The sequence below is a fragment of the Pan troglodytes genome, chromosome 9 (assembly GCF_028858775.2).
Source record: "Pan troglodytes isolate AG18354 chromosome 9, NHGRI_mPanTro3-v2.0_pri, whole genome shotgun sequence".
Taxonomy (NCBI): domain Eukaryota; kingdom Metazoa; phylum Chordata; class Mammalia; order Primates; family Hominidae; genus Pan; species Pan troglodytes.
Window position 1 is genome coordinate 118,258,792 of NC_072407.2, and position 144,179 is coordinate 118,402,970.

The window sequence follows — 144,179 nt, forward strand, 5'->3', positions numbered from 1 at the left end:
GTGTTCTCTTTTGCCTTTTCAGTTAGTAAGCAATTATTCTTGGCTATTTAAAAGTCTTTTGTGTAAATTCCCTATGTTTAAAATGCTCATGATACCTGGCATAGTTTCTGTCCCCTGATTAGACCCTGGCTAATATGTCTCTTAAAAGGGAACTGTACGATGAGGGAGTGAGACAAAAGCAGAAGCCTTACTTTTGAATCTGGCCTTCACACTTCCTTCTCCACAAGATCTTATCCAACTCTGAGTACAGCACTCCCCATCTCATATGTTATGCTCTAGCAACATTGGAACAGCCTGCAGCTCCACATACACCATGTGGTGTCTGCGTCTATGTGACCTACCTCTTCTAGGAATCATGACAGGACCATCTCTTTAGATCAAAGTTGAGTAATAAGGGATGGAGCTGGAGACATAGGTTGGGCCAGGCCTTGAATGGATAACCAAGAGTTTGACTTTCTGCTGCTGAGAGGATAGACTTCCAGAAAGATTTTAAGCTGGATACTCATATGAAAACAGCAGTACTTCAGGAGCTACATCTGGAAGCCATATTGGAATGTTCTTCCAGCCCAAAATTTCCCCTCCCCATTCTAACATTCCTATTAAGGAAAATATGTCCCCAAAGCTATGCAACTCTTTCTTCCTCTCCTTACCCTGTCAGTGCTACTCTGAGGGCAAAGCTTGTACCTTTTTGCCACCAGAGGAGACACCCTCCATCCCCATCACCATGATCACCACTACCACCATTGCATTTTGTAAGTTACCAGTAGTGGATGGAAGAAACCTGGCCAAGGAGGTGGAAGATTGAGAAAGGGAAGAGTAGAGGCTGATGTAAGAGGAGGCTAGAAGAGAGAGACTGGTAGGAAAGAAAGAAGTTTATAAGAGGAGAGATGGGAGATGGGCCTTAGTGAGAATAGTGTGCTCTCATTAATAAGTGAATGCATCAATTCAATAACGACAGAGCAAAATGGACAGAGGGCAAACACTGTTCAGACCCTTCTCTTTTTAGCAGAAGGCTATGCTGTCTTCATTTGAGAGCAACTTGACTGGCAACTTGATACTGCAAATCTAATGGGAATGAGAGTGTCTCATAGGACAATCTTTCCATTAATCTACACCACTTCATTACTTAACAGGGAATGGTGAAACTTAAGAAAAGCTAATTATGGAACAGAAGGGAGAGTTAACTTTCTGATCCCTATGATACCAAACTCTTCATCCATTAAACAAGTATTTCAATGAGTGTGTCTGTGCTAGATGTTGGGCTCATAGTATTAAAAGACATAGGCAGTATGCTTGCCCTCATGAGGTTTATAGTCAGAAATTAAGGTGTGGACATAGGCTAGGCACAGTGGCTAATGCCTGTAATCCCAGCAATTTGGGAGGCTGAGGCATGCAGATCACTTGAGGTCAGGAGTTCAAGACCAGCCTGGCAAACATGGTGAAACCCTGTGTCTAGTAAAAATACAAAAATTAGCTGGGTGTGGTTGCACACACCTGTAATCCCAGGTACTTGGGGGCTGAGGCAAGAGAATCACTTGAACCCAGGAGGCAGAGGTTGCAGTGAGCCAAGATCACATCATTGAACTCCAGCCTGGGCAACAGAGCAAGACTCCATCTCAAAAAAGTAAAGAAAAGAAAAAAAGATGTGGACATAGCAGAAAGTGTTAAGCGTCCTAAGAGATAAAGCACTATAGGCATGTAAAAAAAAATGAGAAATTCCGATTAGCAATAGATGGGGGAGAGAACCAAAAAAAGCTTCATGAAAGCATGGCATTTGATCTGGGTCTGGAAATGCAGGTAGAGTTTGAACAAGTCAGAGAGGAAGAGGAAGGGCTATAGGCATAGGAAGGGAAGCACAGACTAAGCAAAGGGATGGGAAATCCTGGGGCATGGATGGAGAATAGTAAGTAGGATTATCTGGACAGAGCCTAATGTGACCAAGAGGGTCTTCTTCTCTCTCTCCACCCCTCACAATAATTTCCCCAGCCTCATCCCTCTAGAGCCAACCCACTCTAGCTTTCCCATCTCTTGCTACTTACACCTCCCCATCCGTGCCCCCAGGGAACCCTCAGTCAGAACAGAGGGATTTATGAGCCACAACTCTCTCTTCCTGAGATCAATGGCCTAAGATCAATAGCTATAATGCAGAAAATTAATCCATATTCATTAGAATTGAATTGAGCAAATGATATTATTAATATAAAAATTCCTTTGGAAGTATACGGAAAAGAATTAAAGAGAAAATTGTTCTAATGTCACTACTATCTGCCAAGCCACAGATTTAAAAAATTCAGGCAAAGAGAACTGTTTATTTTCAAAGAAAGCTTGAAAAGTCCTTTAGGGGTATAGCTACGTTTGCCAGTAAGATGCAGCAGGTGTGGAGATGGAACAGATGCTTTCCTCCCTATGGATTTGGAGGTCTAGGAAGTAGAACTGACTAACCCACTTATGAGTCTCCTCCAGTCCTAGAATCCTAGGACTTCCATGCTTCTCCCTAACATCACGAGGAGTCACAGATGTGTTTGAGGGATATCAACCACAATCACTAACTCAGAAAACAGCCTGGACTCCTGAAGACCAGTCTGTCTCCTGAACCGCACATCCCAAACCATCATGCACTCACAAACTAAGAAGAGATGTCACAGGAACCATTGTTAGAAAAAAATCAAAGGGGCCGGGTGCAGGGTGCAGGGTGGCTCACTCCTGCAATCCCCGCATTTTGAGAGGCCGAGACAGGTGGATCACCTGAGGTCAGGAATTCCAGACCAGCCTGGCCAACATGGTGAAACCTCATCTCTATTAAAAGTACAAAAAATTAGCTGGGCTTGGTGGTGCATGCCTGTAATCCAAGCTGCTCGGGAGGCTGAGGCAGGAGAGTCACTTGAACCTGGGAGGTGGAGGTTGCAGTCAGTCAAGATCCCATCACTGCACTCCAGCCTGGGCAACAGAGTGAGACTCTGTCTCAAAAAAAGAAAAAACTCAAAGAGAAGGCACAAGCGTGGCCAGATGAAAGTTCATGGGAATGCAAGCAGAGGGCCTGATTCCAATTTTTACTTCTTCTGTTACTAGTTGTGGGAAACTGATATAATTCCTTTGAGGCTTATTTTCTTTATCTGTAAATAAAGACAATAATATAATAATTCCTACCTTAACAGGGTTATTATGAAGATTAACTAACAGAAGGCACTATGAAAGAGATTTGCAAACTGCAAAATGCTATTTAACATCATTATATTGCCCTAAAATCTCAAAAATGTTATTCTGAAGGAGGTATATTATTAATGGGATCTATTGGTGGGTTCCATGAGGTCCATAAATGCCCTGAAGCTATATGCCAAATTGTACATATATGTATATATGTACACTTTGAAGTAGAAGAGGGTGCATAGCTTTTAACAAATTCTCTAGGAGGTTTGTGACCCACTAGAGATTGAGAATTGAGAACCCCGACATAAAGATACTGAGTGGCAACTCCCCATCCATGTGCAGATTGAACTAGAGTCTTTCATTTATTAAAGCAACAGGATTTATTTAAGCAGGAGTCACTGCAAGATGAAGCATCAAAGCCATTGAGGAAAGCTGTAAAATCTTGATGGTTAGAGACAGGAATGGTCTGGGTGCTGATTTGCCGTAAAGCACGTGGAATGGTTTTAATGGCTTCTTGGCCAGTCCTTCAACCCTACACCCAGGGCCTCCATGCCGCCCAACTCCAGGGAGCCCCGTTCAGCCCTATGTGATTAGAGCCTTTTGGAGCCCAGCTGCAGAACTTGCTCTCCTCATATTACATGTGGTGCTCCCTGGAGATGGGCGATTCTCAATCCTCACAGCTAAAGGGGTCAGAGATTCTCTGAGAGCCTCTTACTTTCTCCAAAACTCTAGTTGCTTCCTTCTTCTGGGCATGAGAGGAGATTTCTGCCCAGAGGGTGAGGGGAGGGTGCATCCAGATTGCTTTTTACTTGATTTTTTACTTTATATTATCTCATATATGCAATCCACACTCAGGTACAGGGTGGTACTATACTCTTTTCTTCTAAGTGAGGGCTGCCTGGTGTCTCCCTGGGGTCTCTGGAATCCTCCAAGGGAAAAAAAACTGATCAGCAACCCAACTCAGTAAAGTCATGGTTGGCCAATTGTTGAGTTTTTCTGTTTTTATTACTCACACCACTTTATTCCCCACTGATACCACATGCAAATTCTATCCAATTGGAAGGCCTCTCTCCAAGGCCTTTTCCAGTGCCTATAAGCTGAGGGCTGCTATCATCTGAATGTCCCCTGAAGTTTATGTGTTGAAACTTACTCACCAATGTGACAGTATCAAGAGGTGGGGCCTTTAGGAGGAAATTAAGTCATGAGGGCAGAGCACTCAAGGATGGTATGAGAGCCCTTACTTATTAAAGGGCTGGAGGGAGTGGGTTCACCCCTTTTCCATCCCTTTAGCCATGTGAGGACACAGTGTTTGTCCCCTCTGGAGGATGCAGACACAAGCCATCATCTTGGAAGCAGAGAGGTGGGGCCCTCACTAGACACCGAACCTACCAGTGCTTTGATCTTGAATTTTCCAGCCTCTGGAACTGTGAGAAATAAATTTCTATTATGTATAAATTACCCAGTCAGTGGTATTTTCTTACAGCAGCGCAAACAAACTAAGACAGGGGCTTAGAGGATGGCCCCATATTGGAAGGAAATGAGGAGGTCCTCTTGTCCTTGCCCCTGTGAATCTCATGTATCTCTTTCCCTGAAAGGCTCCCAGGATGGGCATTTCACAAACTCCCCTCATCAAGAGACCAAGAGCCTCCTCCCAGGGTTAACCAAAATCCCATTAATAGTGCTGCATGAAGCAGGGAAAATGACTCCTCTCTGGGCTCAGTCCCTTGTAGCCCTTTCAGCCTTTCTCACGGCCCCATTAACTACTTGGGTCTGTTTTCTTCCTCTGGAATGTATGTGTCTTTTCCTGGGAAACTGCCAAGCACTTGGGGGAGACGGTATGGGCAGAAATGACCACAAAGCTAGAGGGAATGCTTAAGAAATCCAACAACCATTCAACACAGATTTATTGAGCATCTGTCATGTTCCAGGAACTACGCGAGGCACATGGGAGAGATGGGCTCTGGCTGGGCGAGCCCCTCCAGCAACCCAGCTTCTGAGGGCATATTAGCCACTCTATGATGCAGTTCCACAAACTTCTTTTACCTTTGTAGAATTTATTCCAGTCTGTCTAATGGGTAGCATGGCAATTTGTGTAAAGAACATAACCGCCTACTGGACTGCAAATGCCTTAAGGGTGAGGAGGATCCACACAGGTGTTCTGTACCTGTTTGATGAATTAATCAAAAGCAGAATTCATCCTCTGTTATTATCTCTGGAGGCGGTGGGGAGCAAAATTAAGTAGGAAAAGAGCAGTGAACATGCACAAAGCTCCTGAAGCTTTCTCCTCGATTAAACACACACACACATGCATGCATGCATATGCATGTGTATGTGAGTGCATGCGCGCACACACACGTGCACGCGCACACACACACACACATTTAAAAGGGACTCTTGGCTCCCTGCTGCTTGCTTGAAAATGCAAGCTTCAAGAGACAATTAAATATTGATATCTTTACATCTCAGTATTTTCTTTTCAAATCCAAACAGCCCCAACAGGGGCCATTGCTGGTACTTATTTAACTCCTTAAAAATATCGACAAGGGGTTTTATCTTTTTAAAATTAAGTCGTTAAGTGCAGAGAAGATGCAACAGGCTATGGGGTGGGAATAGGCTAACTCCCCTGAAACAAGCCTGTGGGGAGTCCCAATTCACTCTCATAGATTTCACCTGGGAGAGCTGGCTCTAAGGGGCCTGGCCAGCTCTGCTAGATCCTGGATTCCGGGCCCAGCCCCCCAGGCCACACCCCCTCCATGGTCTGAAAAGGACAAAGGGATGCTCTCTTGGCAGCTTTCCCCAACAGGCACTTGTGCACCCTGCAATCAGAGGCTTGGCAGAGTTATATAAATTGCCTGTGCATAATGATGGCCTTGCTGAATAGATTAACTCAGCAGGGGGTACCGGACAAAGGCAAGCGGGTGCTGGCTGCTGGGCCCTCAACTCTCTGCCCTAGCACCAAGTGTGGTGCCAGTGCTTCTGGACCACACGTGCTAATGGCCTTTTCATCACACTATACTCTCTTTCCCACCTACCATGCCTACCACACACCTCTATCCCAAACATACTCTTGCCTCGTCTCCCACAATCAGTCCCAATAGCCTGCCCTCTAGGAACTTCAAGATCAGGGCTGGAAGGGAAAGTGATGAAACCTTTTCTCAGGAGTTGTTTCATGTAAGGGAGCTTTCAAATGGCTGAATCTTAGCCCCTTGAGTCATTGACAAACATGTCCTATATGTGTCTGTGTTTCATTTTCCATCACGTGGGCAGGACCCATGTTCTCATATTCTCCACAGGACCCAGTCGAGGACCCTCAACACAATAAGTGCTCACCAAATTCTTTTTGGAATAGAATTGAATTCCAAAATTATAGAGCAAGAAAGCATCTTTGAAGTTATGCAAGCAGCCAACAGGCATATTCTGATTGTGACGTACGCGCCATGCACTGCGTGAACACTGACACAGGGATTCTAGCCTAGCTCCTATGAGTTCCTGGAAACTATAGGCAAATTATATCTTTATGTGCTTGTTTACAGGGAGAAGGTCCATGGCTTTTACCAGCTCCTTCATGGGGCCGTGGCCTCTCCCTAAAAAAGAAATGAACAACTGCTAGTCCAATAGGAAGAACAGATATGAAAACCAACAACAACAACAGTGTGCTATGACCTGGGACAGAGATCAGCACAAGATGCTTTAGGACATAAAGGAAGGCCCAGTCTAAGAGGACAGAGCCCTGAAATCAGGATTGCTCCTTTCTAAGGCAGATATTACTAGTCCCATATCACTAATAAGGAAAATGAGGTTCAGAGAGGTTAGGCTACTTGCCCAAGGTCACACATCAGTAAAGCCAAAATCAAAATCTAAGTCTCTCTGATTCCAAGCTTAGTGCTGTTTTGCACTGTCCTTGGCATTTGAGAGCCTGGCCTTGAGACCCCTCATGTTCTCTTAGGCATGGGACCCCTGCAATGGCTGTCTGAATTCTGAACAGCCATGGAGCAGGATTGGCAGATAGGCCTCTCTGTCTCCGGTGTGTACATCTTTGCATGCTTCACCGAACTTTGTGGAGTCTATTTACCACATCTAAGACCAATTTCCCTCCCTTCAGTTGCTTTGAAGATAATTGAAGGTACTTGCATTGTCTGCCTGGGAATGTAAAAAGCCAGCTAATGCTGCAATCGATGCTTCCTGCTTAATGCTGCGCCTCTGCCCAAGCCCGCCCTGAGCAGCAGCTAACACAGCCTTCAATGATGGCTTCGGCAGATCTTCCCGGCCGGCTACTTTGTTAATCAGAAAGGGGCTGGGGGCTGTGGGGGCCCTCAGGATAATGGCAGGCAGATTGAGTTGTTAAGCCCAAATGAAATATTTAGTAGCACCATTTGCAGGATTCAGCTGGTGGGAGCAGTACTCTTAGCACTGCTTGGGGATAAAAATGGGGGAAGGGTGCCCGCCTTGAGCTCCCCAGGCGAGGGGCACTGATTAGTCTGTTTCAGTCTGCAGTGATGGCGGGAGAGGCAGCACCAGCCCGGGCTGAGGAAATGCCGGAGAGAGGAGGGAGGCGGGGACTGGCCAGGACATGACCTCCTAGCTGGCACCTTTCCCAGGGCAAGCTGGGACTGCCTCAGGAGGGCAAGATGCCAGGCTCTGCAAAACCACATCTGCAGCCCCTTAGAGGACATGAAACAGGGATACCCACAACTATGGAAAAAGCTCCTGTTGTCTTCATTCATCCCCACTTCTTCTAGGCTCTTATGCTCTGTGTTGGAGCTCAGCTTAACATGTAAGTTTAACAAGGACGCGTAGAGTTGGCTGAAGCAAGGGATTGTGAGAGGAGGAAATGGAAAAGATGGTATTCTCCGTTCCTCCTCCTAATCTACTCTGGAAACATAGCATCCCAGCCCTGTGTGCTTTATACCACACCACCACGCTACACTGGCTTCCTCACTTATAAAATAATGGAATCCTGGCATTAGATGGGACTCTGTAGATCACATGTTTGCTCAACATTTATTGAGCTCCTGCCAGGCATGGTGGCTGATGCCCATAATCCCAGCACTTTGGAAGACTGAGATGGGAGGATCACTTGAGCCCAGGAGTTCCAGGCTGCAGTAAGCTATGATCGTGCCACTGCACTCCAGACTGGATGACAAAGAAAGACCCTGTCTCTTAAAAAGGAAAAGAAAAGAAAATATTTATTGAGCTCCTAACCTACTATGATCAAGTACATACTAAGCCATCTAGTCCATCTCACATTCAATATTCTAATGTCTTCTATTTAAGGCTCAGAAAAGTTAGGCTACTTGCCCACGGAAGAGCCAAAATCAAACTCTAAGTCTCTCTGATTCAAAGCTTAGTGCTGTTTTGCCTTGCACTTGGCATTTGAGAGTCTGGCCTTAAGACCCCTCATGTTCTCTCAGGTATGGGACCCTTACAATTGCTGTCTGAATTCTGAATAGCCATAGAGCTATTGGCCAATTGGCTTCACCCCAGGTAGCCAGTCTTTGAATGCCTTATGAATAAGAAATGCATTATTTCACATTGATCCTCATTCTAACCCATCTTTGTTAAAAATACTTCCTTTTGATCAAGCCAAAATTTGTTTCAGTTTCTATTTATACCATCAGCCCTTGTTCCCTTTTACCCTTCCTCCATTATTGCCAAAGCCACAGTAGAGTCCTTCTGATATCTGAAAACGGCTTCCAGGTTCCTTCCAACCCAGTGGCAAGACCAAAATGTAATTACTAATCTGAGGAACAAGGTGGACTGCAGCAATGCCAAGCCTCTTGGATGTCAAGCAACTTAATCTTTTCCTAACGCTTCTCCCTCATGTTTTTTTTATTCTTTTTCTCCTTAATCTCCAGGTCTAACACAAAGTCACAAACTCCTTCATAAAAGCAGGTTACAAGATTTCATTTCTTGTCTGTGATAGACTGGCTTGTATCAGACAGATTCTCATGCTCGCTCTTCTGACTGGCTGGAGTGCAGAGGTGATCTTGGCTCACTGCATCCTCCACCTCCTGGGTTCAAGCGATTCTCCTGCCTCAGCCTCCCAAGTGGCTGAGACTGCAGGCGTGTGCCACCATGCCCAGCTAATTTTTGTATTTTTAATAGAGACGGGGTTTCACCATGTTGGCCAGGATGATCTCAATCTCCTGACCTCATGATCCACCCACCTTGGTCTCCCAAAGTGCTGGGATTACAGGCATGAGCCACCGTGCCCAGCCAGAAAAAAAAGGTTTTTACAATTATTGAAGATCTACCAAAGAAGGCAGGACATAAGAGCCAAATTTCTGAAGAGAAATGAATTGAGAAGCGCCCTCCATTCATGATTGCTCTTCCCTTCGTGTATTCACTGAATCATATATAGCAGCTCAGACTGAAAAGATAAGCATCAGACAGTAGCTAAGATACTGTAAGGCCAAGCAGAGTTTTAGACAGTCTCATGTGGCTGAGGAGACAAATAGAAGTTCAAAGCTACCAAGGCATCAAGGACATGAGGAGATGAGATCCTGGAGAGAAGAGATCAAATAAGTGAACCCAATATTCAATGCCAATTTCTCTCAAGCCATTTGTGATCTGTAATCAGCAACTGAGGGGCTGAGAAACCTAACCAAAAAGTGCCTATGAGGCTAGAAAATTTAAAAAGAGCATTTTAGCACTCTTACAGTGCTAGGGAGACTTGAAGACCACCAAGGAGGAGACCTGGTAAACATTTCAGGCTTTAATTTGGGACACACGAAGTACTAAAGCCAAAGAATAAAAGCAAGTAGGGAATTTATGAACCTTCACAGAGAATAGAACCGAGCTTCAGATACAGGTGACCTGCCCCCACCCTAATTGACTAAGTAAACCTTAACTGGAAAAAGATAACATCATCCAGAGACTACAATTTTTCATAACAATGGGTGACATTTAATAAGAACTAACTAGACATTCTAGGACATAAAATGAAATAACTAAGAACCAAAATAAAAAATAGATTATAGAAACAGATTCACAGCTGAACCAAAATATTGGTGTTTTCAGACACAGATTTTAAAATAACTGTGATAAATATCTATAAGGAAATAGATCAAAAATGGGAAATTTCAGCAAAAAAACCACCTTGAGATCTATAAAAAGAACCAAATTACAATTCTAAAACTAAAAATATATAACTAAAATTAGTAAGTTGTATTTAACAAGAGATTAAACACCACTGAAAGAAGGAAGAGGCTGGAATGATAGATTAGAAGGCAATACCCAGATTATAACAAGAGAGAATATTTTTAAGAGATGGAAATATAGAAAAGAGTGTAAGAAACATATGGGACGATGAAAAGGTCTAATATATTTGGAGTCCCAGAGGAAAAGGAGAGAAAAAAATGTGGCATAAACAATATTTGAAAATTACTGGCTGAGAATTTTCTAAGACTGACAAGTGACATCAAGCTACAGATTTTCAGACAGCCCTAAGCAGGATAAATGTATACTCAAGCATACCATACCCAAACTGCCAAAAATCCAAAACCAAGAGAAATAGTTAAGGCAGCCAGAGAAAAACCCACATTATTTTCAAATGAGTAACAATAATACATAGATAACTTATCAGTAGAAATTATAAAAGTGATCAAAGTAATAATTGTCCATTTATTATCATTTATCAAAGATGCATATGAAATCTCAGGAATAACCGCTAAAAGGATAGCAAAAAACTATATAACTAACACAATAATGGAAATAAGAAAACAAAGCTAGGCATGCTGGCTCACACCTGTAATCCCAGTGCTTTGGCTGGCCAATGTGAGTGAATTGCTTGAGCTTAGGAGTTCGAGACAAGCCTGAATAACACGGCAAAACCCCCTCTCTACAAAAAGTACAAAAATTTGCCAGATGTGGTGGTACACATCCATGGTGCCAGCTACTTATGAGGTTGAAGTGGGAGGAGTGAAGAGTGAGTACCACTGCACTCCAACCTGGGCAACAAAGCGAGACTCTGAAAAAAAAGAAGGAAGGAAGAAAGAAAGAGAGACAGAGAGAGAGAGGGAGAGCGAGGGAGGGAGGGAAGGAGAGAAGGAAGGAGGGAGAGAAGGAAAGAAAAAGAAAAAAAGAAGAAAACATACTTGATTAACTCGAGCTGAGCATGGTGATGGGCGCCTGTAATCCCAGCTACTTCGAAAGCTGAGGCAGGAGAATCGCTTGAACCCAGGAGGCAGAGGTTGCAGTGAGTTGAGATCGCGCCACTGCACTCCAGCCTGGGCAATAGAGCGAGACTCTATCTCAAAAAAAAAAAAAAACTCGATTAACTCAAAAGAAGAAAAGAAAGGAGGACAAAAGGGGCATCTGGAAGATACAAATAGAAAACATGTAGTGCACTTAAGCCCCAAAATGTTAGTAATCACATAAAAGGATAAATACACTAAATCCTTATATTGGAAACAAAAATTGTAAGACTATTGATAAGATCTTAATGTCTATATATATTTATATTATCCTGAAGACAAACATAAAGTTTCTGAATTGGAGAAGACTATTATTACTCACAGCAATAACTACAGCAGTTTCCCATGCCCAATTCTCCCACTGAGGTGTGGGGCAATGAGACCCAGATGGTTAGGCCTGTGCATGCAAGGCAGGGAGTGGGGTGGTGGGGCGGCGGTGTGGTTTCTGGTTTCTGGCTTTACAGGAGAGAAGTTCCAAAATTATAAGTATGGGCATTTACATAGAAACAGATACAACTGCCTTCCCTGTCGTCTTCTAAGAGAGGGAGAGGAGCCTTGTTTTTCTAATGCAAACAAATTTTCTCGGGGAAGAGAAAGGAAAAAGTCTCTACTCTGAAGTGCAAGTATTTGGCTCTTGGTAAGATGAGTTTACCTATCCCTTGAATAGGAGCAGATGGCTCCATTACAAAGGAAAAAAGTGGTTCCAGGTCTATCATCCTTAGACTGTGAGAAGCAAATGTGTCTGGGGAAAAGAGAAATGCTCCATTGTTAGAGCATGTCAATTTTCTTTGTTCCAAAAGCTCTAACCATGCAGGAACATGGAAATATTCATATTGCTTTTCGATAACTATGATGAAAATAAACAACTATAGGCTACTTACAAGTGATGTACCTTAAATATAAGACCACAAAAAGGATGAAAGGAAAAGAATGGAAAAAAATATACTATGCAAACACTAACCAAAAAAAGATAGTATGGCTATACTGTCTTTAGATAGAGTAGACTTTGAGGCAAGAAGAGTTGACAGAGAAAATGAAATATGTTTTACAATAACAAAAACAATATAAAAACATATATCACATATTTTATAATAAGAAAACGATCAATCCACTGGGAAGATATAAAAATTTTACCTGTGTATCCACCTCATAACATGGCCTCAAAATGTAAAATGCAAAATTTGGAGCAAGGAAAAATAATTTCATATATTTTTCCCAGTAACAGAATAAGCACATAGAAATAAACAAAGTATATAGAAGATTTGAAAAATATACTTAATAAACCTAAACTAATTAAAATATATAAAAATACCATACCTCACACCCTCTTGGAGCCAAGGTAGAGTAACCAGTACCAGATATACCCTCCTACCGAAAATAACTAAGAATTTTAAGAAAATTTTACTTTCTTGTTTGTGAAACAATGTTTCTTAAAACTTTGGACATTAAGCAACAAAGAACAGTGATTTCTGAGAGATGGGAAATAAAGGAGGTAAGTGAACTGTACAGCTGCCCTTGGTTCATTGCCTAAAGAGAGTTTCCAGGCTGTGGTGCAAGGAGGGGAACCCAGGAGAAGTCCAGTGATCTCTGAATTGAGGGGATAGATCAAGAGTCAGAGGAGACCAGGGGAGTTAGGGTTCACTCATACCACAGCTCACTAATTCTCTTTTTATTTTTTTAGTCTTATTGTATTTCTGTATTTTATTTACCTGTGTATCCACCTCATAACATGGCCTCAAAATGTAAAATGCAAAATTTGCAGCAAGGAAAAATAAATAATTTCATAGCAATGGCAGAAACTCCTGCTATGTATTCAGGTTTCCTAATATTTTCTTGTACAATGTCTAAGCTACCATAATTTTATTCAGTGTATTTTTTATCTCAAACATTGCAGTTTTCATCTCTTGAAGTTCAAATTGAGTCTATTGTTATATCTTTTATGCCTGTACTTTACATAGCATAATATTTCTTTTAGCTTTTTGAACATATGGAATATAGTTATAACAAGTGTTATTATGCCCTTTTGTACTAATTCTACCATCTGGATCAATTTTTATTGATTTTTCTCCCCATTATGGGTATAATTTTAATGCTACTTTACATAGTTTTTTTTATGGGATGCCAAGCATTATAAATTTTATCCTGTTAGGTGATGGATATTTTTGTATTCCTATAAGTATTCCTTAGATTTTTTCTGAGATGCAGTTAAAATATTTGAAAACAGGCTGACCTTTTTGAAGCTTGCTTTTCAGCTTTGTTAGATAAGACTAGAGTAGCATTTATTCTAGGGTGAATGTTCTCCACTACCAAGGCAAAACACTTCTGGATTCTGTCCCTGATGCTCCATGAATTATGGTTTCCACTTTGTATAGTGGGAATAGTCATCACATTAGTCAAGTATGAGAGCCATAGATTGCCCCATCTAATCTTTTCAGGTATTTCTTTCCCTGGCCTCAGGTAGTTTCCTCAAATGTATACTCTTAGTAGTATCCAGATGAATATTTAAAGAAAACCCTCTGCAGATTTTTGAAGTTCTTTCTATCTTTCATATGACTCTCTCCTCTCCTTCAGTTAGACTGCAATAAGTTAGAAATGTATACTATAAATCCTTAAGAAAACACTAAAATGACAAAACAAAAAATTATAACAAATAGCTCAACAAAAGTAATAAAATGGAATAACAAAAATACAAATAATAGCAGACATCTTAGACAAATCAAATACAATAATATATAAAAAGGATAATACTTCATGACTAGGAACTTTAGGTTGGTTTAATATCCAAAAATTAATATAACTCACCATGCTAACAGAAAAAAAAACAAATAATATAATCCTCTCAATAGATACAGAAAAAGCATTTGACAAAATTTAATGATCATTTCTTATTTTTAAAGTTCTCAGAAAACTTGGAATCAAAGAGAACTACCTTGCCTTGATAAAGTCCATCTGTAATAAACTATACTTAATATCACACTTGAAGCAAAAGTTAAGTACAAATGGCTTTACCAGTGGATTCTACCATGCATCGAAGAAAAAAATAATGCCGATCATATACAAACATAGATGCAAAAATTCAAAACAAATTATTAGTAAATTGAATCCAGCAATTTATAAAAAGAACAATACAATTAACTTGGGCTTATTCTAAGAAAGCAAAGTTTGTTTACTACTTAAAAATTGATCAGTGTAATTGATTGTAATTCACCAATTAAAAGGATGAAGAAGAAAAAAATTACATAATTATCTCAATAGATATAGGAAAGTCATTTGATAAAATTCAATGTCTGTCCTTCTTTAAAATTAGAAAGGAATAAAAAGTTTAGCAAATTAATGACAAAAGGAAACTTCCTTAATTTCATAAAGGACAACTACAAAAAAATTGCAGCAAACACCATTCTTAATGATAAATATTGAAAGACTTACCTTTGATATCAGGAGTGATGCAATGATGTTCGTTTTCACCTTCCTTATTCAACATTATATTGCAGGTCTTATATAGTCCAGGGCAAGAGGCAGAGGAGGATAAAATAATTGAAAATAAATATATAGGATAATCTTGTAGTTCAGAAGCATGATGATTGCCTTTTCACACTCGTATGAGATGTGCCTCCCTTGAACCTTGTTATGATGTTGGCACATTACCCATCTGATGTGAAAAAGAAAAATAAGGAAAAAAATAAATAAAGCTGTCACTTTCTGTATTTGAAAACTGAAAATAATGTACAAATAAACTGATAGAGTTAAATTAATTTCAATTCTATCAAGTCAAACGAGGTCACAGCTCAACATGCAAAAATTAATTGTATTTCTGTATACAACCAACATTTTTTTAAAAAATTATAAAATATCCTTTTCTGTAGCATCAAAACATGAGTACCCTAAAATAAATACAACAAAATATGTGCAAAACCTGAAGACAAAAAACCAATATGACTGATTAAGATAAATTAAAGACCAAAACTGGTGGGTTAAGATAACATAGTTATTGATTGAAAAAATCAATATGGTAAATGTGTTAATTCTCCCCAAACTGATAAAAAATTCATTGTCATTACAATCAAAATTTTCAACTTTTTAAAAAATTTTGAAGACATTGACAAACTGAATCCAAAATTTATGTAAAAGTGCAAAGTATTAAAATAACTAGAATTTTGAAAAATAGTAACAAATTTGGAGGTCTTAAACTACCAGATATTAAGATAGATTATAAAGCTCCTGTAATTAAGATGCTTGTAGAAAGGGCACAAAGTTAGCCAATGCACAACAGAACAGAATAGAGAACCCTAAAACAGACTAATGTGTGCTGTCATTTGCCTTATCACAAAGGCAAGATGACAGAAAAATGGGAAATAGTCTTTTAAAGAAATGAAGCCTAATCAATTGAATATTCATATGAAAAAAAAGCAAATTTTGATCCCTACCTCACACCATACACAGAATCAATTTTGGATGTGTTGTAAATGAAAAAGTGAAAAGTAAAACAATGAAGCTTTTAGAACATGGGAGAACATGTTAATGGCTTTGGAGTAAGCAAATATTTCTTAAACAGGGCACAAAACACATTAATCATGAAGAAAAATATTGGTAATGAGCTGTTATCAAAATTTAAAACTTCTGTTTATCAAATGATACCTTAAGAGTGAAAAAGCAGGCTGGGTGCGGTGGCTCACGCCTGTAATCTCAGCACTTTGGGAGGCTGAGGCAGGCGGATCACGAGGTCAGGAGATCAAGACCATCCTGGCTAACATGGTGAAACCCCGTCTTTACCAAAAATACAAAAAATTAGCCAGGCGTGGTGGTGGGCACCTGTAGTCCCAGCTACTCAGGAGGCTGAGGCAGAAGAATGGTGTGAACCCAGGAGGCGGAGCTTGCAGTGAGCTGAGATTGTGCCACTGCACTCCAGCCTGGGCGAAAGTGTGAGACTCCATCTCAAAAAAAAAAAAGAAGAGTGAAAAAGCAATTCACATAGTAGGAGAAGGTATTCACACTATACACTGTGAATAAATTCATGTCCAACATATATAAAGGAATTCTACAATCAGTAGGAAGAAGTATACATATTTCATATTTTCCAACAGAAAAATGTGAAAAATATGAATAGGTACTGCACAAAGGATGATATGCGTGTATGCAAAAAGCCTATGAAAAGGCACTCAATTTCGCTAGTCATTAGGGAAATGTAAATTAAGAAACCACAATGAATTACTACTACACACTCACCAGAATAAAAAAATTTAAAACACTGATAATAACCAAGTAATGGCAAAGATGTGGAGCAAATGAAACTCTTATAGATCGCTGGTATAAGCATAAGCTGGTAAAACCACAAGTCTGCTCCTAAGTATATATCTTAGGAAATGTCATGTAGAAAATATATGTGGAAATGCATGCATATGTGTACAAAATAATATTCCTAATAGCAACACACTGGGTCAGGGCAGGAGGAGTCCATCAATAGTAGAATGGATAAATAAAGTGTGATATACTCACACAATGGAGTAGTACACAACAACAAAAAAATGAATTAGTGCTACTACATACAACAGCGCAGATTTACCTTATAAATATAAAATGGAACAAAAGAAGTCACAAAGAGAAAAGCACATACTGCATGATTCTTTCTGTATAAAATTCAAAAGTAGGCAAAACTAATCTGTAGCAATGGAAGTCAGAATAGTGGCTATGTTTAATGGGGTTAATGACTAAGAGAGGCATGACAGAAGTTTGGGGCTACAGGTAATAATGTTTCCTAATCTGGATGACAGTTGGTTAAATGACAGTGAAAATTTGTGAACTTGTACACTTGTAATTTTTGCACTTCTTTGTATGCATTTTATACTTCAGTTTTGTAAATGCTTGCCAAAAATAATAAAAAAGGTTATAAACATCATCCATAGCATGATTCTATATATGTAAGTTTGTATAAATAATATGTACTAAGCATAATATATAAAACTATATCTAACAAAATGCTAACAGTAATTGTACCTAGGTGTTGGTTTATGAGTCATTTTCACTTTCTTCTTTATACCTTTTTGTATTGTCTGAATATTTTCAATGAAAATGTATTGCTTTCATAAAAGCTAAAATAATGTTCACATTTTTAGATGGTACAATGGTATTGTGGTTATGTTTAAAGAATAAGAGTTCTTATCTCCAAGAAACACACAATTGAAGCATTTACAGATGAAATAATATGATGTCTAGCAGGGGGTAGGGAGAAATAGGAAACATAGATTTTTTTTTTAATGGCCGTATGTTGGTAATTGCTGAGACTGAGTGACAGTCCATGGGGATTCATTATACTTTTTCTCTACCTATGTGTGTTTGAATAATAAAGACTTGAAAAACAAACAGTCTTTCATAAACATAGAACTTATGCATGGCAGACGTTACCCATAGCAAAAGCTATACATAATCTGTATACAGCCAAGAGAAGATGGATTATTAGAGAACATTTTCTCAATAACTGGGTGGAGGGCAGCTGGATTCCACCAAAAAATGTTGTCATGGAGACTGTGTTCATGCCTTGTTAAAGGTCCTCTGGGATCCAAGCCTTGTTCGAGAGTCCAGCCTTATAGAAAAGCTGCCCAAAGGGAGCAAATTACTCATGGGACCATAGACTCCCACCAACCTAGAAAGGATCTAAGCCCTAATGGAGAGTGCAGTCGTGCAGAAGATGGACCACCAATACCTGAGCCTTCTCTAGGGCTTTTCTGAAAGAAGACAAAGGGCAACTTCTTTCACAGAGAATCAGAACCTACCTTAGAAGTTTCTTGCCTTTTTAACTCTGGGAGTAAGGTATCAGGACAGGAATTGGTGAGGAGATGCAGAGAAGAGAGTCTTATTGCCTTAGATGAAAAGGCTGCTGTGAGTTCTGGCCAGACTACAGGCCCTTGGGTGCTGTCTACAGTGGCCCTGGGATCCCTGCTCGGATAATCTGATTGGCTCTCATCCTAACATTGGTCTACTCTTTGGTCACTTAAGCCTGATCCAGCCTTGATCTGAGTACAACCATACCTCAAATTGTCTTTCTGACCAACCTTGTGTTGACATTCTCGGATGCTATAGTCTTTTCTATAACCTCTTTTGGCTAATGGATAAAAGTACCACTAGCTGAATTTGCAACAAATTTCAAGTACAGGTCAAAGACCTTAATTCCTTTTGGAGAGGGATGTTAAGTAGGAGGAGTCAGTAAGGCAGCTGAGAAACCTTCTAACTAGGGAAAAGCCTGCCATGCTTCACAAAAACAAGAATTAAGCTGCTGCCTAAAATTTATGTTTCACTTTGGCTTTTAATCTAGGAACAACCTGGAACTTGAGGATTGATCAAGGACAGCAAACTAAGGCATTCTCTAGAACAACACTGTCCAATTGAAATACAATGACAACTACAAATGTGAACCACATATGTAATTTTACATTTTCTCATAAGCAATCTTTATTTATTTATTTATTTATTTATTTATTAAGACAGAGTCTCGCTTTGTTGCCCAGGCTGGAGTGCAATGGCGCGATCTCGGCTCACTGCAACCTCTGCCTCTCAGGTTCAAGTGATTCTCCCACCTCAGCCTCCCAAGTAGCTGGGATTGCAGGCACCCACCATCATGCCCGGCTAATTTTTGTATTTTTGTGGAGATGGGGTTTCACCATGTTGGCCAGGTTGGTCTTGAACTCCTGACCTCAGGTGATCCACCCACCTCGGCCTCCCAAAGTGCTGGGATCACAGGTGTGAAACACCACACCCAGCCTCATAAGCAATTTTAAAAGTAAAAAAGAAGCAGGTGAAATTAATACAGTAGTCAGTTCTTTAGTCTAATATATCCAAAATATTATTATTTCAATATGTAATAAAAATGTTAATGGAATATTTTACATCTCTTTTGTACTATATCTTTGAAACCCAGTGTATATTTTATACTTGGGATACATTTCAATTCAGAATAGCCATAATTCAATAACCTAATAGCACATGTGTCTAGTAACCATCTTCTTGGACAAGGACAGCACTAGAAGCCAAGGAGGGAACTATCCTGTTCTGACTACCAAAGGCTATTATAGCTGAGGAACTGGACATTCCATCATAAACTGTCCTAACATCCTCCACGTGCCAGCCACGCACAAGCCCTGGAGAAATCACTGGTGAGCTTGTTCTATTCAAGTCCTGAGATAATATTGGATCTACATGAAGCAATAACTGACAATAGTTATGGAATGGGTAAAAATGTTATCAAGCTGTTCCCAGAATCTATTTTATTCATGCTGAATGATGATACTTGGCTATTTCAATAAAGTTGAATAATTTATATATTTAAAGTATAATTGACATGTAAAGGTGTGCTAATATCTCTTAAAAGTCATTGGAAACCTGGTGGTTCCAACAACATAACCCTCTCTCAGTGAGGAGCAAAGTACTCAAAGGAAAATATAACCACACTTCCACATGCAAAACTTGTGGAGGTAATCCCAGAAAATGAAAAGATCTCAATGAAATACCAGAAAGATAAATCTGGGAAAAAATATAACATGATGCAATCAATTGCAGTTTGAGAGTAAGGGGCAATGGGCAGGATGACGTGATGAAGCAGTGTGGGCTTTGCAGCAATACTGTTTGACCTTGAGATGTCTCGAGTCTCTATTCTCTTCCTTATAAAATGGAATAATGGTGTCTGCTTCTCAGTGGCTATAAGGATTAAATGAGGTAAAACACAATGCATAGCAAGTGCCTTACCCAGGGTAGATGCAAAAAAATGGATTATTTTCTTTTTGTTATCAATCAATATTTGTTCAATAGCCACTATGTAATAGACACTGAAAAAAATCACAGCATATAAAGAGGTATTAGTGGATATAGGGTGGTGAGTACAACTCACAGGGCTTGTCCTATCTAAGAAAAGCTTCTACTCAGCTCTGTGACCCAAGACAGGATTTGTTGCTTGTGTACCACCCACTTAGGGGTCTCTAGAGCAACAACACATTAGCCTCAAGAGTTTAGCTTTATCCAATCCCTCGAACATTATTCTGGCTTTTGACAGACATTGCATTCAAGGAGAGGTCGGGAAAATTTCTAGAGTGTGCAGAGGGCCGATGAGGATGTGTCCACATAACTCAAAGGTGCAGAATCCAGGAAAGCCCAATACTACAGGAATGAAAGGATGGCAAGACAGAGACAACTACCAAAAATCCTCTGTGACTTTCTAGATCACCTCTTTCTCTTGCCTTGCTCCACACTGCTCTGGAGTGCCCATTGTTTCCCAAGCTGCCCAGTGCTGCGCAGGGGACCACAGTACCATGATGAACCAGTAATTTCTGGAGAGCTGCAGCTAAACAGTGTCTCACCTGCTGCATCAGATCTCAACAGAAGCACAGGTGTGGAACAGGGAAGCATATTGACCGTCTACAGGTACACGCCTAGAGATACAAGATTTAAGCACCAGCTAGTAAAGGGGGTTGTTAATGTGCAGGGTTTTATGCTTTTGTTCTTGTTCAGCCACTTGGCTTTGCAATGAGAACCTCTACCTGCTCCCACCCACTTCGCTTTCCCAGCATCTGGATTCCCACTCCAGCAGTCACCCTGCACCCTTCTGTGGCACATCTGCAGAGGGCAGGCCATGACCTTGGGTTTCTCCTGGCCTGCTCATCTCCCAACAAGCCAGAGGTAAGCAATAGCTCCTGGGGCTGTGCATCTTACCCAAGGTAGGTGCCTGCCAGTCAGATCACCAACAGGGATTTAGTACATATGAGGCCCCATTCTGGACATCAGCGATATCACTGTAAATGAGACCTAGGAGGGGACAGCTAAGAGACAGTGAGGGATATAAGAAAGCCCAGATCATAGGAGAGGTGGAACTGACTACCTTTGAATCCTACCATGAAACACTGCACCTTTCAGGCATTGCCTAATCTAGCCTTCAGCACAGTTCTGTGAAATAGAAACTGTTACCCCATTTAACAGATGAGAAAATTAAAGCGACTCATAGAGTGAAAATAATTTGTCCAAGGTCCTCTTTACGGGATTCGTCATAGCTGATACTGGAATCCAAGTCCCTCTGACTTTAGTAATACTTTCACTACCAAGTCACTACACTTTATGTGAACATCTACCAGCCTCTTAGACCCCAGCAAGTGAACCTACCCAAGAAATTCAGTAGAATGTGTATGGAAGGGGCAGTTTTGGTGGAATTTTCCTTTTCCTCATGGGAAGCCTCACTCAGTTAAATCCCTCAGCCACTGTGATTCTGTGCCTGACTCTCTGGCTCACACGCAAAGAACATTCATCCCATGAGACTTTCACCCCGCATCTGCCCAGTCACCTTTGTGATCTGCCACTTCCCGCACACTGTGGAGCAGGTCCAGAGCAGCTACAATGAGCCCTAGCCCAGCCTGGAAGCTAAATCATCAGTGACCCAAGTCTTCTCAAACCTGAAAAACTTACAGCTGGAAGGAGCCTTCAAGGTCATCTCATCCAACCCCACATCTCAGTTGGAGTCATCTCCGTAGGGACTCCAACTGCCTCTCACTCTCCTTCTCCTCTTAAGAAGTTTCCCAGCCTCTGTTCAATGGCCTACATCCAGTGATCAGGAACTTGCCCAGGCCACCCTTGGTCAGCTTTAGCTGGAGAAAGCTCTTTCTTGCATGGAGCCCAAGGCTATCTATGTCCCTTTTGGCTTCTACACATATCCTATTTCTGCCCATTAGAAATACGGAGAACAAGCATGTCCTCTCATGCACACACAGGCCCTCAGAAGATGGTTATAACACTCCCACCAGTCTTTTGGCCTCCAGACCAGACATCTACATTTCCTTCAACCATCTTCAACAAGACATAGCATTTACCTCCCACCCCATCTTGATCACTGTCCACGCAATGTGCTGCCACTGACAAGTTGTTCAGTGTACTGTACAAGAGGGTCATTATTTGCTACAGTTTTCTCCTCTTTCCTCTCTCTCCTCTCTTTCTTCTCTCTCCTCTCCTCTCCTCTCCCATCCCCTCCCCTCCCCTCCCCTCCTCTGTCTCTCTCTCTCTCTCTCTCTGTCTCCTTCTCTTTCTCCCAGGTTCATCACAAAGAAAAAGTTAGACCAGGTGCTGTAGCCTCATTCCCAGGTACTCCCATGGGCTCTGGCAGCCAACTTGTTAGTATCTCTATCAGGGGTGCAGCCAGGCCCCCACCACCACCTTGCAGAGACTTTTGCTACCAGCCATTGCTAGAGGAGATGGGCACATACAAGCAGAACAGGTTACATTGCCAGGACTTGGCATGGGCTCAGAAACTTCAGAACTCTTTGAGTATTGCTGTGGGACAATCTGCCCCTTTAATTCCACAGTACTACCTTCATCCACATACTACGGGCAGTCCAGGGCAAATAACAACTTCCATGCCAACTGCCTCTAGAGCTGGAACTGCACACTTTATTTTCGAGGATATTTCTCTACTTCCCACCATAGGAGCTCTTCTGTGTTTTGGGGGGCCATAAGAGAAGCTGCAAAGACTTGGCCTAGATGGGACAATATCCTGGACTACATGCTGGGATGCTGAGACTCATAGCAAAGCTATCTGATGACAGCTGTAGAAACTATCCTTTGCCCAGAGATTAAGAGTGGCAGGAAACTTCATCACCCAAACATTGTGGGAAACCCCTCAGATCTGAAGGGCATAACTTGAAGTTCAGCCTGAACCCACACATGTGGCTCGCTCCTGCTCCCCACAGTTACACAATCAGCCTGCCTGACTGCCCACGAGGCTGGAAGCACCGGAAGAGCAAACTGCACTCCTCCTGCAGCCTGGCTGTGACATCACACCAGTTCTGAGGATACATGCAGGGGACGCCAGGGGCAGCTCCTGGGCAGGAGGGCCCTGGGACCGCTGCCTGCCTCACAAATTTTATATGCCATCTAAGACCTGTCCCCAAGGCCTTACAGTCAATTAGGGGACACATCACACCCTGGTGGTGGAGAGTTCAGTCATACAACAGGCAGCAGAGATGGGGTATAGGCCATCCAGGGAGTTAACCACACAGGAAAGGCTAGAGGAGGAATCTTGTAGAGAAAGTGAACTCTCCCAGGAATATACAAGTGGGCAGTCTGGTGGATCTCTGAAGCCAATACATCCGTTCTAGTGATTCCTCTGATGCTGGCCTGGATAGGGCTGTAACAGCAAACACCCACCGGATGGTACCCTCAGGTCCATGCACCCACCTTCCCCACACCTCTGGCCCAGCCAGCCCACCCCAGCCCCAGGCCTAGAGGCCGGGGAACATTGTAAAAGGAGGACCAGCCCTCTTCATGAGCCTTAGTCTCCCTTTCTGCAGCTTCCCTTCTGCACTCCCAGGCTCCCCTCTCACTTTATCCTCCTGCTTATCCCCCATCTAAAAGCACTCACAAAGGGACCTGGCAAAGCTCATTCACAGCTACACGTTGCCTTTTAAAACACAGATGCATTAAACTAAGGGAATAAACATTCAAACCTTGGAATCTTACACATCAAGACATGGGTAGGGTGGCCGGGTGTGGTGCCTCACGCCTGTACTCCCAGCAATCTGGGAGGCCAAGGCAGGTGGATCATCTGAGGTCAGGAATTCGAGACCAGCCTGGCCAACATGACAAAACCCTATCTCTACTAAAAATACAAAACTTAGCCAGGAGCGGTGGTGCGTGCCTGTAATCCCAGCTGCCAGGGAGGCTGAGGCAGGAGAATCACTGGAACCCAGGAGGTAGAGCCTGCAGTGAGCCGAGATCATGCAACTGTACTCCAGCCTGGGCAACACAGCAAGACTCTGACTCAAAGAAAAAAAAAAGACATGGGTAGGGAAAGTATTTCCGGTTCAGGAAGTGGGAGGAGATGCTTCCAAGATTCTACAGTCCCACTGCCAGTAGGGCCTCCCCTGGTTCCCATGAGGCTCTCTTCTGGGGCTGGGAATCTCGTCAAAGAACAGCAGGCACCCACTGAGATCCCTTTTCCCTATTCACAGTGCGACTTGTGGGCCAATATCCACACTCAACCATAGATATCCCTGGCTAGATCCCACCCCAGCCAAACCATGGGTTCACCATGTGACCAGGGGAAGGTCTCTTCCCCTCCTTGGCTTGGTTTTCTCCACAGTAAAATAAGGGGCTTGAACTAGATGGTTCCTAAAGCCATTTCCTCTCTGCCCTTCTGGTTGCCTGGGTCTCTATGCCACAGCTGACACTCCCTTATTGGGAGGAAATGTTGTCCTCATCTTCCCCCACACCGTCTCTCCCTGGTGACCTACATTCCCACCCTCAACAGAGAAGAAGATTCACAAAACATGTGCTTAAAGGCTCGGCTTTTTTTCAGGCCCTTTCGTTGCAGGCACTTGGGAGACACCGGTGGAACAAGAACTGGGAAGTAGGAAGAAAATCTCTTTAATATCACTAATAGATCAATTTGGTATTTTCCTCCTGGCATAGGATGAGGAGCGGGGAAAGGAAGTCCCAGAGGTTGAACTTGATGCCCTAACCCAATTAGATCCTAATTTGAACAAACATCCAGTCCTGAGTTCACTCCAGCACAAGATACATAGACAGAGAGAGGCCAGGGTCACGCTTCCTTTCTTGCCAGGCTAGGGTGCACCATCATTTCCCAAGAGGGCTGGCAAAGGGGTTCAAGCTTCATACAAGGGGCTGGACTCACTCACCACTAGGGCCCCTTTCAGTCCTGGCATCCTATGAGAAGTGGGGCCCAGGTGGTCATTTCCCCAGGCCATTTTCTTGAAGTAGCTGCAATGCCCGCCTTATCTGTCCTGGCTTGGAGACCTCTGCCAGCCAAGGGCCCAGTTTCTAAGGCTGGATGGCCATGTGGGTCACTGTCAGCATCACCACCACCCTCTACCACCCACCCCTCTGTAAACACACTGGCAGATTCCTATTTATGGACCTGGGAGAGGCAAGCAGATCGGGAAACAGCCATTTCTATGCTAACTGCCCACATGTGGCCTGAGGGTTGAAAAATGAATCAGTGAAACTGCTCAGAAATCAGGAGAGCTGGAGTTCCTCAGCCCTGAAGGAGCCTGGGCCACCTGGGTCTGACCTGAATTTGAGCCCTGGCCCCGGACACTGAGGGCCCATCCAGCTGGGAGAAGGACTGCCAGCCCTGGAAGCCAGCGGCCACTGTGACTGCACTTGGAACACTGCTGTGCCCAAGATTGGAAAAGCACTTGACCCCCTTAGCACAGTCACGGCGGCACACAGCCAGCCTGCCCTTGCCTTCTCCTTGTCAAAACTGACTCTCCTAGAGGAGAAAGCCATGCCCAATGGAAGAAGTAAACCCAGGTCTCCGGAGATGGGGCTCTTCTAACTGTGCCACCATATCACCTGGCTTATGCCCCTCTCTGGGCCTTAGTTGCCCCATAAGGGGGTTAACCTGTACAACCCCAAAGCTCTTTCAACAGGTTGTCCTCCTAGCAGGCGATCTGATAGGCTCATTTACAGTGAGGTACCCCTCAGCGATAAAGGTGAAGTATTTCCTCTCCAAACTCAGCTCTCTTCTAACAGGGAGAAGAAACTCTGCCAGAAGCATTAAGGGACAATGACAAACTTCAGGTGGAAGCTCGATCCAGCTGGTGTACCCTCTTGAGACAGAGAAAAGAGGTGAGAGATGTCTTCTGATAAGGGTGAAAGGTTTGACCTACAGTAGAAACTGCAACCTCACGATTTGGCTGAGTCCCTCCCCAAAATAGGCAGGAAGAGGGAGGCAGTCATCAGCCTTGGCCCCAACACTCCTGTGGGCAAGTTCAGGAAGGGGCAGGTGTCCCCAGATGCCCCCACTGCCCACTGAGCATCAACCCTGCTGCTGGACTGTCCACTGTGGACAAAGAGGCTGGCTACTCCCTGCCAATGCCACGGCTGTGGGGGCGGGATTTCCTACAAATCACCCTGTATACAAGAGACACTGGATTAAAATAAACACCAAGGGCAGACTTACAGGATGGAAGTTAAAAACAGTACCTGTAACCCAGAGGAAGGGGCTGACACAACTAGGGGGAAGCAAAACCTACCCATTTGCTTCAGTGATTAGGAAAAAGGAGCTTGGGTTGATTACATGTGGCATATGAATATCTGGTCTTTTCCAATACTTCTGGCTAAACCACCTGGTGGCCCTGCCCAGCACCTAGTTAATCATACATGGACTTCCCTCTCTCCATCTCCTCTTTGTCTCATGTAATAACATCCAGCATTAAGTCATTATCTTAACCTATATGTCAGAGACTCCAAATTTTGTCCATATGCCTTATCTCATTTAAATATTTTTGCATTTTACTAACAAGAAAATTAGGGCTCAGAAAGATTAAAAGACTTAGGTGAGATCAGACATGCAACAATTGGATTTGAACCCAGGTCTCATCCAGACTTTACATCCAGAGCTCTTCCACTGCATCAGAGCTGCTGAGCTGGACTGGGAGCAAGGTGGAGAGTGCCCACTTGTGAGCAGGCCTCAGTCAATTCCACCAGGCAGGAGGGCAGCAGGGCCAGCGCTGTTGGAGGCCCTGGAGCACGTGGCATGGCGGGGGAGTTTCCCCGCAAAATGGAGCAGGCAGCCAGCATGTTCATTACCCAACCTTATTCCATCTCATAATAAATGGAGCCCCGGAGGGCCAGGCATGATGGGGTGGGGTGAGATGGGGAGCGAACTATTACGGGATTTTAACCTTCGTCTTCTCTTTCCGGGCCTCTGGAACAGCTGTTCCACAAAATGGATCTGTGCAGACAATCATTTTTGCTGCATTACTTAATATACAGTTGCTCTCGGCAAGAGATATAATTGACTTGCTTAACTAATCAATCTTTCTATAAGCATAGCTGCTTTTCCTCTCCCACTGGGGGAGGAAAGCAGGGGGAGAGGGAGAAAAAGAGAAATTGCAAGGAGCAACCTTTGGCATGAATTACAGTGCTCTAACACCCAGCTGAGCTTTCCGAGCTGGGGGGCAAACATTACTGTAAAGCATTCCCATCAAGGTTTCTTCTTGGACCAGATGTGGTCTGTGGTGTCCTGGGGTTAGCAGTCACCCAGCATGAAATAGGGGCACAAGGGCCAACAGAGGTCAAAGTGGGCTGTGGCCCAAACAATGCAAAAATCACTTTGGGTTGTCTTTGGAGTGACTTGTATATTTGGTAAGATGAATGTGTTCGATGACCAGCAACTTCCCAACTGTCAAGTCATGAAGCCATGGGCAAAACCTCACTTGGGCTGTGCAAGAAAATATCCATCTTCCCCCATATTTCACCCCTGACCCCCACCCACTTGACAGCTCAATTTCCCCATTTCTCTTTTTCTAGGGGATGAGCAGCATCCGTGTAACCCAGGAAACCCCTCCAAAGCAAAGGCCTCACACCCTTCACAGATCAGTTTCCTCATTTCTCCTCTTCTAGGGGATGACCAGTGTCAGGATCACCCAGGAAACCCCTTCAAAGCCAAAGCCTCTCTCTAACATATTCTGTGTCTGACTCACCCCTTCTCTCGATTCAAAAGAGGAAACTTAACACTCCTTCCTTTCTATCTCTAATCTCCATTGCCCTCCACACCTACACACACAGGCTCCCCAGGGCACTGTTGAATTTGGGGTTATCATTCTAAATGCAGAGGAAATAAAGCCAGAGAATGAGTCATAAAGTAGAGAGGATGACTGAGTTAAAATGATGATGGTACCCAAATAGCTAGATGATGAAATCAAAAATGCCCCTCAGGGCCCATTCCCCACCCGCTCCCAGCACTCCTGACTTCAGATGTCATCATTATTTGTCTTTGTGCATCTCCCCAACTCCGGGGGGAGCTTTGTGAAAGCAAGGATTTTGACTTGAACATCTGTGCTTCCTCAGTGCCTAGCACTCTGCCTGAAATATAGTTAGGCATTCAATGTAGGATTAATATAGAATTATGAAGACAAAAATCACAAACATTTGTATTTCAAAAGAATGATTTCCTGCCACCCAGTGGGAAATCTTTCTCTAGAGAAGAGGCACAAGGCTCATCTTCTGTCTCATTCAACATTTTTACCAATGGCATGGATGAAGTTTGAGACAGGATGATTACCTAATCTGCATATGACAAACTGGAGAAATTAATTGCATGGCAGACTAAGACTCTCGCTATTTCAGCAGGCTAGAATATGAGCCAAAATCACACAGATGAAATCTAGTAGTGTGAAGTATGAAGTCCTACATTTAGGTTCAAAGAATCAACTGGACAAGTTCAAGGTAAAGGAGTTCTAGCTTGGCAGCGATCTATGAGAAAAAGATCTTGGGGTCTGAGTTGACCACAAGCTCAATATGGTGGTACAGCTACTAAGAAGAGAAAGAAATCTTAAATGGGTACAATTAGAAGGAAGAAAAAAACAGCCTCTCTATAGTCTACCTTGGTTGGGCCCATCTGGACCACTGGGTTATGCTCTATCTCATTTTAAAACAAACAGAGGAAAGTGACCAGGATACCTAGGGTTTAGAAACAGTGGCAAAGATGCAAAGTGTTCCACTGAGAACAATTGACAGTTTCAAATATGAGATAGGCTGCCACTTGAAGGAGAGGGAAGCTGAGACCTACCTGGCAGTTTAGAGGTTTAAAAGATGTGCTTAGGAGCCAGGGTGCCTGGGTTCAAATCTAAGCTCTGCCATTTACTAGTGGGGTGACCTATGACAAGTTTCTTGACTTCTCTGTACCCCATTTTCCTCATCTATAAAATAGCTATAATGCTCCTTATCTCCTAGGTTAAATGAGTTAACATATGCAAAGCTCTCCAAACAAAGAGAGGCACAAAGTAAACACCCACTGAATGATGGCTATGACTAGGCTGTGACTCCACAAGGCTGACCAGAATGGAAGTGTAGAAGTTCCCAGAAGGCTTGTTTCAATGAAGCAAACTTCCTAACAATCAGAACTGCTCCCTGCATGGGATGGGGAGCCTGTGAGGTAGACAGCTGCTGGTCACTGGACCTGTCAAACAGGCTGGTCGCTGTGGACGGGGCCTCTGTACTGGGTGAAATCCTGGACAAGATTTCACATAAGGTCTCTTTCAACTCTAAGTTTCTTGAGGTCTTCAGAAAATCTCCTTGCCTTCCTTACCCCTTTGGGGACCTAGTCAATGTATTTCTTTTATATGGGAAATATAAGAATAGAGCATCAATGGGATTTCATAGTCTGCAGAGGGGCCTTTGAGCCCCCACGTCCATCCATTGGAACAGATGATGCCACGCCCCAGCAGAGCCTACAGTAAGAGTCGAGTCAGTCTGATGCTCCAAGTGCTCCCCTAGGAGGAAAGAGGCACCCTGCTGGTGAGCACCTGAACCCCACAGGTTGGTCTTGGCCCCCCAGCAATAAGTGAGAACCAGAAAAGGCCAGGTACCTGGGGGCAGAAAGGGGGGACAGAAATGAGATTTAATTACAAGAGCCACCAGGCTTGCTCCCCTGGGAACAGAGGCTTTACAGCCATGTCCAAGGGTGACATTTCAGTAGGTCCAGGGAAAAGGGTTTGCTTTCTCTTCATGCCTCTGCCTCCCAGAGCAGACAGCTACCAGCGTTATTTCAGCAGAGGCTGCTTTGGCATGGCAGAGGCCCCATTAAGACTCTACCAGTGGGATGGGGGCAGGAAGGGTGGGGGGTCATGGATTGAATTACTGACCCAGAAAAGGGGGACTAGGTGGGAGTGGTCAGATGTCCTGGTGGCTGCAGTGAAGTTTTGTGCTAAGGAAACACTACCTCGGATCCCACTCTCCATGGGCCTTGGCTTGGAATTAATAATAATGATTTTACCACTCTCTCCCAGGCTGACCTTGAACTAAGTTGTTTCATCTGTTTGAGACTCAGCTTCCATATCCATAAATGAAGGCCTGTGCTGGTCGCTCTCAAATGCCTCTTCCTGTTCAAACACAGTTTACCAAGAAACCTCACATCCTTGGGTTAACTCTCCCCCAGTGCAATGAGGCAGACAGGCCAAATTGTAGAGCTTACAGAAGGGGAAACTTTAACAGGGGTAAGCCACTTAACTAAATTCCCAGACCTAGGAAGCCAAAGAAGTGAGACTAGAGCCCAAGTCTGTTGGACCCCGAAAATGGGGCATTTTTTTGCAACTACTTGTCCCTTCCTCACCTCACATAGGGCACCCTGCCCTCATGTCCCTGCCTCAAGTCCTATGCAGTTTTCTCTCTGATCAAAGTGTTATCCCACTCATGGTTAGCTAGGCAGGGGCAAGGAAGGGGACAGAGACTGGTGAGGGTCAGAGCCAGCCCCTCTAGTTCTTCAGACAGCAGTTGGAATATATCCTCCCTGGGAGGCAGCCTCCTGGCCCCCTTAAGAAGATCGATCGGGGTTTGATGCTGTGAGCGCACAGCCTTGTTTTGGCACATTAGCCATGAGCCTTTCTCGGCAAATGGATGTGATTTTTATGGCATTGTTTATGGAGCTGAATTTTCAGATTGATCATCTTTTTTCTTTCCCAGGGCTCTTCTGGGAAGGAACAGAAACACAGCAGCTCCCCTCCCCCTGTGGGTGGGAAACTGCTCCCTGCACCTCTGAGACAGACAATGGCTCAGGTCCCTCCCCACCGCAAGCTCCTCCACAGTTCCCCAGGAATGCCCAGGTAGAGCCCCAAAGCATTGGATGCCTCCCAATCCTCATCCAATTACTCCCCTGAAACTTAGAAGCCCGTGATCAGGAAAATCAAGACCACACAAATAAAACCAAACCAAACAAACAAAAGAAAATCCAGTCCCTGGGCTATTTCATGTTGGCTGGGTTATCTGGGGTGTCTGCTATTCCAATCCTCCACGGAGCCATTTATCTCCTGGTAATCTCTGAGCAGGTGTCTTCCCATCAAACCAACAGGTGCCAGCTCCTTCCCTTTATTCAGTAACAGAGCAGCGACAAGCTTCCTCTTCCCCTCTGCCAGCCCCAGGTCTCACCTAAGGCTGCAAGCCCCACTCCAGGCTGTATTTGAAAAGGGCTGCCTATTATTCACACCTCAACCTGAGGCCCCCAGCATCTGGCCATCTGCTGTTCCTTGGTAAGAAACAGTGTGCCATCATCACCAGCAGAACCCCACCCCACTCTCATCCCAAACCATTAATCTCCCTTGGGGGCTCAGAGAGTGAGAGCAGACCTGAGAGATCACACAGTCCAACTGTCACCAATAACTACCTAGACTAGTGTATCTGCATCCTCTCCCAAACCTTGGCTCTTCATTTACACACAACAAGGAAGTGTTCTGAGGTCCAACATACTTTCCTCCTCTTATGGATTTGTGAAGCATATTAATACCTGAAAGGTACCCAAAGTCCTACAGGGAAGCGACATCTTCTACTGTGTTTAACCCAAGGTTCTCCAAGCTTATTTCACCATGAATTCTTTTCTTTTTATAATGATTGCCATTTTGGAACAAAGTTTCCATGGAATAATTCGGAAACTCTGGACTAGCTGATTCTCTGGGTGCCTTGCAAACCCTGACAGCTTATGATCCTATAAGCTAAACCTCTACAACACTATTGAACATAGCCGAAGATAAGCACACAGCCTCCCTGGGCCCCTAAGGCATGCCTCTATGGTCAATCAAGCCCTGCCTGTGGGGCCACTGAAGATCTCTTCATTGCTGTTACCTACCAAAAGGGGAAAGGTTTCAAGGTCTACATCCCTGAATCTCAATTCTACCATTAATCTTTCTACCCACTGCTCCTACAGCAGCACAACTACAATGGGCTCTTATGAGATGGATTTCAGTTCTATCTCTGCCACTTACAGGCCATGGGGTCTCTCTCAGGCAACTCATTGAAGTCCTCTGACCCTCAGGGTGGTATGCATAGTTCTAAGATGGTTCCCAAGCTCTCCATTCCAGGTGTACCTCCCTACACAATACCCTCCCCTGGAGTGTGGAGTATCACTCACATGATTAGATTACCAATTAGTTGACTTTGTGTTAATCAAAAGGGAGGTGGTCTTGGGTGGGTCTGACCTAATCAGGAGAGCTCTTTCTAAAAAGGTAGTCAGACTCAGCAATTCCATAACTTGGTATCTACCCAAAGGAAAATAGATCAAACTGCCAAAAAGACACCTGCACTTACATGTTTATCACAGCACTAGTCACAATAGCAAAGACATGGAACCAACCTAGATGCCCAATAAGGGTGGATTGAATAAAGGAAATATGGTACATATACACTGTGGAGTACTATATAGCCATAAAAAGAACAAAATCATGTTCTTTGCAGCAAGATGGATGTAGCTGGAGGTCATTATCCTAAGTGAATTTTTGCAGAAATCAAAAACTAAATACCACATATTCCCACTTGTTAGCAGGAGCTAAACATTGGGTACACATGGACATAAAGATGGGAACGATAGATACTGGGGACTCCAATAGATACTGGGAACTCCACTTTGGGGGAAGGTAGGAAGGGGGCCATGGATTGCAAAACTGTCTATTGGGTACTATGTTCACTATTTGAGTGACGAGTTCAGTTGAAGCCTAAACCTCAGTATCACACAATATATTCATGTAAACAAACCTGCACGTGCACCCCTGAATCTAAAATAAAATAAAACTTAAAATTTCTAAACTGCCCAATTACTATATTTGCACATCCATTTATGCAAACCTAGATGATTTTAAATTTTTTTTACTTAAAAAAATTAAAAGGTGGTCAGAGCCCAGCAATCCCATTACTGGGTATATATCGAAAGGAATATCAATCATTCTATTATAAAGATACATGCATGCACATGTTCATTTGAGCAGTATTCACAATAGCAAAGACACAGAATCAACCCAAATGCCCATCAGTGATAGGCTGGATGAAGAAAATGTGGTGCATATACACCATGGAATACTACGCAGCAATGAAAAGGAACAAGATTATGTCCTTTGCAGGGACATGGATGGAGCTGGAAGCCATTATCCTCTGCAAACTAACACAGGAACAGAAAACCAAACACCACATGTTCTAACTTATAAGCGGGAGCTGAACAATGAGAACACATGGACACAGGGAGGGGAACAACACACACTGGGGCCTGTGGGTTGAGGAAAGGGGGAGGGAGAGCATCAGGAAAAATAGCTAATGCGTGATGGGCTTAATAATACTTAGGTGATGGGTTGATAGGTGCAGCAAACCACCATGGCACACGTTTACATATGTAACAAACCTGCACATCCTGCACATGTGCCCCGGAAGTTAAAATAAAATAATTTTTAAAGGCTACAGCAAATATTATACTTAGTGGTAATATGTTGAAAGTTTTCCTATTGAGGTTAAGAAGCTGTACTGGCAATCCTAGCTACTATCTGATCATTTCTGATAATGATCAGAAATGAAGAAATAAAAGTTTCATTATCCCAAAAAAGAAAAAAAAACAAAAAGGTGGTCAGAGAATGCTCCCAACCCCCACCCCATGTGCCTCAGTAAGGGGGAGCAAATAGCCACACTGAGTTGCCTATGGATGGAATCACTGGGCTGGGAGCTGAGGGTGGCCTTCAGTTCTGAGAGCAACCTCAAGCCAACAGTTAGCAGAAAATAGGGATGACTGCAGCAAAGTGAATTCTGCAAACAACCCAGATGAGCTTAGGAAGGGACCCTCAGCCTCAGTGAGATCACAGCTCTGGCTAACACCTTGCTTTCATGCTGGTGAGACTCTGAGCAAAGAACCCAACTACATCATGCCTGGACTTCTGACCCGTAGAAGCTGTGAGATAATAAACAAGCATTGTTTAAAGCCAGTAAGTTTCACAATGTGTTATGCGGCAAGAGAAAACAAACACTGTATTCTGTAAGGTGGGAATAATACCTTCCTCGTAAGTGCTTGTGAGGATCCAACGGTGTGGTGTCTGTTACATGCTCAGCACAGAGCCCAGCACATACTAGATGTTCAATCATCATTTTAAAACAAAGATAGTAACAACATCTACTATTTGAGATTATTGTGAGGATGAAAAGGCAAAAATGCATGTAAAATGCTCAAAAACATTCGTGCCCACAAAGATGACAACTATGATTGAAGCATAGGACAGGCCATGAGAGGTGACAGCAAAGTTATATAAGATCATATGTTCCTTTCCAGCCACAGCCTTCCTCCTGCCCAGGAGGACCTTGAGCTCCCTCTCACAGCACACTTGATTGCTACCCGCCACTGCCAGATGCCTTCCAGGAGCCTGATCACTTCTATTCTTTTGTACATCTTTTTCTCACTCTTTTAGGACTGTCCCTGGGTGTGCCTTAGGATTAAGGTGTGCTGATGGGGATTTCCACCTTGTGAAAAAAAGAAACTTCTCAAGAATAGATTAACAAATTTAACCTCCTGGAAGTAAGAAGGTCTTACCAAGTTTCCAAATTCTACTCACCAGAAGGTCAAAGCCTCGTTGACAGTTCATCATGATTTTATTCCATTGCAAGCATTTATTGTGGGCCAACCACATGTTGAGCCTGTGCTAGGCGTTGAGAATAAGACAGCAGCCCTGGACACAAGAAGCTCCCAGTGTGTTATGGGTGCAAACAGATAATGACAATGATAAAATTTCCATCAGGGACCCAGCCTTGCACTGGAATCCTGCAGACCTATGTAGCTGTGCATATCAAAGGAGAGACAATGACTATTTCTTTGGGGCAGACATCGGATGCCCAGTTATAAGATTTTCAAGCAGTTCATTATCAAGACTGCCTGCTAATTCTAAGGAGGCAACCACCCAGTTAGGGGAAGAACACACCCTGAATGAAGACAGAGTACCTGAATCAGGTGTACCTGTGGATCCAAGGAGGAGAAAGTCAGCAGGAAGAAAATACTGAGAGCCGCACTGTGTGAGCACTCACCATCTCCTACCCCTGGCAAAAAATAAAGAGGAAAAAACTTGTGTGGAAGTCTCAGACAGGGACATTCTGCAAATTTATTCAAAAGTCCAAGGGATTACTAAGTACCTGGACATTGTAGATTACAAATGCAAGGTGGGGAGCACGGGGCGGGGGGCAGGTTGCAATTTTAAGTAAGCGGTTAGTGTGGTCTCATCAAGAAAGTGAGACTTGGCCGGGTGCAGTGGCTCACACCTGTAATGCCAGCACTTTGGGAGGCTGAGGCAGGCAGACCACCTGAGGTCAGGAGTTCAAGACCAGCTTGGCCAACATAGTGAAACCCCATCTCTACAAAAATACAAAAATTAGCTGGGCATGATGGTGGGTGCCTGTAATCTCAGCTACTCGGGAGGCTGAGGCAGGAGAATCACTTAAACTTGGGAGGTGGAGGTTGCAGGGAGTCAAGATCGCACCATTGCACTCCAGCCTGGGCGACAGAGTGTGAGACTGTCTCAAAAAAAAAAAAAGAAAAAAAAGTGAGACCTGAACAAAGACTTTAAGGAAATGTGAGTATGCCAATAAGATACCTTGAAAAAGAGTTTTTCAGCCAAGGAAATAGCTAAAACAAAGGCCCCAGGGCAGAACCTCATCTGGGAGCAGCAAGAAGGTCATTGATGCTAAAGCAGAGTGAGCCACAGTGAGGATAGTAGCATATAAAGTAAAAGCAGGGAGGAGGGAGGGCTTCAGCTTTCACTCCAAGGGGAATAGGGAGCCACTGCAGAGTTTTGAGCAGGAGAGTGATGTAATCTTTCTTAGGCTTTAAAAAGATCCTTGTGGTTGTTATAACGGTGATATGGTTTGGCTGAGTCCCCACCCAAATCTTACCTTGAATTGTAATAATCCCCGCATGTCAAGGGCAGAACCAGACAGAGATAGTTGAATCATGGGGGCAGATTCCCTCATACTGTTCTCATGGTAGTGAATAAGTCTCATGAGATCTGATGGTTTTATAAATGTGGGTTCCCCTGCACAAACTTTCTCTTGCCTGCCACCATGTCAGATGTGACTTTGTCCCTCCTTGCCTTCCGTCATGACTGTGAGGCCTCCGCAGCCATGTGGAACTGTGAGTCAATTAAACCTCTTTCCTTATAAATTACCCAGTATCAGGTATGTCTTTATTAGCAGCGTGAGAACAGACTAATACAAATGGGAATGAGAGGAAGAGTAGAATCAGAGAGACCTATTAAGAGGGTACTACAGTGACTCAGGTGTGAGATGAAGGTGGCTCCAACCACAGTGGGAAAAGTGGAAGCATGAGAAATGGTCAGATTTCATATATATATATATATATTTTAACGTAGAGCCAAAAGTAGAGTATTTCCTGGTAAACTGAAGTGTGTGAGAGAAAGGAGACAAAGATGACTACATTTTTTGGCCTAAGGAGCAACTAGAAGGTTGGAGTTGTCATCAGCAGAGATAGAAAAGGCCATAGGTAGAGCAGATTTGGAATGGGTTGAGGGAGGGGGTCAGCGGTTCTGTTTGGGGCAGGTTGAGCCTGAGAAGTCTACCAGAATTCAGGCAAATGCAAGAAGGTTGTGCATTTCTAAATAGGTCAGAGAAGGCTTACTGAAGCTATTGGATATGCGAGTCTGAAGTTCAGGAGAGAGGTAAACAGTGAGGTCATCAGTATACAGCTGATATTTCAAGTCGCAAGACTAAGTGAGATCATATAGAGAAGATGAACAAAGCCACCATTAGGAGGTCTAGCAAAAGAGATGAGAAAGCAAAGGAGGTGAGGGAGAATCATCTGGGCAGATCATCTGGGACAGCGAGTGGCACCACCTGAATCAAAACATTGCTGATAGGTCAAGCAAGATGCAGGCTGAACACTGTCCACGAGATCTAGCCATGAGGGAGTCACTGGTTACCTTGACAAGAACGGTTTCAGCATGGTGGTGGGGAGAAGGCCTTATTGGCTGGTGCCAACTCTTTTGAGGACTTTTCTGTAGTAAGAAGCAAAGATATGGCAGGAGATTAAAAGAGAAATGGGATCAAGAGAAGGATTTTCTTCCCATTGGAGCATAATAGCAATACGTTTATATGCAGACTGAAATGGTCCAATATAGTGCTAAAAGTTGATGATATGTACAAGAAGAAAGAACTGCAGGAGGTGAGAGGGGGAGGAATGCACACCCTGGTGGAGGAGTTGGCTTTAGAGAGCAGCACAGACAGTTCATCCACAGTAACATGCGGGAAAGGCGGAGCATGAATGGGCAGATGCTGGTAGTTGGTAGATGCAGTGGTAGAAGTTTGTGGAAGTCCTCCTTTGACTGTCTCCATTTTCTCAATGAAGTAGGAAGTAGGAGAGGTGTCCTGTGAGAAACCTTAGGGCTTGCTGCCATCACTGACAGGGTGTTCACACACATATTTATCAAGCTTTTGCTCCCGGCCACATACTGAGCTCTTGACATGCAGCATCTTCACAACAATCTCCAGATTTTAGTCACTATATACCCTTTAAAGATGGAGAAATGAGGCTCCAAATGATTAAGAAAATTGCCCTTGATCACCTGGCTGATAAGGCTAGAGCCAGGATTCAAACAGCAGTCTGACGCGCTGCAAATCCTGTGCTCGTAGCTGGGGTGGGAGTGGAGGGCAGAAGCAAGGGAGGTGCGTGGAGAGAAGAAACTTGCCCTGCCCCAAGGCGGTGATGGGCCAGAAGGAGGGGACTGGCTTGGCTGCCTCAAAGACCTGTGAATGAATGACTTAGTCAGTGAGTTGCTCAGATGTTCCCCACACCTGCCAGGTCCCTTTTGGGGGCTCTCACCATGTTTTACACATAACTTAATTAAATACAGTGCTTCTCATGGTCTATTAGACTCCATTACCATGTGCCTCAGCCTTCCCTCAACCACGTCAGCCAGATGCAGGATATCTGAGAAACATGGGTATTTCTGCATTCATTTCCTGTTGTTGCTAAAACAAATCACCACAAACTTAGTAGCTTGGAACAACACAAATGTATTATCTTTTTTTTTTTTTTTCTTGAGATGGAGTTTCACTCTTGTTGCCCAGGCTGGAGTACAGTGGCGCTATTTCAGTTCACCACAACCTCCACCTCCCAGGTTCAAGCAATCCTCCTGCCTTAGCCTCCAGAGTAGCTGGAATTACAGGCACCCGCCGCCATGGCTAATTTTTGTAATTTTTAGTAGAGACGGGGTTTCACCATGTTGGTCAGGCTGATCTGGAACTCCTGACCTCAGGTGATCCACCTGCCTCGGCCTCCCAAACTGCTGGGATTACAGGTATGAGCCACCGCCCCCCAGCCACAAATGTATTATCTTACAGTTACGGAGGTCAGAAGTCTGACGCAGGTCTTACTGGCTAAAATCGAGGTGTTGGTAGGGCTCTGTTCCCTTCCAGAGGCTCCAGGGAAGAACGTATTTCCTTACCTTTTCCTGCTTCCAGAGGCTGCCTGCATCTCTTGGCTCATGGCTCCTTCCTCCATCTTCAGAGTAAGCAACGCTGGCTGAGTCCCTTTTGCATAGAACCTCTCTGACCTCTTCTACCTTCTTCTTCCTTTTTTAAGGACCCTTATAATTACATTGAGCCCAACCAGATAATCCCTTCATTGTGCTCACAGGTTCAGAAGAGAGACAAAAGGGTTGATATTATTCTGCCTGCCAAAATGAGTCTAAACGTGTAACTCATAGCCTGCACAAGTCACACCTCCAGTACACTAGTTTGCAAGTCCTTATTGTCTTCATTCATTCATGCGGGAGTCTGGGCTTTAGGAACCAGCCTTGGTCTGGGAGTCGTTTTCCCGCCTCCCCTACAATGTTTATTTTATTTAATGGATGTGTTATTTTGCCCAGAAAGCCTGCAGAATGTCTGAAATGTAAAAGGATTTTGTGTCTAAACCACTGTGTGCTCCGGGAGGTGTGGGAGGTGTGGGAGGGTGTGGGGAGTGGGATGGGGTGGAGACGGGACTGGTCCCCTCCATTTTCCCAGCATCTTTTCCACTCCTTCCCTGGCCAGGATATAACAGATGTATGGGGTGAGCCCTGGTAGGTTGTGGGGATTTTCCTGACAAACTTTGTTAGCAGGGCTATTTAAATCATTCTAATTACTCCAGAAACACCCCATTAAGTTTCCCAGTGAGGCATGCCGAGGAAAAGGGCGAGGAGAAATTAAGGAGAGGCTGAACGAGAAAAACTGCCACAGACCTGCCATTCGGCTCCTGCAGCCCCAGGTAAAGTTTGCTTAAAACAAGGAGGCAGGGGAGGGAGCCAAGGGCAAAAGAGAAAATAAACAGATAGTGTCAGGTCCTGCCATTAGAAATGCAAAATTCATTAGACAAACATTGATTGCAAAGAATTGATTTTGTAGTGATTTGATTGTCAGGCATACACTACATCCAAGGAAATTTTTCATTATAATTCAGAATTTGTTAAAAAGAAGCAAAGACAGGAAGGCAGTGGAGCAAGGACGTGCTGCGGCGAATACCTGCTGTCGGGGACCCACACCTGGCCTGGGAGCTGCCTTGCAAGACGACCCTATTATTGCACCAAGGAACTAGTGATCTGCTTGTTGCTGCCACAGCACATATCAGTCTGTGTACTCTGTAAAGAGGCATAGACCCCTGGGACATGACCCCATCATATGGGCTGGTTGGGACAGTTTCTCTGTTGCTTCCACCTCCCAGTTGGAGAGACCACACTCCAGCCTAGGTACCCCTCTACTGTTCCTCCCTCTTCCCCTGAAGAGCAACTGTGCAGCTGAGTCTGGGGCCAGATAAAGAACAGGGGCTTCTGAAGACCAAGGATGCCCAGCTGAATGCTGCCCTGGCCCAGCAGCCCGTTCCTCAGAGGGCTTTGCTAAGCTTTGCTCCCTCTCACTGCACACCCTGCCTGTGGTCCTGGGGCTTCTCCCCTCTTCTCTCTCATCCTACTGCTACTTCTCACTCCTCTAGGTCCCTGGAAAAGCCAGGTCCTTCCAGTTTGGAATCCCAGTGTATTCCTTCTGGCTTCCAGTCTTGACTTCACCTTTCTCACCAACATGGATTTGCTAGAAAAAAACTTGACATTTCTCTGTCCCATCTTTGCAGCCCTTGACAAAAGCCAGGCCCCTCAGCTGACTCTGAAAATGGCTTCCTATCTGCTGAAATCACTTGGATGTTTTCTAGCTTATTATTGAGCAATTTATTCTAGCAGGCTCTGTCCCCTTCCTTGCACATGAGTTCTGCCATCATCCACCCTCCTGCCTCCTGTCCCTTTTCTTGCCTGCTACTGTTTCCTCTCGCCTCTCTTTTACCAAACACCAACCACTAGCTTTTCCCAGCCCTGCTCCTTTAATCCCCTGGACAACTGGCCGAGTGTAGGATCTTCTCCATCACTCAGGGCTTAAACGTCATCTCCCTTTTCAAGGTTTCCTGACCTCTTACCCTAGATCCTCCTCTGTAAAATGAAGTGATGATAACAACTTGCCTATCCACCACAGAGGATCAGATAGAATCATACCATGTAAGTGCTTTGCAAACCGAAAGGGCTACTCAAATGTAAGCTGCGTTATGTCTCCAGTTGAGGGATTCACAATATAATTTGCATTTTGAAAGCAATCCTTAGTTATTAAATATTTAAGAAATACTTTTGGCCAACGATTCTCAACCCTAGATGAAAAATAGTGATTCCATTGTTCTGGGTTGAGACTTGAGTAAAGGATCTTTGAAAGTCCCCAGGTCCCAGTCCCGGTCCCTCTCCCTCTCCCTCTCCCCACAGTCTCCCTCTCCCTCTCTTTCCACGGTCTCCCTCTGATGCTGAGCCGAAGCTGGACTGTACTGCCGCCATCTCTGCTCACTGCAACCTCACTGCCTGATTCTCCTGCCTCAACCTGCCCAGTGCCTGCGATTGCAGGTGCGTGCCACCATGCCTGACTGGTTTTCGTATTTTTTTGGTGGAGACAGGGTTTCGCTGTGTTGGCAGGGCTGGTCTCCAGCTCCTAACCGCAAGTGATCTGCCAGCCTCAGCCTCCCAAGGTGCGGGGATTGCAGATGGAGTCTCGTTCACTCAGTGCTCAATGTTGCCCAGGCTGGAGTGCAGTGGCGTGATCTCGGCTCACTACAACCTCCACCTCCCAGCCGCCTGCCTTGGCCTCCCAAAGGGCCGAGATTTCAGCCTCTGCCCAGCCGCCACCCCGTCTGGGAAGTGAGGAGCGTCTCCGCCCGGCCGCCATCCCATCTAGGAAGTGAGGAGCGCCTCTTCCCGGCCGCCATCCCTTCTAGGAAGTGAGGAGCGTCTCTGCCCTGCCGCCCATCATCTGAGATGTGGGGAGCGCCTCTGCCCCGCCGCCCCATCTGGGATGTGAGGAGCGCCTCTGCCCATCCGCGACCCCGTCTGGGAGGTGAGGAGCATCTCCGCCCGGCCGCCCCGTCTGAGAAGTGAGGAGCCCCTCCGCCCGGCAGCCGCCCCGTCTGAGAAGTGAGGAACCCCTCCGCCCAGCAGCCGCCCCATCTGGGAAGTGAGGAGCGTCTCCGCCCAGCAGCCGCCCCGTCCGGGAGGTGGGGGAGCAGCCCCCGCCCGGCCAGCCGCCCCATCCGGGAGGGAGGTGGGGGTCAGCCCCCGCCCGGCCAGCCGCCCCGTCCGGGAGGGAGGTGGGGGGCAGCCTCCGCCCGGCCAGCCGCCCCGTCCGGGAGGGAGGTGGGGGTCAGCCCCCGCCCGGCCAGCCGCCCCGTCCGGGAGGGAGGTGGGGGTCAGCCCCCGCCCGGCCAGCCGCCCCATCCGGGAGGGAGGTGGGGGGCAGCCTCCGCCCGGCCGCCGCCCCGTCCGGGAGGTGGGGGGTGCCTCTGCCCGGCCGCCCCTTCTGGGAAGTGAGGAGCCCCTCTGCCCGGCCACCACCCCGTCTGGGAGGTGTACCCAACAGCTTATTGAGAACGGGCCATGATAACGATGGCGGTTTTGTCGAATAGAAAAGGGGGAAATGTGGGGAAAAGATAGAGAAATCAGATTATTGCTGTGTCTGTGTAGAAAGAAGTAGACATAGGAGACTCCATTTTGTTCTGTACTAAGAAAAATTCTTCTGCCTTGGGATGCTGTTGATCTATGACCTTACCCCCAACCCGGTGCTCTCTGAAACATGTGCTGTGTCCACTCAGGGTTAAATGGATTAAGGGCGGTGCAAGATGTGCTTTGTTAAACAGATGCTTGAAGGCAGCATGCTGGTTAAGAGTCATCACCACTCCCTAATCTCAAGTACCCAGGGACACAAACACTGCGGAAGGCCCCAGGGTCCTCTGCCTAGGAAAACCAGAGACCTTTGTTCACTTGTTTATCTGCTGACCTTCCCTCCACTATTGTCCTATGACCCTGCCAAATCCCCCTCTGCGAGAAACACCCAAGAATGATCAATTAAAAAAAAAAAAAAGAAGTTACAGGAAGGACGCACTTAAAAAAAAAAAAAAGAAAGAAAGAAAGTCCCCAGGTAATGCAAATTTTCAGCCAGGGTTGAGAATCAATGATTTGTACTTGACTTTCACGTTATTATGGAGCCATCAGCTATCTATCCCCTTGGTCCAGGAATAAACTCCCCTTCACCTACTTTCCTTCCTCATTTTTTTCACCCACAGTGGGTCTTTGGGAAGAGATGTGTAAAGGAGATGAGTCCTAGAATTTGAGAGACTGAAGACGGACCTTGGGAAGATAATCCACCCCCATCTGAAGTTTCACTTCCTAGGGGGCACCTACAGAGGAAGAGGGAAGCTCTCCTCCTCCTTCTAACAGCAACACAGCTGCAGGGAGGCAACAACTAAGCCCCTGCTTCCTGTTTCCTCTTTTAGACATCTTGCCTGCCTCACCCTTGTCCTGGCCCTGCCTCTTCCTCTTCCTAACATTCAAATCTGACTCTAGTGTTGACTTTATTCAGTCATCCATGTGTGAGACCCAACCTTTGCTAACAGGTGGCAACCTCTTTCATGAAATATAAGGTGCCATCATTTGTAAAATGCACCATCATGCTATGTATCACTAAGAAAGAAATGTGTGTTGTCAAATAAACTGTGAGATAGCATTGATAGTAAGATGCATTTCGACTTCAGGGATGCTAAAATGTGAACCAATGTAGAATTGATGAAACACAAATTCCACTCACTGATTCCACCTCTTGTCCCCCCACCTCTTGTCCCCCGTCATGTATTTGATGTTCATCAGCTGCTTCTCTGAGACTGAGTCACCTCAGACCTCTAGTTTCCCCTCACTCTGAAATTCCTGACTCCCTCTAGCTGTTGGCTAAAAAGAGAAGAAGAAAAGTATTCCTGTTCTCAATCCTCTCAGCCTTCTCCATCCTAAAGAGCTGGTCTGGTGAAAACCTTGAAACCAGGGAAGGCTGGGTCCAAGGGGCCAAGGAGTCAAGGGGTGTGGGGGAATATTTGCAAAGGGAAAGGTCCTTTTGTCCCAGACAAAGCCCCATTGGAGCAGCCTTTGTCCCCACCATAATGCACTGGCAGGAGCCACCACCACTCAGGCAGTATTCACGGGAACATGCATACTAAATGCCAAACACTGAGCTGAATGCTGGGGGCACAATGGTAGCTAAGACTTGCTCCCTGACCTCAGGCGTCCATCTAAGTCTAGACAGCTGCCAACTCTAAACATGTGTAAGTTCTCTATGATGAGGCATGATCTAAATGAGGGAGTTGCTAACTGGTTGAGGCTGGGGTGAAAGTCAGGAAAGATGTCACAGAAGTGACAACAAGCCACGTCTAAAAATATAAAGAGAAAACTAACAAGCCAAGAAGAGGGGGTATTCCAGGCAAAGGGAAAAGCATAAACAAAGAAACCCAGGTATAAAAAGTCAAGCATATTGAGGAGCTGCAATGGTCCCAGGTGCGTCATGAAGGGTCGTATTGGGAGAATGGCAAGGGATACAATGGAGCCTGGTTGTGAACATCCTGAATGATAAGCTACAGAGTTAAGACTTTGGCCCTCACAATAGGGAGTCATGAAAGGTGTTTGAGCAGAAGCGTAGCATGCCTTCTATGCATGCATGTAGCTTACTTGGTGGCTTGGGACTTCTGTTAACTGAATAGATCTTGGTGACCTTCTGACCCATGGCCTCCTCATATTACCATGTTGTTTCATAGGCTCTACCCCACCTCTGCTTCTGGAAGAGCTGAAATTCCAAGAATGTCATAGATACATTAGAGGGCTTAGCTTGGGGGAAATCCTCGGAAGCAATTAATGAGATCATTAGCCCTAACCCAGGTTGCAGCAACAGAACCTACTCCCTGCTGCAGCTCATGGGGCTGGGGTCTGGAAGACCTCTTATCAGGACCATTTGGGAAGAGGAAAGGGTTCCAACCTGGGAGGAAGTTTGATGAGAGAAGTCAAATATGAGCTCCTGGTCAGCAAATGTCACATAGATCAATCTTCCAAGGGACAAAGCCATTGGCCTGAAGAGATGATGTGTGCAGGGAAAGCTGTCTCTATCCACGATTTTAAATGATGATTCTCAGGCATTGTGAGTAAAAGCCAGTGATCCTTCTGAAGAGTGAAATTTGCTAAAAGGACAGCCAGAATTGCTGTAATGAGCACATCCATTAATTTTATTCTACACTGCAGGAATAGTCGCCATGACGACTCAGGCTTTCCCACCAGGGTTGAGATGCTCCTGGGGATCAAGAGGGACCCCAATCTTGGGCATCCTGTGATTTGAAGACAAGGTCAGTGAGAAGGGACTTGGGAGTTTTTTCATGAGAGTCATTTCCTGACAAAGAAAGAGGCAGTGTATTAATTAAGATAATGCTAGCTGCTGACACAAATAAACGCAAAATCTCAGTGGTTCTACCCAATGGAAGTTTTATTGCTTCCTCTCATAGGAAAGTGCTATGCTTCAAGGAGTCAATTAAGAACCCAGACCGATAAAACTTTGCTGCCATCAACATGTGGTTACCCCATGACCACCCTGGGCACTAACTTCCAGCCAGCAAGTAGGGGAAGGCAGGGAATCCATGCCCAGAAGGGCATCATGAACGAGGCCTGGAACTGGTATAGGTCAACCACCTCCTCCCACATCCTCAACATTCTATGTTCAGAGCTCAGTCACATGGCCCACGTAGGTGCAGGGAATGATGGAAGCCCCTATCCTGGGGCTTCATACTGTAGAAGCGAAACCTCAGTCTTGCTAGACAGTAAGCCATCTGCCCCAGGAGGCCCAACGTAAATGAGGGAAAGAGAACTGGGTTGAGAGTCCAAGAGTGCCACGTCCACTCTAAGCTCTCTCACCATTAAAATGTGTAATCTCTAAGTCCCTTTCCTCCTGGGCCTCGGTGCCTTCACCCCTATAATGGTGGGGGGTGGATTTAATAGTCTCTGGAAGCCTTTGACCATAATGCTGAGGTTCAGGCTGCACTGTGGGAAAGAAAGAGTTACCCAAGTTCCACCCAGAGAGCCACCTTCTGGGCACAGAGTCACACTGCTTCAGGAAGACTGCACCAGGCCACAGTCTCACTCCCAACTTGACATCATATAAATGGGGCCCCAGAGATGCTGGAAATTGAACAGTCCCCACAGGAGAGGAAACATGAAAGGTTACATGATTCGAGCCCACACGGGGGTCCAAGTGACCTTTCCTTGAGTGGAAAGACACAGGTTGCCGGTCCAGTGACCAATAAGGCAGACAGCACCAGGAGCTGGACTGCCCCCAGGGACCACAGGGATGCAGTAGGAGGGCTCATTCTGCCAGAGTCACAAAGCTGAGCACACTGCGTGCAGGCAGGAAATGCTGGAGCTATACGGAAATAGACACACAACCCATCCGTTACCACAAACACACACAGAATTTACATGGCATTTACATATCCACAGTCAGGTACACACTGTAAATGCACACACAGGGATGTACATACATACATAAGTGCACATAGATGGGTACATAGTCAGTACATACTTGCCTGGGGCAGACAAGGGTGGACTTGTAGATACAGTTGTTTGTGAATGGGTATACACACTTATATACACACGGGGGCATCTGGATATTGCACCAGGACCCATGGTGGATACACAATTAGGTATATGTAAATGGATACATCAGCTCATTTACACAGAATTCACAGCATTCTCATGGTTATACACAGATAGAAACCCACCCAGGAATACATACACGGGAACACACGGGCGCAGCCACCCATACATGACTAAGATCATGGGACTATCCACACATATATGTAGAGCACACACAGGTGAACGCCTCACAGTTAACCACATAATCCCAGGATGCACACAAATGGGAAGTGGGAAGCTAGTCCTCATCCCTGGTCAGTTATGTCAACCCTAGGCAAATCATTTCCTCTCTTTGGGCTTCATTATCCTCATCAGTAAAATATGGGGGCGGGACTAGGAGGCCTCTAAATGCCAGTTCTGAACTGACTGATAAATGTTGACAATTAAATTAGGAGATGTGGCCCCTGTCCCCGGGGTGCTTCCAGTCTAAGGAGAAGTGGGCAAACGCAGTTCAGAAATGACAGGAAAGCACATAGACAGCAATAAATGTGTGAGTGACTTAATGGTGCCATCTATGCAGATAGGCAGGGTCTGAGGAGTTAGAATAAAGATGGCACCAGATCTTCCCTTAAAGCCGACTTGGTTCCTCAACTGGATGATGATGTGAGCCAGATGGCTTGCCATCCCTTCCTGCCAGGGCAGACTGCAGAGGCCAGGTTTTAAGGGGGATTTAGGAAGGAAGGGATGAGGTGGGGCTATCTTTCAAGCCTTGGGACCATAGGGGACAGGCAAATCTGTCCAGGGGTCCCCCAGAAGGCCAGCACCATGCTAGAAGGTGCAGACTGGCAACATGCTGTGAGCTGTAAGAAACAGCCTTAGTGACAGGCTAGATGCTGATCACTCTGCCAACATGAAGCCCACCGCAATCCTCTGGCTTAGGAAACTCCATAAAGTGGCCCCAGGATAGATCTGTGCACTCTTTCTTCTGCTGTCAAGTGGCTCATCGCTCCCTGCAGGATAATGCTGGTCAGCATCCAGGAGGTGAGTGTATACATAGTATGGGCACCTGGATACAAGTGTATCCACACATGATGATCTGTATATGTGTGTATATGTGTGAGGCTGCGTGTGTCCATTTCCTGTGTCGCTAGGCACATACCTGACTGTCTATACTACATAGGTCTAACTGTTTACAAGTGCATCCTTGCTCACCTGGTCCTTTTGGGTAATATACACATAAATATGCAAATTGTTGTAAATGTCTTTGTACATATTTTTTGTCCATTCGCCAGTACCCAGATATAAACCATTTCCTGTGTCCCTGCCCCGGCTTGTATAAGGTAGGGAGAAATCCTCTGCCCTCTTCTCCATCTGCCTCCTTTCCCTGGCTCTCTCCTTACCTAATTGGTAAGACTGGGAAAAGACAGGGTCATGGCACCTGCAAGGCTGGCATCAGTGGTACAGTGCTCATGTTCTCTCCTCCTCAGCCACAGGTAAGCTGGCCACGGCAGGCTCTGCCCGAGAGCAAGGAGGCCTGCAGGTGTCTGGATTCTTGGCTTGCAACTCTGGGAAACCTCTAAGCAGAAGGCAAGGGTAGGAAGTCCATGGGAGCTTTATGTCTTTAAATCAAGTTCGTTAATGATAAAGCTAGCATGCTGACAAATCTAATTGGGGTGCATTTTATAAGCCACAAGCTGCTGATTGTAAAACAAACCCCAATTTCAGAAATGTGAAAATATATATGTCATAAAAAAGTGATGAGATAGAGGAATATCTTGATCCCTGTCTGCCTGTTGTGTCTATTTTTCACTTGGTTCAGAAATTGGTGGGAAGAGAAATACAGTGATCACCCCCAAATCACTATACATTTGCACATACCTGTACACAGGAGGTATCTGTGCATATCCGACCATTTTAGCCAGGCCTGAGGTGTCTGTCCATCTGTGGGTTACTGTTTGTGTACACTGCTTGCTGAGAAACTGCACTTGTGTGTGTGCATCGCTGAGCATGTAACAGCTACACACACAGGTGTTTTAATGGGAGTGTGAATGATTTCCTGGGTGCCTGTACTTGTCAGCATGTGCTGTCTTTGTGTGTGAATGTGAGTCATCGCCCCCAACCTGGACTCCCTAGCCATCATCCTGAAAGGCCACCGGCTATAAACAAGGAGTTACAAGAGCACCACAGCCCCTCTTCCTTGCTCCTTCACTCTCCTTGTGCTGGCTTCTCCCTCTCCAGGAGAGGTCACCCAGAGGTGCCTCCAGAGACAGGCCCCACCTCGCCTGTCTGAGAACAACAGGCACAAAGCAATCTAGTAATTAGTTAATAATCGTGTCTCCCTGACAAGCCATTATTTCACTAGAACAAAGAAGGAGCTCAGGGGGCTCCAAGGGCCAGGAACAAGAAGGCTGGAAGAATGACTCCTTTACATCTCCGGGTTTGGTGGAATCTGGGGACTCCTCAGAGCAAAGCAGGGGCCCTCGTTCTGTCAGGGCCTCAGTCTCCTCCCCATCCCCATCCTTCCATCCTCTCCTGCCTCCTTTCTCTCCCTTGCCCAAGTGTCCAGACAGCCCTTACTTCCCAGTCCTGCAGAGGGAATGAACTGGATCGGGCACCAAGGAACCCAGACACAGCCCAAGGCTCAGGGCAGAAGCACAGGAACAGCTGACAGGGAAGACCTGGACTTGCCAGTCCTCTGCCCGTGGACTTGAACTCAGCAGGACATACATTTTGCAGAACAGAGTGAGCATGAGGCTGCCTTAGAAAATATCTCCTACAGGACATGCCTCAGCACCCAGCCTAGCACTCTGGTCTCACTGATGCTTCTGAAGACAGATAAGTTCTTAATCCCTTCAGCATTTGGGGGGACATTCAGGAGTACACAAAAGTCCAGAAGGCCTGGTCCTTTCCCTTGAGGGGCTTAAATCCAACAGGAAAGAGAGGAAATGCCCACAGATGACTGAAATACAGAGCACAAAGGAAAAGCACCATAAAAAAAATGGCTATGGGAGATGAGACCGCTGCCACCTAGGCAATCTGAGAAACACTTCCCAGAAGAGGCCATTAAAAATTAAGAAATAGAGCCGGCGCGATGGCTCACACCTGTAATCCCAGCACTTTGGGAGACTGAGACGGGTGGATTACTTGAGGCCAAGAGTTCAAGACCAGCCTGGCCAACATGGCAAAACCCCGTCTCTACTCAAAATATAAAAATTAGCCGGGCATGGTGGCGCATGCCTGTAGTCCCAGCTACTTGGGAGGCTGAGGCACAAGAATAGCTTGAACCTAGGAGGCAGAGGTTGCAGTGAGCTGAGATTGCACCACTACGCTCCAGCCTGGGTGACAGAGTGAGATTCCATCTTTAAAAAAAAATGAGAAATAAAGGATTCACAAGGAGAAGATGAGTACAGGGCATTTTAGGTCCAGGGAATTATGAAGATGCCATCAAGATGATGATGATGATGACAACAATAGCAATGATAAACATCAAGGATGACAATGAAAAAATGTTGTCATCCCCCTCTAGCATCTTTTCCTGGGGCAAACTCAGCCACACTGCTCCCTGCTGCCTGACCGAGTCCAGGCCCCCTGACCTCTCTGGCTTCTGCTTTCTGGAATTTCTGAAACATTGACATGTCCAGTCTGCCCTCCACAGCAGATCGACTGTGATATGGTAGGAGATAGGTCTTTGGTCCTGGCTCAATTACAGGGCAGGCTGAGAATAGATGAGAAGATAATAAAAGGAAAGGGAAAAAAAGATAATACTTTGCATCTGTATAATGCTTTATAGCTTTCAAAGCACTTTTATATACATTATCTCATGTTTGCAAGAAAGGTAATATCGACCACATTGCAAAGATGATAGCCAGACTCAGAGAGGTGGGGGTTAGCCAAGATCACGCTGCTGGCCTCGGCTCCATCTGCTGCTCCACCACTGTGCCTGGGAGGGCACGTGTGGGCCGATTTTGAGCCCATTCTAGAGGGCACAGGTGTGTGCTCTGAGGATCAATCTCACCACAGTGCGCCCTTCTACTAAACATCCAGAAGGATGAGAGGGGTCATATGTCCAGCAAAGCCACGGCCAAAGGGCCAAGCCCAGATTCCCGTATCTAATTCTATCCCTTCGCAGCATCATACTGTGCACCCAGCAGGGACCCAGCCATCCCAGGGATGCTCCACCAAAACTGATAAGGGGATCCCAGTTGCCTACAGAGCAAGTGTGCCTTCCACAACCTGGCCCAACCTGATCTCCCCCTACCCCTCCTTGTCCCTGTATTTCTTCCACAATAGCAGGATGCTCACCATTCATCCCCCAAACTCACCTGCACTCCTCGCCTCTCTGCCTTTGCTTTTCAGTCCCCTCCACCTTACACATCCTTCGCTTGCCTTTCTGCTGACCTTCAGACTTTATCTCCTTCATGAGGTCTCCCTCTCCCATCCACATCAGCATCCATCTCTCTTCCACCAGCACTTTCTCTCCGCCTCAGTACTGCACCTCTCCCAGCCTGCCAGGTCGCAGAGCAATGGGTAAATTCTTCCTCCTCCCATAGTGGACTGTGGGCCATAGAAAACCATGGGGCAGGCCTCCTCACTCCCTTTCCCACCCCCAATACACACACAGTAGTTACTTGGTTCATATTTATTTAATGTTGTTTCATGTAAAAGGTCACAGTAACTCTCATCAGTACAGCTGCTGAGCCTTACATTGCAGGACAGGGTCCCACCAGGATGGTCTGAGGGTAGAACCAGGATGTCAATCTGGGCTGGTTGCAGATCTGGCTGCTCTGGGGCAGAGGAATACAGATGAAGTGTTCCAGGCCTGCCAGGCTCTGAAAGCCCTACAGGAACGACCCACCTGGGTACCCCCATTAGCGACCACCTCTCTCAATCAGGTCTGCCCAGGGAAAGAAAGACACTGAAGACCATTCAGATCCCCAGAAATGTCAACACTGCTTGAAAGAGGTCTCCACTGGCCCGGAAATCTCCAGGCTGCCTGCACTTGTGATAAGCACAATAAATAAAACAATGAGACCCATTTGAAGGCACTTGTGAGACAGCAGAGCTTTGAGAACTTGACTTTGATGAGTTTGAAAGGCAGAGGAAAGAAAGAAGAATGAGTTTCCTCTTGGGCTCAGGTTTGTTTATCCTGCTTCTCGGGAATCCGAGCTTACAAGGGTGATGGTTTCAAAGGCCTCTAAATGTTTCTGGAATCCCAGACCAGGCTACAGTGGGCCTGAAGGCTCCTGTTTGCCTGGCCCCAGAAAAGGCACAGCCACATCAGCTCCCTGGAGGATTCCTGCCAGGGCCGAGAAGCAGGCACAGGTGGGAGCTCACCAAGCTGGAGCCCACCCTTGGGAGTGTGCAGAGGAGGCGAGGCAGCTCCACGTAAACGGAGAACCACAAGGTACAAGTCACTGTGAGAAGCTGACTGGGAAGCCTCAGTGGGGCCAAGGAGTGAAGGTGCCCTTTGTGGGGACTGAGAACAGAGTCCTGGACCACAAGTCCGGAGTACAAGGCCAAGCCTGGATCTGCTGCTAAACTGTCCCATGCCAAGTCTCTACCCCACTTTGCATCTTCATAAAAGGTCCTCTCTGAGGTTCCTCTGAGCCCTATGTTGACTCCACCACTCTCTAAGCAGGTGGTTCTGCCATGGGTCCCCTGGCTTCTTCCTGACCCTGTCCTCCCTATCCTGCCCCAAGCCCAGCCCATCTGGACCCCACTCTGCAAGGGCCCTGCTCCCTCTCAGCCATCAGTGCACCCCTACCCACGACTCAGTCTTCCCTCTGAAAACTTCACTGTAATACCCTGAGATGTTTTCCCGCATTATAGAGACTTGAAACCTGCCCTCGGGGCCACAGTCTATGTATCTGTGCGCCGTGTGCATAGTTAACAGTAATGCCAAGACGGGCTAATCGTCCTTCAGTCCATGCCGCACGTCTAGTCTTCATACGCACTCTCCTGCTCAGCAGCCCTTTCTACAGAGGAGAGAACCCTGAAGCTTGAAAAGATGCAGTAACTTGCCCTCCTGTTGCCTTCACAAAGGGCCTAGGCACCCATGTCATCCTCACGACAAGCCTGCCAAGTGGACAGTTAGATATTCCCATTTTAGCATAAAGGAAATGGAGCTGAGAAAGGCGAAGCAACTTGCCAAGGTCACAGCTCACAAGGAGCGGAGCTGGGATGGGGCAGGGTCCCACTCCCCCAAGTGGCCCTGCCTTCCAAGGCCTTCTCCTGCTCTCCTCCGCCTGGTGGCCTTCTAGGCCCACGCTCCTGAAAGCCGCTCCTAGGCTCACACTCTGCTGAAGAAGCGTCAAGGACTGAGCGAGGCGAAGAGGCCACCTATTTACCCGGCCCAGTGTACACCCCTTCCCAGGACTGCAGACGCACTCCCCGCCCACCGCCTTTGCCGCAGCAAGACAATCAGCCCACTCCGCCTCCCCTCTGGCTCATTTCAGAGTGCAGTCAGACACTAATTGGCTCCGAGAAGTGATTACTTCAAAGAAGTTCCCATCGGACCAAGATTTCTCGGAAAAAAACAAACAGCGTGCACCCTGCCTGGGGAGCCACCCGCCCCAGAGATGGGTTTTCTGCCTGCCTGTAGGCGGCGCTGCCGAGACACGCGGCGCTGCAGGACCGCACCCCGCCTGCTGCGTTCCCTCTGCTGTCGCCCCGCCTGGAATCAAAGGCGTTTGAGCTGGAAGGCACGAACCCCACAGGCAAGCAAGGCCAGAGAGGGGATGTATCCTCTTTAGAGTCACACAGCCAGTGGTTAGCAAAGCTGGGACTAGAACCCACAAGACTCAATGCTCCGCCCCACCCTGCCCTGGGTGGCTCTGTACTCAGCTAGCTGTTGTCCCTGGCAGCACCGGACCCACGCCCACGGGTAGGGCGTGGGTGGAGGGTGCTCTTCAGGTAGCAAGCAGGGCCCCTGCCGAGGGAACTTGCTGGAGAGCTCAGGGCGGCTCACCCCACCCTCCCTGTGCACACGTGTGCTCAACACCTAAAACGTTCTAGGTCCCTCTGGGCCTGGGGGTTCCGAGTAAACAGGAGACTGCCCCCGGCGCCCCTGACACTTATAGCGTGGCAGTGACAACGCATATCTGCTTATGAGCATTCCCGGCCTTCCTCCCCACCTCCCCTGCCTTGGAAGAGGAAGGAGCCATGGACTTTTGGGCAACCTCTGGGCCTGCCCTTTCTGAAGTGTTGAAATCAGGTGGAGGCTAAAGAGGGAATTCAAGAAGCCCAGCAAGCTTGGGTCAGAAATCATACCTGCCAACACGGGCACCTGCCCCATAGTGAGTTTTTAAAAGATGTTTGAGATAATGTCCAACAGTTAAAGCTCAGATGTCTCATTCAGATTCAGATTCCTGGCCTCTCATGGTAAACTAGGAAATCTGGTCACACCAGGCCCCTATTCCTTCATTCATTCGTACTTTCGTTTAAGCATGGGGCTCGTCCCATCCCGAGTGCTGGAATACCAAGGTGAACAGGACAATCGAGTCCCCTGTTTTTGAGAGGCATCTCTTCAAGGAGCCTCTGTGCAGGGCATATTCACTCTAGTTTGCCACAGTCTCCACCATTCCCTATTATCACGTAGACCACTTCCCTTGTTTGTGATCTTTGCATGACCACCGTTTATAACCACCTCCACCAGACCTGCTGCTGAGAAAGGGCAGAGAGCTAAGCCAGTAAACAAAATGCTCACCTCTCTTTAATCTGTGGCAGGTGCATGAGTGTTTGTCTTACTATGTTCTTACTATGTTCTGTTTTCATATGAATATTTGAATTTTTATTTTTCTTTCTTTCTTTCTTTTTTTTTTTTTGAGATGGAATTTTGCTCTTGTTGCCCAGGCTGGAGTGCAATGGCGTGATCTCACCTCACCACAACCTCCACCTCCCAGGTTCAAGTGATTCTCCTGCCTCAGCCTCCCAAGTAGCTGGGATTACAGGCATGTGCCACCATGCCCGGCTAATTTTGTATTTTTAGTAAAGACAGGGTTTCTCCATGTTGGCCAGGCTGGTCTCAAACTCCCGACCTCAGGTGATCTGCCTACCCCAGCCTCCCAAAGTGCTGGGATTAGAGGCGTGAGCAACCGCACCTGGCCGAATTTTTCACTTTTAAATTTAAAAACGAGAATGAAAGTAAAGAGTTATCTATGAGTGAAAATCTAGAAGCAGGAAGGGAGTGAGAGAAATCAAAGCAGGAAAAGACTGTGTTCGGGATGGCTTTGGGAGAGTTTAGTGGGGGAAAGAGAATGTAGTGATGCTGCCATACTGTGTGGGGTATTGACAGAAAGAAGGGGGAGGGAGAAAAGAGGTTTTTAAAAGTTTTGCTGTATGTTAGGAACGAATGCCCCTTTGGCATTTTCCAAGCAGCTTCATAAAAGATTTAAATCATTTCTCAATACTTTTTGGATGTCTGCCTTCTGCTTCTTTTGAATATAACAGTGTGGGATGGGTGTGGGGAGAGAAGATAAACAAAACACAGGCAGTGCCATGATGGGGAGGTGCAAGGTGCAGGGTGCAGGGTGCAGGGGTGGCTCCTGAAAAGAGCACCTCCTGATCCAGAGTCACAAAAGGCCCCCAGGGAGGAATCGATCAAACCAAAACGTGGATGAGTAGATGTTAGGCGAACACAAGGCAAAAGGTGGTGAGAGAAGGGAGCAAAGTGTATTCCAGGCAGGGGGAATAACTTGGGGGAAGGCAGACTCCAGGATCTGGAAACAGTTTAGGCTGGTGGGACCGTCTGTATGCATGCGGTAGGGATGCGCAAAGAAATGGAGCTGAAGGGCCGGCAGGGACACTGCCAGGCCTCATGAGCTATGTGACAGCCCGTGGACCATGTCCAGCAGGCAACCAGGAGCCACCGAGGGTGTTAGCAGAACAGTCATGTGGTCAGTTTGCATTTTAAAATGTTCATCTGTCTGTTCTGTGGGAAATGGATTGGAGGAGGCAAAACAGAGGGGTGCAGATTAGGAGGCTGTTGAGATAGATTGGACAAGAGACCCTGGCAGCTTGGGTTGGTCACTGCCAAGGGAAATGAGAAATGATGCTTGATTCTAATGACATGCAGGAAATGGAGGCCAGAGAGAGCGCCTAATTCAGTACCATGTCTCTAGCATCTAGTTTCCTTCCTGATACTCAGTACAAAAGGATAACGCATATTTATTGAATGACTCAATAAATGAACAAAAGACCTAATAAACACACAAATAAGCTGGTACTGGTATGTAAACGTTAGCATGCTTAAACCTCATCCCTTCATTGTACAATGTTCATAAACAGCGGCTACCCGTTTCTGGAGGCCTGCTTGGACCAGGCAAGAGTATGAGGTACTTCATATGGATGATTTCCATGTCGCCTCTGCAGAACTCCTGTGGCCCAGGCATTTCTATTCCTATTTTGCAGGTCAGGAAACAGAAAAGTGAAGCAGCTTGCTCACATTCAGCTGGGGAGTAGGGAGCGGTGCTAAATTCTCACCCAGCGGTGTTCTTTCCATACCTCGTGAGCCCTCAGAATGACCTCTTCCAGGTTGAGGCACCCCCACACCCAGCTCCTCCATTCCGGTCCCCACCAGCCTCATACTGCAGCTAAAAGGAAACAGCTACCAAGTGAAATGAAAGGTTGGAAAGCACTAACCTGAAGTTCCTGAATATCCATTTTGGATATATGTCATTAGTATCTTCATCATCATCAACAAACATTTAGTGAGCACCTTCTGTATACCAAGTGCTGTGCTAGATAATAAGGGTACAAAGAACTGGATACCTTCCCTGTCCTGGAGGAACTCATAGTTTAGTGGGCAGGAGGAGTGGTTGAGGAAGTGGTCTGGGTTCTGTAAGAGCTTGTACAAAGCTCAGAACTGTGGACACACTGGGCACATCTAGTGAGGCCACGACATGGGGCCCAGGAGAGAAAGAGGTGGCAGATGAGAATGGAAAGGCAGGTGGGTGAGAACCTGACTTGGGACCATAACAATGGGGACAAACAGAAGAGTTCAGAAGTTAAAGATGCCTCAGTGATGGGCCTGACAGGACGCTGATCACTTAGTTATGAGAATGAACGGAAAAATGCTCACCTGGAGGTACTAGAGAATCTGGATGTTTCAGCCAATTGGCTGCCCAAGCAGACCCCGCCCCTGGCTCCAGTGTGACTGCTGAGATATTTCACTGATCCCCAAAGCCAATTGATCCCTCAGGAGTAGACTAAGAAACAAAGAAAGGATTGTCTGTGTCCCAACTCCCTTGACAGACAAAAGCTTCTGCTTTTTTGCTTCTCTCCTTACCTGTCGAAATTCAGAAATCTGATCAACCCTCTTGGCCCCTCAAACCAAATAACTCCGTCTTTGGCTAAATAGAGAAGAGGAGATCAAGGATTTGAAGAGACACTTATTTATCTCTTTACCAGACAGTCTAATGAATAATTTCATGTTTGCAAAAGCTCATTTTGAAATTTGAAGACAAGAGATATATTGCCAAGGCGGCTCTAATACTGCGACATTAATTTTGCACTGAAAGATTTACTCAAAAATTAGATTTTACAATTTTAATGCCTCCATTCTTTTCTTTAAATAAGCTGTGAAATACAGTTAATTAGACTTAAACCCTGGAAGCTTAGACGTTTGAGCTTTGGTGTAAGCTACAAAAGAAAGCAAGCTTTTTCACTTGCAAATTAAATCTAAATTCATTACACGCCTAAACCTATACCACTTGCAGAAATCCTACTGGGCTGAGGAAGGGTCTTCTTGAGGCTCCAGATGTCTCCCTACAGAATCCTGGCTGCAGAGAAGGATTGGGGAAATGAAAGGAGAGACAGACTGGGAGTGGAAAAGACAGAAAGCATCTGACAAGTTGTCTTGGACAACGTTGGCATATTCTTTGGAGCATTAGCCCTGAGAATTGCCCCTTGGAGGAAGAAAAGGTTCCATGCACACAAGAAAACAAAACCAGGAGATACTGCATATCATGCTCCCATCCTGGAAAGTCACAGGTTCAAAGAAGTAAAACAAACGAGCAAATCAACAACAACAACAACAAAAACAAAAACTGTTTAACTTTGTCTCACCCAGAATTTTCCAAACATATTTGAGAGCAAAGCCCTTTTTCTCAAAACACCTTATGTCTGGGTCTGTCCACTGCTCTCTGGAACACAGTCTGCTCTTGGCTCTGACAGCTCCACAAAGACAACTTTCTCCTCCCTAGACATGGCCTCAAAGACCGAGCTCAAACCTGTTCTCTTCCATGTTGATCTCTTCAGTGTGAGCTGTGGAACAATCACATGCACAGCCATCCAAGAAATACAAAATTGGATTCACAACAGGTTGAGGAATTGGGGGGCCCAAGGTAGAAACAGTATGGGTACTCACCTAAGTGATGCTGCCTGCTTAACACTGCTCAACACATTCATCAGAGAAACAACCAGTTCAAAGATGTAAGGAAATGAAGGCACCTTTTAGCCCAACAGTCTACATAATGCTAAAATCTTTCCACAAAGCCCGTGATGGGCTCATCCAGTGCCTGAACACTTATGACAGGGAACTTGCTGCTCCCTGGATATCCTTCTTGTCTCTAGACAGTTCTGACCCCATATGTAGATATAAGGCTGCCTCTTTAGAAAACTCCCCACTAGCCTGGAGTACAGCTTGTCCAGGACCTTGCCAGGTGGGCTCCAAATAGGCTGGCCATGGGACCCCATTCCCGGTCACCCCTAGGACTTCCCCATCTATGCCTACGTTTCTGAATCAAAGCAACCCTCTTCCCAGCTATTAGCTATTGCCACATTCCATGGCCAAACCCCTTTCCTTAGGCCACTGTTTTCTAACCTTTCTTGGGACCACGGATGCCACTGAGTTTTCTAATGAAATTGATGGGTCTCCCCAGAATTGTCCAATATTAGAAGCTTCACAAACACATTGAAGTTTATTTCATTCTTGCCTGTGTGACATCCTAGTGGAGGTATCTTGACCTGATTGCTGGCGTTGACTAAAGCTAACCAACTCCAATAGACTTTCAAGAGTTTTCCAACTATCTGCTTGCAGACCTTCCTCTTGTGTCCTTTGCTATTCAGGACACCCTGTCTGCAAACTGCCTAGTATTCTATTCAAGATATAATTCACCTTTGAAAAGTAATAATAAAAATGATAATAATAATAATTCCACCTTACTTTTGCAGTTTACAGAGTGCTGTCATGAACTTTACTTAATTTGACCCTCACTGGGCCCGAGTCATAGAAGTTATCCTTTGCTTTTTTTTGCGGGGGTGGGGTGGTGGGGAGAGTTTCACTCTTGTTCCCCAAGCTGGAGTGCAAAGCACGATCTCAGCTCACTCACTGCAACCTCCACTTCCCGGATTCAAGTAATTCTCCTGCCTCAGTCTCCTGAGTGGCTGGGATTACAGGTGCACACTACCACGCCTGGCTAACTTTTTGTATTTTTAGTAGAAATGAGGTTTCACCATGTTAGCCAGGCTGGTGTCGAACTCCTGACCTCAGGTGATCCGCCTGCTTCGGCCTCCCAAAGTGTTGGGATTACAGGTGTGAGCCACCGTGCCCAGCCTATCCTTTGCTTTTAACAAAGAAAAAAACAGCCTCAGAACGGTTAGGTGACTTGCCCAGTACTAGAGCCAAAAGACAGGCTTCCTGTGTTCTAGTTCAGTATTCTTCTACAGTATCACACTGCCTCCAAACTAGAAATCGCAAATTCTACATTTTCACATAGTACTCATGGTCCTTGGTGGCCAGAGGGTGACAGAAGGGAGAGGAGGGTATGTATTCTTTACATAGCAAGTGAAAGGATCAACAGATTATTTTGTATATGACAGGATTAAGAACAATACTTGGGATTTCAAAGCGCCAGGGTTCACTACTGACTCCGCTACTTGCCAGCTATGTAACTTTGAACAAGGTACTTCACCTTTGGAATTAATAGCAGAGCTGAAGTCCTCGAGCTACAGAGAGGGCTAAATGAGATAACACACATAAAGTGCTTGGCACATGGTATACACTCACCAGATGTTAGCCCAAAAAGGAATGTGGGCCAGGGAAGCCACAAAAAAAAAAAAAAAAAGTCTTCCTAAATTGGGCTCAGGGAGTGGCTGTAGGTGTGCATATGCAAAAAACAGGATGAGGCCTCTGAAAAGGTGTCCAGGCAGGAAATGGTAAAGTACATTAAGTTGGGGGAAAGTTATAAATAAGCTACAGTCTTGAACAGTAAATGTTGCATGGGTGGAGGGAGCAGAGAGTGGGAAATTGAGTCAACTAGGACTTTGGAGTCTGCGCTTTTCTCTGAGGCCATGGGAAGTCATTGAAGGATTTTGAAATGGAGAGGGATACAGAGTGATAGTCAACTGGCTGATAACTGGAAGCAGGGACAGGCTAAAGCAGGGGACCCCAACCCCTGGGGGACCAGTATCAGTCTATGGCCTGTTAGGAACCAAGCCACACAACAGGAGGTGAGCGGCGGGTGAGCAAACAAAGCTTCATCTGTATTTACAGCCACTCCCCATTGCTTGCATTACCACCTGAGCTCCTCCTCCTGTGGGATCAGTGGTGGCATTAGATTCTCATAGGAGTGCAGACGCTATTGTGAACTGCACATGCGAGGGATCTAGGTTGCAAGCTCCTTATGAGAACCTAATGCCTGATGATCTGTCACTGTCTCCCATCACCCCCAGATGGGACCATCTAGTTACTGGAAAACAAGCTCAGGGCTCCCACTGATTCTACATTATGGTGAGTTGTATAATTATTTCATTATGTATTGCAATATAATAATAAGAGAAATAAAGTGCACAATAAATGTAATGCACTCTGGTACATTGGAAAAACTGTCTTCCACTGGCCATGGTCTGTAGAAAAACTGTCTTCCACGAGGCCAGTCCCTGGTGCCAAAAAGTTGGGGACCACTGGACTGAAGAGTAGATACAACTTTGGAGGTTATTGCAGTGACCTGGGTGATAGAGATGGAAAGTAATCTCCTGCCTCTTTCTTGGCTCTAGCAAGGTGCCTCTGCCTTCTGCCCAATCTCCAGGTCCCTCTCCCATCCTCACCCTGAGTGCCCCAGGTAGAATCCCTGGGTCTCTGTGGTGAACCCGATTCCAAGATTCCCATTTTGATGGGCTGGCTTGTAACACAGTTTGAATCTCTGGTTGAGATCATTCTTAAGTGTTGCCTTTCTGGGGACTGGAGCCTGAACTTGGGACCCACCCACCCCTGATCCAACACACCATGTTGAAAATAGCAGTATGACAGCAGCACAGCCTTCAGGGATCTTGCAGCCCAGTACAGAGAGCAAGCCATGTGCAAGAATGACTATAACATAAGGCCAAGCATGAGTCACAGAGCTTTTTAGAATAGCTGTAGCTAAACAGCTATGGTTGTTCTAAAAAGAACGGATCAGGGAAGCCTTCATGGGTCTCCATTTATTTGGGCCATCTGACTATTTCCATCAGAGCTACATGCCACCTATCACAAAGGCACGGCCGCAGTGGAAAATGGCCAAAATCCCTCCTCACTTGGCCCGACAGGCCCTGCTCTCACCTCTCTGCATGCTCCAGATACCTGCTTTTGGCTCTTCTTGATTGAGACTGTGGCTGCTACCCCAGCCAGCCATGGAGGCATAGCTCTCCCTCTTAGATCTGCAAATATGCCCAAAATGGGATTGAAGAGGGGTGAAAAAAACAAACTTTGCAAGGAAAACAAGAGAAAAATACCAAGAATTATAAAAAGAAATATGTTTGCAGAGTGATTGTTTCTGGTTGCAAACCGAGCACTTAGCAAAATATTGACTTGCTGGGCACAGCCTGTGAGGGCCCCAGGCGGTGGTCTCTTGCCATTTCAAGATTTTCTTTGCTGAATACTTAAGAGATATTTGAATTTCTCTCCAAGCAGATAAAGGCTGGCCCTCTCCCAGGTGCCATGGGATCCTCAGTGCCTTCTTGAATCTGTCTGGTCTCCCATTTGGGTCCTTAGTTACCTCCATTAGACTGAAGCTGCTGCTCTGACACTGCCAGCTCTGTCCAGCAGGGCACATTTTGCCTGGGACGCTGCCCTCTGCTTGTGCCCCTGCCTGTGCCTCCTGTGTTAACCCAGCAGAGGCTTTCCTTCTTCCAACTCAAGACCCTCCTGACTTGAACCTGGAATAGTCCTCTCACCTGCCTGCCTCCCTGGCTATGCATGCTTGGTTTGCTGACCACTAAATGTCAGTTAAAACTTATTCTCTTCTCAGATAAACTTGCTCTGCACCCCTTGTGCATCCACATCTCACTCATCTACTTCCAGGCAGTCTTGAGAGCTGACACCCTCTTTCCCTGGCTGGGTCACACTGTTCCCTTCTCAGGATCAGAAATAGACACGACCTCCATTTTTACCTGTAAATCCCATTCTTCCTTTTACACCCACCCTCTGGTCTCCTGGATGGAGAGTGGAGTCATCCTGTTTATAGCAACAAGTTGGCAATTGCCGCAATGCCCTAAGCATCCTCCGTGCCTCAGGCCTCCCAGGCCCTCATCTGTATTCCACAGTTCAGCGGGGAAAGAGCTTTCCATAGTGCACGTCTTGTGCAACTTCCCCAGCCTCACATTCCTGGCCTCCCATTGTTCTCACAGAATACCTATGTCTGATTCACAGCCAACAGCACCCTGTGTGAAGCATTCCCCACCTGCCTTCCCAGTCTCAATCCTGGGCACTCCCCATCATTCACCTTCCCTCCAGCCATTCTAGTTAGAGGGTCCCAAATGCACCCTGCTTTTCACCGGCCCCTCTGCTTCCTGCCTGCCCTACCCCATACACTGAAGGAATGTTTACTCAACCTCCACCAGGAAACCTCTTTGACCTCCCTAAACAGAGACGGCCACATCATTCTCTGTGGATCCCACAGTGCTGTATTTGGACCTGTGTTACAAGATAATATTATTTCTGTAATTATGGATGTTCTGTCTCCCCAAGACATCAAATCATGGCCACAAGCCCAGACTCAGAGTCCAACAGAGCAAAGATCAAATTCCAGCTCCATCGTTTTCTAGCTGGGTGCCCTTCAGCAAGAGCAGACCTTAGTCTCAGCTTTCTCCTGTGTAAAATGGTAATAAAGATAATGAGACCTACCTTATAAGGTTGTTGTGAGGATTAAATAAGTTAATGCGTATAAATCACATTGCCTGATACAAGGTAAGCTGCTATTCAATGTTGGCTCATTCTATTTTAGAAACTGGAACCCGGCTGGGCGCAGTGGCTCATGCCTATAATCCCAGCACTTTGGGAGGCCAAGGCATGTGGATCATCTGAGGTCAGGAGTTTGAGACCAGCCTGACCAACATGGTGAAACCCCGTCTCTACTAAAAATACAAAAATTAGCCTGGCCTGGTGGTACACACCTGTAATCCCAGCTACTCAGGAGGCTGAGGCAGGAGAATCACTTGGACCCAGGAGGCGGAGGTTGCAGTGAGCCAAGATCACACCATTGCACTCCAGCCTGCACAACCAGAGTGAAACTCCATCTCAAAAAAAAAAAAAAAAAAAAAAAAAACAGAAAAGAAACTGGAACCCTAAGTTCTTACCACATAGGAACAATAACTAAATTTATTTAGTATTTGCTAGCTTTACTTGTATCAACCCATTTAATGTTCATAACAACTGCAGGAAAATGTTGTTTTGTTATCTGTATTTTGCAGATGAGAAAATAGAGCTAAAGAGGCTAAAAAACTTGCCTAAGTTAATGCAACCAGTGAGCAGCAGATCCAAACCTAAGAAGTCTTGTTCCACAGCCTTCTACTCTAACAACCATATCCCACTGCCTCTTTACATATTCACTAAACATTTATTATAAAACATGAACCAATCAACCCATTCAACTTTGTATCCTTAGTGCCTAGCATGGACCCAACACATAATGAGTTCTCAGAAACGGTTGTTGGTTAATGAGGAGCAGCAATTCCAAGTGCAAGGAATCAGGCTCTCCCTGTTATCAGTTCTCCTCACTTCTCCGTGTGTTCCCATGATTTTGACTCAGGGAACCCCAGCGGGAGTGGGCTTCCATCATCCTAGCACTTTGATCTTCATGATAAACAAGTGCACTAAAGAGAGCAGGCTTCCTGTTCACTAAAGAAGGGGAGGAAGGCCCCTCTGCGGCCCAGGCAACCATAGCTCTGCTCCAACCCACATGACCCCTGGCATCTGCAATGATTTGCAGAGAGAGAAAAGGGAAAGAGAGTGAGCCCCAGACAGGGAGAGATAGAGAGAGCATTTGACTCATTAGCTTCATATTAAATTCTGACGTTTGAACCTGACGGAATCCGAGTAGGGCTGGAGTAATGAATTAATCCCAGGGAAGAAGACAGGTCTACAGCTCCTCAGCTATTAGCAGCCCACTGTGCAGGGGAGCCCTGCTGAGCTGACATGTGTCACAGAGTTTGTTCCCCACCACCCGGCTCCTTGTGGAACCCCCCTGGTCTGGCCCAGTCAACCTCAGGAAGATTAGCACATGATAGGGATTCAACATGTGTTTGCCCATTGAGGCACGAATTGAGGAGTAGGTCACTCCCCCTGCAGTTTGATGGGATGAGACCAAGCCTCCTGTGAGTGACTGCCCCAGCTAGCAGTCTCCACATCTCCTAGGGGTCATTTGGTCTAGACCCTCACCTTCGGACCCCTTTCCAGGGTCACAGATTGGAGTATCTCCTAGCAATGGATCATAAAGGAAAATGATGACCACAGTGGTTATCAGCTTCCCCAGATTTGTATTCATTCATTCATTCATTCATTCATTCATTGTCTGTCACACACACACACACACACACACACACACACACACACACACTCCCCAAATCTATCACTCTCCCCTTCAGTCTTCCTGGCTACCCGCATTTTTACTGATGGCAGTTCAGGGGCAGTCACAGGATGATGCTGGCACAAATCTTCAAAAGAGAAAGACAAGAGAGAGGGAGCCACAGAAAGGCATCTCCACATCCCCCCAGCTCTCTTCTCCAGGCTGGGCTGTCTCTAACCCCAGGCCACAGAATTCATCGCTCACTCTGATTCAGTGGGACAGTTATTTTATATTATTAAAATAAGAGATTATCATCACCACCAATCTCCATCTCCTTTCCAATCTCATCTGAAAAGCAGGCATTGCCTCCTGCTCCCGGACCCCTAATTCTCTCTGCCTCGGCTGTTAAATCATTTAACCTGGCAAAGTGTCGGGAGATGCATTTTACATGAGAGACACGAGGCGGGATAAATCTGGGCTGACTGCAGCGTCGGAAAAGAAATATCTGAGGTGCGGCCATGGGTCAAAGAAAGCTTGGATGGCAAGCAAAGTCCGGAAGGGTGGGACTTCCCTCCTCTGCCCTCCTGCTTAGGGAACTAGAGAGCCAAGCCTGGTCCTTGTTTACAGAGTGGCAACTGAAACCAAAAACAGACAACGGCAAGAGTGGACCAGCAGACATCATGCAATCAATTGAGCCTTCTCCTGGACTTCTAAGATGGGACATTACAATGCATAGCCTTACCAGGCAATGGGACTCAGATTAGATCCAAGATGCGGCATTCAACTTGATCCACTCAAAGCTGGGCTGCAGAGCTTGGCACAGATGGAATTGTCTCAGAATGTCTAGGCTGTAGACCTCCAAGCATGAGTCTCTCAATTTATAGGCAAGGAAACCAAAGCCCAGAGAGGTGTAGGGACTTAGCTGAGAGTACCTAATACTAGCAAAAAAAACCTGAATTTACATCCAGATGTGAGCCTCCAGATCCTGGCCCATAGTCCAATGCCTGGTCCAGTGGGTTTAAGATTGATTCTAACCCGGGCCATTTTCTGTACATTTAACACTTTGTGGTTTATAAACGACAACTCTGGTTACTCAGGGGCCTTGGTCAGAATACAAGGAAAGTTCATTTATTCATGAATTTATTTTATCAACTCATATTGAGGTGTCTGCCATGTGCCAGCTCTGGGCTGGGTGCTGAAGACACAAATTTGGCCCACACACAACCTTGCCATCAAGGAGCTCACGGGTAGATAACCACAACAAGGATAAATGGAAGGTGCTATGGGCACCCTGACTGCAAGGCAAAGTAACTACCTGATAAAAACAATGCCAGGTATATGCTCTTGGGATTATAGGTTGAGAATATAATTTTCCCATATGATTTATCCATCAAATGGAGATTTTGCAAACCACTGTGTGAGAGTTCCACAAATGCTTAATTGCCCCAGAATTCAAGGTTGCTAATTTCTCACTTCACCTGAAAAAGAGGAGCAACCCTTCCTGGGACAACTGATATATGGATAGCAGGTCCAAGGGTCCTGCCCCAATTAGGAGGTCATGCCTCTCGATTCAGCCTCTTACACTTAGAATGTACCAAGCACCTAAAACAGGGTGGGGGTGTACGGTTGCCAGATTTTGCAAATAAAAATACAGAATACCCAGTTAAATGTGAACCTCAGACATACTTACACTAAAAAAACCAAAACAACAACAACAACAAAAAACACTATTGTCTGAAATTCAAATTTAACTGGGTATTGTGTATTTTATCTGGGCATGGGAGAGAAAACCATTTAAAAATTGGACACACATGATTTGGGTGGGAGAAGCCTGGCTCGGGAGCCAGGGGAAGTGCCTGGAGCCCAGTGGGTGTCGTTGGCTCCCAGGGGAGGCAAAGCCCTCCCTCAGCACAGCCTCTCCCAACCCAACAGCAACTTGAATGACCTCTTGCAGCTGTGCTAACCAGAATGCTCTTTCCCAAACAACAGATTAATTGATTTAAAACTTTTAATGCCAGATGCTTGCTGGAAGCATTTTAATAATCCTCGAGTCAGAATTAATCATGTCTCCTGATCTTTAAGGAGGGCAGTTATTAAATCCCACAGAGGCAGGGGATGGGGGCAGGGAGGAGGAAGAAGCTGTTTTACCTGGGTCCTCTTCATTGCTCTGCTCTAATTAAGAGCCCTGGGGCACCTGTGGGGTGCAGGCGGTGAGCAGAAGCAGGGATTGCTCTGAGTGTGGTCTGACTGGAATAGCCCCTGAGAGGCATGGACTTGGTTAGTTTAGCTCTGGTTCCTGACAGAGTGAAAGGGAGGCCCATCCTGGAAGATGCCCCGTAGGCCAGACGAGAGGACTAGCTGATTCAGACTCAGCATGGCCCCGCCCAGCCCTGGGACAGGACCACCTTTCTCCCTAGAGATGAGGAACCTGCTGGTGAATTCCTCTCACTCCCTTTTTACTTCCAAGGAACTTTAGATAAATCTACTAAAAGTAAAAGGAAAAAAGTCTCCCCTCGTGATATTGGGGATCTGTCTGCCTCTCCATGCTTCAAACTGTCCTTCTGCCTCTCTGCTCCCTCCTCCTCTATCCCCCTCATGGCCGCCAACAGTCTTCTCTGCCTCTCACTATGACCATGTGCTCTCTAGTCCCCAACTAGAGACCTCCTCTATCCAGAAGCTGCCTCACTTCCCCCTTGTGTCTCCAAACCCTCTTCCCCATACTTGTCCAATTGCCCATTCTCTCTCCCCAGGTCTTCTCAACTCAGCTCCCTACACTTAGAATGCACCAAGCACTTCACCAGTGTATGCTCCAATCTTTATAACCCTCTGATATGGTTTAGCTGTGTCCCCACCCAGATATCGCCTTGAATTGTAGCTCCCATAATCCCCACATGTCAAGGGTGAGACCAGATAGAGATAATTGAATCATAGGGGGCAGTTTCTGCCATGCTGTTCTCATGATAGTGAGTCTCATGAGATCTGATGGCTTTATAAGCGGAGCTTTCCCTCTTTCACTCAGCACTTCTCCTTCCTGCCATCATGTGAAGACAGACATGTTTGCTTCCCTTTCCATCCTGATTGTAAGTTTCTTGAGGCCTCCCTAGCCATGCTGAGCTGTGAGTCAATTAAGCCTCTTTCCTTTCTAAATTACCCAGTCTCGGGCAGTTCTTTATAGCAGTGTGAGAACAGACTAATACACCCTCCTATTCAGTGTATCATTAGCCTTTGTTTACAGAGGGGTAAACAGGCTCAGTGATGTTCCCTGATTTGTCCACAGCCACACAGCTGCATTAGTTCAGCCTCAAGCCCCATCTCCCCCTCTAAGGCTTCCTGGCCCCTGCGTGTCCTCTTAGCTTCAGGCTTCATAATCATCTGAGGATCCTGATTTTGCATGTGATGGTACCATGTGTTTTGCCCCATTCAAAGCTCCTGACAGTCAAGGTCCATGTTGTGCACTCTCTCTAGTTTCTACACCCCCAGTGCAGGGCAGTGCATCAGGCCACCTGGAAATGTTTAATTGACAGGAAACTCACAGCTGGGGTGAACCTGTCTGGGCACCTAAGCTTCCCACTAACTGAGCCAAGGAATTCCATTTCCCTTAAGGATCAGTCACTCCTACTACTGGGAATGGGACCACTCCCACCCCACTCCAGATACCCCCACCCACCTCTCAGCACTGTTACATAAGCTCCAATCAGGCAGAGGCCTCCACTACATATGTGGTCCAACCCACAAGCAACACAACCCCAGGACAGCCTTGAGGGTGACACACTCTGCCCCCTATTAATGCTGAAAACCCTGGCCTCCCCTGGTCCCCAGATGCCCCACTGTCAAAGCTAAATCAATACTCCCTTTTTTCTCTGCTAGAACATCTCAGTAATCCTAATTGGTCACCATGGCAACCCCAGCTGCAGCTCCTCGTGGCCTCAATGAAGAGACAGAAGGATGAGAGGGGGTGAGATGGAGGTTAAGCCTACTTATTGTATAATGCTCTGCCTTTGATATCACCTAGATCCACATGCTAAGTACCTGGAAAGAAACAAAATCCCGTGTAAATTAGAATGATACCATCCAATCCCCTGCTTATACCCTCACTAGCAGCAGCCGATAAGGCCATTGTCTGCAGCCACTGGGCCTGACCTCCTCTGTCTTGGCGGCTGATGGGGTTTCGGTGGTGGGTCACATTCATCAGGGAGGATGGGCTGGGCTGTGAATCCTGAAGGGCAAGGTGGCTGTGCGGTGGCTGCTGCCTGCAACACCCCACCTCCAGGAGGGCCTCCAAGGGAAGCAGCAAGCAGGAAGAGCCCTGCATGGAGCTTTGCCCTGTGTCTCCTCCTTGGCGGAACCATGGGGCTGGTACACCATGTTCTCGGCAGATGAGTCACTCCGCACTTAGCTGAGGCACCCTCAATGCTTCATTCCTGCAGTAGACTCAGGAAGGAAGTCTCTCCATCTCTCACACACAGAGTACCTGCCAGAAAATTTATCTTCCCATTCAGCCAACTCAGAAAACTCTCTACTCTCTTCATTATTCAAAGGCTTCTGTATTCATCAGGGTTCTCCAGACAAACAGAACCAATAGGATCTACATAGATATGCAGAATGAGATTTATTATTAGGGCTTGGTTCATGTGCTTATGGAAGCTGAGAAGTCCCACGATCTGCCATTGGCAAACTCAGTAAAGCCAGTGGTGTCATTCTGGTCCAAACCTGAAGGTCTGAGAACTGGGGGGCTTATGGTATATTCACCCTTTCTCCACTTTTTTGCTTTTCAGGCTCCCAGTGGATTAGGTGGTACCCACCCACATCAGTAGAGCAATCTTCTTTACTCAACCTGCCAATTCAAATGCTAATCTCTTCCAGAAACACTCTTACAGACACACTCAGAAATAATGTTTTACCAGCCACCTGGGCATCCCTTAGCTCAGTCAAGTTAACACATGAAATTAACCATCACAGCTCCCTCCTCCCTTCCCCTCAGTGCCGCTGCCTGCATGGGCTGGGTCTTTGTGCTATGACTCTACCATCCTTCTATCACCAGGGGGGATGTTGGCTCTGTAGTTGCTGCCTACATTTGCAATGACCTCAGACCCCCAGCTCTGCCCCTACATTGTATTCTCAGAGCCAGACTTCCTCCCCATCCCAGGAGAAGTGGGTCTGAGCTTTCTCTCCCGAATCACTACCCTGCTGATGCTCCACATGCCCCACATGGAACTTCTAACCTGTGTCCCACTTGCTGCAACAGAAGACCCCTGGGCTCCCATCCTGCCCTGGCTGAAGCCAGAGTCTAATCAGCCTTTCTGTACAGAGTAGGAACCCAGCTGCCCCAGACCCATTTGAGTGAAGCTTTAATCCTACCCTGTGGCCCCCAGAAAGTTTGCTTTACTAGGAGCTCCTCTAAATTCCTTTATGGCCCATTTGGGTACTCTGCCCTTCGGAAAAGGAAGGCCCATGTTTAACATTTCACTTTTCTGAATGTTAAACAGAAGGTGAGAGAGCCTTGTCCATTTGGGCTCTGTCTCCCTTCTTTTTTTTTTTTTTTTTTTTTTTTTTTTGAGACAGTCTCACTCTGTCACCCCAGCTAGAATGCAGTGGCGTGGCATGACCTCAACTCACTGCAGTCTTTACCTCCCTGGCTCAAGCAATGCTCCCACCTCCTAAAAAGCTGGGAATACAGGTGCACGCCATCGCACCTGGCTAATTTTTGTAATTTTTTGGTATGGTCTTTGTTTGGTTGGTTGGTTTTTGTTTGTTTGTTTGCTTGCTTGCTTGTTTGTTTGTTTTTGGAGAGATGGGGTTTCACCATGTTGCCTAGGCTTGTCACGAACTCCTGGGCTCAAGCGATCCACCCACCTCAGCCTCCCAAAGTACTGGGTTTACAGACATAAGCCACCATACCTGGTCTTTGTCTCCCACTTTCATAATTCCTCCTCCTTCAGCTCACACAGCACCATACCAGTGGTCATCCATTTCTGAACTTTTGTCAACACCCAAGGCTTTCTCTGCTTCCTGCCCATTTGCTCTCTCAACCTTCCATCTTATAACCATTAGAGGGCACTTTACCATGTACCAGGCACAGTTAGGAATACAGAGAATCAGAGAGGTATTCCTATTTTCTCAACCAAAAAGGATCTGAGAGTTTGCATCTATCCATGTCCAGTCTGTAGAAGAAAAACTTTACGCTTAGGTGTGCCTGGAAATAAAAAGGCAAAACAGCACAAGAATGGGTGGGAAGAACTATAACTTTAGAATCACATTTATCTTTTTTTCTTTCTTTCTTTATTTTTTTTTTTTTTTTTTGAGACAGAGTTGCTCTATCGCCCAGGCTGGAGGGCAGTGGAATGATTTCGGCTTACTGCAACCTCTGCCTCCTGGGTTCAAGTGATTCTCCTGCCTCAGCCTCCAGAGTAGCTGAGACTATAGGCACATACCACAATGCCCGGCTAATTTTTGTATTTTTGTAGAGACAGGATTTCACCATGTTGGTCAGGCTGGCCTAGAACTCCTGACCTCAAGTGATCCGCCCACCTCAGCCTCCCAAAGAGCTGGGATTACAGACGTGAGCTACCACGCCTGGCCTAGAATCACACAGATCTTGTTCTGAAATCTTGGGCAAATTACTCAACATCTCTGAACCTCATTTTTATGAAGATTATTGTGTGCAGTGAATGTGATATGATATTGCCTGGAAGAAGCCTTTGTAAATGATAAAATGTGGTACAAATGTCAAGAACTGTCATTATCCTAGTGATCCCGATGATATGGGATTGAGGTCTCTTGGCCTCAATGGGTGATCCTCCCATTTCTCCCTCATGAATCCTGTTCTGGAAAAGGAGGAATTACTAGTCCCTACCAGGTTATGGCCCTGCGCATTCCTGCCTTCTCCCACAAAGGTCAATCCAGGGTATCCCTGGATTAACCTGGATAAGACTAGAGAACTTAGAGATAAGGTCCTTCCTGTCACCTCTTGCCCATAAATGGGAGAGAGACCAGATCCTTTTAGCCTAAGATGTGATGATTGTCTTCTCACTTCTGTATCCCAACCCACTTGTCTGGAAACATGATACTCCCTCCCCTTGTTAGGTAATTTATATCAGCAGTGTGGATATATTTCAGGTACATATTTCAAGCCCCAATACCTCCTATGACATAGATAAAGAAGGGATGGGCTCATGCTCATTACACCAAGGAGGAATTGTGGCAAGAGAGGTAAAGTGACTTTTCTAAGGCCACATAGCTAGTGAGTTGCAGATCTGAGTCTTCCAATTCCCAAAGGCAAAATCTGTGATGTCTTCCACTGTGCTGCAGCTGCCCACCTCCTGGAAGCCTGCTCCCTGTGTCCCACTTATCTGCTATTCTGGCAATGTAAACATGTGAGGAAGGCTCTTTGCTCAGAGGGCATGTTGAGTGGAATATGAGGTCAGGGTTCACTGCATTTTTGGCTACAGAAGGCAATGGAGATAATAGGAGCCCCTTTGTGCTCAGTGGGGCTGAGTGGGAGCAAGCGGATGTCTGAAGGAGATTACAAGCAGTTCTAGATATTGCTTGTCATGCTACCATCAGCAGACGCCTTTTCCAATTGACTAGTTGCTTGTATTTCCAGAATAGGGAATGCCAGATGTATTTACTGCAGTGAAGGAGAGTGCTGAAGGCCCTTGGAAAGATATCCAGCTGTTGAGTATCTGTGGAGAGCAGGGTAGTTTAACCCCTCATGGCCTAGTAATGAGAATTCCTGGGGAGCCAAGGACAGAAAAGGCAGCACACGCCAAACAAATGACTTGAGATTTGAAAGTCCTTTCTAAACCTGCTTGTTTGAAATGCAATACTCACATTCCTGTGTAAACAATGCTGCTAGAACTAACATTTATTGAGTCCTGCGATATGCTTGATGGAATCAAGACACACCATCTGTATTTATTATTATTATTATTACAACTTCACCTGATTACAACCTCACCATGTAGAAGTGGCAGACACTGGTTTGCTGTTCACCAAGTCAGTAACCTTTTCCTCTTAGGTACACAGTCATTTCTCAGCCTTCCTAATATTAGGTGCATCCATGTGAGCATGGAAGATAGACAGAAATCATATGTACCACCTCCTAATGTAGCCCGTAAGAATGCCTACTGCTCAATCCTTCATGCCCTCTCTCCTCCATCTGCCTGCCCGATGCAGAGGCTCTAGTTGAAGGCTCCCAAGCTCCAGGGAATTACATCCACTAAATAGAAGGATACAGGGTCCCTGAGTGCCTGCATAGAGCCAGGCCAGGCCCCTCTACTGACCTGCATTGGACTGTGACATGAGTAAGAAATAAAATTTTATTGTGTTAAGCCACTGAGATTTGCTGGGTTTTGTTACTGAAGTTCCCCTATTTTAACAAACGTATTAAGTATCAGTACATATCAACTGCCCCATTTTACAAGTGAGGAAACTGAGGCTCAGTGAGGTAGCAGGACATGCCCAAGGTTACATAGCAAGTAAGAGGTAGAGCCAAGATTCAAACTCAGGTATGTCTGACTCCAAAGCCAGTAATTTTTCCGTGCTGCCTACCAAAATTGGTGGCTAGCTTTCTAAGCCAGTGACAAAAATCTATTTGATCAATAAAATACCCCATGCATTTTTCAACTACCCTTAGCCATTGCTCATAGTGGTTTCTATAGGACAATGATTGAGATTCCACAACTGACTTTGAGAACATCTCACTACCACTGCCTCACCCCCAGCGGTTTTGCACCACATTTCCAGACCCAAGTAAAAGAAGATGCTTCTGTAGATGTGGAGGCTTCTTGGTCAGTTGCTCCCTAAGGACTCTGAATTGGGATTAAAAAAAGCAGTTTTCTCCATGGGAATGGGGAACTCCACACTCAGACATCCCTGTGCATCCCATGTTTCCCTTGCTAGGTCAAATTGTTGTAGGTTGAGAGTTTGCTTGTGACCTAGCACAAGCAGGTCAGTTCTGGGTATTAGTATGTATCTATATTGATCCTATAAGCATTGTAACCACTGTGTCTGAGCCTGAAATTCAAATCCATGGTCTGACCAGTTGAGGTGCACTTATGATAACAATGGGAAAGATTACTTAAAATTGCCAATGACAGCCAGGTGTGGTGGCTCACGCCTGTAATCCCAACACTTTGGGAGGCCAAGGCAGGTGGATCACAAGGTCAGGAGATTGAGACCATCCTGGCCAACATGGTGAAATGCCATCTCTACTCAAAATACAAAAATTAGCCTGGTGTGGTGGCATGCACCTGTAGTCCCAGCTACTCAGGAGGCTGAGGCAAAAGAATCGCTTGAACCCAAGAGGTGGAGGTTGCAGTGAGCCAAGATCTTGCCACTGCACTCCAGCCTGGGTGACAGAGCGAGACTTCATCTCAAAAAAAAAAAAAAAAAATGCCGATGACTTGGAAACTCTGGGAACTCTGACTGCTATAAGCAAAGGAAAACCCATGGTTCTTTTCTGAATGGGACTCAGCCAGAGGAAATAAACTCTTCAGTATGTCCTGGGTAGTAATGTGTGCCCATCAATGTTCCAGTCCATGGAAGGGAGGAAGGTAGAAGAGGCAGCATTCCTGCCCTCCAAAAGATAAGGTGACTAGGGAGACCAAGCTGAAACACAGGAACTGAAACTCTAGAAGGTCTTCACTACCACACCCAGTGGAAAAACTCTCCAGCCAGTCAATCTTAATTTGCATGCGTTCACATGTGGGACACAGATCTTACTGTCCTTTTCAGGATCTGCTTCAAGCTCCCAAATAAATCCAGTTGCATGTAAGTCAATGGTATGGGGTTTACTGAACATTTGGTAAAGAAGATGAAGATTTGCTTTACGTGCCCCATCGGACTCCTCTTTTAACATTTCCCCAGTTCTCTCTCTTTTTAGCCCAAGTCCCCTCTATTCCTTGTCCCCTCTTGGGACTACTCCTTCCTAACTATCCACATATTCCCTGGGAGTTTCTCACTCCCTTATCCAATGTTGCTTCCAAATCTCTCACTGCTGCTTTATTATGCAGAAGAACATGGCTCTTTCCCAGATCCTGTCTTCAAATTTTCACATCCCAAACTGCCCCCTCCCCAGTCAGTCCCCACACAACAAACACTATCAAGTCCTTAGCAAAAAAGTGGTTCCTAGTTATCAAAGCTCATTCTAGGGAAAAGGGTGGGTATGTTATAAATAATCTGCTCTGAAACATTTCTATTATTCTGCTTACGGAAATTCACCCTGCAGAAATCTTACCCCCGAGTTCTAGGGCAGGGGAGTCTGCTGTCCATGGTGCTGACCTGGGAAGCTATGGCTTCTTCGTTTTTCTACTCCCCATTCAGCCAGGAAATTGGATCACTTTGCTCTACTCTGAGACCCCACTCCACTCATCTTTAAAATAGGATTATTAATACTACTTACCTCATGCAAAGCACTTAGCATCATACCTGGCACAAAGATCTCAATATGTGGTAGTATTTATTATTATGCTATTATTCTACAGGTCCCAGGACCTGTCCCTCATCTCCTTTTTACTCACTGCCGCTTCCCAGACACATTCTTTCCTCTCAAATTCATTGCTAAATGTACTTGAATAAATGATGCCACGCATCTTCCTCCCCACATTTTGCTTTAAAATTAATCATGTGTTCCAGGAGGGATTTTTGTTGTTGTTTGTCTGTTTTTTTGTCTTTTGTTTTTTTGTTTGTTTTGTTTTTTGCTATAATATTGAAAGGGAAACAGGAGTTAACAAAACAACTAGCAGGGGGATGTTGCAACATAGAAACAAGCTTAAATGTCTGCCATAACTGGATTCACTGGTTAAAATATAAGTGAAATTAACCCCAAAATTTTTTCAGCTTTGATTTTGTTCCTTCATTGATTCATCTCTTGGCTCCCTATTTTTAAAAAAATTATGGGCCTTGAAAGTATCTGCTGTCAAGATTTTCTGTGATTGCCTCTCTCATAGTACATCTCATGCTCTGCCGAAACTGTCTGCTAATAAACATTTTATACTTACCTTTGTGTCCTCAAGAACTTACAGAATGCCAGGCACATTGTTTGGACCTGAGTGGAAAAATAAATTAGTGAACAAAAGAACAAATTAAATTGGGTAGGTTGCAATTTTTACCTCAATCTTTCACCCCCTCTCTGTATCCACACACCTTTTTCCATGTGTCTCTGCAATTCTTCCCACTGAAGGAGTGGAGTATATTCTTCCTCCCCTTGACTTTGGGTTTACTACACTGAAGGAGTGGAGTATATTCTTCCTCCCCTTGACTTTGGGTTTACTATGTGAGTTTCTTTGGGCATATAATGAAGCAGAAGTGACAGCGTCCCAGCTCTAAGCCTAAGAGGCATTGACCCTCTGGCTTCATTATGCAAAGAATACACCCTGGACTGACCATGATCCTAAAAGGAGGATGAGAGTCACATGAGCAGAGCCACCCCAGCTACTTGCAGATCTGAAGTGAGAAGCAAAGCCAACCAGCTGAACCCAATTTAGGTGGGCTGTGTCTCAGCTGAACTTCAGAACCTTGAGTGATAATAAACAATTATTGTTTTAAGCCACTGAATCTGAGAGTTGATTTGCTACACAGCATTATTTTCACAATAGCTAACCATATACATAGATAAAAACACACAGGGATTTTTTTTTAATCAGAAGACATGGTTTATGAAAGTCAGCATCTCTCTCTGTGCCTTAATTTCTCCCACATATTAAAGTTCAGATAAAAATTTCTGGGCCACCTAGTTCAAAAAGGTCATTATTAGTCTCAACTGAAATAATGATAGGAAAGCACAGCAGTGAATTAACCAGCAGCACAGAGATAACAGGGTATTATTATTAGAGGCTGGTATTCATAAGTCTCTCCAACATCCTGGTACACCCACAGTCCCTTGCCACGGACCATGTATACTCAATTGAAATGAGACACCAGATAGCAAAGGATGCTTATTTTGGTCCACAAAAATACTGGTAGAATTAATTCACTTCCAAGAGAGAATTTGAAACTGACTTGTTCATATTTGACCAGGAAATTCAACTGAATTCCTTTATTTTCTTAATACGAAGCTCCCCCTCTACTCCACCCAATGCTTGCTTAATGCACTTTACAACACCTCCATCAAGAGTCTCCCAGACTCCACTTAAACCCTCTAGTCAAAGGAAACTCAGTTGTAAAGCAGCCTGTTTTCCATTTTGGACAGCTCTGACTCTGAGAAAGCTCTTGCTTATCTTCCCTAACCCCCAGACTAGGTCGGTTTCCCTAGTTGCCAGCTTCTCATAGCACTCTATCCTTTTCCTTCAGAGGATGTATTATAGATTACAATATAGAAGCTATTTGTGGAATAAGTTGTTCAATGTCAGTCCCCTACACCACACTGTGAACATCATAAGAGCAGAGGTTGCACCCTTCACCCTTTTTGTTCACTATTGTATCTTCAGCACATAGTATACTAGTAAATGAATAAGTATTCAATAAATATGTATTGACTGGATAGATGAACAACTTATTTTTAACAGTCTTATATAGCACTTAACAAAGATTATCTCCCTTAACAATAAATAAAATAACAGAGGACAGTATTTGTCTTTCTGAACTTTCGCTCTCCCAAATGATACTGATTCTATCTCTTGGGGAGGGTCCCACTGAACAAGTCTCCTCCCTGGACCATCTCCTCATATTTGTTAGTAGAACTAACTCCTGGGAGATTTCTGATTGAAGGAGTTAAAGGATGGAGAGATAAAGGACGGAGAGTGAAGAATTTATAATTTATACAACTATTATTTATTGAGCACATGTTATATAGCAAACACATTTGTAGATATTGAGAATACAGCCGGAGGTATAAGAGACACCCAAAAAAATCCCTTTATTTACGGAGTTTATGCTGTCACAGGAGAATAGAGATAACAAGCAAAATATATAGTGCATCAGAGAGGAATAAGTGCATTGGAGAAAAATAAAGCAGGAAGAGAGAATGAGGAACCTGAAAGGAAGGTTGCTATTTTAAATAGGGTGGTCAGGGCAGGACTTTTTGAAATGACATTTTCACATAGACCTGAAGATGGTGAGACAGTGAGCCATGCAGGTATTTGCAGGGGAAGAATGATCCACGCAGAAAAAGTAGCAAATGGAAAAGTCCTGATTAGGAAGCATGTCCGGCAGAATATTGAGAAGTGTGGAGGCCAGCATGCCTAAGTCAGGGAGAGCAAGAGACAGCAGTAAAGAGAGAGTCAGATAGTCAGGGGAGCCTTGTAGTCATTGGAAGGACTTTGATTCTTACTCTGAATAAAATTTCAAGCACACACACACACACAAACACACACCTAAATGTTTTTGAGCAGTGTAGAGACGAGGACCAATCACCTGGCTGGCAGGGTGAGTCTAGACGGCAGAAGGGCAAGGGTAGAGCAGATCAGCAAGAAAGACATGGCAATAATCTGAGAGATGAGAGCCAGGCATGGTGGCATGTGCCTGTGGTCTCTGCTACTAAGAAGGCTGAGGCAGGAGGATCGCTTGAGCCTGGGAGTTTGAGGCTACAATAAGCTAGGATCACACCACTGCACTTCAGCCTGGGCAACAGACCAAGACCTTGTCTCTTAAAAATGTCAATAATAATAATAATTTTAAAAAATAATCTGAGAGAAGGTGATAGTTTGGCCTAGGATTGGAGTTTATTATATTATATATTAGGGATATCTCTGTGTCCCCAGAATCTATCACCTGGAGGACACTGGGTGAATGCCGAATGAAAGAATGCTTCGATAGATGGATAACAGAAAAATGCTTCGGTCTTAGGGTCAAAACAACTGGATTTGGTCTCATTATTCCACGGTTAAGTAGTGCCTATGTCCCTGGAATGTGTTTTCTGTAGAAGCCTGTCTTCACTCTAAGGACAAGAATGAAAGTTATTAAAGCATGTGTAAGAGTGGCTGGCTCAGCCAGACGCAAGAGACCACATCTTGTATGATTCCATTTATATGAAATGTCCAGGAAAGGCAAATCCATAGAGACAGAAAGTAGATTAGTGGTTGCCAGGGGCTAGGGGGAGAGAGGAATGAGACATGACTGCTAATGGGTACAAAGTTTCTTTTTGGGGTGTTGACAACGTTCTGGAATCAGACAGTGGGGACAGTTGCACAACTTTGTGACTGCTAAAAACCACTGAACTGCACACTCTAAAAGGGTGCATTTTATAATATGTAAACTATATCTTAATTTAAAAAAAAAATCGTAAGTGACAAACTCTCACAGCCAAGAGGAACCTAAGAAGAAAGACAGGCCAGGGCATGGTGGCTCATGCCTGTAATCCCAGCACTTTGCGAGGCTGAGGCAGGCAAATCACTTGAGGTCAGGAGTTCGAGACCAGCCTGGCCAACACAGTGAAACCCCATCTCTACTAAAAATACAAAAGTTAGCCAGGTGTGGTGGTGGGCGCCTGTAATCCCAGTTACTCAGGAGGCTGAGGCAGGAGAATCACTTGAACCTGGGAGGCAGAGGTTGCAGTGAGCCAAGATCGCCCCACTGCATCCAGCCTGGGCACCAGAGAAAGACACTGTCTCAAAAAACAAAAGGAGACAAGATAACTAAATGTCATGTGCTATCCTGGACAGAAAATGGAGGTTGGGTAAAAACTAAGGAAATCTGAGTAAAGTATGGACTTTAGTTAATAATAATGTGTCAACATTAGTTCATTAATTATGACAAACCTACCCTACTCTGGTAGGAGGTTAACCACAGAGGAACCTGGAGATGGGGATATGTGGGGACTCTCTGTACTATCCTCACAATTTTTTGTAAAACTAAAGCTATTTTAAAATTAAAAGTTTCTTAAACAAAAAAAAGAGGGGTGATTCAGGCCTGGGAAGTGGAAGAAACAAGCTCAGTGTTTTACCAGCCAGGAAGCATGGGGTGCTCCCTCCACTGCAAAGCCAAGCCCCCCAACTCCAGGAGACTCAGGGCTTCAGGGAGTTAACCTGCCCTGGCCATTCTTCCATAATCCATTCTTAGAGCTGCTCCTTTCCATGTGTGCCCTGGGCAGGAAACTGATTGTTTAAAATAATAATAATAAGGTAAGAAAAGCTTGATGCAAAAAAATATTTCTAAATGACTTTCACTAATGTCCTCTGGGCTTCTGGGTGGGTAATCTGCGCCCATTCTGTGTACAGGCAAATGTGATTACAACAGGGCCTGCACTGGCCGGTCTCTGAGCTCCCAGCCCCCGAGGCTGTTGCCTGCCCTAACCACATTAGCAGCGCAAGGGCCATCCATCAGACTAATAGGGGGCCTGGGACAGCCCAGCCCTGCTGTAAGCAGCTGGGCCCTATGGTCAGGAGATGCCTGGCTCTCACTTCTCACAATCACAGGACCGAGGATGGGCCTGTGGAACTGGCCTCCCTGGTCTTACCCCTTTCTCCTGCCAGCCTCAGCCATCCCCATTGCATCCTCAGAGCGGCTTGGTTGAGGGTGGTGAGGGGTCTCCCTGGTTCCTGCAGACAGACCAAATCTGGCTGGGGTGAGAGGCTATGTTTCTAGCCGCCATCTGCCTCTCCCCTCCAATTCAGCAGGTGCCCACTCTTTTGCCCCCGCCATCAACTCTCCCAGTCTCCCTGGCCCAAACCTGTCAAAAATAGAACTCCTTGGCAGCAGGAGCAGGAGAGTATAAGGGGCAGGGGGTCTTGTTTACCTAACACCATGCTAGTTGCTACAAAGGTCAAGGCCCATCTGCCAGGCAGCAGGTGCCAGGAAACCAGCTGCCTTCATGGCACAAGCACCAAACATTAGTGAGGGGCAGGTGGACTGACCAAGAAATCACCCCGATGTCCGAGCCTGCGACACACCCAGGCACATGCAGGCACACACCTTAGGCCCAGGATTGACCAGGCAGGCTGTGTGTAACTCCCTCACTGCCACGACCCATGGCAAATGTGAGTCCCCGTGTTGGCTTCACATCCACAAACACCATCCCTGCCCCCGGGTAAGTTCAGGAAAACTATTTGAATTTTAGACTAAATTCAAGGGAATTAAGAAGCCTAAATGGGCCAGGCGCGGTGGCTCACACCTGTAATCCCAGCACTTTGGGAGGCCGAGGCGGGCGGATCACGAGGTCAGGAGATCGAGACCATCCTGGCTAACATGGTGAAACCCCGTCTCTACTAAAAATATAAAAAAAAATTAGCCGGCGGTGGTGGCGGACGCCTGTAGCCCCAGCTACTCTGGAGGCTGAGGCAGGAGAATCGCTTGAACCCAGGAGGCGGAGCTTGCAGTGAGCCAACATCGCGCCATTGCACTCCAGCCTGGGAGACAGAGAGAGACTCCGTCTCAGAAAAAAATAAAAATAAAAAAATAACCTAACTGGCTTATGGTTTGGGGAAAAAAATACCTAACAACACCATAACTCACTTTAAATCTGAACAGAATCAATTTGGGGGCACTTTTGGCTTTGGGGATGAATCTCAGACAATCAAGAGTTGCTTCTCCAGGGACCCATGCATCCCCACTCCCACTCCTGCCCCTGGCCCTCCGCTGTCCAGCTTCAGCCCTGTGGAAGGCCTGCTGAGACAGGGGCTGTTGGACACAAGTCAAGCCACAACGGGGCCCATCTCAGAGCATCCTGAAGGCAGGTGAGGCAGAGACGGCTGAGCATAGTGAGCCTCTCCCCGCTTCACAGCTTTCATCAGAGAAATGGGGAGGATGTCCCAGCCTAATCCTAAGAGGACGCACTGGCTTTAAAGAACTTAGGAATGATCACCAATGTGTCTCCCCTGAAAGTTCCCACTTCCCAGGATCTCACCTGTGGGCGCAGGGAAGCCGGGAAAAGAAATGATGTCCCAGAAGAGATAATCCCCTTCTGGACGGTGTGCTCTACAGATAGGTGGGCAGAGCTGAAGAGCGCAGAGTCCAGAAAAGCAGGTCCTGTGTTGTCGGCAAGGTTAGGCCCCGCCTGACGGAGCACGCAGGTGGGGGCCCAGTGCTCTGAGGCATAATTCAAGGTAGAACAAAGGCCTGCGCAGGAGCCACAGAGCCCACACATGCCCAGAAACATAGCAACTTCAGGGCAAGGGAACCAGGAGCTCCAGTAGGCTGCAGCAGCTCTGCGGCCCTGGCAAGCCACTTTCCTTCTCGGAACCTGTTTGGAACCTGCAAGCTGTTAGGCTAGATGCCTGCGTTTGAATATTCATTGTGCATCAGAATCACTTGGAAAGCTGTTTAAAAGTATACTTGCCCAAACAAGCCCAGAGATACTTAGTTAACTGGTGGTAGGTGAGGCCACCAGTATTTTTTAGAACAGAGATTCTGAAGTTTAGCCATGTCTGAAGAATACTACTACTAGCTCAATGGGTTGACAATCACTTAGCTTATATGAGAACAACCTGGAGGGCTTGGAAAAGCAGATTTCTGACTCTGCCTTTAGGATTTCTGACTCAGTAGGTCTGGGGAACCTGAGAATTTGAATTTTTTTGTTTTTATTTTTTTTGAGACAAAGTCTCACTCTGTTGCCCAGGCTGGAGTGCAGTGGTGCAATCTTGGCTCATTGCAACCTCTGCCTTCCAGGTTCAAGTGCTTCTCCTGCCTCAGCCTCCCAAGTAGCTGGGATTACAGGCGTGTGCCACTATGGCTGGCTACTTTTTGTATTTTTAGTGGAGATGAGATTTCACCATGTTGGCCAGGCTGGTCTCAAACCCCTGACCTCAAGTGATCTGCCCACCTAGGCCTCCCAAAGTGCTGGAATTACAGGCATGAGCCACTGCACCTGGCCTGAGAATTTGCATTTTTAACAAGTTCTCCAATGATGCTTATGCTACTGGTCTAAGGACCATGCTTGGAGAACTTGGCCCACACTACCCTAGACCAAGGCCACTTCAAGCATGATCCTCAATGTGGCAGCAACAGATCACCTGGAAGCTTGTTGGAAATGCAAATTAAGGTGCCTTATTACAGACTTTAAGATATGTCCTTATATGATGGAGAAAAGGATGATGAGGACAAGGAAAGGAGCTGCAGGGAGATAAAGGAGAGGAAGCTCAAGTGAGAGAAGAGAGAAGCCAGCCAGTTACCACTGCATTGGTGTGTGATTGAGATGGGAGCGGGAGAGGCTCTCAAGCCCAATCACAGTTGCCCCTCTCAGAGATCTGTTCTCTCCCCTTGCCTTTCCAGACTATTGTGAAAAGTTTTCATGAGCGCTCCTCCAGCCCATTTTGGCATAAATTACTGGCTCAGCCTCTAATCCCCCAATCATAATCCATCATTGCCAAGTTCATCACCTACCTGAATTATAACTGAAAAAGAATATATGATTTGAGTGACTTCCTGGAGACCTCAGGACAAGGGTTGATTCACCTTTGATCCTGGATCTGTGCTCCATACTGGAGCTGTAGACAGGCTTAATCACATGGACAGGCTGGCAGGCTGAGTGTGCTGTGTAAACCCTGGCCTCAAGTGCTCTAGGCTTGGAAGACCGACCCCTTCCTTGGCCTCCTGCCTAATTTATGGCCACAGCATCCCCTCAAACCCTGAGCTGCATAAATGCTATGAGGCATTAAGAAGAGAGGAGATAGCACAGGCCAGCTGGGAAGCAAGAGCCTCATTGCTGCCTTGGGCTCAAATCCAACTTACTGTGACCCTGGCCCAGCCACCTACTCTCTCTGGATCTTAATTTCTCTCTCTGCAAAACAAAAAAAGGAAGGCTCTCTGGCTTTCCTCAGATGGGCTTGCAAACTATCTCATATACATTAGATTGTCCTTTATTTGAGGTTTTTCCCCTCCAGTCTCTACTGGGTTTCCTATATTTGAAGAAGAACCAGTAAGGAGGGGCGGGCATCATACGTGTCTCATTTACAGTGTGCCCCCCTGGTGCCCTAGCAGCTTTCCTCTGGGGAATAAAGCTCAGCCATGTGACTGATCATGATGTAACATAACATAAACATCAAAGTGAGAATATGGGCTGATTCCAAAAGCGGCTTCATTACTTACCCCCTCCTCAGCTCCCACTCTGGTAACTGCCAGCAGAACTGTTGCACATGACTTTAAATAGCCTCATTGGTGGCAAATCTTCAACCTTGGAGGGTGGTTTTGATTGTTGGAAACAACTCAAAGCTATCCAGAGCCAAGAATGGTGAATAGAGTAAGAGATTAAGGCTGGGAAATACCACTTTTAGTCTAAAACAAGGTGTAACTATAATTAAATCGATCCGGGGGTTGATCTGGATGGTCTATAATGTGTCCTCCAGCTCCAACATGCTATGATTTTCTTGTATAAATAGAAAACGGATTCTGAAGGCAAAGGCAAAACAATCTACAGGTGTTTCCAATGAAGTAACTTCAAGGGAATCTTTGTACAATTACTCCTTCTGGGATGACTACTTTAAAGGGTAATCCTCCTTCAGATATATACCTTATTTTATTTATTTATTTATTTATTTATTTTAAATTTTTTTTTTTTTTTTTGAGATGGAGTTTCACTCTTGTTGCCCAGGCTGGAGTGCAATGGTGCGATCTCAGCTCACCGCAACCTCCGCCTCCCAGGTTCAAGCAATTCTCCTGCCTCAGCCTACCGAGTAGCTGGGATTAGAGGCATGTACCACCAGGCCCGGCTAATTTTGTATTTTTAGTAGAGACGGGGTTCCTACATGTTGAGGCTGGTCTCAAACTCCTGACCTCAGGTGATCCGCCCGCCTTGGCCTCCCAAAGTGCTGGGATTACAGCCATGAGCCACCGCACCCGGCCCGATATATACCTTATTTCATGGATTCGGCGACCACACTTTTTTTCATATTTTTATCTCTGAAATCAGGATGCAGGTAACAACTGGTAGAGGATTGTAGTTTAATAAACATTTTTTCTTTTTTAGTGGTACATAAAGTAATGGTGCATCTTTCAATCAATGGCATCTTAGACTTGATAAAATACGGTAGATCCTAAACTCTTTTAATTTTACCTTTCAGTACCAGTTGCTTTAGAATAATGCTTCTTATACTTTTTCACTTCTCAAGATTAGTATTTCTATTAATTAGTATTTTCACTAATCAAGGTTAGTATTGATTTTCAACTTTGGCTGCACACCCCAGAATCTCTGGGGATAGGATTCAGCCATCAGTAGTTTTTCAAGCTCTCCAGGCACAGGCCTGAAACCCCTTAAGATAACTATAGCTGTCTTGTATCCCAGGAATCCAGGCTTCTGGGAAAGCCAACACAATGGCCAGTGGTTCAGAGAAAGGGAGAGGATTTTCTGGATTGAGCCATATGTGATATCCTCCATTATCTCTGGACTTTAGTTTCATAAGCAATACATCTTCTTTACTGATTGAGCTGGTTCAGCTTGAGTTTTCTGTTACCCAAAACCCACATAGAATGTAATCTCATCAATTGATGGAGCTAAAGAGGTAAAGGGGAAGGCAATGAAGATTTCACTAAAATGCCAGTCTCTTTGCTAAGGCATAGCAAGAGTGACCTTTGCTCCAATTCCCAGTAAGTTCCTCATCTCCATCTGAGACCACCTCAGCCTGGACTTCATTGTTCATATCACTGTCAGCATTTTGGTCAAAAACATTCAACAAGTCTCTAGGAAGTTCCAAAGTTTCCCGCATCTTCCTGTATTCTTTTGAGCCCTCCAAACAGTTCCAACCTCTGCCCGTTACCCAGTTCCAAAGGTGCTTCCACATTTTTAGGGATCTTTATAGCAGCACCCCACTCACTGCAGTACCAATTTACTGTATTAATCCGTTCTCACACTGCTATAATGATGCTACCCGAGACTGGGTAATTTATTAACAAAGAAGGTTCAATTGACTCACAGTTCCACATGACAGGGAAGGCCTCAGGAAACTTACAATCATAGTAGAAGGCGAAGCGGACACCTTCACAAGGTGGCAGGAGGGAGTGTGCAGGAGAAACTACCATTTATAAAGCCATCAGATCTTGTGAGAATTCACTCACTATCACGAGAACAGCATGGGAGAAACTGCCCCCATAATCCAATCACTTTCCTTCCTTGACATGTGGGGACTACAGTTTCCTCCCTCAACACATGGGGATTACAATTCAAAATGAGATTTGGGTGGGGACACACAGCCAAACCATATCAACTATCCTGGGCCAGGAGGTTGGTCACTCTTGTTCTGAGGTAGCAAAACAGCTGATTAAACTATATAGCCTTTCTGTTTGTTTTTTTAGTGGCAGGGTCTCAGCATGGTCTCAAACTCCTGGGCTCAAGCAATCCTCCCACCTCAGCCTCTTAAGTAGCTGGGACTATAGGTGCACACCACTGCACCTGGCTCCTACTATAGACTTTTTTATCTCAAGAGTCATATTGCATATTTGCCAAGACTTCAGCATCCCAGAATTTGTTAGCAAAAATTCAAGGTGTCTGAGGGTGAAGGCTACTTTTTGAAGCTTTTAGTAAGGTTTAAAACTGCCTCACCTGAACACAGGTGGAGAACAAAATGAGAATTTGCTAAGAGGTGACCCTTTTAGCTTGTTGTCTGCAATATAATTGCCAGGGGTCTGGCTATACATAATTAGGCTTGCAGAGTTGGAAAAGCCACATTCTCCACCTCCAGCTCAATTTTCTGCAAGTGGAGGCAAGAAGTAAGAAACCCAGCAGAGGACAGATCAGGACCCAGGAAAAGCCTAATTCTCCAGGTATTTCTCAAGTACATCTGTTAATTGTCATCTGCCTAAGACAAGGATGTGTCCTCTGACAAAAATGTAGCTGTGAGCAAGAAGATTTAGAGATGCATCCTGATATGGTTTGGCTGTGTTCCCACCCAAATCTCATCTTAAATTGTAGTCCCATAATTCCCATGTGTTGTGGGAGGGACCTGGTGGGAGGTAATTGAATCATGGGGGCAGGTCTTTCCTGTGCTGTTCTCATGATAGTGAATAAGTTTCGTGAGATCTGATGATTTTATAAAGGGAAGTTTCCCTGCACGTGCTCTCTTGCCTGCTGCCACGTAAGACATGGCTTTGCTCCTGCTTCATCTTCTGCCGTGATTGTGAGTACATTAAACCTCTTTTTCTTTATAAATTGCCCAGCCTTGGGTATATCTTTATTAGCAGTGTGAGAATGGACTAATACACATCCTCACCCAGTCTGAGGTTTCCAATTGCCCCAAAGTATAGTCCATTGAGAGCCAGAGGAAAAGTAGTACATTGAGGTCTGACTCGTTGCCTGGAGATAGAATTATCCAGACCCTGTTTTAGCTTAAAAAATGAATTCTCTAGCTTTGTCCAATAGCCAAAGGCCTAAAGCAACTAGACCCATAGGCTACTGGACCTGTTAGAATTGAGTTTGGTTGCCTCTACAGGAGCCTAAGTATAGTGGCTTCTCCATAATATGTGTTTCCTTTTCCTCCCACTCCCAAAATAAAAGATGTATCTTAGGCATTGAGGAAATGACTGGCACATGATGGACAAATGAGTGAATGAAGCCAGCCCCAATTATGATCAATGATATAGCTCAAAGTAAAGCAAAGGGATACACAGTGAGAGCACAGTTTCTCAGTTTGGGCTGGGAAAGAGGGATCTATGGTGAGAGATCTGAGCCTTAAGCCTAGACCTGAGCTGCCTCTTCTTCATATCTTAGATAGATCTCCACTTTGCCCAGCAACAAACATAGTACTGAGGGTCCTCAGTGTCCTCCCTGGAGGTTTATAGACTCTTCTGTCTACTAGACTACTATTCCCTGGGAACCTTTAATGTGTTGGGTAATGGACAAGATGGATACATCCAAAATTGTTCTCTATGATAAAGATGTAATAGACAAGGGAACCAGGGACATAGTGTATCTAATTCATTTGGAAATGTAAAGAATCCAGAATAGCTATGCCATTCTTGAAAAATAAGAACAAAGTTGGAGGATTTGTACTACCAATTTCAGAACTTACTGTATACTACAGTAATCAAAACAGTGTGGGGCCAGGTGCAGTGGCTCACGCCTGTAATCCCAGCACTTTGGGGGGCAGGAGGATTGCTTGAGCCCAGGAGTTCAAGATCAACCTGGAAAACATGGCAAAACCTCATCTCTATCAAAAATACAAAAATTAGCCAGCATGGTGGCATGCGCCTATAATCCCAGCTACTCAGGAGGCTGAGATGGGAGGATGGTTTGAGCCAGAGAGGCAGAAGTTGCAGTAAGCTGAGATTGCATCCTTGCACTCCAGCCTGGGCAACAATTCCAGATCCTGTGTCAAAACAACCAAACAAAACTAGTGTGGTACAGGCATAAAGACAGACATATAGATCTATGGGATAGAATCGAGAGTCCAGAAATAAACCCTACATTTATGGCCAATTGATTTTGGCAAAGGTGCCGAGACAATTTAATGAGGGAGAGAATAGTCTTTTCAGCAAATGCTGGGATAGTTGGACATTCACGTATAAAAGGATGGCTCTCTACCCTTAACTCACACCATACACAAAAATTAACTAAAAAGCAATCATAGGTCTAAACGTAAGAACTAAAACTACAAAATTCTAACAAGAAAACATAGAAATAAGTCTTTGTGACCTAGAATTAAGCAATGATTTCCTAATTACAACACCAAAAGTGCAAATGATAAAAGAAAAAAATCGATAAATTAGACTTCATCGAAGTTGAAACCTTTCTCTCTTCAAAAGACACCAAGGAAATGAAAAGACAAGCCACAGATGGGGAGAAAATATGTAAATATATTTACAAATCATACGTCTGACAAGGGACTTTTAATCATATGTGTTAGACAGAATATGAGCCCCCAAAGATGCCCATGTTGTTAAGTCCTAGAACCTGGCCAATATTACCTTACATGGCAAAAGAAACTTTGCAGATGTGGCCAGACATGGTGGCTCACACCTGTAATCCTAGCACTTTAGGAGGCCGAGGCAGGTGGATCACTTGAAGTCAGGAGTTCAAGACCAGCCTGGCCAATATGGTGAAACCCCGTCCCTACTAAAAATACAAAAATTAGCCAGGGTGTGGTGGCACGCACCTGTAATCCCAGCTACTTGGGAGGCCGATACAGGAGAATCACTCGAACCTGGGAGGCAGAGGTTGCAGTGAGCTGAGATGACACGCCACTGCACTCCAGCCTGGGCAACAGAGCGAGACTCTGTCTCAAAAAGAGCAAAAGAAAAAAGAAACTTTGCAGATGTGATTAAATGACCTTGAGATATGGAGATTGTCCTGGTTTATCCAGGTGGGCTCATTCTAATCAACTGAGTCCTTACAGTTGGAGAACCTTTCCAGGTTATGGCCAGAAAAAGATATGACCCCAGAAGCAGCATCAGGGTGATGCTACATTGCTAGCTTTGAAGCTGGAGGAAGGGGCCACAAGCCAAGGAATGCAGATGATGTCTAGAAGCTGGAGCAGGCAAAGAGACAGATTCTCCCTTACAGCCTGACAACACTTTACTTTTTAGCTCAGTAAGACCCATGTCGAACTTCTAACCTATGGAACTGTCAGATAATAAATTTATGTTGTTTTAAGCCAAGAAATTTGTAGCAATTTGTCACAGCAGCAATAAAAACTAATACCCCAAATAAAGAATTCTTATTATTCAATAAAAAGACAAATAACCCAATATAAAAATGGGAAAAAGGTTTAAATAGCCATTTCACAAGACACGTGAATAGCCAAAAAGCCCAGGAAAAGATGTTCAACATCATTGGCCACTAGGGAAATGCAAATCAAAACCACAATGAGATACCACTTTATACCTGTGCCCTAATCCCTAGAACCTGTGTCTATGTTACCTTACATGGCAACAGGAACCTTGCAGATGTGATTAAAGTTAAAGACCTTGAGATGAGAAGTGTGTCTGGCTTGCCTGCACGTACACCCAGGCAATCTAGCAGGAGCCCCCAGGCCATAAGCCAGCCATATGATCACAGGCCAGACACTTTGATCTTTAGATCCTGCCATTAGATGTCCAGTTCAGGACAAAACGTGGGTAATAGAGCAAGGAAAAAGATCCCCTTTTCACCTCTGCTACCAAGCTCAGAGAGGTTGCTATCAGATAGGATTTGAATGAAAAACCACGTGATGGTCCTGGGTTTAGTTAGGCTTTTACTGACTCCATTCATCCCGCAACACCCCGTGACCCCTCTCTGCATTTTCCTAGAGCTGAAGCTGGACATCAAAGATAAATACCATGAAAAGAAATGGCTGTGACACCCGAAGTCCCATGTACTTCTGAGACCTCACAGTAGACCACAGGGACAAAACTCTCTGTAGGGTCTCATTCTTTTAGGATCCTTGCTCAGCAGAAACAATGCACCATGGCCTGTCACTGTGGAGTGTTTCACACATACAGACTCTAGGAAAGACACACCTAAAAACAACCATACACATGAAGAAAGGTGTTTATTTCTAAATATTTCAAGTTCAACACAGGTCTCACTGAGCTAATACCAAAGTGTTGGCAGCCTCTAGGGGAGGAGCTGTTTCCTTGCCTTTTCCAGTTTCTAGAAGCCATCTGCATTGCTTCGCTTCTGGCCTCTTCCTCCAGCTTTTTGACTATCATCAAAAAGATATACAGGCTGGGTGTGGTAGCCCACACCAGTAATCCCAGTACTTTGAGAAACCAAGGAGGGAGGATCACTTGAGCCCAGCAGTTCCAGGGCAGCCTGGGCAACAAAGAGAGACCCCCATCTCTACAAAAGAAAAAAAAAAAAAAGATGGGGTGTGGTGGCATGCACACCTGTAATCCCAGCTACTTGGTAGGCTGAGATGGGAGGCACTTGAGCCCAGGAGGTTGAGGCTGCAGTGAGCCATGATGGCACCACAGTACCCCAGCCTGGGTGACAGAGCAATACCCTGCCTCAAAAAGGAAAGACATACAGTAACAAGTGTTGGTGAGGATGTGAAGAAACTGGAAAAACTCATACATTTCTAGTGAGACTTAAAATAGTGCAGCCATTTTGGAAAATAGCTTGGCACCTTCTTAAAATGTTAAATATAGAGCCTATAATAAACATAGAGTATGTAGACATGTGACCTATTAGTTCCACTCCTAGGTATCTGCCCATAAGAAACAAAAGCACATGTCTGTATGGACATGAAGACCTGAATGGGAATTTTTTTTTTTTTTTTGAGACAGGGTCTTGCTCTGTTACCCAGGCTGGAGTGCAGTTGCGTGATGATGGGTCACTGCAGCCTTGACCTCCTGGGCTCATGTGATCCTGCCGCCTCAGCCTCCCAAGTAGCTGGGACCACAGGTGTGAGCCACTACACCCAGCTAATTTTTTATGAATTTTTGTAGACACAGGGTCTCACTATGTTGCCCAGGCTGGCCACAAACTTCTGGGCTCAAGTGATCTGCCCACTCCCAAAGTGCTGGGATCACAGGAATGAGCCCCATGCCCAGCTGTATGGGAATATTTATAGCAGCACCCAGCTTGGGCAACATAGGGAGATCCCATCTCTATAAAAAATTTTTTTTTAAATTTAGCTGAGGGCCGGGCGTGGTGGCTCATGCCTGTAATCCCAGAACTTTGGGAGGCCAAGGTAGGCAGATCACAAGGTCAAGAGTTTGAGACCCCCCTGGCCAACATGGTGAAACGCCGTCTCCACTAAGAATACAAAAATTAGCCGGGCATGGTTGTGGGTGCCTGTAATCCCAGCAACTCGGGAGGCTGCGGCAGGAGAATCACTTGAACCTGGGAGGCAGGGGTTACAGTGAGCCAAGATCATGCCACTGCACTCCAGCCTAGGTGACAGAGCGAGACTCCGTCTCGAAAAAAAAAACAAACAAAAAAAAATTTAACCAAGTGTGGTGGCACACGCCTGTAGTCCCAAACACTGTGAAGGTTAATGTGGGGGTATCAGTTGAACCCAGGGGATTCAGGCTGCTGTAAGCCTTGATCACACCACTGCACTCCTGTCTGGGTGATAGAGACCCTGTCTAAAACTAATAATAATAAAAAATTTATAGCATCATTATTCATAATAGTCCAAAGTGGAAATAACTCATTAGTTCATCAATCGGTGAATGGATAAACAAAATAGTAGATAATAATATATAAATAATAAGAAATAAAGTACCAATATATGCTACAACACAAATGAACCTCAAAAACATTACTCTAAGTGAAAGAAGCCAGTCATAAGGACTACATATTGTATGATTCCATTCAAATAAAATGTCCTGAATCGGGAAGTCTATGAAGACAGAGAGCAGGCTGGTGGTTTCCTAGAGCTGGAGTGGGGGAAGTGCTGGGGGGTGACTGATGGCTAAGAATACAGAGTTTCTTTATGGTGCAATAAAATGTTCTAACTTAAATCATGGTGATAGTGGCAAAACCCTATAAATATACTAAAAATCATTGCATTGTACACTCAAGATGAGTGAACTTTATGGTATGTAAATTATACCTCAATAAAGCTAAGGAAGAAGAGAAGAACGAGCAGAACTCTGCATTGTGGAATTATCAAACCCTTCAAGTGCAGCCTTCCTGGAGGCAGGAGGTAAACCTTCAGCCTCAGGAGCCCAGGGATTGAAAACTCCCATTTGCACAGACCTAGCTGGGTTCCTAGTTGTACTGATTAAATATAGAATTTGATTTGATTCCAGTAGCCTATAACACTGGGCAAGATTAGTCAGAGCTTCCCAGAGAGAAAAGGAAGTCTTTTTGGGGGACAGCTCACTAAGACCAATGAGATTAAGGAATGAATTTGGCAAGAGGAAAGGATACGGCTACAGTATCCATGATTGCCAACCAGAAAATAGGGCACATGCAAACATATTCAGAGAACAAAGGGACAAATTACATGAAACCAGGTCTGGCCAAATGGGTATAGCCATATTAACCTCTGTCTGTACTCTGTTCCCAGAGGGTTCAAAGAAGAAAATCTAGGTCTTGTGGCTGACCTGGTTCTAAAAGAGCTTGGCTCCCAGGCCAGGATGTGGGGGTGCAGTCACTTTATAATAAATGGCAACATACAAGCAGGCAGGAAACTCATGTGGGAATCAGTCTGTTGTTAAAGCAAGGCCCCAGGTTGCCTGTGTTCTGAATACACGAAACTCATCCTCATCCATCTATCTTCACACCTGAGAGAGAGAAGGTGCTGTAACAAGCATCTTGATATATATGCATCTACAATCTGGTTATGAGGTTATCAAGCAAGAAAGACGCCCCGAGGGAATGCAGATGCTTTTTTCATAGAGGAAACGGTGAGTAAATAGCTGGAATTTATCTTGAGGGAGATAATAGAAGCACTTCTTTAAAATGTGGAAAAAACAATATTTTCCCCCAGAGTATTAAAGCCTTTCCAGGTTTAGATCATGTTTCTCATTAATGGGTTTCCTAGCCAGATTCATCTTAGGTCCATGAGACAAGGAGAGAAGTGGATCTGCCTGGTCAGTGGTTTTAAAACAAGCCAAGTTGAGGAGGGAGGGAGGGAGAAAGACATGGAGGGAGGGAGGGAGAAAGACATCAGCACCCCCCAAACTTGGCCTTCGTTTCTGCCCAACCTCAGAGCTTCTTGGAGGACAGCCCAAGAGCATACACAGCTCATGGCCTCAGGGATACTGGAAATTTCTGGAAGAAGCTTCTGCTTCTAAGTCTGCTGGGATCACTATATGTCATCACTGTCTCAGTGAGGGCCTTTGGCCTTGTTGCCTACATAAATGTAAACACTAAATGTATTTGCTTTACTGACCTATTTGTGTAAGAACTAGCTTTGCTGGCTGAGACAGTCAATGAGATCACGAATATGGAAGCCTTTGAGAATTGGGGAGCACAGGGTGGGGAGATGCAGGAGAAGTGGCCAGGAAAAGTATTTATTGAAAACATTTAAAGGCTAAGCACTTTCCTTTAGATTATTACATTACATTCTATTTTTAAAATCATAAGGTAGGCATTTCCACTAACAGAGAGAGAAACTGAGGCTCAGGAGTTACGTGGCACATCTGACCCAAGCTGTAAGTGGCAGGGCAGGATTCGAACTTTGGAAGGCCGAGGCGAGCAGATCACTTGAGGCAAGGAGTGTGAGCCACTGCGCAGGGCCAATCTTTTTTTTTTTTTTTTAACTTTACTTTTTACTTTTAAATTAATTAATTTTTTCTTAGAGATTGGGTCTTGCTATGTTGCCTAGGCTGGTCTCAAACTACTGGACTCAAGCAAACCTCTCACCTCCACCTCTGAAAGAGCTAGGATTACAGGCATGAGCCACTGCACTTGACCCTGAAAGGCCCCATCATAGATGTTCTTTAATGACCATTCCAGCTATGACACATGGTGGATTTTTCCCCAGCCTTCTCCTCCTGCAGAGGGTTCCCTCAGAGCTGGTGAGCTCCTGCGTGCCTGCCACTGCTCTGTTCCCTCCGCATCCCCAGAATGCATCTCCTGGCAGCCTGTTTCACAGGTGTGCACACTTACCTTCATGAAAGCCCTGAGGTTAAATGACTTGCTCAAAGTCACACAACTGGCTGCTGGAGCAAGGACTTCAGCCTGCACAACCTGGCTGCAAGTCCAGAGTTTTCCACACCACCATCTGCCTCCTCAGACAGTGCTCAGGCAGCACCCAGGCCTCCCAGGGAGAATGCCCTCCACCCCACTGGCCTGCAGGCCATTAGGCTCCCTGCAGGAGCAGAGCTCTTCCTCTTGTCTTCTGCATCCAGCACCCCTCACCTTTGTGCTGGCCTTCAGCATAACCACACCTTCCCAAGCCTGTCCCTGATGTCCCTTGGGTACACCTGGGTCATGTGTGTTTGGGAATGAGAAACAGGTTCATCAGTTCTATTTTGAGCTGTCTTGTCCATGGGACAAGATCAAGATCCATGGGCATCTTCCTGAATTCTTCTTCCCGTGGGAGCAGACATTCTACCTCATGCAACTTTTAACTGGACAAACCAACTATGTGTCATTAACGCTGTGTTTCTCTTCCAGTCCCAAGTGTGGAACTTTAATTCTTTCTGTCAAAGCTCCCTCTAGATCTGTGATGTGGTAGCCAGGAGTCTTATGTACGCATGAGCCGGGGACACTGGGCAGGGTAGCGAGGGTTCTAGCTGTGAATGCAGGAAGCCACCATGGGTAGTGCCACTCAAAACTTTTGGTGGCAGAAATGAGGCTCTTGTCCTAGAGGGACATCTGTAAGCAAAGTCCTGGCTTGAGATTTCTAATATCTATTAATTATTGTGCGTGAGCTTAGGTAGAGAGGAAAGATGGAGAATGATGGCTAGATGGCAGTTGATGGATGTTAAATAATAGATAGTAGCTGGTAGATAGTAGGTAACTATAGACAGTAGAGAATAAAAAGTAGCTGACCGATTGTTGCACATGGCAGGTAATAGATAGTAGCTGATAGTAGATCACAGATAACAAATGGAAGATACCGGATAATGGTTAAGGATAATAGAAGCTGATAGTAGATAATAGTAGATCGTTGATAAGAGTGGCTAATAATGGATAATAGGAGCTAGGTGATAATAGTAGCTAATGGTGGCTAATAGTTGGTAGTGATAATAGTTGCTAATAGAGGGCAGTGCTATAGCAGGTAATAGTGCTGGCTGTAGATCATAGCTGATAGCTCATAGGTAGTGGCCTAAAAGACCACTAAATACAGAGTCTCCTAGTTGCATCTATTATTCTAAATGGCTGAAAGACACACTTGGACAATCTTGTGTGAGCCTGTCCTGAAGTTTCTGGAACCCAAAGTGGCTGGGGTGGGGGACACTCAACCCAGTAGTCATAAAACTTTGTTTCCAGTTTAATGTCCTTCCTTAACTAGGTGTAGGATCTCAGGTCCACCATGAAACCCTAGGATGCCTCATCGCTAAGGAAGGGGATGGATCATAATCCCAGCTCTACCCACGCCAGAAGGCAAAATGAGGATCTACAATAGCATAAACACTCTTTGACATTTCACAGGTTGATGCAGGAGTCAAAAGGCCAGCAAAGCTGGCGAAAGCCCATCTGCAGGAGGCTGACCATTGGCCCTGGTTCGTAGGCAGAGGGGATAACTGTGTTTTGCAACCTCACAGTCAGCAGGGCACCCCCACAGTCAGCAGGGCACTGCAGGGGGCAGGGACAGCATGTGGCTGACAGGCTAGCCCAACTGCTGATAGGCCAGGGATATCTTTTCTGGCTGTTCACAAATGCTCACAATCATAATGTTCTCCTCACACTGTCCAACAGTTTCTGTTGTTTTGCTGATGGCTTCCTCCACTGTACTTGCAGTAAAATCTAAACACCTCATCAGGACCCACAAGGTTCTCCCTGATCAGGTACTTACAAGCTTTCTGACCTCAGCCCTGTCCTCTCCCCACCATCCACACGGTTGCAGGGACTTCTGCTTGCTCCTCAGACAAGCCACGCTCATTCCTTCGCACAGGGCCTTCCCACTTGATGTTCCCTTCTCCTAGAACAGTCCCCCAGCATCCACACCCTGAGCTGTGTGCATGGCTGGTTCCTTCTCACCATTCAGGCCTCCGCTCATCTGTCACCTCCTCAGAGAATACTCCCCACTCCAGTCACTCTCCAACACATCACTCTGTTGTATTTCCTTCATAGCATTTAATCCCTATCTCAAGTGATCTGTTTTATTTACATGTTAAGTTGTTCAATGTCTCTCTCTCTCTTGCACTCAGATGTGACTTCCATGCAGTCAGGGCCCTTGCTATCTTTTCAGTGAAGTTTCCCCAGCACCAAGAACAGTTCTCAGCATGTAGTCGCATCTCAATGAACGATGTATGAATCAATGAATGCAAATGAACGAATGAATGCAATGTTGAATGAATCAATGAATGCAAAAAAAAAAAAAAAATGCCATTGCATCTGCAACAAGATGGAAGCTCTGGGGCCACACAGGCTGGGGTTCTGAGATAGCTCCCCGTCAAACTGGCCATGGGATGTTGGACAAGTTACTTAACCTCTCTTCTTATCTTTAGTCAGTTCAGTTACAAACCTCAGAATGATATCAACGACATTGAACTTGATGTAGGCCCTGCGTTCCCGAAGGTTGACAAACCCCTCCAACCCTCTTGTGTTCCCCAAAATGGCTAAGCTGTGCTCCTATATTCCCAGAAAACACCCACCTCACCAGTCCTCAGCGACTCAGATAGGACCCTCCGCTACCTTTCTCATGACTCCCATAAGACTCACTGATGGGTCCCTTGCTTACCTGCCCCTATAAAATCCTGGGCCCCCTTCCTTCTCTTTTAGACACTCCTCATTAATGAGCACTCTCCCCATTGCAAATAGCCTTAATAAAATCATCTTCTTAATTAACTGGTGCATTCTGTTTTTCACAATATTTTTCCCCTTGCAGATTTAATGTGAGGATTAAGTGAAATAACATGTGTGAAAATTGTATTGCAAAGCACCTTCAATGTAATTTTCCCTCGATGGGATTTGAATGATCTCCAGTGATTCTCTAGATTGAGGCAGAATATTGGTCCACTCACAGGTCACAGAAAAATTAACCACAAAACATAATCATGGTTACTCAGGACTCCAAACCCCATTACCTCTGCTCCCATGAAAAAGAGGAGAGGGGCCAGGTACAGTGGCTCACGCCTGTCATCCCAGCACTTTGGGAGGCCGAGGCGGGTGGATCATTTGAGGTCAGGAGTTCAAGACCAGCCTGGCCAACATAGTGAAACTCCATCTCTACTGAAAATACAAAAATTAGCTGGGTGTGGTGGCAGGTGCCTGTAGTTCCAGCTACTTAGGAGGCTGAGGCACAAGAATTGCTGGAACCTGGGAGGTAGAGGTTGCAGTGAGCCGAGACCATGCCACTGCACTCCAGCCTGGACAACAAGAAGGAAACTCCATCTCAAAAAAAAAGGAAAAAAAAAGAAAAAGAGGAGAGGAAAATGCCTACCCTATTTTTATTACATATATATTCTATGCATATATATATTTCCATGCATATGCTTCGTATATATCCATATGATATGCATTAATATGTAAATAAAATACACAGTACCTACTATAATATTAGAAACTATTTTGGTGTCTCCCACATATTGTGTGACAAGCACTATGCACTAGCTATTATTATTCCCATTTTTCGGGTGAGGAAACAGTCTTAGAGAAGGTAAGTGATTCATTTGTCCAATGTCACACCACTTATTAATGACAAAGCTGGAATTTGAACCCAGGTCTAACTAACCCCAAAGCTCATGCACTTTTCCTCTACTATCTTGCTAACTATCATTCATTTAACACGTATGTTAAGTGCTTTCTCCGGGCTTATCACAAAGAGGAAAATGTTGTTTAGACAAATGTTGCCCTCAAAAAGCTGCCAGTCCACTTTCTGAGGCAAGACTGAGATCCTGGGGCTAATGAAGAGATCATACAAAACAGAGTTGACAAATAAGATCTCAAGGGAGAGGTTCGTAGAAGGAAAAAATCAATGTGCACCAAGGAGGCTGGAAGTGCATGCACTGTTTTATGAGTGTGCTCAATAAACAGACTGGATGAATAAATGATTTAATTAACACCTAGGGATGAGATGAGATTTCATTTGGGCTTTAATTATGACTTGCCCCAACACCTCTAGTCCTTCCATTGTCATAGGAAGGGAGTGAAGGCTCATTCTGACCCCAGTGGGCTTCTCCCCTGCATAGCTCCCTCCTGCCACCACTCCCCAGAAGGCTGGGTTTGCATTCCTAGAGAAAAGACCTTCAGCTGGGAACCCTAATTCTTTCGCAGGTGGCACGGTGCCTTCCAGCTCCCCACGTGACTGTCTCCTAAGATCCTCCCTAAAAGCTGACGATGTTTAAGTTATGGAAATTAAGGAGCAGGCACATTCCTCAATTCCCGGCATGGCACAATGGCCATTAACCAATTAATAACTGGGCATGTGCCAGCCAGTATCAGGGTAATTATTACGTGGTAATTGCCATATCATTAGAGGGTAAATATAGGGTCGGACTGTCATCCACCCCGAAGAGGGCAACTGGGAATTCATTTTATTCCTATTAAGCATAATTACTCCCCAGTCTCTGGGAACCTGTGATTTCCAATATAATTATATAGTGTTTGCCAACTCCATCCACAAGGGATGGGGTTCAAAAACAGACAGTGAGGGGCAGACTAGGGAGGTGTGGGGCAGGAGCTCAAAACTCACAGCAGCTTCGGGGTTTAGAAGCTGAATCTATTGGGCATATCCAAAGATAAAAAGGCCAAGTAAGGGAAAGAAAGAGAGAAGGTAGTTTCATTGAGATTTCGTAGAATCTTCTTTTATGAACATCTAGAAAGGAAATTATACAGGCCTTCATTATCCAAAATCTCCCATAGATGGTACCATTCACTCATTCATTTCATCCAAGGCAATGGCATGAGTATTACCAGGTACCAGGCATTCTGCATAGCACTGGAGACAGACAGGAAAATCAAACAGGGTGCCTGGTTTTTAAGAGTCCAGGTGGTTGCATGGAGCATGCCATCTTCATCCCTCATTTTACAGATCGGGAAATTGAGGTTCCCTGGTTGGCTACCCTTGCTCATCTCTCTCCAAGAAATAGAACAAACAACCTAAAAAGCAGAAGGTCACCTACAACGCCAAAAGGCGCCTTCTCACTTGTAGACCAAGAACCTTTAATGCTTGACAGGAGGCCTGCAGGTGTGACAATTGAGACATAAAGTTGATAAAGAACCCTAAAGAGCTGCCAGATGAGAGCAATAGGAAGCAATGTTCCCAGCCATGGAAGATGTGAAGCTCTGACCCTGTGCAATCTGGGCCCTCCAGAGACACCACTTTTCAAGCTAATGTGTAACAATGCCATATATCACCTTTAAAGAGAACTTGCCTCTAATAAACATTTACATCAAAAGTATTTTTCTATAAATCAAGTAACAAATCCCCGGCCTATCTGAGACATGCTCTGTATCTGGGAGCCTCACTATTAAATCAAGTATTGTAATTTGCTTCAGAATTGTTCTGCCAAAAGGTTGAAATACACAGACTCATAGCTCGTCAATCTCATGGGTTGGTGGGAAAGCCCTTTTGGTTTTCTCTTTATTATTCAAGCCTTCTTTCAGTTTCCCATCTGGCTACCCTGTAGTGCTCTCAGGCTCGAGGGCACTGGATTGGGGAGGATGGGTTGCTGGTTCAGCTAGCAGAAGAGGCAGGGGATTAACTAGATCAGAAGCCTTTGATTATCTTCCAGTGATGTAAAAAAAAAGAAAGCATAACAACAACAAAAATAGTACACTAATAGCTACATTAATAAACCTATTACATGCTAGGCACTGAGGTGGTGGTAGGAAGAAAGAGGAGAACCAGATGGACAGGGGCCCTGCCTCCATGGAATTTACAGTTCAGCGATTTACAAGAACCTTTACATCTAGTGTCACATTTAATCCTCACAACCTGGTAGGATTAGCCCCATTCTGCTGATGAGGCTAAGTGAACCACTCAGCTTCCTACAGCTAGAAACAGGCAAGGCAAGGCTTTCTACCCAGATCTGTCTGGTTTCAAGCTCGTTCTATGCCCCAAATACCTTCCTGTGTACAAGAAAGCGTAGTTCTCAGAACACTAAAAAATCCTCTACTTCAATTCCCACGTGGCCCTGAGGTGTGACGTGTTGTCTCCTGTCCACCCAGCTTGCCAATAACTGCTCTTCAATTGTGTGTTTATTGTCTCTGTGGCACACAGTTACCATTGCAGTAAAATGTATACTCAATAATACAGTACTACTATGATTTTCAACTACTAATGGAATCACTATCTTTGTTTTTTTTTTAAAGCCATGGCAATAAAATTGGCTCCAAACAATACTCTTGCAGTTTTTTTATGTCTTTCAGATTTACTGGAAACTGTAATAACAGAATGCCTGTAAACATGCAAATGGCCTTCCTGGAAAAAGAGAGGCTTTGGTTTCTATCACAGGGGGGGCTCACAGATTGATAAGAGCTTAGAAAGAAGGGGCTGAGAACCCCTTGGAGGTCAAGAGGAGTCTGGGCCACATGAATCCAACCTTAGATGTTTGGTGATTCAAAGAGTGAAGAGCCATCCCTTCTCCATGCCAAGAGCACCCAAGAAGGACTGTGGTAAAGAGAAGAGAAGTTGAGGAAGAGCTGGATATACCAGGAGTTCTGGCTGGCCCTCTTATGGGAAGAGGGTATGATCAATGTGTGCCACACTCTGGTTTCTAGTCCAGGGTTTAGGGCCAAATTGGAGGGCAAAGGTAGACAAAAGGAGAAACAGACACTAACCAAAAAGATAGTCCCAATCTTGAACCCTCTCTGAAATTAAGACCACCTGAAATATGAGTCTCAGAAGATGTCCTCCCCAGGGACCTCAATCTGTGGCTCTAAACTTTGGCCCAGAATGGTCACCATTTCCTTAGGTTAAGACACAACTCCAGAAGGGCCATGCCAAATTCCAAGTACGTTATAGTTAGTATGACATAGTCCCATTCTGGTAGCGGTTAGTTTATAAATCTTTCTCTGAGAGCAGCACTCTCATGGAAGAAGACTCCAGATAAAGAAAAGTTGATGGGGGTTTGGAGGGTGAGATAACCTAGAAGTTTCAGAGAACAAAGGAGAGAAGCAGGTCTGGCTGGACCCCCATAATGAGAGAGGAGAAAGCCTGGACAAAAGATCAGTGGGAGGAAAGAAAGAGGGATAAGTTCAAGAAAGCGGTGGAGGGAGGAGAAAGAAGGAATCTTATTTCACCAAAGACAAAGTCCCTAAACACAGGAGTGGGAGAGCAAGTAGAGGCAGGACCTGCTGGAGTATATTTGGTTGCAGGGGCCACGATAGGCCTTGATGCTTAACTGGAGAGCCTGGAACGGAAAGCAGGGAAGCATCAAAAGCCAAAGCTTCAGGGAGATGCCCAAAGAAAAGAACCACAAGGAAGAGAGTGCTTTGAAAAGGAATTTGCCCAGGAGACCAGAAAGGCATGAGAACTAAGTAGCCCAAACATCAGGGCATAAGGAATAAGTCAGCCAGCCTGACTAATGTACTCGTCTGAGTCACATCAAATTAGGTGACCAGGCTGTGATTATGGAGCTTGCCAACAGGTACATATTCTACACTCAGAACTTCCTCACATGACAACTGATGGATCTGGCTCAGGAAGCATGGATGCCTTCCTAGGAGATGAGACTAAGTACTCATGAAAGTGGGCAGAAGTTTCCCCCATGGGGATCCTTAGCCTGTTTCATCACCTGAAGTGGCACAGAAATGAGTGCAAAGGAAGAAGCTGAAGGCCTGGAGATCTGTTTTCCCAAGCAGGCCCATGTGCAATGCATGCTCCCGACCCCTCCCCACTCCTGGCTACCCTCAGTTTGTCCACATTATCTGCACCCTCACCCCCATCCCAGCCCTCAAATTATCCAAATCTACTCTCATTTTACCAACAACACCCAAGCCTGACTCTGCTCATCCCCACCATGGGGCTTCAGATGTCAGGGAATAGTCCAGTCCCAGAGCCTGCTTCAAGGACCCTCAGGAGCCCGGCTGAGCTGGGCCAGGACCCAGCGGTGCACACACCATCTCCTGTGACCCCTACATTGGAGGATATCCAGTTTGATCAAGCAGCGACTGACATTTGAAGAGCAAGAGGGCCAGGCTGGAAGCCACTGGATAGGCAACTTCAGAGAAAAGAAGCAGACACAGCAAGAGCTGAGTGATAGACAGAAATGATTTGGTGCCCACTCTGCTGCAGGCTTCCAATGAAAAGAAGGTGAGGCCGCCTGGGAGGCAGGCAGGTGCTATGGGGGACAGGTCTGGGTACACACTTGCATCTGCTACAGATTGATTCATGTAAGCGATCGCCAAGTCTCTGCAACTCCATGTGGAAAATAATCTATGGCCAGTTTCTAAGAGCACCTCCCTTTCCCCACCATTCAGCACATTTCTAGTGCTCTCTCCAGACGATCCAAGTCCCCACCAGGATTGCCGACCCAACTTCTCTGCCTCTTCAAATTCTTTCCACTCTTAAAAGCCTAGCCCAAGTCCCCACCTACCATGAAGCCTTCTCTAAAGACCCCAGCCCAGGAGGAGCAGCCCCTCCTGACCTGTAAGACTCATGTTGCCTGTCTCCATCCATGGCTTTGTCATGGGCCCCCCTGTCTAAAGCTGGTTCACTTTTCCTGTATCACAAATAGAGTGTAAGCTCTTTACAGTCAAGGAAGACCCTGTCATATACTGTTCTAGTGCCCTTTACAGCCTCCTGTAAGCAAGTGCTTATAGTAGTTTTATATGTCAACTTGACTGGGTTAGGGGATGCCCAGATAGCTGGCAAAACATTATTTCTGGGTGTGTCTGTGTGGGTGTTTCTGGAAGAGATGAACATTGAATGGGTAGACTGAGTAAAGAAGGCCTACCCTCTCCAACATAGGCAGGCACCATCCAATCCATTGCTGGCTTGAATAGAACAAAAAGGCCCTGGAAAGGCTAATTTGTACTTTCTTTTTTCTTTCTCTTTTTTCTTTTTCTTTTTTTTTTTTTTCTGAGACAGAGTTTCACTCTTGTTGCCCAGGCTGGAGTGTAGTGGTGCGATCTCGGCTCACTGCAACCTCCGCCTCCCGGGTTCAAGTGATTCTCCTGCCTCAGCCTCGCGAGTAGGTGGGATTACAGGCACCCGCCACAACACCTGGATAATTTTTTGTATTTTTAGTAGAGATGGGGTTTTACCATCTTAGCCAGGCTGGTCTCGAACTCCTGACCTCAGATGATCCTCCGGCCTCAGCCTCCCATAGTGCTAGGATTACAGGCATGAGCCACCCCACCTGGCCTAATTTGTACTTTCTTCTTGAACCTATGATAATCATCTTCCCCTACCCTTAAATATGAGAGCTCCTGGTTTTTGAGCCCTCAGACTCAGACTAAATGACACCAGCTTTTCCAGGTCACCAGCTTGCAGAAGGCAGATTTCAGGATTTCTCAGCCTCTATAATCATGTAAGCCAATACCCATAATAAATCTCTTCATAGATATACAAATATATCCTATTGGTTTTGTTTCTCTGGAGAGCCCTGACTAACACAATGCTCAATAAAAACTTCTTTATGAATCAGTATCAATAAGAACAGTGATCTCTTACAGGCTTTTATCGAGAAAGAGCTGATAACAGTTCAAGTTCTGGCTCTTTTCTTCTTTGTGAGCTCAGGCAATTTATTTAGTTTTTCTATGCCTCTTTTCTCACAGGTACAGTGCAGAAATTGAGCCCTACCTCATGGTGTTTTAAACCCAATGAAATAATGTATGTTAAAGGTTTCACATGACCATGGGCACAGAACAGGTGCTCAGGCAGTGCCAGCCTCATCCTACCCACCAAGTTTATTCAGTGCTTTCCGTTTGACAAAACTCTTCCCTGTATGTCATCTTAGATGAGCCTTGCGACAACCCACTGGGGTATATTCTATTAGTATGCCCGTTTTACAGGTGAAGAAACTGAGGTCTGGGAGTTCATGTAACTCTAGCCCAAAACGACCCCATTAGTGAATCCCAGAAACAGCTTTCCTCCCCCCGCCTCCCCCGCCCAACAGGGAGATCTAGGGTTTCACTCTGTCACCCAGGCTAGAGTCCAGTGGCACAATTATGGCTCACTGCAGCCTTGAACTCCTGAACTCAAATGACCCTCCTGAGTAGCTGGGACAAAAGACATGCACCACCACACCTGGCTAAGTTTCTTTGGGGTTTTGTTTGTTTGTTTGTTTGTTTTTTGTAGGGATGAGATCTCGTTATGTTGCCCAGGCTGGTCTTGAACTTCTGGCCTCAAGTGATCCTCCCACCTTGGCATCCCAAAGTGCTGGGATTATGGGCATGGACCACCTTGCCCAACCCAGAAGCAGCCTTCTAATGGAGTCCATATGACTTCAAAGTTCAGGCTGCCTGGCCAGGACCATGTGGCATCAAAGCAGTGCCCAGAAGTGATGCCTGTGAAGATGCTGTCTTAAGTCTTAGGTAGAATAACAGGAACTTGCTAGGGGCAAACCCCAAAATTCAACTAATGGGGTTATAATCAATAGATGAGCACAGAGACGCAGGGGCTGTGGGTGGGAGCAGCCTTCTCACACTGACCACCACCCCGGTGCAACAAGGGTACACAGCTAGCAGGACCAAGCCGTGGCCAGCATCCTGCATGAGTGAGCACAGTTGATTGTGCCTTAGTCAGGATGCTGAGGAATTCAGCTGCAGGCAGTCTCCATGGCAATGGTAATGGAGAAGGGATGCAGCCAGCTCTTCCTGGCCCAGCCCTTCTGCTAGGGACAGAAAAACAAGCTCTCCCAGGTGCTTCCTGACCAGTAACCTCTAAAGTCTAAGCCCTCCTTATAGCTGTTCCATCACAAGACTGGGGTGGAGGGCGTGGCGGGAGGACAAAGTAACTGAGGGAATTTCAGGAGAGCCGAGAAAGCCTCCATGGCCCCAAATGTCTCCCCCACCATTATGAATGCCACCTGGAGATATTCAACCTAAGGCTTCAAGGAGCTGGGGGAGGGAGGGGGCATGGAGGGAAAGGTTCCTTGATGGTCACCAGCTGTGTGTCAAGCATTGCATTACATCCTTCAGGTCCACCTCCTTTGATCCACACGATATCCTTCATGAGGAAGATATCAGCATCCGCATTATATGGACAAAGACAGCAGAGACCCAGAGAAATGAAGCACGCACCAGCGCTTAGTCAAGTCAAAATGTGAGCACAGACCTGTCTGATTCAAAATATGTGACTTTGAAGGGGTAACACATCCACATTTTATCACGAAAACCTTTGGGGGTTGGGGCTCATAACTGCTAGTTGAGAGAAAGGCTGAGGACATGGAATAAAACCTGGGGCAGGGCCAGGCCACAGGGAGAGTCTTGGGAATTTTTAGGCATGAGCCCCAAATTTCAGCGACGGGGGTCAGAATTTAACGTGTCCTCCTCCTCCCTCACACCCTTTCTGTCAGGAATATGACAGGCTGGAGGAGGAAGGTGAAAGGTGTGGTTTAGAAAGACTGTGGTATACATGTTTGGCAACCACTTGGAGAGGGCAGATGGGTGGGGTGGGTTAGAGAGGGCCTGTCCTCCTTCCCTGTCACAGCCAGAGAGAGACCATTCCCCACGACTGCACACTTGTATTAAAAAGAATCCAGGAAATAATTACTGGATAGAGAGGATTTATTAAATTGGATAAGTCCTGGATACAGCCTTCTTTTTAGGCTTTGAGTGGTTTGTGTATTTTTTTTTTCATTAAGGCTGCATAATAAAATAATGGCATAATTAGTGAGGAATTTGTTACCTTTCAAGGAAGAGTCTTTAATTCCTCTGAAGAACAGCTCTCCTCCCCCAGGCTCCATCTCTGCGATGGTACGAGGAGGAAATAAGGGGAGAAAGGAGGGCTGCCCTACCCATCAACAGTTCCTAGAGGTGGGAATTACAGGTCGCCACCCCACAGGCTGGAGTGCAGTGGTGTGCTCTTGGCTCACTGCAACCTCCACCTCCTGAGTTCAAGCAATTCTCCTGCCTCGGCCTCCTGAGTAGCTGGGACTACAGGCACGTGCCACCACACCCTGGCTAATTTTTGCATTTTTAGTAGAGATGGGGTTTCACTGCGTTGGCCAGGCTGGTCTTGAACTGCTGACCTCAGGTGATCCTCCCGCCTCGGCCTCCCAAAGTGCTGGGATTACAGACGTGAGCCACCACACCTGGCCCGTCCACCTTTCTTGGACTCACATTGGCCTCTGCCAGTGTTTCCAAAATGTGTGGTTCTCAAACAGCCTCATCAGAATCTAGGTAAAATGCAGATAACTGGGATCCATTCCTACATAATCCAGGAGGACAGTGGATATGCAGGCATCCACATCCGGCACACTGAGCGATTGTTACTCCTGCTAAAGCTTGATAACCACTGGTTCACCCAGGAACTCTGTGGGGGTAGGCGGGGTGTCAGGAAAGGGAGGACTTGGTGCTCATGGGAGAGCAGAGTCGTGTACCCCCTTTGTTCCCTCTATAACATGAACAGTTAGGAAGATCCTTGTTTAGTATCAAGCCTGGCTACCGTCCCTTCTCCTATTTGTTCCTCACTTTTCCCATCTGCATAATAGATTGTGCTAGATATTCTAAGGTCCCTCCCATTCAGCCCTGAGATTCTTTGCTTCAATGACCCATTATCAACCAACTCCTTATCATCTATTATCCCTCCCAAGTTCAGGCAGAAGTGACCCTGTGATGGTGATGAAAGAAAAGGAAAGTCAGGACAGGTTAATTCTGGAAAGGACTCTCCTTCTCAATTCTAAAAGTTAAAGCTCTGGTCCCTAGTCAAACACAAATATCCCTGGGCAGGGTGACAGTTTAGGCTGCTGACAGGTTCTTTATTCTTGACAGCAGATTTTAATAGGAGGAGAAGAATGTAGAGAAAGATGTTAAGACTGTTTAGATATGAAAGAGGTAAGAGGATGAAGAACTATATAAGTGCTCTGGGAGCCCAGAGTCTGAATTCCAGGCCGAATGTAACAGTGAGAGAACTCTAACATAGTTGACTCCATCTTGCTTCTAACCTCACGGGTTGTCTTCGCTCATTTCTGCTGGTAGTCAGAAATGGGAGGAATTTACTCTATAGTTTAACTTTAAAGCAAGGATGATAATAGTTCTTTCCTAAAACTAACCCCCAAAGAGGTAAGAAGTGCATACACGCAAGTAATAATGTTATGCTAAAGATTTACAGGCGAGGCCGGGCAGGTGCAGTGGCTCACGCCTGTAATCCTAGCACTTTGGGAGGCTGAAGTAGGAGGATTGCTTGAATCCAGGAGTTAAGACCAGCCTGGACAACATGGTAAGACCCCATCTCTACATAAAAATACAAAAAATTAACCAGGCATGGTGGCGCACACCTGTAGTGCCAGCTACTCAGGAGGCTGAGATGGGAGAATTGCTTGAGACCAGGAGGTGGAAGTTGCAGTGAGCCTGGGTGACAGAGTGAGACCCTGTCTCAAAAATAAATAAATAAATAAAAAGATTTATAGGAGCACTGTGACCTGACCAAGGACAAAGAAGTGATGCAACCCCCTTGGACTCCTGTTGATGCCCAGATGTCTGTGGTCACCTGCCACCTCCTGACCTCTAACCCTCCTTGCTCCCCCTTCCCAATATGAAAAAAAGCTCAATATCTATGCCTTTCAAGATGGTTCTTCAGGGCATTATTCCACCATCTTCTTGGCTTGCTGGCTCTCTGAGATAAAGTCACTTTCCTGCCCCAGCACCTTGTCTCGTGACTTACTGACCGCCATGAGGTGAGCTTTGGACTCAGCTACCCTAACACTGCCATGTGTAACTGCATGATGACAATGTTGACTTTTATCTGAGCCCTGTAATCCTAGAAAACAGTGAAGGTTAAGAAATCCACTCAACTTTTTATTCTGGAAAACAGTGTACCTATAAAAACAAAAACACTTTCCATATGACTTAGATAGGACTCACAGATGCGTGCCCCACCTCCCACCACCTTCTTGTTTACTTATGTCAAGGCCAGACACAGACCCTCCCCAGTCTCTTTCTTTGCCGCATAAATGATTAATTGAATGCTTGTCCCCACTGACTAATAAGAACAAAATGCTTGTTAACCAAACTCTGGTTAAACTTCTCTCCTTCCTCCAGGTTCTGAACTCTGGCTCGCCCTCAGCCTGAGCCGCAAAATAGTCTGGCCTCGGAGAAACAGTCTTCAGTTTCCTATAGGATCGTGCCACCCATTCATCCCCCTTCTCATTCATTCTTGCCTGTTTACTCCTCTCTATGAAAGAAAACCCCTGTTTGCCTAACTCTTGGGGATGCCTGCAGATCTTGGGGTCAGAGAAGCTCCCTGCTGCAGTAATCGCTTTCCCCACTCTGCAATAATCCTTTTAAATAAAATCTTTCCTTACTAAGCCCAGATTTCTTTTTTATTTGACAATGACCACAGGCAAGTGATTTCACTGCAGTTTCCTCCATCTGTAAAGTAAGAAAAATATGTTGCAAAATTCTAAAATCAAAGACACGAAAGTGCTCTTTGAGCCACAAGAAAATAAAATATAGTTCTAGAGGGTGCTCAAGTCTTCAGCCTTCAATTTCCCTCTATAAATGTATTTCAGGGCCCACCATTGCCTGACCATTCTCTGTCCTCAAGCCCCAAACTCTCCCAGGCCCACAGGCCATCCCAGGCTCCCACCCAAGCCTCCTGGGCCACTTCAGCTTCAAACAGTCTCAATCCAGAAAGCCACCACTCCCTTCCCCAGGCACATCCATCCTTCATTCATCACTGTCACATCCCACAGAGGGCTTTTATTTAACAACCAATTTATTTCCAGTTTAACTAATCTGGGGATGGGGCATCTCTCTCTCTCACGCAAACCAACAACACCTGGGTTGTAAATAGACTTACAAACCAGTGTGTGCTGGATAATATAAACTCTCATCACAGCAACATCAGGAGAGAGGGGAGGGGAGGGAAGAGGGGTCATGAGACTGCAGGGTGATAAAATATGCAAGCCCCCAAGAAAAACAACCCCTGCAGCCCTCCCTTCTGCCCCTACGCTCAGCTCTGCTTAAAATTATTTATTTATTTATCTCTCTGATTCCCTGGCTCACCTTGAGCCCAAGACAAAAGCTTCATAAACAATGTATGACATGCTAACCCCTGGTTGGGTAGGAACCTGCAGGTGGTTGGGGAGGTGGCCATCATCTGGCCCCAGGCCAGATTCCCCTCCCTCATCCTGCCTGGGGAAGAGTCTGGTTGCAAAGCCAGCTTGTGCTTGGGTGGAACAATGGCCCCCAGAAGGGAAATCTTGCTCTGTGAAAGGGAAAGCTAATCAGCAGTCTACAAGGCCCAGCCTACCCAAGGAGAACCTATGGATCCACTGGAGATAACAGAGACAGGAAGGGCTTTGTTTACATGGCTAGTAGGGCTCAAGGCACCAGTCAGGCTGGGTGGGCTGAAGTGTGTACCCAACAGGCCTGGAGTCTCCCTGAGTATCTTTGCTCCCCAGCCCTCCACCTTCCTCCAGATTCTCAAGCTGTACACATACCCAATAGTCTCCTCCAGGGCTGAGGCCCTATACAGAGGAATAGGGGAATAATCATTGGTTTAGGAAATTGAGTTTTAGACAGAAAGGAGCTTACTTACTGGCTGGGTGACCTTTTCAGGAAGTCCTCCTACCTCCCACTCAGCTCCCTTTCTTGCAAAGGAAGGTCTTGAACTAGGTGACTCTTGCAATCCCTTCCAGCTACAACCTCTTAAAAGTGAAGTCACAGAAAGGGTGACTTGGCTACTCACAGAGATTTATCCTCTCCCTGGCTGTACACCGAGGCCTGCCAACACGACTTTAAATTACACCTCCTAAACTCTGCCTCACTTGGCACTTTCTCGGGCTACCTTAGAGGGTAGAGCAAGCTTATGTTAAACAAACACACTTGGTTATTAGAAACATATTTATAGTGGTTGCGCAGCTCTGGATGGAGGCAGAGCCATTCCCAGGCGGGGCTCCAGGGAGGATCATGCCTGCTGTGCGCTCTTCCCAGCCCCCAGGACCAGGACAGGAGCCCCGCACTCAAATCAATCACACTGCTGTTTCTCCTCTCTGCAACTACCATAATTCCAGGCCTATATCATGCTCCTGGTGTCAGGGGGGAAACCAACTTTCAGGTCTGCTAATTCCACTTGGAAGGATGATGTATGTGGGAATGCTCTTTAGTTGGATATTCAACTCAATCCTAAACCAATTACAAGAGGGAGTGTTTACGAGAGCCAAGGGCATCTCTTTTAGAGCTGGCTTCAGGATCCTTGTTTCTGTTAGAGATACAGGATGTAGGGGGAACCCTCCATCACAAGAGCAGGGAAAGGCCCCCAGAATAAGAGAGGAGGGAGACAGGGCCCGCCCAGCAGAGCCATAATTATCTGAGGAGGAAGCTGAGAAAAGAAAGGAGAAAGAAGGAATAAGCCCTTCATGCTGCGCCTCGTCTCCCCACATCCCAGCGTTACATGGCTGGATTCCTCTAGTGGCCAGAAATATTTGATCGAATACTTTTGTTTGGATCTTGCATCCCTGGTAACCTGAAGATGTTACCATGGCAATCCCTGAGTAATACATCTCGATTATTTATGGCCTTGCAAATAGGGTGGGGAACCACTCCAGGCCCCATGGAAAGAGCAGGGAGGTAGAAGCCTCATTTCCTTCGCTCACTGTTTCCAGGCAGCCCCAGAGGAAGGGGAGAAGGGAGCTGCCAGTTTGGTTGGGTAGAAATAGTTCAAAGCCTTTTAGCACGGAGAATCTCACCTCATCATTCCCCTTTTGTGTCCCTTAGAGTTTCCCTGTTCCCTACCCCTCCTATTCTGGGTCCCCACAGGTCACCCTCTATTCTCTAGGGCATAGGTCAGGGTTGGGTGGGTGGAGGGGTCAGGACTATCTAAGGACTTGGGCCCCCAGTTCTCTGCTGAGCTGGTCTAAAATCCCATTCACACCACATGCTGCATCGATGACCTCAGGCACATGACTTGGCCTTCCAAAGGCTTTGTTTCTTCAAGTGCCAAATGAGGATAAGAACAGGTCTTATTTCACAGACTGATTACGAGCGTTAAATGAAATATGCATGTAAAGCTCTTTGTACAGCACCTGGCACATAGTAAGTACTCAATTAATCAGAGTTGTTCCATAATAATTACATTATCAACCATCCTAACACATCCTTGTTTGTGGATGCAAGTCAGGATTGTTGAGGGAGGGGCAGGAAAACAGAACCGGGGCGGGGCAAGGTGTGTACAAGAGTGAGGGGGTAGGTTTCCAGTTTCCTTCTCTTGTCCTGTGCTCCTGAGAACAGCATGAGCCTCTGTGGTGAAGTTAACCCTGGGTCCCTGCAGTCCCACTCTTCTCTGGCGTGCCACCACCCTGCACCTAAATGGCCAGATCTCCATCCCCACAAAGTCTGCCCTGATTAGCCCTGTACTGGGTTGAAAGTCTCCTAAAATTTATATCTACCTTGTGAATATGACCTTGCTCGGAAATAGGATGTTTACAGATACCCATCAAGCTAAAATGAGGTCACACTGGGTTACGTAGACCCACTCCAATCCAATGACTGGTATCCTTGTAACAAGAGGGAAATTTGGACACAGACACACACTAGGAGAATGCTACCTGACTATGGAGGCAGAGATGGAGTGATCCTGCCACAGCCAAGGCAACAAGATGGCAGCAATCACCAGAAGCCGGGACAGGCATACCCCCAAAGGGAACCATCCCCACCGAAGCCCAGATCTCCGTTTTCTGCTCTCCAGAATGGTGAGTGAATAGATTTCTGTTTTAAGCCTCCCAGTTTACGGTAATTTGTTACAGCAGCCCCATGAAATGAACACGAGCCCTCAGACATTGATTGTTGGTAATGTGTGTCTCCTCAGGTCTCAGAAACAGCCTCTGCCTCACATCAACTGGCATGACCAGGTCCCAGCTTCCTCGCTGAACTCGCTGGTTGTGTGCCTTTTAGTGAGTTGCTTACCTTCTTTGAGCCACATCTGTCAAATGGGAACATTGATGCCTGTTCAGTCTGCTTCATGGACTTGCAGACTTGCAGAGAAATTTGCATTTCATCCTGTCTATGTAATACCTTATCATCTTTACAGCAGACTACACATGTAGCCAATGGTGCTTATTTTCATTATGATGACACAGAAAAAGGACTTGTGCTTGTCATTTCCCTTGTGCCTGGAGATCTGGACCCCCACCCACAGTTAAGAGCAGGTGGAGGACTTCTCCCACCCAAACTGGGCCCCTGGCTCACAGCCTCTGGCCTCCCCTGTCCTGTTGGCATCCCTCATAGGGCCCTTCCACCCACACCCCTAGGCAACTGTTGCCCAGTGCATAGATGCTTGTGATGGTCATTTACCTGGGAACACCAGGTGAGAACCATCTAATGAAACCCCTGGAATTCTGGCTAACTGGGGAGGCTCAGAGGATGAAAAGGGGAGGAACCCAGGGCCATAGCCTGAAAGGTCTGCATGAAGCCCATGGAGACCTTGGCCCAGCCACCAAGGTATTTCTGCTCTCCTGCCTCAATGATGCTGATGCTCACCTGGAGGCCCAGGGTGCCTCCTTCCTTCCTGCATGGCATGAGGCTCTCCTCCCCTCAGCTGTTGCTTCCTGTGGCTCAGCTTGACTTCTGTGCATCTGGGAGGCCGCCTGTCTTCACTGCCTGAGCTGGCCCGTCCACTCTCCTAGCCACAGTCCTGCCTGGACCATCCTCCCGGCTTCTTCAAGCTCATATGGTTCTCTCCAAGGTGCAGGAGGACTCTTTCCCACCAGGGGCATGTTCTGTTGTGGAGCCACCAGAAGGCACACCCCACCCACAGAGAGACTCCTGTCATTTTCCACAACCACTTCTGGCTCAGAATATGATACTAGCTCCCTGTGGCGGATGGGAAAGAATGGAAGAAGGGTGATCATGTGCACTGGCAAGCTACAAGATTGACCCCTAACAAGGGACCCCTCCCTGCCAGCCCTAAGCAGTGCCCATGTTGGTGCTGCCTGGAACCCTGATCCTCAAGCAGGGCTCATCTTTCAGACACAATGCTACTGCAGGGTCTCAGTCAGTCACACTGTTCCTCCCACAAAGCCTCAATGCCTCCAGCCTCGGCTCCTTCCCACCTTGGGGTCCCCTACCTTGCACACTCCGCCATCCATTATCCCCACCTGACTTCTCCTACACTAAGGTCTCAGCTCCAGGCAATCTTCCCTAGACCACCTACAGGCTATAGTCCTCCAGCCTGCATGCCCCCAGAATCTGCACCTCTCTAGAAAGCTTAATTGCACTTAACTATAACTGCTTAATGCAGCTTCCCCCTAGACTGTGAGCTCCATGAGAACAGAGGCCTTGTCTCCCTTGTTTGCACTAAATCCCAGTACCTAACAATGTCTGGCACATCCTAGGTGTTAAACAAATATATTTTGAGTGAATGAATGACACTTAATGGCTCACTGTACTAGACTCATGGTATGAGAAACAACTCAGACTATATCTAGTCAGGATGTAAGGAACAACCCTCCTCTCTTACTTATGTTCATGTCTCTGTACATCTAGGATGAGGTGAGATTAGAAAGCTTGATATTCTAGACTAAGACTGAACTACACTATTAGAAGAGAGAATGATGTCCATGGCTGTGTGTGTGTGTGTGTGTGTGTGTGTGTGTGTGTGTTTGCATAAGGGCATGCGTGCATGTGTGTGTGTATGTGCCTGTGTGCATGGGAGGAGGGCTGGGGGGTAGTATCGCACTATCTACTCTGCTTCTGGCAGTGGTGGTGGTTTGGGGGAAGGGGTATTAAGCAGCCATCTCTTTGAGGAGGAATAGTAGCTGGGCAGGTCACAAGGACGCAGAGGCCTGAGCAGAGCAGATAACGAGGGTCTGGTTGATCTAGACCAGTGGTCCCAATCTTCAGTCCTCAGACCCCTACAGGTTCCCACAGGTAGTAATGTGGCCTCACGAGCTATTTTAATATTTCTGTATGCCTAGCAGAAATGACACATTTACCAAAGATAAGGCTGCACAGACTACTAACTGAGACATCATTTCCCTGCTTTTGGCTGGAATTATATCAACTCAGTGTGATAACACCACTAATCTCACTCTGATCTGAACCCCTGATTGGCAGTCATACATGGCTTTGATTAATAAAAAATGGGAAAACAAATTATTTCTTGATAAATGCAGTTTGTTTGGCAGACAAAATCTTTAAAAATATAGGGCACATGGTACAGAGAGAGATTACGTGTCTGCTAAGACCACAGGCTCTGGCACCAAATCTCAAATCCTGGCTCAACCACCTACTCACAATAAGTGACACAAGTCTCTTAACTCTCTAAGCCTCAGTTTCTTCATCTACAAAATGGAGTCACAATAATATCCATCTCATGGGGTCACTGTGAGATTAAATGACATAAGATAGAGAAACCACCTAGCTCATTGTTTGGTACATGGGATGCATGCATTACATATCTGCTCTTACCATCCTAATCACTATCACCACTCTTATCATTAGTTGGGGGTGAAAAAGTTGAGAACCACTACACTAGATCATTCTGGAAGTTCAAGTCATCACTGCGTTTTTATTTTTTTAAGACAGAGTCTTGCTTCGTCACCCACACTTGAGTGCAGTGGCGCAATCTCAACTCACTGCAACCTCTGCCTCTGGGGTTCAAGCAATTCTCCTGCCTCAGCCTTCCGAGTAGCTGGGATTACAGGCGTGCACCACCATGCCTGGCTAATTGTTGTATTTTTAGTAGAGATGGCGTTTCATCATTTTAGCCAGACTGGTCTCAAATTCCTGACCTCAAGTGATCCGTCCACCTTGACTTTTTTTTTTTTTTTTTTTTTTTTTTTTTTTTTTTTTTTTTTTGAGACAGGATTTTGCTCCGTAGCCCAGGCTGGAGTGCAGAGGCATGATCATAGCTTACTGCAGCCTCGATCTCCTGGGCTCAAGCAATCCTCCTGTCTCCGCCTCCCAAGTACCTGGACCTACAGGTGCACACCATCATAGATGACTGTTTTTTTCTATTTTTAGTAGAGATGAGGTCTATGTTGCCCAGGCTGGTCTCAAACACCTGAGTTCAAGTGATCCTCCCACCTCGGTCTCCCAAAATACTGGGATTACGGGTGCGAGCCACAGCGCCTGACCTGTCATCACTGCTCTTGCAGTTACATGAGAACTAGAGGTAGCGGACCCTCAGCCCACAGGTGGGATCTCACTCGGGGTGTAGGAAGTCTCTGAGAGCCTGAAAGATTTGAAAAGAAAAGAGGATGGGCACTTAGCTGACTTGCTCCCCAGTGATAAGAAAGGAGATTGTATCTGCCAAGTGAAGCCAGAAATTAAGGATGAATTCCAAGCCAGGTGACTGGATGTTAGATTTAGTGTGTTCATTTTTTATTGCTGCATAACAAATTGCCACACATTTAGAGGCTTACAACAACACCCATTTTTAATCTCACAGTTCATGAGTCAGAGCTGGGGCATGTTCCAGTGAATTCTCTGCTTAGGGTCTCAGAGGGTGAAATCCAGGTGTCAGCCAGGCTGAGCCCTTCCCTGGAGGCCCTGGGGAAGAGTCCCCCTCCAGGGTCATTCAGAACTCAGCTCCTGTGCTTGTAGGACTGAGATCTCGATTCCATTGCTGCTGTCAGTGGAGGCTGCCCTCACCCCATGTCAAGGGGTTCCCTCCATCTGCGGGCCAGCAAGGGCTCATCAGTTCTGCTCATGCCTCTCTCTCACGTCCCCTCCAGCCACCAGCGGGAGAAAACTCCGCTTTGATTCAGCTCATGTAATTAGATGAGGCCCATCCCAATGATTTTTCTGTCTTAAGGTCATCTGTGCCATAACATATTCATAAGTGAAATCACATTCATGGGTTCCATCCCTACTCAAAGGCAAAAGGATTTTACCAGGGTGAGTGTTGTTGGGGGAAGGTTGTTGCCATCTATAATGAAACAATTACACAACTCACCATGAAGTAGAATCAGTGGGAGTCCTGAGCTTGTTTTCCTGCAACTAGACGGTCCCATCTCGGGGTGATGGGAGACAGTGACAGATCATCAGGCATTAGATTCTCATAAGGAGCTCGCAACCTAGATCCCTGGCATGCGCAGTTCACAATAGGGTTTGTGCTCCTATGATGATCTAATGCCTCTGATGCCACAGCTGATCTGACAGAAGGCGGGGCTCAGGCAGTAATATGACTAATAAGGAGTGGCTGTCAATACAGATGAAGCTTTCTCTTATTCTCTTGCTCACCTGCCACTCCCCTCCTGGTGTGCTCAGCTCCTGCTGTGCAGCCCGGGTTTCTTACAGGCCACTACTGGTTGGTCTGTGGCCCAGGGGTTGGGGAGCCCTGACCTATGGATTTGTTCAGATGCAGGCTTTTGGGTCTCACCCACAGAGAAGTGATTGAAGCTCTGAGCTCAGGCTCTGTGTTATTAGCAAGCCCATAGGGAATTCTGTGTGTGGCCAGCTCAGGAGCCCTGGCCCTTCCAGATCTAACTTCAATCTTTCTAAAAACCCCTGAGCCACAGGTGAGCCTGACTACTCCCAGCCCTTTATCAATGAGGCCCAGCTGGATACAAACACCTCTTGAGGGAGAGGCAGAGGGCATTCTGCCACCAGGCTCTCTGGAGCATTTTAAGTCATTTCCAATGTCTGTTCTGTCTTAGCAACAAGATTGCCTGAGTGTAATGGCATCCTCCTTGTTCTCTGGGATAAAGGAAAGTGGTCTTACTGTCATGCACTCTTGTTGGGAAGGGGAAGGGGGCCATACCACAGAGCCACCCACCGGGACCTGGCCCATTTCCATCCCTGGGGTTTGCTAGGAAGTCGCTTCCAGCCAAATCGCTCTGAGCACTCAGATTGTCTCGTTTGCCTGGTTGTTATGGAGAGATTCGACACACAGGCAATCAAACCCCTTAGCTCACCTGCGAGAGGAAGAGAGTGAGCGACAAGTGTAATAGTGGGGAGAGAACAGATATTCCCTGTCACTCCGCTTGCATTATCCCCCATAATGAGCTCTGCCCGACAGCTGCTCTCAGGGCTCAGACTGTTGCAGGGAGCCCAGAGGAGGCTGCTTGGGGTTTCAGTCCTCTACCCACTGCAAGTCTGAGGCTGCACCAGTGTCCCCTCCCCCAATCACCAGCTTGATGAACAGGCAGGAAACAAAACCACCCACAAGGTAGGAGGCCAACCTCGCTGTGGAAATGGACAGAGCCACAGAGCCTTGTGTCTCACACCTGCTGGTCTCACACATGTAGAAACTGAGGCACCCTGGTCCGTTAGCCAGGAGCTGTAAAGGATTGGCTCCTGCATGTGAGACACGTGTGTGTGTGCACATACACGTGTGCACATGAGAGAGAACATCTATAGAACTTTGATCTCCATGAGCTTGTGGTCAGATAAAAGCCTGCTAATCATACGATGCCTGATGAACAACACACTGTATTTTAGGAAGTGTGCCTTAAAGTGCCAAATTGTCAGGGAGGACTAAGACCTCAGTGGAGGCTTCAGGGAGGAGAGGAGTTACACTGGACTTTGGAGGAGAGACAGGACTTGGCCAGCAGGTGTTAGGTGATATCAGGAGGTGCAGAAGAGCATCTGAACAGTTGGTACCTGCTCCAGTTGTCAGGAGGGCTAGCCGGAGTCAACCATATCACCTCTTTTAACTGACTTCTGCTCCATTTAGAAGATGCAAGACAAGAGGAGCAGTCAGATGGGGAACAAGGTTTCTAAATTCTTGGAGACTTTCTACAAGCTTTGGGGTAGAGTCAGGAGCTGTGGGTTCCAGTCCCAGCTGTGTGGCCTTGAGCAAGCCCCTTAACCTCATCTGCAGCAGCTCCTGGTACACAGAGGGGTTTCAGCCAGAGCCATTTTGTATGGCTCTGGGCATAAGGCTTCTCTTTGAACTCAGGAGACAGCAGTTGCAACAGTGCAGTTCAGGCCTGTCTGCAGTCTTGTCTTCCATGGCGCTGGCTTCTAGCCCAGCCAGGGATGAGGAATGGGGGTGGAGGGAGCTTCCCTCTCACATTAATACAATGTTGATTCTCCCAGCAGCTCCTACAGTGCTTTGGAGTTCCCTGGAAGAGAAGATCTCTCCGCAGCTCCCACACAAGGATTTCCGCAGCAGACCTCCATAGGGGCCCCACAGTTTGCAAAATAAAACAAAACTATCAATTCTTTAATTGTTTGCTTTTTTCTCCCCGGGGCATAATGAACCCATTCTCAGTTAACACATACTGCCTGCTCTCCTCCTCTCTGTCTCTCTCCCTCTCTCTCTGTTGCTGCAAGCAGCTACAGTCTCAGGCGTCTGAGGGAAAGCTCTAGAGAGCCCAAGGCCTGGGAAGCGTCCTGGAGGAGCAGGGGAAGGCTGACCCCTCCTGGCAACAGCTGGACATCTGCCACCCTGAGGTCCCCATTGGCTCTGCTCCCTCCCACAGCCAATGGGTGGGCTCCTTGGACAAGGCTGGACCCAGTGAGGCCCAGTCCATGAGGACCAGGCCTGCCCAGCTAGACCAGCTGCAGGATGCAGGCGGGGAGGGAGATGGGGAGAGACAACCTGGGGAAAACAAGAAGCAGGGGCTTGGAAGAAATCTCAGTGGTTGCTGAACATTAAATGAGTTAGTGTTCAAATGAGATGCAAATGACATGCAAATGAGCCTCTTGGACTTTTGAAAAGAGGCACCCAGCGTTTTGACTAAGAGAATAGCAGTTAATCTCAGCTGCCAGGGACATCAGAGTGACCTCTCCTCAGAGACACTCCGCTGCATTGAGGAGCTGCCCGAGCTACTCAAAACCAGGTCCCTGACCCACTAGGGCCACATGGGCACCTGGCACCACCGGCCCCCAGAGACTCCTCTTTCCTTGTTCTACACAAGCCAGTTGGGTAAGGGGCAAAGGCGCACCGAGACTGGTAATTCACAGCACCATAGAAGTCTAGTGAAGGGGGGACCCTGGTATCATCGTCTTTCCCATTTCACCGTAGAGGATCTGGCCAAGGACACACAGCAGTTTTGTGCCAGAACCAGGCCTAGACCTCAGGGACCTGAGACTCACCCACTGCCCTCTCCAGCTCAATGTCTGCCCCTGATCTCCCTTGCTGTCCTTTAGTGAAGGCAGAATTTCCCTCTGAGGCCACCCAGGAGGTGGGTCCTCACAGGGCGGCTCAACCTGCAGACTCCTCACAGTCCCCGAAATTCCTCAGGTCTGTGTGGCATCCCACCAATAAGGTCCCCTTTCCCCGACCTGTTCCTCAGACATTCCTAGATCAGGATCTTCACCCGCTGGGACCCCGGGAGTCCCTAGCTGGGGTCTGGGAATATCAGAAGGGAGGAAGCAACAAAATGGGAGGGAAGAGTGTCACTCATCAAAGGGAATTGGCCCTTCCCAGAGCTTCCACAGGCTTGAGATGCCAGAAAGGACTTCCAGAGGGCAAAGGGGAGTCGGCTGAGCCTCCTTAAAAGCTGGCAGCTGGGGAGGAGGAGAGGCAGGTAGGGAGGGCAAGGCACAGTTAGGTGGAAACATGGACTACCTTCTGTAGCTACTCCTTGAGAGGTACCAACCACAAAGCACTAGGCTCTCAGAGGAAGAGTTAGCTTCCACCCGTGTCTCCCAGCCCCTGGCAGGCACTGGAGCCCACTTTTCCCCTTCCTGCTCTCAGCACTCCTGGCTCTGCTCTTCCCTGCTGTCAGCCCCAACCCCAAGACCGAGGTCGCCCAGCTGGGCACAGCAGGGAGATGGGGCAGGGGATACATTAGGCATGGAGTCCTGATGCTCACGTACTCGGACACACTCTCTGACAGGGACCCCTTGAGTTCAAAGCTGGGCCCCCCAGTTTACTTCATAAAATCATGATAAATGAATACATGAATTGATTGGCTCATTAATTCCTTCATTATTGTTGGAGACCTCACAGCCAGTGAATTCTTCCCCCTCCCCAGGCCTGTAATCATCTCCCCAAAGAGCCACTCAGGTGGTCCAGAAGCCACCTGGATAGAGAGGGTGCAGGGGCTCCCCTGATGGGCACATTTTCCCAGCTCTGCAGAGCCTGCCTATCCAGGAGCCCCAATCCTGGCCTCTGCTCCCTGCAGGCTCTGAGAACTTGGGCAGCAAATGCCACCTTCTTGATCATCCAGACATCTGATTCTCTAGCATGGTGTTCACATATTATTTTTGTTCCTCCCCATGGGGACACAGGAGGTTGCACAGAGTACATGCAGAAAACCACCAAACTCCAGTCCTCTCATCTTCACATTCAGAGAGATTCCGGACCCCAGAGTACAGAAGTGAATTGCCCAAGGTCACTGGGCTGGCCAGTAGCCAGGTCTTCTGACTAAGCCACCTGCCTTCCATCAGCAGGAAGTGCTCATCCCATCCCAAGGAGGGCCAGCCTGAGGGGAGAAGGTGGAGGGTTTGGGGAAATAGAGACTACCGCTGGAATTTTCTTTGTGTTCCTACCCACCAGGCTTCGTTTGGGATCTGCTCTTCCCCCAGCAGACTTTCATAGTGCTGGCAACACAGCAACCTCTATGTGGGCAGTCACTGGCCTAGGGTCTTCATACAATTTATCCTCCAAACTGGGGCTCTTTCAAGAGTGAAGGAGGCACTGTTAATTATTCGACAGGGTAACGGTGCACACTTTGGACTGTCCCAGGCAAACAGAGACATTGGTCAGCCTGGCTATAGCTATTCCAAGCGGCCCTCCCCTCTTTCAGTAAGAGTCCCCCTTAATCATCTAATGGTGACCCCGGAGATGTCCTGTGTACTGATGTGGAGACCAGCCACTTAGGTGAGACCTGGGCTTAGCAAAATATAACATATACATTGGATAGGGGGAAAATGAAGTGTTAAATAGCTGTTCACAACACAATTTGCATTCTCTTTTTTTTTTTTTTTTTTTTTTTTTGAGACAGAGTCTCACTCTGTCACCCAGGCTGGAGCGCAGTGGCGCAATCTCGGCTCACTGCAAGCTCTGCCTCCCGGGTTCATGCCATTCTCCTGCCTCAGCCTCCCAAGCAGCTGGGACTACAGGCGCCCGCCACCACTCCCGGCTAATTTTTCTGTATTTTGTATTTTGTATTTTTTTGTAACACGGAGACGGGGTTTCTCCATGTTAGCCAGGATGATCTCGATCTCCTGACCTCGTGATCCGCCCACCTCGGCCTCCCAAACTGCTGGGATTACAGACATGAGCCACAGCGCCCGGCCTCAATTTGCATTTTCTGTTCATTGATTTCATAAATATTTTCAAGTCTACAGTGTGCCCAGCATAATGCTGGGTATTGGAGAAACACTGGCAAATGACATAGACACCGACCCTGTCCTCATGGAGTTCATAGACCACTAGAAAAATTGAACACCACTTAAAAATCAAATCATGTTCTCCACAAGGAAACACGAGTGATGGAACACTCAGAAAACACAGGGGTTGGGCCTTGCCAAAGGAAATCTTTATTGGTTCCATCTTCAAATCAAATCAATTCTATATGGAAGACGATCACCTAGTTGCTCAGGCTAAAGTACAGTGGTGTGATCACAGCTCAATGCAGCCTTGGCCTCCTGGGCTCAAGTGATCCTCCCACCTCAGCTTCCCAAGTAGCTGGGACCACAGGCACATGCCACCATGCCAGGCTAATTTTTTATTTTTCTAGAGAGGGGAGTCTTGCTATGTTGCCCAAGCTGATTTCAAACTCCTGGGCTCAAGTGATCCTCCCACCTCAGCCTCCCAAAGTGCTGGGATTACAGGTGTGAGCTACCACGCCTGGTCGTTATGTGACTTTGAGCAATTTATTCAACCTCTCTGAGCCCCAACTCCCTTACTCGTAAAAAAGGAAAATGATATTATTTACTTCATAGGCTTAATCTGAAAATGAAACAATAAACCTGTAAACTGCTTTGCACAGTGCCTGAATCAAGGTAGGTACTCAACAGAAATCAGTTCTCTTTTCTTCTATTTCCAAACTGGTTTTTATATCTTTTTGCCTTTACTCCTGCTCTTCTGCCAGCAAGATACTCTCTCCTTTTCATTGCCTACCCAGGCAACTCCTATTCATCCTTGAATGCCCAGCATAGCATAGCAAAAGCCAGCACAGAGTAGCAGTTAAGAATACAAGCTTTTGGTCCAGTGTTCCCGGGTCTGAATTCTGATTCTGCCAATTGCTGTGTGATCTTAGGTAAATGACTTAACCTCTCTGTACCTCAATTTCCTCTCGTTTCATTCAATTGTCATGAGGATAAAACGAGTTAATAAGCATGCATTTGGACCAGTAGCTACTTCACAGTGGGTGCTACGTGAATTTTTGAAAAAATAAGGCCAGGCATGGGGGCTCACACACTTGTAATCTCAGCACTTTGGGAGGCTGAGGCAGGCAGATCGCTTGAGCTCAGGAGTTTGAGACCAGCCTGGGCAACATGATGAAACCCTGTCTCTATAAAAAATACAAAAAGTAGCCAGGCATTGTGGTACACACCTGTAGTCCCAGCTACTCAGGAGGCTGAGGTGGGAGAATCACTTGAGCCTGGGAGGCGGAGGTTGCAGTGAGCCAAGATCACGCCACTGTACTCCAGTCTGGGTGACAGAGTGAGACTCTGTCTCAAAAAAATAAAATAAATAAAAAATAAAAATAAAATGGCCAGCTCAGAAATCATCTCCTCCAGCTTTAAAAATCTGAAATGTTCCTGAATTAAGCTGAGCTTACAGTGCTGTAAATGGTCTTTGGTGGTGTTGGCATTACAAGGAAGAATGACAGCAGAGTGATATGAACTAAGTGGAGGGATCAGGGCATGGCCTCTGAAGGAGAAAGGTCTCACCTTGAGCTAATGTGAGGGCCCAGGGATCTAGAATCCTATCTAAACCCCAGGCCTAACTATCCCTCACTTCTACAATGTCATAGCTTGGGAGCCTAAAAGCTGGACAGAGTCATCTCCTCTGAAATGGCCTAGCCCCTGTCCTTTCAGAGAGAGCTTCTCAAGGTCATTGCAAAACCAGGCTCTCAAGGCCCCTCCCTACAGCCTCGGCTTTCCTCTCTAGGAGCAAAGTCCCACCAAGACCTGAACTCTAGCTGCAAGAATTCAAGACGTGTTCAATTCACTCCCAGGTTCTCCTCCCACCCACCACCAGCCCTCTATCCCCCAGAGCTAGGCAGCAGCTGCTGTTAAGAGATCCTATCCAGCCCTGGCTTGACATTTCAACAGCCCGAGACCCAGAGATAAAAGTTGTCACTGAACAAAGTTCATCCCCCTCTCCCGCTCCCTTCCTGGAGCCTCGATAGGCATCAGAGTGGGCACTGAGATGGTCTCTCTTGCTTTCTACTGCTGCTGCCGCTGCTGCAGTTCCTGCTTTTTATTTAGAGGGGTGGGGGGAGCTTTCACAACTGATGATTACGAAGAAGCGGTTTATCACCTGTGCTTTTATGATTGTAGCGACTAAGGGGAAAAAGATGTCCTTTCAGATAAGCATTTGAAGGAGGGGGAGAAAGATTTTCAAAGCTCCCTTTGTTCTCCTGGAGGGCCATGCCATTGAGTTCTGGCAGGCAGCCCGGGAGAAAGGAGGATTTTAAAAACACAATCTGAGCTGGCTTCCAAACCCCTGCTCACCATCCCTGTCATCAATTAGGGATGTTACTTAACAAGGGGTTTGGGCCATTGTCTCATCCAGCCTGCTTTCCCTAATTGGATGCAGAGTGGTGATGAATTATTTGGAAAAGGGCTCCACGCTGCAGAGGTCATTGCTTTGGCCCCCTGACACTCAAGGCCAGCTCAGGCTGGGCTGGTGTGGGCCTCTGGGGCATGTTGCTGGCAGGGAGATAAGAGAAGGACCTTTCTGAGGCCCCTCAGTGCAGGCGGAGAGCACAGACCCAGAACCCAGAGAAGGGCAGGCTGCCAGTCCATGCGGGGAACTGAAGGTGAGTGGCCAGCGAGAAGATGGGGGCCGCTCCTGTGGCCTCTGCCACCCCCAGCCCCCACTCCAGTTTCTGAAGATGGAGCTCGGTGAGCACAGAGAGCTTTAAGGCCTCAGTCCACAAAGGGACGGGTCTGAATTCGTTAGGTCGAACTGCCATAGACTCATAAATATTGTGCCCAGAATCCCCCAGACCCTGAGTTACGGACTGAGTCCACCAAAGGTTAAGAAATGGCCATCATCCTCAGCAAAGGAAAATGCATCCCCCACAGCTTCCAATGGAGAGAACTCTAGGTGAAAGAAAAGCTGGATCCCATGTCACGCTGGGTTGCCCTTACCTTTGGAAATGACTGAGGCCCAGAGTTCAGGATGCTCCCCCACTTTACCCTGCTGTCCCAAGTGTGGGACCATTTTCTTTCTTCCTCACAGTGTAACTGAGATCAAACTGGAATGTTTCAATAAAACCTTACTAAATGCCCAGAAGAAACAAAAGAGAAAACAGAGTAATACAAAATCAGATCATCATCAGGTTTAAGACCTACAGTTGGCTCACGTTCAACTTGGAGCCCTCATAAGTTGCCTCCCCACCAGGATGGATCCCCAGCTTGCCTCCCTTGCCAAAGGCAAGCTTTCCCCAGCTCATCCAGGATGCTGGAAGTTCATATCCAAGCAAGAGAGATGGAGTTACCCTCCAACCTACCTAAGACCTGCCTTCTAACTCCTGAGTTCTGTCTAGAACCTACCTCTTGGCTGTATAATTAAGGTAGGGAGGCCGGGCGCAGTGGCTCACGTCTGCAATCCAGCACTTTGGAAGGCTGAGGCGGGCAGATCACTTGAGGTCGGGAATTCGAGACCAGCCTGGCCAACATGGTGAAACCCCATCTTTACTAAAAATACAAAAATTAGCCAGGCGTGGTGGTGTGTACCTGTAATCCCAGCTACTTGGAAGGCTGAGGCAGGAGAATCTCTTGAACCCAGGAGGCGGAGGTTGCAATGAGCCGAGATGGCACCACTGCTCTCCAGCCTAGGTGATAGAGCAAGAATCTGTCTCAAACAAACAAACAAACAAAAAACTGGTCTGGCACGGTGGCTCACGCCTGTAATCCCAGCACTTTGGGAGGCCGAGGCGGGTGGATCACCTGAGGTCAGGAGTTCGAGACCAGCCTGGACAACATGGTGAAACCCCATTCAACTAAAAATACAAAAATTAGCCAGACGTGGTGGCAGGCGCCTGTAATCCCAGCTACACAGGGGGCCAAGGCAGGAGAATCACTTGAACCCAGGAGGCGGAGGTTGCAGTGAGCTGAGATCGCGCCATCGCACTCCAGCCTGGGGGACAACAGCGAGACTTCATCTCAAAAAATAAAAATAAAAAAAATTCAGGTAGGGAGTATCTACCAGATATCCTTCAGAAGGAATCATATGACCATGCAGAGCTTCAAATCATGAGAATGTCGGAATGCAACCCCACAGACTCACACATGTGCAAGAAATACACACGTTCAAATGCAACGAACTATTTTTCTGGTTCAAATGGGCCAAGCTCAGTTGAAGACTTGGTCCCCAGGCTAGGTTTCTTGCCTACCCCTCCAGTTCCCTTTGGTAATAGGGCCCTGCCCTGCTTGTCTGGAGCCCTAGTGTACCCCTGCCTGGCCCTTGCCAACCCCTGCTGATAGTGTCCAATAGTTTCGGTGCTCTTCCCTGGAACTCCTATCTCCTGGCAGCATCCCTAGATGGACCAACTTTACCCACAATGTGAATACCTACCTGACTTCCTGCGCTAATTCCTGACCCCCCGCCCCCGCCACTGCTGTGCCATGCCCAGCTCACTGTAGCTACTGACACCAACATGAATAAAGCCGACATCATCCCAAGTCTTTTTGAAACCTATAAATGAGGTATCTCACAGCCCTCACCAGGAGCCAGCCATGTGGCTGAGTCAGGTAATCATGAAATAGTCAGATGAGGAGCTCTTCATTCTCCAGAATTATCCTGAAGACAAACATCCTAAGAGTTGTTATGAAAGATTAGTCCCACAAGAATTCTAGAAGTGAATAGAACTATTCTATATAAGGCAAGGGTTAGCAACTGCTTGGTACTCTGAAGAGGGAAGAAAAGAGAGAAAAGAGAGAGAGAAAGAGCTGGCCAGATGGCCAGAGGTTGGGTTTCAATAACTGAATGGAACCATCTCTTTGATTCCTGCCACGCCTAAATCTTCAGTAAGTCTACAAAACCTGCAAAGGCCAGACATGATCAGATGGCATGGAGACCAGTGAAAGAGAAGATAGAGACAGGCCTGGGAGTGGGGCATCAGAAGCATGAAAGATAAGTGAAGGAGCTCAAAAAAATCACAGCGGAGGTCCATGTCTCCAAACATCAAAGAATTGAGGTTTGATAGATCTTTGAAGGTAGAGGTCTCAGTTCACATCTTCAATTACAATCACTACGGCCACCGTCTTATGGAGCATCTCCTGTGTGGCAAACTATATTGTTTGTTTATTTAATGCTCATAATAACCCTGTGATCATTATCAATCTTAGTAATGCAGTCACTGAGGTTCAGAGTGATTAAGTAACTGCCTCCAAGATCACACAACACACAGCTGTTACATGGCAGAGCTAGGTTCGAAGCCCTGGCCAGGTGAATCCAAAATTCATGCTCTTTCTACTGTGAGACGTTGGGCTTCAGATATCTCTGGGTTTCAGATATCCTCTTCTTGGTTTCTTCCCATTTTCCCTTAATCTGCTCCTGACAGCCCAAGGTGGGTCTATACTGAGATGACCTGAATTAGGCCACAATTAGTCACTCAACAAACATTTCTTAAAATTATATTTGCCAGGAATTGTGCAAGAGATCGTGTTGCAATGCAAGTGTGATACAAACAAGACCAAGTCCTGGGTGCCAGGACAGACAAACATATATGCACAAGAAGGAGCCCAGGTTCTGCCTTGGAACAGGTAGCAGAGAATAGGGCATTGGATGTGCAGGGAGGTTTTTCAACCAAGATGGAGCACACACAGCTCCTGTTGCCAAACAGCTGGTCCTAGAGCACTGCCCCCATCCCACCCTACCCACCTTCTCCAGGCTCACTTTACCCCTTTGCCAATCAGGAAAGAACAGAAACTGTAGAGAGTGCAGACTCCCTGACACGTTCAGCCTTACCTAGAGGGAAAGAAAAATCCAACTGACATATTCTAAGTATCTCCTATGTGCCAGGCACCCCTTCACAACTCCATTTTGCTGAAGGAGTAACAGATTGGTTAGGGAGCTTGACCTCAGTCATTCTGCTGGGAAATGCAGAGCTGGGTTTTAAATCCAGCCCCACCCACTCCAAATCCCTTGAGAGGATGATCTTTGCCCCCATGCTGCCTCCCCTCTGCCAGCCAGAACCTGCTGGACGTGCACATGAATGACTGATTGAACTGCAGGCACAGCAGGTAGTGCATGCTGAAGGGACAGTGCCAACCCTGCTGCTGCCAGGACCCTCCCCAAGCAAAGGATGTGAGAGAATGAAATATCTGAAGGTTTGGGGTCCATGCTTGTCCACTCTCTTCAGCCTCCTCTGCACCCGAAGACCCACCTCCCAGGCCACATCGATTCCCTCGATCTCCACTTCCCAGCCAAGAAGTCTGAGCACCAGCCTCAGGAAAATGTCAGCCAGACCTGGCCAAGCATATGCCTGTGTCATTGGCACCCACAGGGAGTGCCAACAGTGAGGAGGTGGAAGAACCCAGTGCCAGGGGCGGGGCAGATGGCGTCTCATCAGCCCCATCGCTGCTCTGAGAACTCTCAAACCTTCTCTTGGCTTCCTCTCTGAGACAAGGGCTGCCCATGAGTCTTCATCCCCCATGCCCATGGCAACCCACCCGGCCCGCAACGGCATGCCAACCCATGAGCTGGCAGCGACACTGTCACGGCTCAACTCCCTCTACCACCTGCCTGTTGTCGCTCTTCATTGAGCGTCATTGGCCCTCCACAGGGCTGTGCTCCCAGGCTCCAGGCTTCCAATCTGCTCTCCAGGAGGCTGACAGAGGACGGGTGGGCTGGGGGAGGCCTCCCTGCCTCGCTCCCACCAGCTCCTCGCCTAGGGCCTGGATGTTGGAACAAGTGCTAGGAACCCAGATGGTAATTGCTGCCATCTAATTATGCATGCATATGATATTAGCCAAAAGCATTTGACTATCTCCTGCGGTCTCAGGCAGATCAAATGGAGAGGCCGCGAGGGTTGGAGGATTACTCCAGCAAGATAATGGCTGACAAGACTGCCTGCTGCCACTCAGGCAGCCTCTGGCAGGCTGTCTTCCCCCATCAGAGCCCTCATTCCTCACCTGAGGGAAGACGATGAGGTGGGAGCTCAGTCCCTCTGGGGGCCAGCAGGAGCTGGAGTCCTCCAAGGCTCAGAGCTCTTGGCCTTTTCCTAACCCAGTCCTACCAGTCCCAATAGTGAAGACTTTGAGCTTCTCCAAGATGGAAGCAAAGGGTTTGTTGTTTCCAAAAATAGAATTATATGCTCATAGAGAATGGGCATATAATGTTCATGTCTTAGTGATCATTAAGAAACCCCATGTTCTTCTGAGACTACCATCTCTATCTCACTAGTTGATAAGCCTTCATCTAGAATGAAACTTCTACCCATGTGGCACCCATTTGCAATTAATTGGGAATACCCATTATGCCTTCTCCTGGCCCAGTTTCCTGAAAGATACTTTGTTTGCTATTTTTTTTTCTGGAACTTAAGATACTTAGCACAGTGCTTTGCACACCTTAGGAGCTCAAGAAATGTTTATTGAGTTCATTTTCACAATTTTAGTCAGCTATTTTCTAGTTATCTACTAGAAGGCACCATAGCAGGCACCATGCTGGATTCTAGGGACATAAACACAAACAAATCTCAGTTCCTGCCCTAGAGAAATAACCCACCTGACCCACTAACATTTCATTTTGGATAACTGGAGGGAAAGGAAGAAAAATCTCAAGACAGAAAAGGACAAGTGGCAGCTAAAGTAGAGAGTGGAGTGAGTCATTGTAACAGGAGGACTTCAGGTGAAATAGCAGCAAGGACTTCTTGAGGATTTTAATATTTGCACTGTCAATTAGTATTCATTGTTCCCAACATGTATAAGCCAGGTAATTCACAGATAAATAAGAGGGTCTTCCTAAAATCATCACTTAAGATGCAAGAGAATGGTGCAGAGGAAGCCCTGTCAACTGCAGCAGTCAGAGTGTCTCATGGGCTCTCAGGGTTTGGCAGAGCACAGCAAGTCTCTGAGAGCTGGGTGGGGATGGTAGGAAGGGGCTGAGAGCTGGCATTTGCTGCTCCAGCAGTGGGCTAGATGATATGGAAGCTGACCTAGCTGAAGGCAATGACAGCGGAGGCTTAGTCTGGTGAACAAGCAGGTACCAGTGGGTACCAGTGGTATATAGCTGTCTCCAGTCTTAGTCCAGGTGACAGTTCCAAGAAGATGGAGAGGAAGTGGTCCTTGGGAGGCTCATGTTGAAGGACTGGGATGCATCCCTAGAATGGGGATTGGTGGAAGCAAGGGCCAAGGCTCTAAGCCCCCTTCCAGAACAGGAATTGAAGCACATAACCAAAGTCATCAGCACAGGCACATGCCATCAAGGGGGAATCAGCAAAGAGGACGCAGTGGCTCTCCTCGGGGTCCCTTGAAGGAGTACACTTCACTCATTGATTCGCTCTGGCTCTGCATGCAGGATGTGGCTCCCCATCCCACAAGGGGCAAGCAGTGGCCATGAGCAGGGCCAGCGGGAGGCTGAGCCCAGGAAGGGGCATCAGGGAGCAGGTGGAACTTGAGTTGAACTCTAAAGGCTGCAGTGGGAGGGGAGCATTGTTGGCAGGGGCATGAAATGAGAAAAGATACAGAGGCAGAATGTTCTATGGCATGTCTCTGGTCTGGTCAGAAAATATATTCTGCTGGAGTATGATATTCAGATTAAAGAATACCACTTATTACATTTGGGGATATGGATCAGGGATAGATTTTAAGGGCAGTTGAATACCAGACTATGGAATTTGTGAATTCTTCTGGAGGAACTCTACAGCCAATGATGGGCTAGAGATAAAATGGAGGTGAAGGAACGGATGTGGATAAGGTAACCTCTTGAGGTGTCATATCATCTATGGGAAATCCGAGGAGAGAGTTGCAAATCTCATTATAGTTGCTGCTAACCAGGCAGAGAGTTCCAGCTAGGAAGGAAAGAGATTCACCCAAACACCCGTGTCTGTGTGTGTGTGTGTGTGTGTGTGTGTGTGTAGGACAAAATGCTGGAGACTGAGCAATGCTTTCATTGTGCTTGCTGGGGTCACCCTGTAACTAGCTTTGGGGTCAGGAGTTCAGCTCTGAAAATCAGACATGGGATAAAGATAAGTCAATGCCAACTTCTAGTTCCCACTTTCCCTCCAGCAGCCTCCTTCTCTTTTGCCTCCTCTTGATGTCTCTGTCTCCAGATAGGATGCCTTCCCTGCTTATAGATCATGCAGGCAAAGGGTTGACACCTCGTGGGTTGTGAAGAGAGAAAAAGCATCAGAGGTGTTTAGAGGAGATGACAGCTGATCACAGAGGCCTCCTCCTACCGCAGATGTATTTTGTCAACTGATCACTCAAACCAGACCAGAAATGGAGCTCACACAAGCCCCCTGGGTGCTCTGGAGAGAAGGGGGCTCTTTTGATCCCAGACATGCTCCACTCTAGTCTTAGCCACACTCCTGCTGCTCCCCTGGAGTGGGATGGAGTGAGGGAAGGACAGCTCCCTTTGAAGTTCATCCTGGGACAGGGTAGAGCTTCCTTTCCCTGTGGGAAAATGAGAACAGCCAGCTGTGCTGTGCTTGGGAAAGGAATCCCCTGAGAGCCTCACTGCCAGGGATACTGCAGCTTTGTGCATAGCCCTGACTTTTTCAGGGCTCCTCCGCCTGCACAGAAGACAACATAACCATATGACTTTAAAAAGCCACCAAATCGCTCTGAACTAAAGCTTCATCATCTGCAAAACAGGGATAGTTTTGTATTTTATTAAATCTAAGGCATGGATTGTAAGACCTACCATTCTTTTATTTAACACTAAGAAAGAAAATAAGGGCCACCAATTTCATTACAGCATGCCATCCCCTGCAAGACCCACCTGATGACAGAGATGTTAAAATGAGAAAAAAAATGTCATTGTGAGCATTTATGAAAGATGATAATAATAATTCTTACTGCCCACGGTTTTGGAGAGGATCAAGTAGGCTAATGAGCATCAACACACTCTGTAAACTCTGACGCTCTGTGAACGTAGGAGTTGTGTTTATTATTAGAATGTCGATGGTGGTAAAGATCTTGACTGCACTGGAACGTGAGCATCAGGAGGAAGCCCAAAGACAGCTGGTCTGTCTCCTTCACCGCCACATCCCAGGTGCCTGGAAGAGTGCAGCACGTAATAGGTTTGCAATGAGTATTTCTGAATAAATGAATAATGAGTGAGCTGTGAAGTTCCCAGGTATAACAGTCTCACCCCTGTAACAGGTACATTCCATGCTGCCAGGCGATGGGATGGTGTTGAGTCCAGGGTCTGAGGCCTCTGCTGCCCCTCTTCCTGACCCCTTGTATGAGTACAATGTGAGAACCTGGGCAGACGCAAGGTCAGGGCTTCCTGAGACTCGCAGGTACCATCTCCCACAGCTTGGCTAGATTTTCATGCAATAAGGCTGGAACACTACCCCAGTGGCCAGACGGGAACCATCCCCACTTCTGAACAACACAGAAATTGGAAGCATATATTGAGCAACAACTGTATGAACAACCAGAGGCTGAGTCCTGCGTGGGAGAGATACAAATATGCATTTCTTTCCTCTAGAGTTGACGACCAATTAGGGAGAGAGATACTGGTAAGAAATAAATAGAAACAATCTAAGCAACATGAGGTTTGTGCTTGACATTGGAGACCTGTTAGTTGGTTAGTTGGTTAGTCAGTTTGTTTGCTAGGGTTGCCACAACAAAATACCACCAGCTGAGGAGTTGAAACAACAGAAAGTTATTTTCTCACAGTTCTGGAGTCTAAAATTCCAGGTGTCAGCAGGGTTGATCTCTTTGGAGGCCTCTCTCCTTCGCTTCTAAGTGGCCATTGTTTCCCTACAGCTTTATATGGTCTTTCCTTTGTGTGTGTATGTGCGCAAATCTCCGCCTTTTTTTTTTTCTTTTTTTTTTTTTTTTGAGACTGAGTCTCACCCTGTTATCCAGGCTGGAGTGCAATGGTGCGATCTCGGCTCACTGCAACCTCTGCCTCCCTGCCTCAGCCTCCTGAGTAACTGGGACTAGTGCACCACCATGCCTGGCTAATTTTTGTATTTTTAGTAGAGACGAGGTTTCACCATGTTGGCCAGACTGGTCTCAAACTCCTTTTCTGCCCCACCTTGGACTCCCAAAGTACTGGGATTACAGGCGTGAGCCAATGCACCCTGCCTCTGCTTGTTATGAGGACACCAGTCGAACTGGATTAGGGCCACCCTAAAGCCCTCATTTTACCTCAGTCACTTCTTTCAAGGCCCTGTCTCCAAACACAGTCACATTCCAAGGTACTGGCGGTTGGGACTTCAACATGAGTTTGGTAGATACACAGTTCAGCCGGTAACAGTTAATTCTACAAAAAAATGTAATAATCATCTACTGTATAGCAAGCACTTGCTAACTGATGGGAACACATAGATAAATAAGACTGCCCTTAAGGATCATAATCTGGTAGGGGAAACAGACACAGCAACAGATAACTGTCCTCTTTTGTGGATGTGCAATGACAGATACATAAACCTGCTATCATAGGAGTGCTAAGCAAGGACACTCATCCTAGCCCAAGAGGTGGGAGGTGGTTAGGGAAGGAAGGCTTCCTCGAAGAGGTCATCTCTTAGCTGACTATGAAGGGTGAGCATGAGCTAAATTGAGGTTGAAAAGGGGGAAAGGAGAATATTCTCCTGAGAGGAGAAATAAGAGCCAAAGTGTGGAGAAGCCATGTGGCAGGGCTGGAAACTGAGGGAGGCAAGGAGATGCTCTCTTCCTCAGGGGCCAACCCTGATGAGTGAGTGCCTTCTTAAATGTTGTACTCTGGGGACCTCATCTGTCTCTTCCCAGTCCTAATCCTGCCCACAGTGTTTCTGAGGAATCAGTGGCTCAGTGTTGCTGGACCAAAAGATACAAAGCAAAGATGACTGAGCGATGAGTAGAGTTGGAGGCGGCCCTGGAGAGGCCTGTGTGCCAGGCCCAGGAGACTGGGCTTTGTCCTGTAAGTGATGGAAGCAAAGAGATCCAAGGGGGATTGTAGCCATGTGCCCTGGGAAGCATTTCTTAACCTCTCTAATGGAGGGGGCACATACCTAGCTGGGTGGTTATGAGGTTCATACATAAAGCACATTGCCCAGTGCCTAGCTAGAAGCTCAATAGATCGTAACTGTCACTATTGTTATTCTGCCAGGATGGTTCCTTATCTGTGAAGAAGGGGTAATAAAACCACCTCATAGGGTTGTTGCAAGGACTAAATGAGACAATCTATGTAACGAGGATTAAATGAGACAACCTGTGTAATAAATCTCTCTGAACTGCAGCTTCATTATCTGCAAAAAGGGATAATTTTATATTTTACTAAATCTAAGATACCATTGATTGTAATATCCACCATCTTCTTTATTCGCCACTAAGAAAGAAATGAGGATTAAATGAGATACCCTCTGTACATGTTCAGTATCATGCTTGATGTACAGTAGGTGAATGAAGAGGAAAGAGAGGAGCTGCCTCCTCCTGCTTTGGCTTCTGCCCAGTTGTCTAAGCTAGAAACCTGGGCACCCTTGACTTTTCTCCTCTCTTACCTCATCTAATTAACCACCAAATTCTGGGTATGCTACCTCCTTCGTGGTTTCAAACCTGTCTTCTTCCATTTCTCCCTACTGCCTCACTCTTATCCCTTAATCCAAGCCACCAGCATTTCTATATCTTTGCAGATATAGGAAGTTAAGATGTTGTCTTACTGGAGTAGAGTGGATCCCTAATCCAATATGATTGGTATGCTTATTAGAAGAGAGAAATTTGGGCACAGACTTGCACAGAGAAAAGACAATGCAAAGACGGACACCCACTCAAGCGCACACACACACCCAGGAGAAGGACGTGTGATGGTGGAGGCAGAGATTGCAGTGACAGAGCTGCCAGCTGAGGATTGCCAGCCACCACCAGGAGCTAAGAAGATGCAAGGAAAGATTCTACCCAGATCTCAGAGGCAGCATGGCCTTGCCAATGCCTTGATTTTGGACTTCTGCTCTCCAAAGCTGTGAGAGAATATATTTTTGCTGTTTTAAGCCACCTGGTTTGTGGTACTTTGTTACGGCAGTCTTAGGAAACTAATACAAGTACCAATTCCTACAACAGTATCGGAACCAAGTTGGAACTTTACCAATATTTTTTAAAGGAGGGGACGAAGGAAAAAAGGAAGAAAAAAAAGGAGAGAGGGAGGGGGAGGGAGGGGGAGAGAAGGGGGAGGGAGGGGAGAGAAGGGGGAGGGAGGGGAGAGAAGGGGGAGGGGGAGGGAGGGTAGGAAGGAGGAAGGGAGGGTTGAAGAAGGAAAGACGAAAAGGAAGAAAATGAAATTGCCTTTTGCCACTGCTTGATCTCCTTCTAGACAGTTGCCAGGTTTTCTTTAGGCCCTGGGTATAAGAAGATATTTCTTCCAAAGAATATTGTAAACTTGTATTTGATGCATTCTTCTAAAAGAGGAAGTGGATAAAGCTGAGGAAACATTTTCTTCAGATAACCAATTGACAAAATAATAATATGAGGTTATAAAGCTAGGCTATCCCTATGGACTCATAAACTAGGAGAGAGAATGAAGCACTTTTTAAAAAATTATAAAGGCAGCATTGTATAATTTCTCTAACTGTCTTGTGGGCATCAATAAACTATAAATAGACAGAGCATCTGGTGTGGAAACTGTCTTGTCGGGGAGGGTAAAGAACAGGGTGCCACTCACAGACAGGCTGCAGACTCTGGGTCTTTCCAGATTTGTCCAGACTCTGGGGGTGGGGTGGGGTGGGGCTGCATCAATTGCTGAGGGCTGCACTGAGCACCCTGGGACCAAAGATGCTGGGGTGGGTGAGGCCAAGGTGGATGGCAGGCTTGCTGACCTGTGAGGCAGCAAGGAAAGAACAAATCCCCTGTCTGCATGCTGGTGGCTGTATTAGTCTGTTTTCACGCTGCTGCTAAAGACCTACCCAAGTCTGGGCAATTTACAAAAGAAAGAAGTTTAATGGACTCACAGTTCCACATGGCTGGGGAGGCCTCACAATCATGGCAGAAGGTAAAAGGCACATCTCACATGGTGGCAAACAAGAGAAGAGACTTACTACCACAAGAATAGCACAGGAAAGATGCACCCCCATGATTCAATTACCTCCCACCAGGTCCCTCCCACAACACGGGAATTGTGGGAGCTACAATTCAACATGAGATTTGGGTGGGGACACAGCAAAACCATATCAGTGGCTCAGCAGTTGGTGACCCACTCCTAGAAGAGATGGAGACTAGGGGTTGTATTAGCTTTCTGTGGCTGCTCTGCAAATTACCACAAATTTGGTGGCTTAAAACAATGCAAATTTATTATCTTACAGTTCAAAATGCATTTTACTGGACTAAAATGTGGGCTACGTTCCCTTCTGCAAGTTCTAGGGGAGAATTTGTCCCCTCGACTTTTGAAGCTCCCAAAAGCTGTCCACTTTCCTCAGCTCCTTTATCTTCAAAGCCAGCAGCAACATTGGACCAAGTCCTGCTCCCACTACCATCTCTCTGGTTCCCTCTCTTCTTGCCTCCTTCTTTTACCTCTAAGGGTCCTTGTGATTATATTGGGTCCATCTGAATAACCCAGGATAATCTCCCTATTTTAAGGCCAGCTGATTAGCAGCCTTAATTCAATGGCAAGCTTGATTCCCCTTTGCTATATAAGGTGACATATTCACAGGCCTCAGTGATTCGGACGTGGACATCCTTGAAAGGAGCATCACTCTGCCTACCAGTCTTCTCTCTGATCCCCAAAGACACATTCCAACCTACAAGCAAAATGAAAATGTATTCACCCCACTCTTGGTACCAAAATCTACATCGGTCACAGTTCAACTAAAGCAGCAGAGCCAGTAGGAGATATACATTAAAAGATATGTTGCAAGGAATTGTCCTATAATAATATATAAGTGATGTCTGGCTAGGCAAGTCTGAAATCTGTAGGACAGACTATCAGGAAGGGCAGCCCAGAACTCCTGGGTATGGGCTGAGGCTGCAGTCCACAGGCAGAATTTTTTCTTCTCTCAGAGAAGCTTCAGCCCAGCCTTTAAGGCCTTTCAACTAATTGAACCAGGCCTACTCAGATTATCTAAAATAATTTCCTTAATTTAAAGTTACCTAATTATGGATTTTACTCATACCTACAAAATACCTTCACAGCAACACCTAGATTAGTGTTTGAATAACTGAGAACTGTAGCCTAGTCAAGTTGACATATCAAAGAGGCCATCACAGGAATAAAGGCAACTCACTAAAGACCAGTTTCTCTGCCCATCTTGCTAACCATGAGCTCCCATAAACCTCAGAATGGATGGCAATTCCTGAGAATGGTCCTCTCTGTGGAGTTAAATGTGTCTGGGGAGCCATAAAATCTCATTCTGATGCTCTGCTTCACTGTTCTCTGAGATTAGAAGCTCCTTAAGAATAAAGACCAGGATTTTATATTTGTATTTGTATCTATCAGAACATAAGCTACTGTTCCTTATATAGGAGATACTCAGGGAATGTTGGTTGGAAAAAAAATTGTCTTTGTCAAATAAGTAACCTCCCCTATTCTAACTTGCCCAACCAACTTAGGCAGCTACCAATTTGACTGCATTGCCATGTACCAATTTAGACGGCAGTACAACTGCATCCTATCACAGTGTCATAAGACAGCCAGGTGGCATTGGTGGAATAATGGGAAATCATCTTTGAGATGGGAGTGAGGTGGGTGACAGTGGAGCACAAGAGTAGATAGGAGGAAAAGACTATGGCATCTTTTTTTGGAGAACTCATAAACAGAAGAGCCAAATCTGCCTGTGTTAGGATGAGTATTTACTTGTCTAGAGACAGGTGCTCTTCAGAATGTTCTGAAGTCCAGGGGATCACTTATTTCAGATCTTTGGAAAATCCAGGATGCCCTTGGTACCAAGGACATGGCAGAGCCCTTGGAGAACATTATGTCTTCACTTCTTATTTTACAGAGATTCAGAGAGGGACAGTAATTTGTTCAAAGTCACACAGCCAGCCACAGGCAGATAGATCTAGAACTAGAAGCCAGGGCTTAAGGCTTGTGATTCTGATGTATTTTTCCTATGCTGTGTGTAATCCTTAGTAGTATCCTATACCAGAATGGCCAGAACTTAATCTATGCATCTAGAAGAGTTAGGCATATTTCCCCAAAGTTCAGCTGATACATGCACTGATAGGTAATCCAAAAGGTGACTTAGGGATGGCTTTAAAACCTGCCCCTACAATGACTTTCAAAGGCATGCCAAATAAGCATGAACTCCAAGTGATGCAGGCAAACCCAAAAATTGGGGCTTAGCCCAGCAGGGTTCTTGGCTTTGCTTAGGAAAGAATTCAAGAGCAAGCTGACAGTGAAACAAAGCAAGTTTATTTGAACAACAGTGTACAGCAAAATGTCTACTCCATAGACAGAGAAGGGCTATCCCATAGGCAGAGTGGACCAGAGTAGCACTGGTGGATTGCTGGCTAGCTATATTTATACCCACTCTTAATTATATGTTAATGAAGGCATGTGTTATTCACAAACTTTCTGGAAAATGGGTGGGGTGTTCCCAGAACCATATAAGGTAACTTATGGGTTGTTGCCATGGCATTTGTAAACTGTCATGGTGCTGATAGGAGTTTCTTATGCAAATGCATTAAAATTCCTAGTCCTAGCTGGTATCTTTGCTACATCTTGTTTTGATTAGCAGGGTCATGATTGCTGCTTGAAAAACAAGTCCTGCTGATCTCATACCTTGCAAGTGAAAACAGACTATGATTTAAGAAAAGTTCCCTGTCCATTCTCTCCAACAAAATTGCTTCCCTGCAGTCCATCCAGTAGAGAAATTCTGCAGCCCTCCCTGTTTTCATTGAATCACTGGATACTTACAATTCACTGGCTCCAGCAATCTCATGAAAATCAACCCCCAAGTGAAAACATTTAGTTTGCAAGTAACTGGATCACTGAACAAGAATAATTCATAGGATATAATCATAACATAACTTATTTTTGTTTCTCATTGTCTGTTTATAATTTATTTCACAGGGGCAGTTTTCCCTTTGCCCATGGATATAATCTTGGCCCTAAGCATGTCCCATAGCTTGGTGGTTGTGATAGGTAGAGTTCTAAGACAGCCCCCAAGAGTCTGCCTCCTGCAGCACACCTTATATAATGGGCAAGACCCGTAAATATGATGGGGTAGTCACTCCCTTGAGTATGATACATTACATAAGACTCTTTCGTGGCAAGCAGACTGAATATGGGTTCTGGTGCTTGTTTAGCTAGGAAATTACTGTGTGGTGAAAGGGCCACATAATTAAGACTTGAGGGTGGCCTCTAGGAACTAAGAAAGACCCTGGGCCAGCTATCAGCAAGAAAATGGGGATGTTAGTCCTACAACCACAAGGAACTAAATGCTGTTAACATCTTGGAAGGAGATGCCAAGCTCCAGATGAGAACACTGTGTGGCAGACATCTTAACCTCAGCCTTGTGAGACCCTGAGCAGAGAACCCAGTCAAAGGTCAAACGTTCATGCCAACTCCTATTCTATAGAAGGTGTGAGGGAAAAAAAAGAGGTATTGTTGTAAGTCCCTAAGTTTGTGGTAATTTGTTACACAGCAGTAGAAAACTACAGTAGTCCACCCTTATCCATGGTTTCACTTTCCATGGTTTCAATTACTCACCATCAACTGAGATCTGAAAATATTAAATGGAAAATTCCAGAAATAAAAAGTTCATAAGTTTTAAATGGCATACACCATTCTGACTTGAGGAGCACAATGAAATCTTGCACCATCCTGCCTAGGATGTGAATCATTCCTTTATCCAGTCTGGATACATATTGTGGATACAGTAGTGTATCCACATTGTCTACACTACCTGCCTGTTAGTCACTCAGCAGCCATCTCAGTTGTCAGATCAACTGTCATGGTATCACAGAGCTTGTGTTCAAGTCACCCTCATTTTACTTAATAGCGGCCCCACAGCATAAGAGTAGTGATGCTGGCCGTTTGGATATGCCAAAGAGCAGCCATAAAGTGCTTCCTTTAAGTGAAAACCTGTGAGTTCTCAATCTAATAAGTAAAGGAAAAAGATGTATGCTGAGGTCGCCAAGATCTATGGCAAGAGCGAATCTGCTGTCCATGAAATTGTGAAGAATGAAAAAGAAATTCATGCTAGTTTTGATATCACACCTCAAATTGCAAAAGTTACAGCCATGGAGCATAAGTTCTTAGTTAAGATGGAAAAGGCATTAAGTTTGTAGGTGGAAGACATGAACAAAAACATGTTCCAATTGACACAATCAGGTTTGGTACTATCTGTGGTTTCAGGCTTGCAACTCGGGGGCTTGGACCTGATCCTCTGCAGAGAAGGAAGGACTATTGTAATCAAGTCACTTCCCCACATTCTTTCTATCAAAACACAAACAGAAAATAATATTTATATACTACACTGAGATAAACGGGCAAAGCTACCCAAGGCTGGGGGCACTGCTATGGGGGCTCCAATGTCCCCCAGGCCCCCTCTACCACCCCAAGGACTGAGGGGATCAATCTCTAGTCCCACCCATCAAGAAGCTCTCTAAATAGAGGCTGGGCACGGTGGCTCACACCTGTAATTCCAGCATGTTGGGAGGCCAAGGCAGGCAGATCACCTGAGGTCAGGAGCTCAAGACCAGCCTGACCAACATGGTGAAATCCCATCTCTACTAAAAATACAAGAATTAGCTAGGCGTGGTGGCTCACGCCTGTAATCCCAGCTACTGGGAAGGCTGAGGCATGAAAATCACTTGAACCCTGGAGACAGGTTGCAGTGAGCTGAAATAGCACCACTGCACTCCAGCCTGGGCGACAGAGGGAGACTCGTCTCAAAAAATAAATAAATATATAGAAAATCCTACCGGCACTTATTTTTTTGTTTTGTTTTGTTTTTTTGTGACGGTGTCTCACTCTGTCACCCAGACTGGAGTATAGTGGAGCGATCTCAGCTCAATGCAACCTCTGCCTCCCAGGTTCAAGCGATTCTCCTGCCTCACAGCCTCCCAAGTAGCTGGGACCACAGGTGCCCACCACCACGCCAGGCTAATTTTTGTATTTTTAGTAGTGACAGGGTTTCACCGTGTTAGCCAGGCTGGTCTCGATCTCCTGACCTCATGATCCGCCCGCCTCAGCCTCCCAAAGTGCTGGGATTACAGGCGTGAACCACCCTGCCTGGCCTACTGGCATTTTAAGTTGTAAACACAGTCTTCCATCAGAACTGTGGAACATTCAGCAATAATCACAATTCTTCATTTTCTCTAGTATTGAAACTTTTCTTACCTTCAACAGGATCCTGCTACCTCTGGGCTGCTGGCACTGGGAGAAGGGGGCAAAGTTCTTCTCTCTTTCTTGTGTTTCAGCAATCACACCCTGCTGTCAGCTCTAGACTCTGCCTCCTTGTCATCCCAATCAGAATGCCTTTTCCAGGTCACCAGCCCTCATGAACACCACCAGACTCTTTTTGGGGAGTACAAGAATTCTTGGCTCTTTCCAAACCCCATACTAGGGTATAAGGATTCTAAGAGGCTGCCAAGGACTCATCAGGCCTAGATGCCTCCAACCTCTGTTTCCACACTGCTTAAGTGTGGTCCTTACACACACAAGGCTGTGCTCTGGGTGGTTAGACAATAGCTCTTCTCCTTGAGAACCCCCTTCCCCTCCAGCCTGTCTGGGCTGTTGTCTACGCTTCACGCCACCGCCCAGTGGGATGGAGCCCTAAGCCCCTTCCCAGGGACCCAGCAATTTAAACTTGAACCAAGCTCAATTCTCCCTCCTCTACCCCCATCTCACCCCTTAGTTGAAATCTTATCTCTTTTTGGGCAGGGAAAGAGACTGTTCTTCACAGTCTGGTTTATGACATAAAACCTATGCTCTGAGCCCTCTGGCTTTTGCTTTTGATATTTAAAGCCAAGCTTTTGAAATTCAAAAATACCCTTTTTTCTCTCAAGCACCTTGCCCTTAGAATTGAAATCCGTGGCTCTCAATACCATTGCCTCTACAATAGATTTACAAAAGGCTACTTAAGAGCTCAAAAGCCAGGAAAGGGACTCTTTGTTCTCTTTGCAGGGTCCCCTACCCTAAGGGCAATGCATAGAGAAAGCCCTAGCTATAATTCAAATAGTGAGGCGGAGAAGTGAGAGGGTTAAAGGAATTGGAAAGGTGCTGAGCCTAATATCAAAATTTTACTGTGCAGCATTTATAAAATGCTGAGGTATGTTTCGCCAAGGCTCAACTAGGTGTGGTTTTCATGACTCATTCCAGCCAAAGTATTAATAAAAGCAAAGCAATCGTGCCTTTATAAATATTGACACAAATAGTTGACAGGTAAGTTTATTATGTTTATTTATGAGAATAACTTTTTAAAAATTATCTAAGAATGTCTGCAATGTGCAGTTTTAAATACATTACTTGTTTTATAATTGAAAGAGTACATAAAAGTATTTCTAACACCCACACATATATGGTACAAGGGCAAAGGTAATTTTTCCCTCCCCCTCTGAAAGTTCAAGCCTGCTGAAATGAACTAATAGATTATCAAGTGAAAAGACAAACAAATGTGTTAATGTGCATGAGAACAGAAGCCATACATAATATGAGATTCAAAGAAGGTCCAGGTGGTTGAGGCTTAAATACCCTCTTCATAGGAGAGATGGAGGAGGGGATGGAGGAAATTTTGAGGAGTAGTAAATGAATTTTCAGGGAAATTGAATGAGCATAAAGAACAGACAATGGCTTGGGACAAAATTCTGAGCTCTGGAGCAGGTGGTGAGAGGTTGAGGGGCAGAACTTCGCTATGAACAAAGGTTGTCTTATTATGCTAATAGAGTCTCCCAGGTAATCTCTCAGAAGAATTGATGATAAGTCTGTCTGGGTGTCGTGACAACTTTTAGTCTTTTCTCTTATCCAGCAGTTAGTCTTTCCTGGTTATTTGATGAGATTCCCAGGGAGGGGATCTTAAGACAATTGCATTTCTTTTTCTTTATTTATTTATTAACAGAGTCTTGTTCTGTCACCCAGGCTGGTGTGCAGTGGCATGATCACAGCTCTCTGCAGCCTCAGCCTCAACCTCCCAAGCTCAAGCGATCCTCCCACCTCAGCCTCCCAAGTAGCTGGGACTACAGGCATGAGCCACCACACCCAGCTAATTTTTGTATTTTTTGTAGAGATGAGGTTTTGCCATGTTGCCCAGGCTGGTCTGAAACCCCTGAGCTCAAGTGATCCACCTGCCTCAGCCTCCAAAGTGTTGGGATTACAGTTGTAATCCACCATGGCCAGCCTATTGCATTTATTTTGGGAAAAGTCTTCCTTAGTCAGATAAGGGAACTCCCAGAAATAGCCCCTCCCTGCATTTAGTAAAGTGGGAGGAGAGAAACAAGAGATGGTGAGAAAGTCCTTGGTTCTGAGGCAACTTCTAAGGCCTTCCAGTTTCCTTTAATACAAAAGTGCTCAGCAAGCCAAAGTATCACGCTTTGGGATATCATTCTCTGTGCCCCAACAATGGTGTCAAAAAATAAAACTAGAGCAGGACAGAAGTGAAAGTAGTGAAGACGAGTTTTATTTAGCACTATTGCAATAGGGGAAGAGAGACCCTGGTATCATACTGGGGTCTATTCTGAATACACCAGGGATACATATGGATTTATAGCCAGTGAGGAAGGGGGCCAGTTGATAGCAAATTGCCAAGAAGAGACACAAAGTTCAGGAGAATTTTTGGCTGAACCAACCTAACAGGATTTCTGCTAAAGGCAGGACAGTGTGATCAGATAACAAGGGTGGGGAGTGAAGAATTGTGATCAGGTATCAAGGGTGATCAGGTATAGACGGGGGGAGATTCTTGCTAAATTGCCTTGGCAGCTTTATTTGCTAAAACTGAATTTTACAAGGAAGGGCACACAAGGTCCTAGGAGAAGCTTCAGAAGCCTAAGTCTGGCCATGCTAAGAGTCTTTCTCAGAGGGCAACAATTTTGATGATGGGCATGCAGAACATGCTTCCCCAAAATATGGCACCTTGGCATTTGAGAAAACAGCAGAAGCAGGAAGGTCACTCTTACCTTCCTCTTGCCCCTTCTCCCCTGAAGCAGGCCATAAAAGTTAGCTGACCTTTCTCTGAATTAGGTCATAGGAACCTCAATATCCTTATCTCTGAACACACAGGGACACAGAGGGGAATCTGAACAATCAGGTCTTGATAAATTCTCCCCAATTTATTATCATTAGATCATACCCACTTTGTCCAATGCATAACTGTCCACTCTTCACCAAGCCTAAGCATAAAAGTACACAGGTTTCCCATTTCTTTGGCTCTTTATTTCTGAAGATTCCCGTGTCACATAAAGCATATTAAATCATAAAAGAAACTTTGTTATGCTTTTCTCCTGTTAATCTGCTATTATAGGTACCTCAGCTGTGAACGTTCTAATGGGTGAAGAAAAGATTATTTCCACCCCCCACACTGACAAATGTGCAAAAGAAATTCAGTGGAGTAGTCTTCAACAAATGGTACTGGAACAATTGGATATCCATAGCCAAAAATGTAACTTCAATCCACACATCCCACCATATACAAAAATTAATTCAGAATGAGTCACAGTCCTAAATGTAAAATCTAAAACAATAAAACTTCTAAAAGAAAACATAAAAGAAGATCTTTGTGACCTGGGGTTAGGCAAAGACTTCTCAGATATGACATCAAAAAACACAACCCATAAAAGAACAAGTTAATTAATTGGCCTTCATCAAAATTAAAAACTCCTGCTCTTTGAAAGACACGATTGAAGGAAAAGACATGCCCTGGATGGGGAGAAAATCTTAGAATATATGTGTAAAAGACTTATCCAGGATAAACACAGAGCTTTAAAAACTCAATAATAAAACAAATAACACCATTTTTTTAATGAGTAAAAGATTTGAAGACATTTACCAAAGGAGATATATGGATGGAAAACAAGCAATAAAAATTAATGATCAACATAATTAATCATTACAAAAACGTAAATCAAAACCACAGTGAGATACCACTTCATATCTATTAGAATGACTAACATGAGAAGAGTTGACCATGTGAAGTGTTGGTAAGAAACTCTCATAAACTGCTGGTGGGGCTGTAAAAAACCACTTTGGAAAACAGTTTGACAGTTTCTTATAAAGTTAAACATACACTATATTAGTTGGTTCTCACACTGCTATGAAGAAATGCCTGAGACTGGGTACTTTATAAAGGAAAGAGGTTCAATTGACTCAGAGTTCCGCATTGCTGGGGAAGTCTCAGGAAACTTACAATTATGGTGGAGAAGCCAGGATCTTCTTCACAGGGCAGCAGAATGGAGTGAGTCCAAGCAGGGGAAATGCTAGAAGCTTATAAAACCATCAGATCTTGTGAGACTCACTCACTATCATGAGAACAGCATGAGAAAAACTGCCCCCATGATCCAATTACCTCCACATGGCCTCACCCTTGACACATGGGGATTATAAGGATTATAATTCAAGGTGAGATTTGGGTGGTGACACGGAGCCAAACCATATCATACACCTACCATGTGGTTCAGCCATTTCTTTCTTAGGTATTTCCCTAACAAAAATAAAAACACATATCCATACAAAGACTTTTCCATGAATGCTCATAGCAGCTTTATTTGTAATAGCTCCAAACTGGAAACAATCCAAATGTTCATCAACTGG

The 144,179-nt window shown here is 46.0% G+C and overlaps 1 long non-coding RNA gene and 1 other non-coding gene across 2 annotated transcripts; one reads left to right on the top strand and one right to left on the bottom strand.

The window, feature by feature from the left end:
* Nucleotides 1-14,769: 14,769 nt before the first annotated feature.
* LOC129136480 (uncharacterized) lies at nt 14,770-82,949 on the bottom strand. Its single transcript, XR_008538155.2, has 3 exons — nt 82,831-82,949; nt 74,871-74,917; nt 14,770-14,991 (listed from the first exon to the last, which is right to left on the bottom strand). It is a non-coding gene; the product is annotated as an uncharacterized LOC129136480 (long non-coding RNA).
* LOC112204925 (small nucleolar RNA U13) lies at nt 14,896-14,997 on the top strand. The gene has a single exon (XR_002938668.2). It is a non-coding gene; the product is annotated as a small nucleolar RNA U13 (small nucleolar RNA).
* Nucleotides 82,950-144,179: the final 61,230 nt, after the last annotated feature.